Below are 144179 nucleotides of genomic sequence, written 5' to 3' on the forward strand. Positions count from 1 at the left end.
AGCACCAGTGTCCCTACCCACAGAAATTTTTGACATCATCATGGCTACTTGAAGGGCAGTTGCTCAGGGTGTGGCTCTTAACCCATCAATGATAAAGCCAAACCTTCCTCCCCAGCCAGAATTCCTTTTGGTGCTGCAGTACTACCACCATCTCTGGTTCCTTGAGAAGTCATTTTCATAACTAGTCAGAGGGGACATTAGTAGAATGACCCCTCTAATGGGAAGGGGAGGTTTTAACTGGTTAGAAGCCACTCTGCCCTTGAGAGAGCTCTCTTAGTAAGTACTTGGTGGCCACGCGGTACTTCATTATACTCACACGCTGTACTTCTGTTTGTAGCTATTCAACAAATGCAACCAAATGTAATTGGGCAGCTAAAGTATAAGTGGTAAAAATAAAAAGACACCAACATCTGCTGACAATCCCTAAGTTGTGCGTTTCTATGCTTAATAGTTGCGATTATTACATATATTTGTTACAATTTAAAATAATTGAGACCATGGTATAATCAATGCATATGAATTTATTCCATGTTTATATCAAGTAAGCAATTGAAACAACTTTATGTGAATTTAATAAAACAGATATTATTCTAATTCCCTTCTTCATTGCTTTCAAATATTCCACTAACTAGGATTACACTTTAGTTGTTTAGTAGATATTAGAATTCCTTGGCGAATTTTAGTGCCTAGGTTCTACTCACAAAGGTTCTGATGTAACCAATATGAAGTGGAACCCAGGCATGAGTATATACATATTTTAGTAAACTTGTCATTTCTGCTCTTCTTATAAATTTGTTCAAAGGTTTCCTTTTGCCATGCTTCACTTCTTCATATAACAGAGTCAGTTGGTTAAGATTTACATTCAAAACGGTAAATTTGCCTACACTTACACATAGATGTTCTACAGAGGTGAGACAATCTCGAACCATTACTAAACTTTCCTTTTCACTTTACTTGACAGAAGTCAACTTAACACTTATGCCTCAGTTTCTACACCTGTGAAACAGGTATACTATTTTGTATAAATAATTCTGGTTAACTTATGTTGTAAAATTTGCTTCCAAGCAGTAGAGGGAAGTATTGGCCTGGGTATTTTCAGAAAAGGGCAATGCAGAGAACTGAAATAACTTCTGGCACCTGAGCAAATGGGAAATCCCGACAACAACAAAATTTTTTTTCCCTCTCATCAGCTCATACAAGTTCCTTGGTTCTTTAATTTGCATTGGAAATCTACTTTCAGGATTCAAGGCTTGAAATTAAATAGGGACCTCTCTAAGTGTTAGGAGATATATCACTGTTTAGAGTTCTTTTCAGAGGTGGAACTTTCCCTTCCCATCAAGTTTCTTGCTAGTTTTTCACTTCCCTTCCTTGTCTCATGTGTTACTTTGTTCTCCACTTCTTTTGCAAAGAAAGTATAAGAAATTATATGTAGGAGAATACACGAGGACTGGCCAGGGGAATAACTTGGAAGGGACTTAGGGGAAAGGATCCTACATAGGACAAAGATAGATTTTTCTCCAACATCTTGCGAATGGGACATCATTCTGTCTTCTTACTTTACAAGTTCAGATTTAAGTTTGAGATGTAGGGTCTGGTTCAGAAACTAGGTCTATATCTGCACTAGATTAGTATATAGTATATAGATTAGTAGATAGTATATAGATCAAGCTTCTCCCTTCCTCTGGGAGTTAGGAGGATGGAGTAGTCAGCAGAGGGTGCCTGGAAATTGTTAACAGCTTTAACAAATGAGCTGATTACCCAGGGCCAAGGAGCTGGATATGAGTTCTTTGAAAAGCCACTATGTGATGCAGCAGAAGAAATTAAATTACATCACTTAAATTAATTGACAAAGCAATTAGCAAGCTGTACATAAAACCCAAAGTAGCTAAACATTATAAATTGTGGTACCACCTGCTGGCTGGAGGAGTTTTTTGTTTTTGTTCTTGTTTTTCTTACTATAAGCTTCATTTCTATCATTATTTCTCCAACAGCAATCAGGCATCTGGCAGTAGATGCTCCTGTCATTGCATTGCCTTCTTGGCCATCAGTTACTCTGGTTCAGAGATCAGAAGGTAATTTTGGCTTTAGCTAGCTGAACTCAGAGTGGAATAAAGAAAACATGTCCCCCTCTTTCCTCAGTATTTAGTATCCACACTAACAACAATTTCAATATTTACCCAGAGACAGATGAAATAATGAGCCTAGCAAATCTGTGCCAAACACATATTTCAGCAGTGACTGTAAAAAGACATCACACTTATCATATTCAGCTCTGTTCCAAAAATACATTTTTTGACAGAAGACAAATTAGATCGTCTCACTGCATGGTGATGGGACCCATCTCTCTACAAGGGTTTGATTAAATGCCTTTGACCCGTGTCATTGACCACGGAAAGGAGAGAGAGAACATAAATAAATTCTGTGATTTAAAAGTACACTACAGAACGTGGGCTTCTCTGGGAACCTGGCACATTCATGCTGCACGGCCTATGCTCCTTTGTCTTGTCCTGCCCCCAAATGAGAGGGCTTCCTGCGATAAGGCCACATGGAAAGAAAGAAAAATGCTATTCTCCCACCTCTGGCCTGAGGTGTGAATGGAAGAAAATTGATATGAGATGAAAAATCTAAAGGCTATGCAGTAATTAGTAAAATCTGTGACCCAAACCACTTGAATATGACAAGGGCATGTCACATCATCTTTGAAAGATGGGTCCCTTCTACCCAAATGAATGGAATATCTTTTGCAGCAAGTTTTCAAGTTCATTCAGACCATAAGGATGTTTACTGGTTCATCAGATGTCTCCTGACACTACTTCCACGTATTAATGCTGTCCCAGCCTTCTGCCATTTCTGAGTCCTGTGACCCAAACTGTTAGGTCAAAGACACTACATGTATCCATTGATTTTGAGGAATATTTTCATCAAAGTGTATTCTCACTATGATTTATCCATAAAAACTGAGATAAATAGAAATGAAAAAGATGGGCTCACTGTGATCTCCTCCTACCCCTCCACCTAACCTCATTTTTCTTTAAAACCAAGCCATCTTTTGTGTTTTTGTCTTGACACGATACAGAATATCAGTAAAATCAGTAATTATATTTATGATTGTATTCGTATACCTTTAGAGCTGACACAATTCTTTTCTGCCTTGAATGGTGCCTATTTTATTGACTATACGTTTTCTTATACTTGCTTTGTTCAAATAGTATAATACAAAAATCTGCACTAACCATATTTTTGGAACTCAAATTACATGTTGGATATTTTAGGGAAACTTGATCTTTAATGATATCTTGTGATGAATTCTGAGATAAAACTCTAATATCCTTCTGCTGATACACGTATTTAGGGGAAAAATGTTTTTTTGAATGTTGATTTTCTTTGAAATGATATATACCTGAGTATATGCCATCCATCATATTGAATCTTCATTCCAAATGTAAACTCTTCTTTTTCAAGAATGAAAAACAAAGTGAGTGGAACCACACCAGATCCCTATAAATCTGTTGCTCATAGAAATTGTGAGGTTGTCAGTCTGGTGAAGTCAAAAGAGGATGGACTTTGATTATTCCAACTGATCTTTCACTCACCAGCCAGATGGCCTTGGGCAAATTAAAGTTCCTATATCCTTAAAATGGGGATAATAAATAATATTTGTAGACTCTTTGTGAAGGTAAAATAAGTCATCTTTGCTTGATTCCTGCCACTTGCTAAATGTTAATGAATGTAGTAAATGTTTAATAAATTAACATTAGGGTGTAAGACTTGCTTAATGAAGAGCTAGCTGTTCATTATTTGGGGGCCCCTGGCCAGACCAGGATACCAAGAAGTATCCTAACAGTGTACATCTTTACAGATCTGTTTCAGACTGAAGCTAAATTCTGATATATGAATATCCTTTGCATTGGGAGCTGATGACATTGGGCCAGATATGGGAAGTTTGAGCCTCTCTCGGTTCTACTTTTTATTTCAGAGACATGTCTGTGCTATCTTTTTACAAGTGTCCACAGGATGGGATAAGAAGGATAGGCTTCCTACAGAGTAGCAGTCTTGAGCAAGGAGCCCCTGGAGCTGACTCCTGAATGCTGGCCTTTGATATTGTTGATCTGATGTGTTTATACTGAGCATTGCCATTGAAGGGGCACAGTTACGCTAGCATCTCTATTATTCTTTATAATACCATGTGAGTTTGGTAGGAAAAGCATTTAGAGATGGGCAAAAACAGACCCAGAGAGGTCAGGAGACTTGTTCATAGGTATGGGGCCAGTAAAGGAAGGAGCTAGAATGAGAACCCAAGTCTCCTGACTCTTAGTATTTTAGTTTCTCCAACACATGGCCCTGCCATTCTCCAAACTATGGTTGTTGCTGCTGCTGTCATGTGGGAAAGCTTGACTGGTGGACAGGCATGCTTTGAGAGCTAAAGTCATTGTCCATGCCTCTTGTAAGTATTATGGCCACCAAGAAGAAAGAGGCTTACATTTCAAGCACCAATTGAATAATAGGTGTTATGCAAAATGTATTTCATTTCACCTTAATAGCAAGCTGAGGGATATACACCAATAGTTGCACTTTAAGATGAAGAAAATAAGTTCTAAAGAGTTTAAATAACTTGCCCAAGTTCAAGAGGAGGAGCCACAGATTTCAGACACATTTTCTTTCATGTATCAGTTGCCTATATTCAAAGCCATGAGCTCACAGCTGTGTACTTTGAGGAGCACCTCAAGGGAGCTCTGGATTGGGGAGATCCTGAGAGAATAACCTAAATGAAACAGGAAGACTCCTAGAGAAGTCTGTTGGCCAGTAAGAAGGAGAGAAGGCTGTATGAGGGAGTCACTGCTGAGAGTCTTCTCATTCCTCTGCATGGCTTTCCATATTGAGCCCTGATTCTGCTCATGAATGTATTGTAGCCAAATAACTCTAGCTTTGATTCCTAGCATCAGATCAGAGGAATGTGGGTGTGACTGTGGGACTTGGAGTGAGGAAAGTTCATGATGCTGTGCTCTGCTTTCTTTCACATGATCTTGCAGAAATCAGATCCCTCTCATCCTAGCTAGAAAGTCTGGGCTTTAAGCATTGGTTCATTTTATTTCTTTGAATCCCCTGCTAACTGCCTGTGGAAGAGAGGAAACCTGAGTCTTCAGGGACCATAAAATAAAGAATGAAATGGGAGCATCACAGGGGAAAAAAAAAAGGCAGTTGCAGAAGAAATTGAAAGTGTTCAGCATTTGGCTGTATCTGCGCATTTCCATCATGTTTATACACACACACACACACACACACACACATCAGCACATGTACAGTCTATGTCTGTGGAACCTGTGTATGGTTTTTGCTTATTCTAAAAACAAACTGAAATCCTCCTTGTCCTTATGATGTTAACCTTAGGAGAAGTTCCACAATTAGAATAATGCCACTGGGCAGCAAAAATGCATTAATTTAGTCACAGACTACACATTTGAGTTTTGCAATCCTGTAAATTGCCACAGAATCGCTGTGCTTCCTTTGTAGTTTATCATGTATGCAAGTATGATAGAAATGCAAGATTTTAGTCCATTCTGTTGGGTTCAAAATATTTGATGAGCAGAAGGAGAGCATAATGTTTGAGTTGAATTATGTCTGTCAAAGGTTCATGTATCAGATTGTTTTTTCAACTTACCTTAATAGTTTTAAATGTCCAGAAAGGTAATTTTCTAACTCCGAATTAATAAAGTTATTACATAAAATTGAGAGTTTTTGTTGGAAAATTTCCCAAGTTATTAGAGCCTCAAAAGCCTTGTATGAAGATTTCCTACCATAACCCATGTCCCTGGCACCACCAACCCACAAACACTCACACAAAAAACAATGACAGATAGTTTCTGGTTAATTCAAAAATCTGACCCAGTCATGTTAATTATGCAGATGAGGTGCAGAGGCCCAGTAAAGCTTTTTGCAGTGTAACAATTTATTGATAAAGCACTACCTTCAGCTCCAACCAACTCTGTATTGAGCTTTTCTTATTGCCAGGAATTCAGCTGCACACTTTAGCCGAATTATGACATCCTCAAACAGTAGCACAAGATATTCCTTATTGTTATAAGTGAGGAAAATGAGACAAGGAAGTTAAGGAACTGATCCAATGTCACCAAGTTAATAGGTGCAGAACTGTGTCTAAAACCCCATGCCACTAACCTCCACATCCTACTGTTTCACACTCACAGAATAGGACATAGCATGTCTACCCTTTTACTAGATGCTTGCCTTGGGCCATGCACTGTGCTAAGTCCTGTGATTACAGGGTCTTAAAAGTTTAACTTGAGAAACCAATGCGTCTATCCAAACCTGCCCAGCACACCCACACTGGCAGTGATTCTAGTCAGGACTGGGGGATCAGACCAAGGGACTTGGGCCATTTTGTTCATGCTCTTTGGGAAGGAAAACAAGCATATGTGTGTGGTGGTGGTGGAGGTGGAAGTGCTGGTACCTGCTGAATTATTCAAGTATTGGCAGACACGTAGAGATGGCATGAACACTGAATTCCCTGTTTCTTGGGGGGAACATCAGCATCTTTGCTTGTGTCCGGGGGCACGCACGCACACATCAGACCCTGTGAGTACAGCTCAAGGCCTACACAGTTCCACCTGTGTCTTGAAGATGGCATCTTTTCCTTCCATTTCTTCTCAGACTCAGAGACAAACCAAACGTCATTCAGCATAGTTTAAAGTCTTAGTGATGTAAGCAAAAGGCTGAAAGATCCCAATCCTTATATTTACTGCCACTTAAACTTCACCCCACCCCTGTGCCCCAACTAACAACAGGCCATTTTTCTTTGAATCTGGGGAGAAGTCTTTGTTCTAGAAAGGACAGCTCCCGTCACTCCTGGTGAAGAAGCCTGAGTGTCTCCAGAGAGTCTGGTAGGAACCCCAAGGTTCAGTTCCCATAGCAAATGCATCAGCCCTTGGCAGCTGGACACAAAGCCCACGGCTCCTCCGGCTGCGGTCCAGCAGCCTCCCGCCCCAACTCCAGAAATAGTGCATTGCTGGCAGTTACTAGCCAGACTTGCCTTTTCATCAAAGAGTTAAAAATGGAGACTTTGCTGTCCGTTTTCGTTTTCTCTGCACCTGCTTATCAGAATCCCGGGCCTCTCCTCCCACCTTCTGAATTCTTCCGTGGAGTCTCCCGGCAGACCACAGACTGGGGCTCAGCAGAGGCTGGCTGGCTGCCTCTGTCCTCACCACCCCCATCCTGCTGGAGTGGCCCTGAGTTGTCCGCATTGTCCCAGAGCCCAGGCCACCCTCTGTCTCCTTCAAGAGGGAGGAGCTCAGTGCAAGCATCATGTTTGTTCCACCCCATGGTGAGGGTGGTGGGAAACCTGTGCTGCTCTCTTATGGTTAATGCTCTGATAGAAAAGTTGCTGATGCAGAGAGCTAATAAATAAGGCCCTTTTGCCCTCCTGAGATGGAAAAACAACATGGAATTGTAGGCATCAGACAGATAAACATCAAAACAGCAGCTTTATTTTCGATGAAGCTAATCAGAGGATGTAATGGGGCTTTGATGTGCCGCCCCACAGGAACCGTACTCTGCCCTCTAAATTGAACGTATCTCCATAACAGCACCCACCACACACACAAACACACACAGAATGCTGTGAGCATGTAAGTATGTCTGCTCAGGCAGGCAGCTTAGAACAAGAGGAAGGGCCTGCCTGAGCATGCTCAGATTTATCCTCCGGTTTTACTAGTCACTTCACAGAGCCTCCCCGGGTCCAGTAGAGTCTCCCCATAGCTTTTCTCTTTGTAGAGGGGAGTGGAAATCCCCTGTCCTCTCTGGGAAAAAAGAGGAGTGGGGAGTAAGTGCTATCAGCAGAAATTGTCTCATTCCTGTCATCTGAGCGTGGGAAGACACAGCTACCAGGCAGACACGTGGATGGAGTGCAGGATTACAGTGGCTCAGAGTGGCTGTTTGCATGAGAAGTGGGTGTCGGCCAGGAATAAGAAAAGAAATCAGGCCTTGCAGAAGCTGGAGGTATGGTTGTGGGAGAGCTAAGATGAAGGGATGAGAAAGGGCCATACATGTGCTCTTCTGCCCCTGTTCCTCAGTTGGTCCCAAGTTGGGTATCTGCCCTTTAGCAGGTCATCCAATATCTTCATTCTTTACTTGTTAAGTGAAATAAGAATATAAGTCTTAACCATGTCCAGTGATGTTTAGAACACTGATGAGGTAGCAAAAATGATAAGATTTATAGCAGTAGGCACATTCTGCAAAACCACTGGCCCAGACCTTCCATAAACATTGATACCATATGTAAAAGACCTATAACAGACACTGTGGGACTGTTGGGGAAATATAACAGTGGGCTGTATATTAGCTAGTCATAGAGTATCAAGGTTCAATTTCCCAAGTATAATGTAATCTAGGTAGTATCCTTGTTCTTAGGAGATACATGTGGAAATACTTAGGAGTAAAAAGTCAGGATATCTAACTTTCCAATAGTTCAGCAACAAAAGCAAAAATTTTCCATATATCGTACGTACACACACACACACACACACACACACACACACACACATAAGGAAAGAGAAAAAGAAAAAGAAAGTAAATGTGGCAAGATGCGAATAATTGGTGACTCGAGGTAAAAGTTATACACATGTTCATTGTTCATCATCTTATTCTTGCAGTTTTTCTAGATTTGATCTTTTTTTTTTTTAAGTTGTGGAGAGTGGGGAAGAAGCACTAAAAATCCGAGGGGCCAATCTGGAGGAAAGGTAATGTGGGATGTTATTGCCAGGTGATCAGAGCCTCAAGGTGTGGAGAAGGGTCAGAGAAAAGGACTCAGATGAGGGGCAGTAGGGTTCTAAGGGGGAGCTGGGAGGTGTGAGAGGCGAATGTTGTCCTTTTCTCACCGTTTCCTGGGGCCAGCCCTCTCTGAGAGTGTAACCCTGGGCAGCCCCATGGTATACTCTGAGCTTCACGGGGGGACTTTCCCATGTCAAAATTTAAATATGTACACAATGGCCAGTTTTTATCCCTTTGCCTCAAAGTTTCTTAGCATCTCATGCCATCAGATCCCAGAGAGGCACCTTCGGGTTTGTTTTGTCTTTTCCTAAATCCATCAGGTAACACGCCTTCATGTTAGATTTTAGAATCGTTTTGTGACTGTGATGGTACCAGAGAAACCTTTGCTAAATTTAGCCTTGTTGCTAATTAGGAACAGAGGACATGTTAAGCTTCAGGCTTAAATACAGAACTTGGCAGAATACCAAAATGTGGAATCAAATCGTCATTTCATGCTGGGGGAAAATCCAAGGCTGAATGACCATAGTGGCTAACCTCATATATTGTCATTCTCATCTCCAGGGCCTCCTAAGCTGTGCGGGCATCCGCACACACACACACCCTCGCACACACAGATCATTGTTGACTGTCCTGCTCAGCCTCCAGAATTCCCCATACCTCCTTTTTAAATGAAAAGGCAGTGGAGCCCAGGGATAGAAGCAGGGTTAGAGAAAGAGTGTCTATGTTGACTTTATACTGGAAGCTATTATTGTATGGAGTGCCCTGTATAATGACATGCCATTCCCATTGAGAAGAGGCACTGACCACATTCTCAGTTACATTACTGCAAGAGTTACATTATTCCTGTTGCCATATTTACATCACTTTAGATCCAGACAGCGACTGCAACCACAATAGCTACACTCATCCTCTAATCCAAGCATAAAGTAGGTCTTTCAAGTCAGGCTTTAGGCATCTACACAGCTGTATCTAATGCTACAGTGCAGCTAGTATTTAAGGAAAAAAGGGAGCAGTGCCGGAGATATTTGTCACTCTAGGGTCTCTATCGTTTAACCAAAATAACTTGAAAAGGGTGTTGTTCTCATCTCCTGGAGCCATGTGCATTTCCCCAGGGCGTCAGGGGGGATCTTGGAGCTGTCAGCCTCTACCCTTTCTTCCTCTTTCCTCCAACCCCACCATGTTAGAATGATGATGGGAAAACTAAATAGGGAAATAAAATAGAATGGAGATGAAAAGAGAAGATAGGCAATAGAATAAAGAGTAGATAGAGTAATTGCAGTTGTCGCCATTGTCTTGTATTCTTCTGCTGGCTCTTCTGGGCTCTCAAGTGGGACCCTCCTTATATTCGTTGGCTGACACCAAATGCTGCCTGGGCCCAAGACTGGCTTCTGGTCTGCAGAATTGCCATTCCAGCTAGGTTTCTAAGTGCCAGAGCCAGAGCAAGAAAAAGATAGTGCGCTGAAGCCAGGCCTGCCCCTCCAGTGTTGTTCTCGAGTGTGTCTACGGAGGAGTATTTATCATAAAGGAAGAAAATAGTAATAGCCCAGAAGTGTCTGTTTGTTCAACTCCAACTTGAATGATACCAAAGATTAAATCTTGGTTTCCAATTGTTTCATGCCAAGGCTGTTATATTTAAGGTCCAAATATGTGCACCATATGTCATACTGTAGCTTGACAATTACCTCAACAGGCAGTGTCAGACAGATGGTAAACATTACTACCAGGCATACGTACATTTAGAATTAGACATTTAAATAAATTCAGGCCTGTCTTAAGCTTATTAAAAGGATTTGGGTCTGTAAAGCCATTTCAGGCATCTGCATATGTTAAAGTGTCTTTTGCATCCTGAACAGATTCAGTTTGATTCAAGCATCTTCCGGCTACAGATGGCAAGTGACATGCGCTCTCTTTGAGCCCTGTACCTGCAATTAGGCCAATAATGGCAATTAAGCAGAATGTAAAGAGATTTAAAGTTCAGTTCTTAGTATCTCAACCGTGCATTCCTGCCCATGAAATGACAGAAAATCCTCTGCAGGGAACATCACCAACTTCTCTTAAAAGCCCTGAACTTCAGAGAGAGAGATTAGAAAGCTACAAAGGTACCTGCCTCAGGACCAAGTCAAAATCTCTCTGGTTTAAACCTCAGGCTATAGCAAGCTTTTGACATGAATCTCACAAACTGCAAATAAAGGTTAGCATTCCATGAGAGAATTGAAAGAAGCCTTCAGATGAGTGTGTTTTAAGATTTTTTCCCCCATAACTATATAAAAGCCCTCTTTACACTCTTCTTTCAGGGGGTTTCGAATCCTATTTGGCATTGCAAAAAGGTTCGGTATGGTTTGTGATAGGAAACTAAATGAGGCTGGGGATGAGGTCCTGGAATTTTATTAAGTTGCAAGTGTAGCCAAAGCTGAACTCTGAGAGAGTAGCCCCATGGAGTGGTTTGATCTTTTGGAAGACCCTGTTTACTGGCCACGTATGCAATTCACTGCTAGAATTACTTCTCTGCTTAGAATGGCTTCTTTGCTCAACTTTTAAAAAGCAGCATCAATCTATGTGCATAGTGCTTCACAAACCATAGGTAATAATTTGAAAGAAAGAAGAAAGAGAGGAAGGGAGGGAAGAAATGAGAGACAAATCAAGACTTTAGTTTTCAAATTGGTGTGTAATCTTAGGAATCTTACCCAACTGAGGGTGCAAACCTAATGTAGTGGTTAAACACCTGGATACTGATACTTGGCCTTTCTGAGCTCACATCCTGAATCCCCCTCTTAGTGGCTGTGTGACCTTGTCACATTTCTTGATGTTTCGGAGTTTTAGTTTACTCATCTGTAAAACAGAAATAATAGTCATCTCTTGTGTGAGGATTAAATAACATACTATATGTATTGTATTTAGAACACTTTGATATGCATTGGCTGTTATTTTTATTCTGGGAGACAGCTCAAACCTATTTTTTTTTTTCTTTCAAACAGACCTGATTAGAGGGTACAATACCATTTTCCTCCTTTTTAGCTCTACTTGGTAGACCAAGTTTTCATCCTGGACAGCTGCTGACTTGAGTAAGAAATCTGTCTCCCCCTGTGTATTTGGTAATGCTTCCACACCCATGCATTTAGCACTGGGGCTAAATCCTAGCTTTGGAGCTACACCCTTTAGTGCATGTGTGAGGAGGAGTGTTCTAAATTCTGGTGTACCTGTGTGTTTCTGTGTGTGTGAAGATAACAAAAACGAGTCCCCAAACCCTGGGCAATGGCCAAATGGAGACCTTTGTCCCACTTACTCAGATGAGCTCCAGAAACATATGGAGTGGCTTTTGGAAGAACACCTGTCTCAGTTCTATCCCCCTAATAAAGACAGATTGGCTTAGTGACTTAATTATCAAGTCCTCTTGTCCATTCTTCTATTGCCTCCTGTTGCCAGCCTCTTCTAGGAATCTGTATTCTCTTTCTTTGTCTTATTTACATTAAAAAAAATTTTTATTGGAATCTGTATTCTCTATTGCCCAATAAGTAATTCAAGTTTCCTGGCTTGACATTGAAGCCTTCCAGAATAGTGCCCTTGACTTCTGGTAGCCTTAGCTCCTCATACAGCTATTTGACATCCCTAAACATTGTAGGTCCTTCCATATCTCTACCCCTTTAGTCATACTGTTTACTTTAAAGCAGGTAAAAGTAGCTGCTGAGATGCTTTTCATTATTTCAGGCCTATCTGTCCTTTAGCCCAGTGGTTCTCAGTGTTGCCCTGAATTAGGGACTAGTTCATCACCTAGGGACTAGTGAGAAATGCAAAAGTTCAGGCCATTTCCCAACTGAATAAGAAACTCTGGAAGTGGGGCCCAGCAAGATGTGCCCTCCAGGTGCTTCCAGTGCGTGCTAAAGTTTGAGATCCACACCTTAGCCAATCATTTGAAATGAATTGTTCTCCTCTTTGATTGCAAAACACTTTGTTCGTTTCTCTTTTTGTGACCTTTGTGTCTTAGAGATTACTTGTAGACATGTCTCTCGTTTCTTTCCCTTGATAAATACTTAAGACAGAGATTCTTTAATCTATTGCTATAGCTCCCAACCTGGCCCATGTTAGACTTTCACAAGTCTATGAAATTAACTCCCTTCAAAACTTGTTTCTTTTTCTTTTTTTCTTTCTCTTTTTTCTTTTTGGCTGTGTTGGGTCTTTGTTGCTGCACGCCGACTTTCTCTAGTTGTGGTGAGCGGGGGCTACTCTTTGTTGTGGTGCACAGGCTCTATGCTCGTGGGCTTCAGTAGTTGCAGCACACGTGCTCAGTTATTGTGGCATGCGGGCCCTAGAGCATGTGGGCTTCAGTATTTGTGGTGTGTGGGCTCAGTAGTTGTGGCTCACGGGCTCTAGAGTGCAGGCTCAGTAGTTGTGGCATGTGGGCTTCGTTGCTCCATGGCATGTGGGACTTTCCTTGACCACGAATCGAACCTGTGTCCCCTGCATTGGCAGGTGGATTCTTCACCACTGCGCCACCAGGGAAGCCCAAAACGTATTTCTTGAGTGTTAAACATATGTCAGCCTCCAGTGCCAGGTCCTTGAAGAGCTAAAAGAGCAATTCATCATGGGATCTTGGTCTGAAGGAGTTAATCTGATTGGAATGTCAAGGCTTACATATATGCAGTGATTAGAGAGAAACATAAAGTGATCAGAACACAGAGCTGCATCATGAACTGCAGGCGGGAAGAGCCACAGGAACCCAGGAAGAGGGGAGACTGCAGGCTGGCTTGCTGCAGGCTGCTCACAGAGCAGTGGAGCTCAGGCTCAGCCTAAAGGGTGGAGGGTGTCAGTGGACTAAGACAGATAAGGATGCATTTCCTTGAACGGGAGCAGGGAGACTCACCCGTGAACCTCACACCATCCTCTGACACCACTTTCCATATGGCACGTGGTTCTTAGAGGGCTGAATCAGATCCATAAATACTTTATTTTTATGACTCAGATTAATGTGCTATTAATACCTTGCTAGAATTAACCAAGTACATTATAATCTAATTTATGAGAGGAAAATCTGGGTGTATAATAGGTATTCACAATACCACCTTCTGAATGAATGCCAATGTGTACCGCTTCCAATTTCCTTAGGTTTTAAATGGTACCCATGAAACCACCTCTTCAATTACACATGGCTGTTGTGTGAGCGCCTGCTTTGTAATGAGGCATTCATCTCCCTTCAGAGGTGTCCTTGGGCGGATGGTGGAGGAGGTGGTGTCGGTTTGGGGCATTCCTCCACCCTCGTTGGGGATTTCTTTAACATCAGTTTAGTCTGTGTCCCTGTGCTGTCCAAAGATCACCACTATGGGACTATATGCCAAAAATGCTTCAACTTCCAGATTTATAGCCTGCAATTTTAGTGATGGAAAATACCTTAGACGTCATCTCACCGACCTCCCTCACCTTTACGGTTGAAAGGGCAGATGCCCAGAGACATAGCGTGATTTCACCAAAGCTGCACAGTTGGTAAGTAGTCTAACCTCTCCTGGATCACACATCTCCTGCCTCTCAGGTCGATTTCCACTCCCCCGCCAAATATATTAGGTTGCCCCTATATTTTGACATTATTGTCTCCTTTCCTCCCACCCACCTGCCCTGTGACATGTCACTTCAGAAACTTGTATATGAGCCATTAAGTCGATAATGCTGACTTGTGTTAAGATAAATACCTAATTAGGTTTCCAAGAAAATTTTGGGGGAGGAGGTTAAAGGGGAAAATGAGGGAATTAAGTAGGGCTCCAACTCAGCTAATCTTAAAACCTGATTTTAATGTTGAGGAGGTATGCTCTATGGCAGCTGGGAGGAGGAGATGATTGAAACCGAGAATACCTTTGGCACCCCCAGGCCACACCTCAGGCCGCACATGGGCTCTGAGGACCATTGCAGTCTGAAACATGTACTGTGTCATTTAGGATTAAGCCACCTGTTCTGGGCAAGCAGCCTCAATCATGAAAGTTTTAATTCTTATTTTCTATTAATTATTTAACATTATCAAATGTTTGAGATTAGGCATACTGCCTCACTTTTCTCCTTTGAAACTGACCCTGTTATTAGGCTAAAACTAACGTTCATGTAGCTTGGAGTCAGCATTCCCAAACTTGAATGCTGATAATATGTTAAATACTGATACCTATGCGGATAATCACTTCACTTGCTGTAAGTGCAGTCCCTGAGGTGTATCCCCAGGGTATCAGGCAGTCGTCATGGGTATCAGGGTGGCTGCACAGTACAACTCCAGGGGGCACCGTTGATGTTGCGATGTGCTGTACATGTCAGACACTGCATACGGTGCCCTCTGCGACAGAGCAGTATGTAATGTGCGTGGCGGTCAGTCGTGGCTCAAGTTAATACTCTTTGTTTCTCTTGCGTGTGTGCACATGGTAGAGCAAGTACCATCCATGCATCCCTCCCAACGTCCAGCAACAACAGGTGGATCCAGCAGGCGTGAGTGTGGAGGGTCAGATGCCAGACACTGTGCAGTCCTGACAGGTGGGCAGAGCACAGAAATGTGGGATCATGAAGCAGGCAGACGTGCAAACAGGCAGCATCAGGAGACACTGGCAATTCCAGGGTTCGGGGGAAGGATTCCCACCACTCAAACAGAGGCCCTGGGATGAAGAGACAGGAGATGTTCCTGGAAGGCTGAGAGTACTGCGAAGGTGACCAAGTTGAGGACTTTGATACAAAGGAGAAACACAAAGATTATGCTCCCAGAACTGGGGTACAAGGTGGGAAGCTGATCTCAGGAATAAGACAGACGCTCAGTTGTAGAACTGGGTCATGTGATCTAACAGAACTAGCAGCTACGGTGATTTGATTCTGAGTCACCCGTTGAAGGAGAACTCTTTAAATCATTGGGATTAAAGATAGGATTGGCGCTAGAGCCTGAGACAGGGCTTAGTCTATAGGTGGGAGGAACGTGTTCCCTGCAGTAGGAACAGGCAGGCTGTGGGCGCAGGACCCAAAGCAGGCCTTGACAGATTTCTTCTCCGTTGTCATTTTCCAGTGGTGCATAAAATGCTATGTCATTACCCCCAGGAGGTGGTACATTCTAAAATGTCAATAGCTTCAGGAAAGATATAGATAAATTCATGGATGAGAGACCCAGAGTGTGGGTTATTAATAGAAACCACAAAGTTTTAAGGCATACACTTAACCTTTGAGTGGCTATCAGGGGATGACAATCTTCTCCCTCTGAAAAAAAAAAAAAAATGGTGCCACAGCCTGAGATGGAACCCAAGGCAGAATGGACCGAAGGGCCATGAGTTACATGATAGTATCTGCTACAAATAGTTCACTTCTGTGTATACATCAAAATATATGAGCACACATACATACTCTGACTCATTTATCAAGCAGTCACAACGGTAATCTCTAGTTCTATTACAACATAATTTTCTTAAGGAGAGTCCCTAAGCATCTCCAGTCCTGAATGAGCAGAGGGCCTACAGCTTCTCCTTCCTTGGGTCTTGGGAACTGCATCTGGCCTTTAGGCATGGGTAAAACTGAGCCAGATATATAATCCAGGAAAACACATGAACCTAAAATTCCATTAACAAGGTGGCAGGTAGAGGAAACTAGGGTAGAAAAGCAACAGAAGCTTGGCCAGGTAGAATGAGCAGGTTTGAGAAGTGGATCCAAGATAGATTCCCAGGGGCAATAGAAGGCATGTGTGTGTGTGTGTGTGTGTGTGTGTGTGTGTGTGTGTGTGTGTGTGTGTGTGGTTTGTTCTTGAAGCCTCTCAAGCCAAGTTCAGCTGTTAAGGGTACTGAAACAATTAGATAAGTAAGATCCAGAGGTGGTGTTCTCTGCAGCTTCTATTTTGTTTATGTTAGCACTCACGCCCTGTGTTGCTCACTTTGTTGTTGAATGAATAAGTAAATATTTATGCTCATACCTCAAATGGTTGTTTGTTCTTCACCTGTTTCAACAAACTGTATAGAGACTTCAGGGTGTTGACCATTGGAATAATTCATGCTGATGGACGTGGCTTCATCATAGAAAGTGAGATTGTGGAGGATGGGAAAGTACATCTTTTCACCCTCTCTGCATTTGTCCATGAGTCATTCCTAAAGGCCTTGTTACCTGCATGACTGAGCTGTGGGAGACTTGAGAGGGGACTCTAGACACTCAGGTCACAGGGGCTGCTTCCAGGAAACCCTGAGAGAGAATTCTGTCTCCAGGCTTCCTCTGTGTTGTCTCCTGGGGGCAGGAGATCCCTGACGTAACTTCAGGAGATGAGAGCTGCAGGAATGTTACTGGTCTATTCTTTCCTATCTACACCCGCTTTCTGAGTGATCTCATCCAGTGTTACGGCTTTATGTATCTTCTGGCAGCCAGTCCTGCATTCATCTCCAGTCCAGCCCTCTCTTCCAAGTTCCACACTCTGTCTTTGTAACATCGCCAAATGCATCACATGCAAGCTGAACTCCTAACCTACCTGCTAACACGTTCCATTTGCAGCATTCCCCAGTTCAAGTGGACAGTCACCCCATTTCCCAGTTGTTCAGGTCAAACACTTCAGCATCAGCTTGGTTCCCCTGTCTCACACACAGGTTCTAATCCATCAGAAAATTATTATAGCTCTACCTTCAAAACGTGTCCAGAATCTAACTGCTTCCACAGAGACCTCCTTGATTCAATCATCATTATCTCTTGCCTGTGTTACTACAGTAGCCTCCTAACTGGTCTCCCTTCTTTTCTCCTCTTCTTCCACCAGTCTTTTCCCAATATTTCAAAATCTTGCAGTGGAGTCCCATTTTACTCAGAGCTGTCGGTTGACAATGGTAAGAAGTCCTGCTACTTAGAGTGTGGGCCATTCAGCAGCAGCACCAGAGGCAACAGGGAACTTGTTTGAGATGCAGCATCTCAGGCCCTACCCCACATCAAGTAGACACGGCTGTTCATTCTCACAAGATCCCAGGTGATTAATTTGCACTTGGAAGCTTGATAAGCACAGCTCTACGAGATCCCACATGATCTGGATTCCTACTACTCTTTGACCTCATCTCCTACCCCTCACTCATCCCTCTGCAATCATACTGGAAGGGTCCTCTTAGACTTTCTCAAACATGGTGGTGTGCTCCTGACTTATGGCTTCCTCACCGAGTGTTCCCTTTGCCCGAAATGATCTACCTCCAGACGTCAATATCACTAACTCCTTCACCTCCTTCAAGGCTTTGCCCAGACATCACCTTCTCAAAGAGGCCTACAGATTACCCTGCTCTAAAACTGATAACTGTCCCTCTCCCAGAATTCTCAGTCACCCTTATCTGGCTTCTGTCTTTTATTTCCTTAACCCTTATCACCTACTAACATATTCTCTGATTTACTTATATTATGTCTATTTTCATCATGTATCTTCTCACTGCCCCTATTCTGAACATCAGCTTCACAGGTAGATTCACTGATATATCAAAGGCCCCAAATTATCCCTGACACATAGCAGGCTCTCAATAAATACTTGTTGAATAAATTAATGAATGTGGTAGAGATATTCTGCTGCTTGCTGATTTGGAGATGGATATAAACTTCTGCAACAATCCTCCTATAATAGTAGGGATTCATCCCAAGATGGAGTACAAAGGTCTGAGTGTGGAAAGAAGTAGATAGGACCCCTCCTAGAGGGAGCCCCAGCAGAAGTGGAGTCTGCCCAGAGAATTTTCCTCTCCTCTCAGAGAATCCCTGAGGAGTTGGAGCAAGGCCGTCATCTCCATAGAACATGGTCTGCAACGGGCTATTGGGAGCATATGTCTTCAGTTAGTGAAAGGCATGAGCCATGCATAGGACAACTTTTCAATGAGGCTTTCTTGTGTCATTTTGATATATTTTGACTCCGTGGGCTAGACTTGGAGCAGAACCAGCAAACAGTGCAATTACCTTTCAAAAATACCTTTTTTTACTATGCAGTCATTCTTCCCAACCCTTCTTCACAGCCAGAGCTGTAATTTGGGTGGATCTGCAAAGGAAGATGGAGGGAGACAGTTCCTTTTGGAGAGCAGAAAACCACACCTCCAATTGTGGGCAACAGGTTGGCTGAAGAAGGGAACTTTAGACTTGTGAGCTACAGTATTGGATTCTACTTGCACAGCAACCTCCATTGAGCCATGTGGAATGAATGGCTTTTGTATGGGAGCGACACCATCACTTATAGAGACTTCACAGACCCTGATTTTGGGACTGCCAGATTCATTTCCTAGTGGTGTAGATGGTATTGGCACTCAGTTACCTTCATGTGAACTTACCTCATCATCGCTCTGAGCCACCTGGTACTTCAGTTCAGGGCCACAATATGAGTACTCAGGCCTCACAACAAACTTACAGGAAATTACAAAAGGATCTGCTGGAGTGGAATGGAATGGTGTGCATTGTCTGCTTGCTTTCAGATGATTATAGCAGCCACAAGCACATCTAAGTGACAGAGCTGACTGACTTATCAAATGCTATTGATGTCCTAGTTTTGAATTTAACTGTTACTGTCAAACTGAGTCGATTTACCAAAAACCTAATTTACTATCTCATCAATTTGTTGTACCTTTCCAGGGAATAGGAGGAAGACTAGCATATTAACTGTTTGGAACTCCTCCTCACTGTTCTTTTATGGGCAGACAGCTGGAGGACAGGAAGGTCCACCTGCCCGGTAGGGACACTGTGAATTAGTATGTGTCCTGGAAGTGTGCCCTCGGCTACAGCTCTACCAAGCTAATAAGTGAGGTGCCTCGCCTCACTTCTTTGAAGAAATTAGAAGAGGGCATCATTAAAGTGATAAGTATTGATGAGTCATAAGACTTGCTCATGCAAAATAATTGCCAAGTGCCAAAATATTCTCCTAGCAGCTGACCCCGAGCGTTGGGTCGTCAGTGAGGCAAGGAGTCCACACTCAGAGGCAGCTGTTCTGAATAATGCATTTTGTTTAATTTCTTTAAAGAAGAAACAATTTTTAAAAATAAACTTTAAGTGCCCAAGAAGAATGAAGGTTTGCCGAGGGATGTGCTGTGGACTGAAGCATTCTACTTGGGTGCACAGCGATGATTTCTAGAAAACCACTCTTTTCAAGAGCCAGTGCTACTCTCTAACGTTGTAGCTTTCAGCTGCACTTCTGGGAAAAGTAATATCTTGGTCCATAGAGTTTTCAGGTCTTTAGCTTTATAATGAATGAGGAATGGACTGTCATCTGTTATCCGTACCTATTCAGGGGAAGGACACCGTCCTAGGCAGTTGTATGGCTGCCCCCGCTTCCCTGGCTGCCTGATTTTTCCATTGTGATCACATTGTCAGTTATTGCTTACCAGGAGTTTTCAAAGTGGGTGTGTTAGAAATTAGATCATAGACTCAGATTGGAAGGCGGATGTCTTCGAGGTCAGACAGTCTCACTCTGAAATCCGCCTACTTGAAGGATTCTGGCTTGACAGCTGAGTTTTTTTTTTTTTTTATTGGAAAAACCTATTTGCTCCCTTCCATGCATTCATTACACACCTATATTGTGGTACAAGGAATGCAGTGAATTCTATTTTGAGCTTTCCTTTTTCTTTTTTAGAGGTACCACAGGACACTAAGACTAGGAGCAAAATATAGCCTAAAATAACATAAGATGGAGAGGTTTTGTGTTTCTGCTACTCTTGCTGTTTATTTGTTTTCTTCCCTCTCCAGCCACCCTGCCCCCCAGCTCCCACCAGGAAATTTTTATCTGGGAGGAGATTCTTCTCCTGACCTTGGAATGACCCTTAGCTGTTGTATTTCCTTCTCTTTAAAAAAAAAAAAAAACGAAAAATGAGTGACCTATATCCAATGCCTCTGGGGCCTCACCAGAACCCTCCTTGAACCCTCATCAACTGATCTCTACCCTAACAACTAATAAAACTGCTTTTTTCAGCATCAGCAAGTCGGGGGAGCTGTCTTTTCTCAATCTTTTGGAAATGTCTTGAAGCCTTCTCTTCCTTAGGCTTCCTGCTTATTTTCCTCACTGAGCCCACCCTGACCTTCTGCTTGTTTTCCAAGCTGGGCGATACCAACTCATTTCCAGAAGCCATTGCTCTGAGGGAAGGACTCTCGCTGCGCGTCAGCGCTCTTTGACCAGTACTGTTTTCTGAGCTTCCGAGGACCCATTAAATGTGGATAATGGTAGTGAGGTGAGGGAAATTACAACTGCCAGAGATATGGCTATTTATTTATTTTTTAAAATAGAATTACATGTGAATTTGGAAGGTATGATTTAGAGCACAGGAATTTAATTTTTAATAATAAGGGGAAAATAACGAAGACTTAGAGGGATTGAGGGAGTGAGAGAACCAAGTAGAGAAGTAGATATTTAGGCTAGAACAGCCTTGAGAGAAGGCTTTCTTTTCTTTTGACTAAACATAAGAAGCTCTTTCACTCATTCTTTTTAGATAAAAAGAACCCAAGAACAAGACCTCAGACGGCAATCAGGGTGTGAGTGATCAGTAGTTGTTTACACAGATGACAATCGGAGGGTTAAGGGCAAATCCAATAATGACTAGTCTGTGGAAACCAGGTTTTACGCAGTAAGAAAAAACAGCAGGGTGGCAAAAATGACTTTCAAAATATGAGACCCGACAGGCCTTAATCAGTGATAAATGGTTGTCCAAAGTGCCATTTATAGGAATTGGGTGCACCGACTTGTCTGGAGACCTCCAAGGGGATGTAGCTTCTGGCCTGAGACTGGGCCCAGCCCGCTCCCTGCCTTTCACTGTAGCTGCTGTTCACTTACAAGGGGCCACAAACAACATATAAGGCTCTAGTTCAATGTGATGGCTCAGCTGCTGCTGGCACGTATGTCATATTAGTGCCCGCCCTCTTCCGTCCTCATGGGGAAGTGGCAAGAATGACTGGTGCAAGACCTGTGAAATTCTTTGAGCTTCTTTGGAGAAACACAAGCATTGTCGCTGTCATCATGGCAAAAGACTTGAAAGTGTTTCCACGCTGTGCTTCATGCTAGGGCAGACCCTGTTTTCTGCATTGGATTCTCAGCCAATGTAAATCCTTCTCCCCGCTACTACCTTCCAAGGATTCCCTAAAGGAGCTTCGAAAAGAGGGAGAAGGGTTTCCTCCTTAAACAAGACCTTTAGGAAAATGTGAACAGAATTCCACATCTTCTTGTGCCTGTTCACGCGTGATTCTGTGTCCCCGTGAAACCAGGGCGGTTCTCACCAGGTGGGGCAGTGGAGAAACCAGTGGACGATACAAAATCAATTCTCCTTGGGTTTTAAAATATAGTTTAAATTTTACTTTAGAGAATAATGCTCTGGGAATTTATTTCACACATAACAAATCCTAATAGTAAAAGAGTGCTGTAAGGAAATTGAGACCCAAAGAAGCTAAGGCCCTGGACCTCGGCCAGGGGTAGAGTGAAGAGTGGAAACCAGGTTTCCTGGGACACTAACTAGTGCTCCTTACTTTCTCACCATGTCATATGTTCCCAATCTGAGAGCACATGAGATGGACATAACGTGCTTTAATACCTTTTTTTACTCACATCTTGAGCAAGACCTATAGAATATAATTTGAGCTACCAGAAGGCTGATACTAAAATATTTCCCTCCAATTCCACCTGTCAGAATACAGTACAAAAAATATCCAGAAAAGAGATATGCATTTTGTGTTGGTCTCAGAAAATGCTTGAAGATAGTTATTTCTGAGAAGTGTCCCGTGAACACTTGTGATCTCAACCACAAATGGCAGGGCCTTGAGGCGATGGTGTGAAATAGAGGAGTTGAGGTTGAGGGGTTCAAAGGTCAAATAATGGGATATTACAGTGGAGAATCTAATATCAAATACCAGGCTTTTTTTTTTTTTTTTTTTTTTGCTTTGGGAACTAAAGCAAAGGGAAATGGAAGGTACCAGAAAGAAGGTACCTAGCAAAGGCAGATGTGCCTGCTCTCTGTGCTGGCTATGGTTTTGAGGCAGAAAAGAATCTCCAAGGACTGAAGAGAAAACTTGGATTTTGTGTTTCTTGAGCTTTAATTATCCTGCTTCAGGCAGGGTAAGTGAGGTCAGAATCAGGGTTGGGACAGTGGAAAAGCTGCCTTTTTTCTGTTACCATACCAGTGTAGAACCACCTCCTCTAGTGGGTTTTGGCTCAGAGGTGCCCCACTGACAAGAGCAACTTTGTGTTGTTCATAGGGCCGCCTCGTGAGTGCGCAGGCCAATGTGGGCTCATTCAGTTTGTTCTTTTTTTAAAAAAATAATTAATTAATTAATTTATTTATTGGCTGCATTGGGTCTTCGTTGCTGCACACGGGCTTCCTCTAGTTGTGGCAAGCAGGCGCTGCTCTTTGTTGTGGTGCACAGGCTTCTCATTGCAGTGGCTTCTCTTGTTGTGGAGCATGGGCTCTAGGCGCGTGGGCTTTAGTAGGTGTGGCACGTGGGCTCAGTAGTTGTGGCTCGTGAGCTCTAGAGCGCAGGCTCAGTAGTTGTGGCTCACAGGCTTAGCTGCATGGCATGTGGGATCTTCCCGGACCAAGGATCAAACCCATGTGCCCTGCATTGGCAGGTGGATTCTTAACCACTGGACCACCAGGGAAGTCCCTCATTCAGTTTTAATGCACGTAGCCTGGCTGGACAGAGGTTACAGTGCTCTTTGAGGGCCCTTGGAAGAGGAAGAGATGTCAGGAGTGAGGTTCTGGGGGACAGTTGTTGGGGGAGTACTCTGGGCTCTACAGAAGCTTCAGCCTTCCCCAGATCCTTGTAGAGGAGACCTTCCCCCTCCTGGTATTGCTCAAGATCTGGGGCAGTTGCCTTTCTGAAGGTTCCTTCTTCTCCTGTGCAGTCTCCTCAACTACAGTGTGAAAATGTCAAGGACCTGCTTGCTTTGTGTCTACCTTTCCCTCCCCTGTGCCTAGGGCAGAGCTGGCACATAGCAAGCATCCAGCAAGTGCTGGTTGAGTGGATGGATGACTCCTTCCACAGTCATTGCTTGATACCAGTTTAGAAAGAGTCTCCTTTTCTTTGAATTTACTGTTACTCCAGATTACAATCTCTTTAAAACACTGGGCAAAAATAAATTACTTTGGTTAAGAGAAATCCTTCCTCAGGCCTAGAAAACAAATATATCACAAAGATTCATTATCGGGAATGTGGGACTGTATCTTTTATCTACCAGTAATATGACTACACTTGTCCAATTTGGCTCCAAAGCACAGGTGGCTGGCCCAGCTCTGTGGGCACCTGGTTGACTGTACACAGCATATCCTATGGAGCCGATGTGAAATCAGGGAAAGCCATGCACTTGGAGTTTAGAGGGAGTCTCAGAATATCATGTGCTTTTCAAGAACAATGCAAAACATTTGTAATTATATTTCAAAATCAAATTTATTAGATTTTTTAAAATACAGAAACCCATACAAGAAATAGTTTCATCTATGAACTTTAGGACACTCTCCGGAATCTCCTGACACCATGCATTTCTTCCTTGCACCGTTTTCCACAGTTGTAAATTACAAGTCTTGTTATTGTCTGATTTCCCCGATGGGTCTATAAGCTCCATGTGGTCAGGAACCTTGCCTGTCTTGTTCACACTCTGTCTCAAGGGGCAAGCATGGAGTTTCAATACGTGTTTGTTAAGTGATGAATAAATGAAAAGTTAAGTGGATCAGCACCCTTCCAAAAGTTTTTAATGATGTCTCCTCTTGGAGAGGAAGCAAAAGGGGTCTTTAGATGGTGTGAATAGTGACTCCAGCAAGTGGTGGTGAAGCCCTCCCACCAGGGCAAGGGCAAGTGGGCGGTGGTGGTAGCGGTGATGATGACTTTGTAGGGTCTCCTTTATTCAGCATGCACAGAATTAGGGAAGAAGACACATGCATCAGGGATGACAACTCTCAAACCAAGTAATTAGGGAGAATGTGATGAATGTACCCTTACTAAGGTATGTGCAGGTTAAGAGCAACTTCTAAGAGATGACGAGGCCATCTGTGCCTAGCAATGAGAGGAGTCATGGAGTCACAGTGCTGTAGGAAAAGGCTGTCAAAAGGACATGGCCTTCCAATAGAGGGACAGAGCCAACCCACCGAAAGGGTGTGGGGATTTGGTGGGGGGAGTGAATATCCCCATCTCACTCTCTCCTTCCATCTTCTAATGCTGCCCTTCCTTGGTTGAATCCGCCTGAAAGCCTGAGGGCACAGGTGCCTGGGAGCCAGGGAGGTCAGTTTCCCAGGACATGGAACAGGGTACAGAAAAGTAGAGGGTAGATCTTGAAGGGCAAATGGAATATCCAGCATAGAGGGCCATGACAAAGACCGCAGGTCTGCTGGAGAGATCTTGTAAATATCTTTCTGGGCCTAAAGAGAAAAATCCCAAACAAGAAATTTCAACTACAAAGCAAAGCCCCATAGTTTGGATTCTGTCTTTCAATATTCTTTCAGAAAATGCTGATTGTCTCCCTGTACTAGGCATGTGGGGGCTGCTGGGCACAGAGAATGAATGGATAAAGCACAGTGCCTACCTTCAGGGGGCTCCCAGTCTAGTGGACAGAGCTGTGCTTTAAGAGGAGCCAGGTGATGAAGTTGCTGAGAAAGGACTCCCCCAAATTCAAGCTTCTTCAGTGAACATTTCCCAATGGAGGCCAAGGTAAAGCTGTGACTTGAGGCTGGGAAGGGGTCTGGGTGGGGCAGGGGAAGACAGAAGGAGAGGCTGGGAAGGAAGGCAGCTTTCCCAGTGGAGGAGATGGAAGGTGCAAAGTCAGGAAGTAAAAGAGAACACGATGCTTTGTGCAGCTCCTGAAGTGATGCCCAAACCTAAACAGGATGACTTGGTTCTTAGTGTTGGATATTTACTCCACAAGCCTACTCCCAGTTTGCTCTTAGGAGGGAGATAAAGAAGACTTGATGGGTTCACTGCATGATTAGAAAAGCCTGATTTTTGCAAGCATTCCTTTTTGTGGACCAACCGAACACTCCCAGACACCCCTTCGGTGAGCAATGTCATCTCCTCTATGTGTAAAAGGAGCCAGAATTTCTGCCTATTATTTTCAGATTGCTTCCTCTGCAGGAAATTGTGTCAATTTATTTGGACATTTGTGGTTTCACTGTACTCCCCAAGCCATTACATCATGATGTGGTAACTCAGAACTCCAGTGGCACGTTATCAGAGCCGACTATTTCTGGAAGCCAGGAGATAACAAACAAAGCAGCTTCATTTGGCTTATAAGCATGTTAAACACCCTCAGCAGAGGACAGCAGAATACAAATATGCCTTCCTCCTGACTTTTATCAAGGAGAGCGAGAGACGTGGGATAGATATAAATTATGTGCCCTGCGCAGCGTAGGATCTATCATAAAATCTATTGCCACCGATACAAACTGGCTTCAGCGTATAATTTAGTGACAGTTTTGTGCATTATGTCTCCTCGCTGACAAGATTGCTGCATGGTGAAATGTTGCCGTATCTAGGCATGGATGGAACTGCCTGAAGATTTAAGCCATTTTATTCCATCCTGAATTAACATGCTCAGCCTAATCCTCATCTCCCCGGGAGACTGCGAATTGTGCGGGAGGATGAACAGAGCTTTTCATGCAGGTGGCTGGGGCCTGTGTTTCCACCTGCCTGCACACCACTCCCCCTTGTGAGGCTGCTGATTGAAACTTACTTGAAGATTACCTTGGTAATAATTTGAGCCTTATCAGGGAACAAAATAACAAATTAATGAGGTTTCTGCCGATAAAATATATATATATATATATATATATATATATATATATATATATAAAGGGCTTACTTTCCTAAAGATGCCTGATACCATGGATAAATCATAGACAAATAGAAAGCTTGCTGTAGTGTATGCCTAATTATAAATGACTTAATACCAAGTCAGACCCCAAAGATTCAGGGGTGTGATCATTCTGAAACCTAATTAGTTAGAGGGAGACAGTACTACAGTATCAAGATTTTCATTAATGCAAGGAAGTCTCTTCTCCATTCATATTTAGCATTATCCCCATGGCAAACAAGGAAATTTATCTTCCTGAGTAGATGAATTGGGCTCAGTCTACTGAATTGTTTTGCTTAATAATTGCTTTATTGGACTCGGCCAAGGCAGCAAATGTTAGGGCCTTTCCTGGGACCGGTGATCACAGAAGCTGTCTTAGTCATTTCAGGCTGCTGTAAGAGAATACCATAGCCTGGGTGGCTTAAACAACAGACATTCATTTTTCATGGTTCTGGAGGCTGGAAAAACAAGAGCAGGGTGCCAGCACAGTCAGATTCTTGGTGAAAGCTCTCTTCCCGGTTTTCACGTGACTGCCTCCTTGTTGTGTCCTCACATAGTGGAGAGAGAGAGCTCTAGTCTCTTTCTCTTCTAATTCCAGCATGCAGGCTCCTCTTTCATGATCTCCTCCAAACCTAGTTACCTCCCTAAGGCCCCACTTCTTCATGTCATCCCATTGGTGTTCGTGTTGCTAAGATGACTTTGGGGGAACATAAACGTGCAGTCCATAACAGAAGGCCAGGAGCCAGGTAGAGCATGAGGACCATAATCAGCTGACAAGGTATTTGCTCACGACAATGTTAACGGACCAAACTGAGTAACAGTCGTGGTGACTTGAGCATTTCTCCAGGCTGTTCTCTTCTCAAAGGGGGGCTGGCTGTGTAAGAAATGGGCTCCCTTTAGCTCCTCTCTTTTCATGGTTGCAGAGTGTCCCTCCCTCTGCCCACGACAGTGTCTTCACCTGTCATTCTTCCATGTGGCTTTGCCTCTAGCCACTAATTCTCCCTGCCCTTCCCCCCTTAGGTGATATGGATCGATGAGACCAGATGATTTAAAGAGATAGAGAAGGTGAAAAATGATTGCCTCTAAGGTAGCAGCAATAAGATATTTATACTTGTCTGAGCACAGCCTCAAATCGCCACGGCCCTTTTATGTAAAGATAGCTACGGTCCTCGTGTTTTTGCAAACAACTGCTTCATAAATGAGGTCTTAAAAAGTGCTACAAAGATTTCACGTCAAGCCAGGGAGGGACCTCAGCTACATAGTTGGTTACCTGAAGAAAGTCTTCAGAGCTTCTTGGACTTTGCAAATTCTTTCGCCGCCTGAGTAAGTAGCCCTTCCCTTTCCTTGCTTTATCCATGTCTTCATGCTTTCCCCTTTCTCTTTTATCAGTTCTTGCTTTTCAGAGTGGATTTTAAAAACTCATCCAAGAGTAGGGGTCAGAAGTTGCAAGGAAGTATTATCCTTTTAACAGGGAGCCTTGCTTCCAAAATAATTGCTTTCTACTACTCATCTGCTAGAGAAGGTTAAGAAAAGGCCTTGAATTGGCTGGAGCCTGATGTAACATGCTGTCAGACATCTGACCCCACTGAAAAATCCTGTAATTCTGTCTGTGCAGTTTCAGCTTCCAACACAGTAGCAGAGGCAAAAGAGCCCCTGCAATCAGATGGGCAGCTTCCTATGTCATTGACTCTTACAGTCATCTAAGGTAGTCTCTGAAAGACGGACAGCAGCAACGCCAACAAAACAGTCCAGTGAGGGGCAGGAGGGGAGGAGGCAGACCATCCACTGTAGAGGCTCTCCGCATGTATGGGGGTGGCGGAAGCCTCGCAGATAAAACACGGCAGGAAGAAAGGGAAGTTCTGTGCTTCTCAACTACAGTTTGGGCCCTTCGCCCGCGTCAGTCTTTGGCATCTTTTTACCTCCGACACCTGTACCTTAATTCTTTATTTCCGTTCTTGTTGCTTCCCTCCCTGCTACCAGCCATTCCTACAGGACATCGCCCTCAACCCGCTGCCACGTACATGGTCCTCATTCTGAACTGCTAAGGGCCTATGGCCACCCTTCTTAAAACTGTTTGCCTTTTATTAGGGAACTTGAAAAAGACCTCAAAACTTTCAATCATGTAAGACAATTGAGAAAAAGAATGCTGGAGCGGGGGACGGGGACTCTTTGAGGGCTGAAAGTCCAGAGCAGCATCTCTAACAATGTTCCATGTAAGTGACTTCATAACAGACTGGCTGTGAGGTAGGCGGTGGCTAGAGGAGCACTGCTGGGCACCTGGCTGTTACTAAGAATCCTCCTCGAGGACCGTTCTTCTTCAGATCAAAGCATCCAGCCAGCCCTCTGGAGACATGGCCAATATTCAGCAATGCCCGTTAGAACGTGATGTGCATTTTAATTTCGAACCTGTCCTCAGTAGATAGTATCATCACTATGGCAGTGGGTGACCAGCTGTTCTGGCCTGCTAGAGTTGTTCTTTGTTTGTTTGGGGTTTGGGCTTTTGGTGGTGGTAGTGGTGTTTGGCACCAAATTGGAACTAGTGATTCTTAAGTGGAGTGTCCTTCACTTACTCAGTGTCTCAGGACTTTGCCTATAGCTGGCTTCTGTCAGAAATTATCCCCAAGAGAGGACTGTTTGCCAAGTACTTTAAAGTCCTGTCAGATCGAATGGGTGCAAATGGGATTTGAACCATGATAATTGTGCTTTTCTAATAAAAAGGCAGAAACAGACAAAATAGTCCCCTCCCCAAAAATCATGCTCTAATTTTCAAACTGGCAAGTGACACACGATATATATACATTTGCTAAGAAGAAACTTTGAAAAGAATAAAGAACAAATGTTTTGCTTATATTATACAAGTGTTTTTAAAATGTATGAATGGGAATTCCCTGGCAGTCCAGTGGTTAGGACTCGCACTTTCACTGCTGTGGCCCTGGGTTCAATCCTTGGTCGAGGAACTAAGATCCCACAAGCTGTTCAGAGCCAAAAAATGGGAAAAAAGTATGAGTATATTGGATACATATTTTGGCAAAAGGGTATTTGGACCAATAATTGTATGGAAATGCCAAAAAAATTACCACATGTAGATTTTCTGGAGTTTGTTATAGATCTAGTTCCAAAGGAGAACAAGAAAACCAAACTCTCAAAGGTTTTCTGTGAAAGTAATTGATGAAAGGTTTTCTTGTATAGGTGTGTTTTTGTGTTGCGTTTCTTTTCCTAGAGAAAATAAAGTGTTTTATTGAGTTCACAGCACAAAATGAGGAAGGCAATTTTGTATGCCAATCTTATAAAACTCATAGCCTTACTTTATTTCCCCACCACGTTTGTTCCCTTTAGGGCATTTTGAACAGTGGGAGAAAAAAAGAAAGAAACTAAATTTATATTCCTCTTTAGATGCTTCCTGAAGAAAGGGAAAAATTACCGGAAAATGCATGTGGATTTATTTCATGAAAATTTCTGTAAAATAATCCACTGTTGAAACTGCTAACAGCTGTTTTTTCACACTCAATAACCCCCAGCAGGTAGGAAAATCCCCTGCAGATTTCAAGAGATTGCATGTCAGTGTAGTAAAGCACAGTTCTTTATTATTATTTTTTTTAGACCAGATTTCCAGTGTTACTTCAACAGGAAAAGTTCCTGTGCTGTGTGAGTAACTGTTTCCTAGCAGACAAAAGGTACTATCATTTTATTGCCAGCTAGACTCTGGGTGGGGGGAATCAGCACTTCACCCTCTCATGCTTGACTGCACCCAGAACAAAGCCGAGAAAAATGGAAGGCACCTAGCTGATGTAATCCTGAGTCTCTGTTTTAAACTTTAATGTGGACATTGCATTCATTTTCAGCTGAGTAAAGGCAATGCATGTTCAGCTCTGCCCACACTCTTTCACTGTATAAAAGATTAGATGTACAGCCAGTTTCCATGTATTTTTAGTTTTGTCTTTACTTAGGTAATAACCAAGGAGAGAATTCCTAAGGGGAAAGTCCCCCATATCTAAATCTTTCTCATCATTCCATGCCTCATAAGGTTAGGTTGTCCAGTCCTTCTCTTAAGGTAACTTAGAGTACAGTCTTCAAACTTGAGTAAAAGGAGTTCAACTTGGAGAATGCTGGAAAATAGAAAAGGTTGTCTGTGGAACCATTTAACTGTGTCTTACCTTTATCATTTAATTCCCCTCCATCCCTCTCAGTTGGACAGCATTTTAGGAGACGTTTGATTTTAAACCTCATCCATAACTGTGGAGTGAAGGAATATTTTGCTCTCTAGGGCATTGTTCTTATATGCATGGTCCAAGAAGACCAGCCACCATGTAGCAGGATGGAGGATGGGAAAGACCTCCTCTAAGGTTGCAGTATAGGAGTTTGAGGTACATTTCCTCTCTTATCCCATTGGCCAGACCTAGGCAACATCTAGCTGCAAGGGAGGCTGGCAAATGTAGTCTCCTGGGTGTCTATGTGCCCAGATAAATATTCTATTTTATGCAACAAGGAAAAGGAGATGTTGGGTAACAAGACTTGAATTGGCAAGGGAGACTTGGAGGTGGGAGGGTAGGAGAAGGTAGGCTTCAAAATAGGCTGTCATCTACTTATCTAAGGCTAACTCATTTGCATTCAGAAAAGAAGTTCCTATTCTTCTGGGTCTTTCCCTATTTTAGCCTTAAGTCTCTCTAGCATCAAAAAAGGTAAGCCTTTCTTTGAGGCATATTTTTTTTTCCTTTTTTTAACTTATTTTCTCAATCTTTAATTAATGGTGTCTGCAGTAGCCTTATTTGAAAAGAAGGGTTTTTTGGTTTTGGTTTTTTTCCACAAATGAGAGTCATTGGTATAAGCCTTTGGAAGTGGTAGAGTTTGGGGAAGAATATCACGTTTATTTTTCAAAGCCTATATTTTTCTTAATCTTTATTTTATTTCATGTGAAGGGGTGATTGCTCCATCAATTTGCTGTGAGTTTGGAAGACGGTGTTCCAGGAAGATATTTAAAGCCTCACGTATTTTGTCTTCATTCTTTGGGTGATAGTCTCAGTTTGAAATGCAGCTCCCACTACAAGTGGTGAATCGATTGCAAGCTTACAAATCTCCGTAGGGAGGAGGAGACGGTTTCCACAGCCCTGCTAGGCTGTCAGGACAGAAGCAGAGGGATCACACATCTTGATTTCTTCCCATGTGTTTGGACCAAGAAGATGTTCCTTGTTTGATCCTCTCAGGCCCTGAATCACATGGCAAAACAGGAGAAGCTGTTTGCCGTGACAGCACACACCCCAGGACCAGAAGAAGGGCAATTCCAGTTCAGTAGAATCTCCTTTAGGAAAGATGGACTTCATATTTTTAAAATCTTCTCAGCATTCTTCCTTGTCATGACAAATTCCTTTAGACAGAACATCTAACTTCAGAGTGATCCAGAGGGGCTTGAACAAATGCATTAACGTGTTTCATTCTGAATGCCAGATGCCTTAATTTAAAACAACAAAATTAGGCACTTCATCATTAGCCAGTGATCCCCTAAATTGGGTCATTTGTATGAAAGCCTGTTGTCATATCCAGTGTACACCTAAACTCAAACTTTTGTGCTCCTTTAAAAATATTCTCTAGGATTATTTTTGATACAGTTAGATTGTTAATTTATACAATTAAGATCACAAGACATTTAAAGAGACCTCAGATGGATTTTGAATACACCTTGTGTACTTAAGGGCACTTCTAAATGTTACAAATCAGAAGTGATTTTATAAGATCCATTTTCCCAAAATATAAATTTGAGCTTAAATCATCTGCCTTCACAGGCACTATCGAGAGAAAATCATGTGGCTCAGTAGTGATGATGGTAAAGTTGGAAGACAGGCAAGCTTGAGTTGAGTCCCACCACTGCTACTCATTAGCTGGATGATTTTGGAGGATGTTATGGAACCTCTCATAACCTTGGATTCCTTACCTATGAGGTGGGGTTAATGAATGATGCTTATTCCGTATGACTGTTAACAGAGTTAAATAATTCAAGTTAGGAACTTAGCACACTATCTGGCCAAGGTAAGTATTCAGTAATTGTACATTAGTATTGGTATAATTATTTTACTTCATATAGTTCATATGTAACAACAAACTTACACAAAAAATTAAAAATAGCAAAAATGAATCATGACAGTCTATCCAATTTGCTTTTATATAAGCAAAACACAATTTAAGTGAAAATAAAAATAGGTCAAAGATGTGTACTGTTTATATGTATTTGAAAAGTTTCCTACCAAATTAAACTCTGGTGAAGAAAACTGTGTATTGTCAAATTGCTATAAATACCCATATGGCAAATAGACACTTTAAAATTATATGCACAAAATATAAGCCTGGCATTAAGACTGTAATTGAAGTGTACAGAAAACTAGGATTCCAATAGGAAATCTTCATGATAACCTCATTTCTGCTCCTTGCCTCCATATGCATAGACAAATTATATTTGGGCTTTCACTACGTGGCCACACACACTGAACTCTGTAACATAGTTTTGACCAAAATTATCAGGTATTAGAAAGGAGCTGCACATTGGGAAGATGCTATTTTAACTAGCATTTTATATCATTGTGTATATTCTCCAGCAAAAGGACTATGGATATGTTCATATGCATTTGTGAAGATCTCCTTTTCACCAAATGAATCCAACCGTTGAGCCAGTGCTTCCTCTCTGGATGTTCATTAGAGCAGGGATTGATGAGGGTAGATGGGACCAGGACTAGCCTCTGCACATACTCATCCTCTCCAGGGGGACAGGACAAAATGCAGTGCTGGAAATCAATGCAAGGGAAGGCTCCGGCTGGTTGTACCCTGCCTCCCTTTCCTCCCACCTCCCCAACCATCATTACTTATTCACATTCCAGATGAGCTACCAATCGAATGTCATGTTGCCGTGCAGTGTTGTGTGTGTGTGTGTGTGTGTGTGTACGCGTGTGTGTGTGTGCGCGTTCACGTGGGGTGGGAGGGTGAGGTTCTGGGAAACACCCAGTGGACTGGTAGAATGACATCCATCCTCTCCTCTCCACCCCATACACCCCAGCCCCACTTCCAGCGCTTAATCCCCACCACCTCCGGCAAAATCCTAGAGAATTTTCTCAGGCATCATATGTGAAATCAAATCAAGGTCCAGAAAGGTTTTCTTGTATTGGGCATTAATATATTTTAATCGTCTGAAAATTAGCCTGTCTTAGTTGACTAGTGTTTTTGACAAGCATAATAGTTTTTAAAAAAACCTACCCATGGGGGAAAAAATGTCAGTGAATAAAGGCATTAATTAAAAGGCTACAGTTAAGTCTCATAAAATCCAATTGCATGAAGTCTGATTGTCTCGCTGCCTCTTTCTGTGGCTCTGCACGTCACTCACCTGTGTTGTCCATTTGCTCTGTTCTTCTCACTGCACGCTGACTTTTCCCCAAGGCTCTTAGTTCCAGCTCTTCACCAGTTTGGCTTTCATGTAGCTCTGCGTTGTTATGGCACTGATTCTGGCCCCAGACCTTTATCAAATGTCAGAGTTTAACCCTACCTTGTTATTCTGGTTCTCTCAGTTCAAATTCTTAAGAGAGAATGTTTAATTGGGGGCTGGTCAGTGAGTGGATTGAGTCTTCCCGGGTCTCTTGTCCACCCCTGACCTAATCCGCAGGAGTCGGCAGAGATCCTGTGGAGAAGTGCCCTTCAAGGCTATTATCTGTGGCAGATTAAACAAGAAGGGGAAGTTGAATATGCCTGACAAATTGACTCAGTATCTTGATTTCACTCTAATCTTCTATTAAGCGGAACATTTCAAATCTCAATATTCCTGGGTAGCAGAAAATTTATGTGCATTTCAGTGTTCTCATTGCTTATTTCAGTTGGTGTGGGTACAAAGTGAAGTGTATATCATTCAGCACAATGACACCGCAATTTGATCATTTAATAACAGTTGCTTGATGATACTGATGATGGTGATAATGGTGAGATTGCTAAGCCTGAGGAAGAATCGACCCATCTTTTATGTCACATTCACAAGTAAAATATAAAACAAATATCCTCAGATGTCACTAATATTTTATGTGCTACCACAGGTAACCCACAGAATGACTGTAATAAAATTGAGAAGCCCTTGGTATCTAAAATTTTTATTCCTAAAATAATATTGTATTTTCTTTCCCTATCTGCCTAGTAGATCTATAGATGATAAGAAATTATAATGATCACCTGGTTGAAAATTTGCAGAAAGAAAACTCGAATCTACTTTAGGAGGTGTAAATATAAACCAGTAAACCCAACCAAAAAGTATTGCAAGGCATAAGAGAGCCTGATTCTCTTCCAGAAATTGTTAAAATGACCTTTAAAGTATTTCTTTTAAAAAATTCTGGAAACATAGGTGGCGGTAAATTGAACACAGGATTTATTTGTAAAATGTATCATGGACATTATTAAATTACTATTTATAAAAAAATTACTATTTATGGCTATTTCGTCTTTGGAAATATGGAGAGTATAATAGTCAGCAGAAAGTTTTCAATTGGTCATTTTCTTTAAAGCTCAAAATAAAGTCTGTAGATTTGCTCTCTGTAAGGGTGTGTAGGAAGTACAGAAAGTGAAGACACAGAGATCTGACAGTTCACTGAGCTGAGATGGCTATAAGGATGGCTTCCTGAGGGGGTGAGGGCTATTCCTGCTGCCAAAGCTGCACCCTTTGACTTTGCCCACACCTGACCATTATATTATTTTCTGGGAGGACAGGGAGTCAATTGGAAAAAGAATACACAGAGAGAAGTTTTTGGCTTTTTAAATAGATGGGGAATGGATGGAACTTACTTACTGAGTTTAACATAGAAGCCGAAACTGGGATGTCACATAGGCCTGTGATACTCAGACTGAATGCCCTTCGATTGCTCTAATGGGATAAAAGACTCAAAATTCAGAATGGGAGAACTGTGTCAGATTTGCAAGTAATATAAGTGCTTTTAAAAGTTTTACCGGAAAATGTTACAGAGCTGTTAACTTTTACTGAGGTGCAAAGACATAGAGCTGTGTATTTGATATTAAATCATCACATATGAAATCAGTCCAAAGTTATGTAGTTATCTGTGGCAGAGATTGTCAGGGTGCTTATTGCCTGCAAAGGGAGCAGGGGAGAGAGAAGAATGGGGAAATGTGCTAAACATGTGCCCACCTATAGAATATCACTAGCAAAAATGCATCTAAACCAACAACTATTTATTCCTTAAAGCTAAATACTAAAGCAGCCTAATAATATAATTTTCATTAAAAAGAAATAGAGTGTTATTAAGGTAATATAATTATATTAAGTATATGTTAATGTGTTGACTGTCATAAACAGTTGTTTGGGCTGACAATATCCACTGTTGAAGAAACCATGTAATGTTTCTGAATATTTCTGATTCTTAAAGAAATTTCTCATGTGGAAAGGTTAGTTTTCCCCCAGCTTGAATTTTTACCCTATCACATTCCTGCTTAGCTGCAAACACATACACAATTCCTTTTATATTACTGTTTCTACCACAGTACTCTTTCTTCCATATCTCCCCCAGCTGTACCAATAAAAAACCCATTTTCCATTTGCATATTACAGATCTACCACTTTCTTCTATATATGGACATTAGCTTATGCATAATAAATGTAAATGTAGCTATTTGTAATATTAAACTCAAGGAAAACTGGAAATAAACTTGTTAAGGAAAAGAACAGCTAAGGGGGAAAATCATTCAATACGATATAATTCAGAGTCAGGCAACTGAGAGGGATGAGAGGAAAATATGTGACAGGAAACCAGCTAGATGAAGGGGAACAACCTTTCAGAAAATTAGTAATAGAACCTGAGAAAACTTATCTGAGGGGTTGAGGTAATGTGTATGTGATACTTACATAGCACCAGGTACTATTTTAGGTTATTTATATATATTACTTATTAAATACTAAGCCCCATGCAGTAGTTATGAGTGTTACCCCATTCCACAGATAAGAATACAGAGGCAGACAGAGGTCAAGGAACTTGCTGAAGGTCACTGGCTAGGAAGAAGCAGAGATGGGATATGGACTGAGTTAGTTTGCTTCAAAGCTCATGCTATTAACTACTATACTACACAGCCCCTAATCCTTGTCCTGAAAATGAGCAGAGGATCTAAATGATTCTAGGAAACCATTCTACCAAAATTCAACAAATGCTTTTTAAGCACCTACTATGCATAAATGCTAGGTACCTTGGGGGAGTGAATAATAAATCAGGCCATCACCCTAAAGGGAGTTAAGACAACTATAATCACCACTGCACTACTAGGTAGACTGTGACGTAAATTAAAAAAAGAAGACACTGACAAATGGTATGGGAATTCTCAACAGAGAGCAGTGAATGTTTAATTAGTAGGGGTTAAGGGATGTGTGTAGAGAGAAGAAGGTGTGAAGATAAGTCTTATGAAGGGGACGTTTAGAAGGTAAATTGGACTTAGATAACATGAAGGTTGAATGAATATTCAGGTAAGGGAAAAAAACACAGGAAAAATTGGGTTGGATACAGGGGACAGCAGGTAGTTTGTTAGCCTGTGTTGTCTGCATGAGGAGGAGTGGGCAGTGAGGCAGGAAAGGTGGATTAGGTTCAGGCCATGAGGAACCTTGAATGTCTTACAGAAGTATTTGGATTTTATTTGGTTGGGAACTATGAAAAAATTTTCAGCTGCGCTTTGGGAGGATTAATCCATTTTTGAAGATTAATCCATTATTGAAGATTAATACATTATTGAGAATGGCATGGCTACTTAAAATTCTGGTGTCTAGGGTGGATAAAAGTGTTCATTTTTGTTCCATTCCCTGAAACAATCATTTATCTAGAACCTCCTCCGAACATGGGTTTGTGGTGGGTTTGTGGACTATAGAAATAAAGATATTGACTGACTTTGAGGAGCTACTTACAGGATATTCAAAGTTCTGTGAAGTCCAAGAGAAAAGGGGTATGAATTCTGATAGAGGCACAGTGAAAGCTTGTGCAGGATTAACTTGTGTGGAGCCTGTTCTGTCTCTCTTAGCCAATTAAGCTCAGTCCCAATTGTCAGATTGTACAGTTGGCTTCCAGCTCAGACCAAATGACATGCTATCACTGAGGAACATTTGGAAGAATTACTAGGGATGCACAAATCAGTAATGATGTCCATGTTGTCACACAGAGGGTGCATCTCATTATTGGTCCTAATTTGTATTTTCCAAGAAAATATTAATTATGAATATTGAGAAAAAATGTAGTCAAAAACAAAACAGCTATTCCACATCCATTATAACTAGACTAATCAGAATGTATTTAGGCCACTAACAATAAAAGTCACAATTTCCAATGACCATAGTATTCTACAAAGCAGAAGTCATGGAGAAACCTGGCAAGATGAAAAACCAAGAAAGTTACCCAACTCAGATGAGCCATCTCTGAATACTTAGGGAATAATCTCCCCATTTACAAGCACTGAATAAAATACTTGATATGTGTATAAAAACAGATGATTGAACTTGGTGTACCCCCCCAAAAAATAATAAATTAAAAAAAAATGTATAAAAAACAAACAAACAAAAAAAACTTCCTATTGGGGGCTTCCCTGGTGGTCCAGTGGTTAAGACTTCACTTTCCAATGCAGGGGGTGTGGGTTTGATCCCTGGTTGGGGAGGTAAGATCCCACATGCCTTGCAGCCAAAAAAACAAAAAAATTCCAAAACATAAAACAGAAGCAATATTGTAACAAATTCAATAAAGAGTTTAAAAATGGCCCACATCAAAAAAAAAATCTTAAAAAAATACCTTCCTATTACTTTATTTTAGAAAATATTTACTTTTTCTAATAGTTATATATCCATTTTGTATCCCCCAGATCTAAACAGGAAATTCTTTGGAACCATTTTGATTTCATTATCAAATATCTTCATTGCTTATAAAGAGTAAAACTAATTCAAGCCATTATAAATTGTCTAAGTTAAAGAGTCTTCATGATACATTTAAATAACAGTGCATGAAAGCATTTAATTAAGAAAACATCAGAGTGATGCATCTATAAGCATTTAGATACAAAAGTCAGAAAGGATCAATTTGTGTAAAAAGCATCTTATAAGAATATAGCCTGTGACAGAGAATGCTGGTTACCGCAGTCTCGTGGAAGTGGTACATAATATAGAAAATCACAATAAATATGAATTAATCTTGTATTTCAAAAGGGACAAAAACAAACATTCTTATTTTCATAATATAAATAATAGGGAGTAAAGCTTGAGAAATATGTCATGGCTAGTAGGGATGGGTTTAAACAGATTATAAAACAAGAAGGTACTCCTAAAGAAAAAAATACAATTTGTATGGGTTAAGGGGATAGGAAAGGATGTTCTTGGGCCAGGAAACATGGCAAATCAAAGTACAAGGTAGAAGGTAGAAATTAGTCCGGCATGGGAGAGAGGCAGTGGGAGATTGTTTAACTAGGCTGGGCAAAGCATTTAGACTAAATGCTTTAAGGTATTGGGAGCCATTCTGAGTTCTTAAGAAGGAGAAAGTCATGTTTAAAATTTAGTTTATGGAATATTAAACACATGTTTTTAGAGTATATTGATGAGGAGAAAGCCCCGGAGTCTGGGATAACAGACCAAAGGCTCTGCCACGTGTCAGTTTTGAGGCCTTGTGGGCCTGGGCCAGGATGTTGGCAGTTGGAATGAGAAGATGGGGTGAACTTGAGGGCCATCTCAAAGTCATGAGACTTGGGGACAGACTGGCTATGGAAGTGCAAGGATGGAAGCAGTCAAGGATGACCAAAACATGCCTGAAGGGTTTCTACCTTTGTGTCTGGGACAATGTATGGCCATTAACAGAAGTGAGTCTGCTGGGCTGGAGATCCTGGAGAGAGGGGAGAATTTGTAGTTTATATTTAGATGTGTAGAGTTAGAGTTCACAGCACATTATCCGCATTTAAACTATGAGGCTGTGGGGCTTCCCTGTTGGCGCAGTGGTTAAGAATCTGCCTGCCAATGCAGGGGACATGGGTTCAATCCCTGGTCCAGGAAGATCCCACATGCCGTGGAGCAACTAAGCCCATGAGCCACAACTGTTGAGCCCGTGTGCCGCAACTACTGAAGCCCCTGAGCCCAGAGCCTGTGCTCCGCAACAAGAGAAACCACAGCAATGAGGAGCCTGTGCACCACAATGAAGAGTAGCCCCCCGCTCGCTGCAACTAGAGAAAGCCCGTGTGCAGCAACAAAGACCCAATAAAATAAAATATGCGGCTATAAGTAGTGCAGAAAAGCAGTTGTTATTGAAGGAGTAGATTTGAAAGTCAATGATATGGACGTGGTCATGAAATGTACTCTTCAAGGGGGTGATTCAGGAAGAAACTGGGGTGGATGACCAAAGCCTGAGAACACATACAAAGTTGGGGCCCACATAGGGAGACTGAGAAGATGTGGTCAGAGAGGTAAAAAGATAAGCATGATGAGATATTTTCTCAAAAATTCTAGTAATTTGATAGAACCATATATTTTCTCATTACTCAAGACCCAGAACATTCTGAATACAGTCAATAGTTCAAACTTGTACTTCCTGATTTCTCTTTCCATCCAGACCCCTTCTGATTCTTATTTTTGCTATCCATCTCTGTTCTGGTCCCTTCTCTTTTATGAATCCTAGCCTGTACCTGTCACCATCTCCTGTCTCCTCCCCACCACAAAACCCATATGGTCTGGAGATTGAAGTCCATTGTGAGAAGTTCTATCAACCATACTCTATGTGTCTTACCCCCATCTTTCCTTTCTTCCTCTCCTTTGGTTTCCTCTTCTGCTCTTCCATATTTCTCTCTATTACCTGTTATTTTCCCACCTGTCCTGAGTCCTCAGCCCTTTATGTGAGTCTTTTTAACCCTCCTTGGCTTTCTACTATACGATAGATTAACAGAAATTTGTTATTAGTTACTTCCTGTTTAGATCAAATGTGTTCTGTACTTTCATCAAGTCATATTTCTTTCCTTGGAAGCATCTGCTACAGATGAAAACTTTTTTAGTATGATTATCTGAGTATCATGGTTTCTTCCATTTGCTCCTGAGATACCTGGGGGCAGAGAATGTCTAGGCTCATAATGTGTCTCCTACATCTAACACAGTGACTGACCTATAAATATTTACCAGAAAAAAAGTATGAAGAACTTGGGAGTTATAACAATGGGGTTAGAGGCTTTTGCCTTATGTCTCACCTTCCACTCTAATTCCCTTGAGAGCCAGGTGCAGATCAGGCAAGTTGAGGACTAGGAGAGCCCCAGGTATTCTATAGCTTTTTGTTTTGTTTTGTTTTGTTTTCAGAGATTTTATTTATTTATTTATTTATTTATTTTTATTATTTTTTGTTGGGGGTACACCAAGTAATACAAACAAATGGAGGCTAAACAATTCACTCTTAAACAACCAAGGAATCACTAAAGAAATCAAAGAGGAAATCAAAAAATATCTAGAAACAAACGAAAACACAACAGCCCAAAACCTATGGGACGCAGCAAAAGCAGTTCTAAGAGGGAAGTTTATAGCAATACAGTCCTACCTTAAGAAACAAGAAAATGATCGAATAAACAACCTAACCTTACACCTAAAACAACTAGAGAAAGAAGAACAAAGAAACCCCAAAGTGAGCAGAAGGAAAGAAATCATAAAGATCACAGCAGAAATAAATGAAAAAGAAAGGAAGGAAACCATAGCAAAAATAAATAAAATTAAAAGCTGGTTCTCTGAGAAGATTAACAAAATTGATAAACCATTAGCCAGACTCATCAAGAAAAAAAGGGAGAAGATGCAAATCAACAGAATTAGAAATGAAAAAGGAGAAGTCACAACGGACACCTCAGAAATACAAAACATCATGAGAGACTACTACAAGCAACTATATGCCAATCAATTGGATAACCTGGAAGAAATGGATACATTCTTAGAAAAATACAATCTTCCAAGACTGAACCAGGAAGAAATAGAAACCATGAACAGACCAATCACAAGTACGGAAATTGAGGCAGTGATTAAAAATCTCCCAACACACAAAAGCCCAGGACCAGATGGGTTCACGGGCAAATTCTATCAAACATTTCAAGAAGAGCTAACACCTATCCTTCTCAAACTCTTCCAAAATATTGCAGAAGGCGGAGCACTCCCAAACTCATTCTACGAGGCTACCATCACCCTGATACCAAAACCAGGCAAAGATGTCACAAAAAAAGAAAACTACAGGCCAATATCACTGATGAATATAGATGCAAAATTCCTCAACAAAATACTAGCTAACAGACTCCAACAGCACATTAAAAAAATCATACACCATGATCAAGTGGGGTTTATCCCTGGGATGCAAGGATTCTTCAATATACGCAAATCAATCAACGTGATACATCATATCAACAAATTGAAGGATAAAAACCATATGATCATCTCAATAGATGCAGAAAAAGCTTTTGACAAAGTTCAACATCCATTTATGATAAAAGCTCTCTATAGCTTTTTAAGTTAAAAATTCAAACCAAGGAGGAAAAAGATGGCGGCGAAGTAGAGAGATGTGGAGTGCATCCCTCCCCACAGATGCATTAGGAATGCACGGAAGGACGCAGTAATTCTCACAGAGAACCAGCTGAACACCAGCAGACGGCCTCGGACACCGGATGGGACTGCGGGGAGCCCGACATAGCCGGTAGGGAGGCATCTACGAGGGCTCAAAGAGGGTGAAGCGGCGGAGCTGTGGCAGACGGGAGGGAGTGAGAAACATTCGGAGGGTCCGCAGCGCAGCTCAGCGTTCCCGGACCGAGACATCGATCCGCGGCTGAACGGAGGGTCCAGGAGCGGGAGTGTGGGAGCAGGAGAGCTGGTTCAGTGTGGGAAACATTGTTGCCGGACCGAGAGGACAGGAGGGAGGAGGCCCGTGGAGAGGAGTGCCCGTTCCTGAGAGCTGCCTGGCCATGATGGTGGCTGGAGGCTGCAGGCTCACTGGCGGCTGGGAGGAGCCCCGCGCATAGCCTCTCCCTCTCTTTCGGTGCCTCTGCAACAGGCAGTGGAGAGACGCCCTGCGGGCCACCTAAGGCGCTCAGGGATAACAAGTACCCTCAGGCACTCGGGTGGGGCTAGATTAAAACCCCTTGCAACGCCAGCAGCAGGGAGGCTGCCGAGAGAAAAAAAAAAAAAAAAAGAAAAGAAAAAAACCCTCGAGAGAGACCCAACTCTAAGACTTTCTGTTTACGCCTGAGCCACCGGCGCCCTCTGCAACAGGCACCTCGAAGCCTGACTGAGACATCAGTGCGCCACTGCTCACTCCCTCCCAGGAGAAGGAGCCACTGTTGTACCCTCTCCCTCCCCACACACCGACGCTTACAGACGAACAATAAAGGAACCTCTGCTGGTCACAGAATAACGCAAAAAAACCCAAGGACAAGCAACCCCAAAAGTTTGGACAACCATGAGGAAACAAAGAAACACCATGCAGGCAAAGGAGCAAGAAAAAAACCCACAAGACCAAATAAATGAGGAGGAAATAGGAAAAATGCCTGAAAAGGAATTTAGAGTAATGATAGTAAAAATGATACAAAATCTCGATAACAAAATAGAGAAAGTACAAGAAACAGTTCATAAGAACTCAGAAAAACAAACAGCAATGGACAACAAAATAACTGAAATTAAAAATACTCTAGATGCTATAACCAGCAGAATGACTGAGGCAGAAGAACGAATAAGTGAGTTGGAAGATAGAATGGGGGAAATAACTGCCACAGAGCAGGAAAAAGAAAAAAGAATAAAAAGATTAGAAGACAGTCTCAGAGACCTCACTGATAACATTAAGCGTACCAACATTCGAATTATAGGCATCCCAGAAGAAGAAGAAAACAAGAAAGGGTCTGAGAAAATATTTGAAGAGGTTATAGTGGAAAACTTCCCCAACATGGGAAAGGAAATAATTAACCAAGTCCAAGAAGCACAGAGAGTCCCATACAGAATAAACCCAAGGAGAAATACACCGAGACACATATTAATCAAACTAACGACAACTAAACACAAAGAAAAAATATTAAAAGCAGCAAGAGAAAAGCAACAAACAACATATAAGGGAAAACCCATCAGGATAACAGCTGACCTTTCCACAGAAACTCTGCAGGCCAGAAGGGAATGGCAGGATATCCTGAAAGTCCTGAAAGAGAGAAACCTACAGCCAAGAATACTCTACCCAGCAAGAATCGCATTCAGATTTGAGGGAGAAATCAAAAGCTTTCCAGACAAGCAAAAGTCAAGAGAATTCAGCACCACCAAACCAGCCTTACAACAAGTGCTAAAGGAACTTCTCTAAGTAGGAAACACAAGAAAAGGAAAACACCTACAAATACAAACTCAAAACAATTAAGAAAATGGTAATTGGAACACACATGTCAATAATCACCTTAAATGTAAATGGATTAAATGCTGCAACCAAAAGACACAGACTGGCTGAATGGATACAAAAACAAGACCCTTCTATATGCTGCCTACAAGAAACCCACTTCAGACCAAGGGATACATATAGACTGAAAGTTAAGGGATGGAAAAAGATATTCCATGCAAATGGAAGTCAAAAGAAAGCTGGAGTAGCAATACTCAGACAAATTAGACTTGAAAGTAAAGACTATTACAAGAGACAAGGAAGGACACTACATAATGATCAAGGGATCCATCCAAGAAGAACATATCACAATGGTAAATATCTATGCCCCCAATATAGGAGCACCTCAATACATAAGGCAAATGCTAACAGCTATAAAAGGGGACATCGACAGGAACACAATAATAGTGGGAGACTTGAACACCCCACTGACATCAATGGACAGATCATCCAAACAGAAAATAAATAAAGACACACAAGCTTTAAATGACACATTAGACCATCTCGACTTAATTGATATTTATAGGACATTCCATCCAAAAGCGACAGAATACACTTTCTTCTCAAGTGCACACGGAACATTTTCCAGGATAGATCACATCTTGGGTCACAAATCAAACCTCAGCAAATTCAAGAAAATTGAAATCATATCAAGCATCTTCTCAGACCACAACGCCATGAGACTAGATATCAATTACAGGAAAAAAACTGCAAAAAAGACAAACACATGGAGGCTAAACAATTCACTCCTAAACAACCAAGGAATCACTAAAGAAATTAAAGAGGAAATCAAAAAATATCTAGAAACAAATGACAACGAAAACACAACAACCCAAAACCTATGGGATGCAGCAAAAGCAGTTCTAAGGGGGAAGTTTATAGCAATACAGTCCTACCTTAAGAAACAAGAAAATGATCGAATAAACAACCTAACCTTACACCTAAAACAACTAGAGAAAGAAGAACAAAGAAACCCTAAAGTGAGCAGAAGAAAAGAAATCATAAAGATCAGAGCAGAAATAAATGAAAAAGAAAGGAAAGAAACCATAAGAAAAATAAATAAAACTAAAAGCTGGTTCTTTGAGAAGATTAACAAAATTGATAAACCATTAGCCAGACTCATCAAGAAAAAAAGGGAGAAGATGCAAATCAACAGAATTAGAAATGAAAAAGGAGAAGTAACAACGGACACCTCAGAAATACAAAACATCATGAGAGACTACTACAAGCAACTATATGCCAATCAATTGGATAACCTGGAAGAAATGGATACATTCTTAGAAAAATACAATCTTCCAAGACTGAACCAGGAAGAAATAGAAACCATGAACAGACCAATCACAAGTACGGAAATTGAGGCAGTGATTAAAAATCTCCCAACACACAAAAGCCCAGGACCAGGTGGGTTCACAGGCGAATTCTATCAAACATTTCGAGACGAGTTAACACCTATCCTTCTCAAACTCTTCCAAAATATTGCAGAAGGCGGAGCACTCCCAAACTCATTCTACGAGGCTACCATCACCCTGATACCAAAACCAGGCAAAGATGTCACAAAAAAAGAAAACTATAGACCAATATCACTGATGAATATAGATGCAAAAATCCTCAACAAAATACTAGCTAACAGACTGCAACAGCGCATTAAAAAAATCATACACCATGATCAAGTGGGGTTTATCCCTGGGATGCAAGGATTCTTCAATATACGCAAATCAATCAACGTGATACATCATATCAACAAATTGAAGGATAAAAACCATATGATCATTTCAATAGATGCAGAAAAAGCTTTTGACAAAGTTCAACATCCATTTATGATAAAAGCTCTCCAGAAAATGGGCATAGAAGGAAATTACCTCAACATAATAAAAGCCATATATGAAAAACCAAAAGCCAACATTGTTCTCAATGGAGAAAAACTGGAAGAATTCCCCCTAAAAACAGGAACAAGACAAGGGTGTCCACTCTCACCACTGTTATTCAACATAGTTTTGGAAGTTTTAGCCACAGCAATCAGAGAAGAAAAAGAAATAAAAGGAATCCAAATTGGAAAAGAAGAAGGAAAATTGTCACTCTTTGCAGATGACATGATATTATATATAGAAAACCCTAAAGACTCTACCAGAAAACTGCTAGCACTAATTGATGAGTTTAGTAAAGTAGCAGGATACAAAATTAATGCACAGAAATCTCTTGCATTCCTATACACTAACAACGGAAGAGCAGAAAGAGAAATTAAGGAAACTCTCCCATTCACCATTGCAACCAAAAGAATCAAATACCTAGGAATAAACCTGCCTAAGGAGGCAAAAGATCTGTATGCAGAAAACTTTAAGACATTGATGAAAGAAATCAAAGATGACACAAACAGATGGAGGGACATACCATGTTCCTGGATTGGAAGAATCAACATCGTGAAAATGTCTGTACTACCCAAAGCAATTTACAGATTCAATGCAATCCCGATTAAATTACCAATGGCATTTTTCACAGAACTAGAGCAAGAAATCTTACGATTTGTATGGAAATGCAAAAGACCCCGAATAGCCAAAGCAATCTTGAGAAGGAAAAATGGAGTTGGTGGAATCAGGCTTCCTGACTTCAAACTATACTACAAGGCCATAGTGATCAAGACAGTATGGTACTGGCACAAAAATAGAAAGGAAGATCAATGGAATAGAATAGAGAACTCAGAAGTAAGCCCAAACACATATGGGCACCTTATCTTTGACAAAGGAGGCAAGAATATACAATGGAAAAAAGACAGCCTCTTCCATAAGTGGTGCTGGGAGAACTGGGCAGCAACATGCAAAAGAATGAAATGAGAACACTTCCTAACACCATACACAAAAGTAAACTCCAAATGGATTAAAGACCTGCATGTAAGGCCAGACACTATCAAACTCCTAGAGGAAAACATAGGCAGAACACTCTATGACATCCATCAAAGTGCCATCCTTTTTGACCCACCTCCTAGAATCATGGAAATAAAATCAAGAATAAATGAATGGGACCTCATGAAACTTAAAAGCTTTTGCACAGCAAAAGAAACCATAAACAAGACTAAAAGGCAACCCTCAGAGTGGGAAAAAATAATTGCCTATGAAACAACGGACAAAGGATTAACCTCCAAAATATACAAGCAGCTCATGAAGCTTAATACCAAAAAAGCAAATAACCCAATCCACAAATGGGCAGAAGACCTAAATAGACATTTCTCCAAAGAAGACATACAGATGGCCAACAAACACATGAAAAGATGCTCCACATCACTCATCATCAGAGAAATGCAAGTCAAAGCCACAATGAGGTATCACCTCACACCAGTCAGAATGGCCATCATCACAAAGTCTGGAAACACCAAATGTTGGAGAGGGTGTGGAGAAAAAGGAACTCTCCTGCACTGTTGGTGGGACTGTAAATTGGTACAGCCACTATGGAAAACAATTTGGAGGTTCCTTAAAAAACTACAAATAGAACTACCATATGATCCAGTAATCCCACTCCTGGGCATATACCCAAAGAGAACCATAATCCCAAAAGAAACTTGTACCATAATGTTTATTGCAGCACTCTTTACAATAGCCAGGACATGGAAGCAACCTAAATGCCCATCAACAAATGAATGGATACAGAAGATGTGGCATATATATACAATGGAATATTACTCAGCTATAAAAAGGGATGAGATGGAGCTATATGTAATGAGGTGGATAGAACTACAGTCTGTCATACAGAGTGAAGTAAGTCAGAAAGAGAAGGACAAATATTGTATGCTAACTCACATATACAGAATCTAAAAATGGTACTGTTGGACTCAGTGACCAGAACGAGGATGCAGATACAGAGAATGGACTGGAGAACTCGAGGTATGGGAGGGGGCGGGGGGTGAAGGGGAAACTGAGACGAAGCGAGAGAGTAACACAGACATATATATACTACCAACTGTAAAATAGTCAGTGGGAAGTTGTTGTATAACAAAGGGAGTCCAACTCGAGGATGGAAGATGCCTTTGAGGACTGGGGCGGGGAGGGTGGGGGGGGCTTGGGGGGGGCGTCAAGGAAGGGAGGGAAGATGGGGATATGTGTATAAAAACGGATGATTGAACCTGGTGTACCCCCCCAAAAAATAAATAAATAAATAAATTGAAAAAAAAAAAAAAAAATTCGAACCAAGACCTGGTAGTAAACTTGAATTATATCAACCTTAAGAAAGAAAGCCAACAGCTTAGCAAAGATATCTTGTACAAACTAATTGTCTGTACCAGAATTCTTAATAAGAATCCACTGAACTGTTGATTGGTGTTTGGAATGAGCACAATAGCTATGACACATCATCATATATGGGAGGATGGTTGTTTGAAACAGCAATGAATAGGTTTACGTCAGGCAAACTTTAATGTTCTAATAAAGAAGTCCTTTTTTATTGAGCTTAATAACAAATAACCTTTTCAGGATTTTCTAATTGCCATAAAATCTACTAAAATTATTATTTGGTGTTAGTGTGCTGATGTATAGCAAACTATTAGCAAAAAAATAAGTTTAGAAAACTTAGTCATTCAAAGAGAACGAAAGCACAGACACACCTTTAACAACCATGCAGGCAATATAAACCCAAAGGAAGAAAAGAAATAATTTCCATGGTATCAAGAAGATCTACTTAGAGCTCATAGGATAAAATTAAGAAATGGGACATTAAGCTAACAGTCCTGAAAAACTCTCTTCTTACTGAAAATGTTCAAGCTGTGACTTAAGCTTCAGGGAAATTGATAACCATGTCTTTCTTGGACAAGGTGTTAGAAAGCGTATTGCAAGAAATATCCTGCTTTGCTGCATTTTATGATCTAGCCAGATAATTTAGAATGTAAAAAATTTATTTCACTGTTTCCTATATTGTGATATGCTTGTCATCACCTGGTACTGTCATTGAAATTTCTACTAACATCTGCTTACAACTATGTCACTAGCTACCACATACCATAGTGACAATTAAAACATTGTAAATTTATTCTCGAAAGAAATGGGCTCACATAACCAAGAGATTAATGATATTATAATAATGTAATTTTTAACACCTCTGAGGCAAAGGCCATTTACCATGTAACACTGGGCTCAGTTTTATACCAAGGAATTAAACATATAAACAGGAGTAAAGACAGGAAATACATCTGTTGATTATGTGTGCTTAGCACTGTTGAAAACACAGGTACAACTGCAGAGGAGTGTAGCCAAAAAGATAACAGACAGAAGACATGGGTCCAGGTCTCATCCAGGAGGCAGTAGATCTGGGCCCTTCAACGTGGGTCATTATCAAGTTGCATTTCACTGACAAAGCATCGATCCTATTGGTCCCAGTTTTCTCATCTGTAAAAAGGGATGCCAGCTTCCCTAATTTTCTAAAATGCATGAAAAGGCACTTTGGAGAGTCTGAAGGGCTCTGCTCATGTAAGAGATGAGTAGGAACATGATCCCAAAAGCTTTTATGTTTAGCTGTGTAATGTGCTTTTTAAATTTTTTGTGCACTTACATTTGAATCTGGATGTGTCTGGTACTCTGGGAATTCACAACACTTCAAGCCGTGTAATGAAGCCACACTGTGAACACTTAATTTATAGTAGGTGCTAGTTCTTAATAAGAACTTTAAAACATGGTTTATTGTGAATAAACCATAATTCAAATAATCTACCCACATATAAATGAGATTTGCCTGTAGCTTAGAAAGATCCACTTTAAGTAGGATCTGAGTAAAACATCTGGAAATGTTATTTCCAGGTTTCTATGGTGAGTGATCGATAAATGTGAGATTATATTTGAAAATTACAAAAGCACCCTTTGCCACCAACAGACAAATTAGTAAGTTATTCCATGACTTCTTTCATTCATTCATCTATCCATTCACATTCTTTCATCCATTGAGTCCCTCAGTTTGTTCAGTAAATGGTGAGTGAGTGAGTGTACGGCAGCTGCTGGTGCTGGTGGTACAAGCAGCCTGCACTCTGCCATCACACCCCAGTACAGATGAACAAGGCACATGTGGCTGGTGTCCTAATTGGTCAATGCCTCTATATCACTTCTGAATACAGAAGTGAAAATGCAAGGCTCTGGCCCCAGGGAGTGTTCCATCTCATTGAAAGGCAAGATGATCAATCCTATAATGAAGTAATTCACACTATCCTCAGGAAGAGCAGAGAAAAAGACATGTAGGGCTGCCCTGGGGAAGTTAAAGAAGGCTTCAAAAGGAAGGTCATAGTGAATGGGAAGGACAAATGGAGCATCCCAGGCAGAAATAGGGAGCATATTCCAGACAGAGATAAAAGCTTTTAGAGGAGAGAAGTGTGAGTTAACGCAGAGTGTCGCAAAAACAAATGTTCATTATTGGCTGAGAAGAAAACTGCTGGAGTGGAGTGCAGGAGATAAGACTGAAAAGGAAGTACAATCAAATGTAAATTACAAGATTTACAACAAAAATAAAGGGGAGCCATGGAAGAATTTTGATGACATGGTCACATTTGTGATGAGCTGTAGGCAAGGATACTGTATGTAAGAGATATAGACCCTTCTCTGAGGGAGCTTTCTGAAGTTTGGACATGATAAAGCATTCATGTGCAAACATACATAAGAAAATTGCAAAGAAGAAATATTCAAGTGTTTGGTTCTTTAAGTGTTATCTGGTGGACTAAAGATGGGCTGAAAATTTTCTGGAGAGATAATGTTAACTCCACTACGCTAAAAAGTCAACAAGGGAATTTGACCCACATAACTTCTAAAAGTATTCCTATGAAGACCATGTGAACATAAACAATTATCCAAAGAATCTGAGATGAAAGAATCCCTATAGTAAATAAAGAACTTTCATGTACAGAATTATCCAGATTCTCTGTTATTCTGAGCCTCCAAAAAATTGCTTGATCTCTACTTGGTTTTGTGTAGACTTAGCTGAAACTGATGTTTCTAACAGCGGTTTCTATGGAGCTCAGAAAAATGGTTCCAGAGATGCAGGAGAGAAAAGGTAAAGAGGAAAAAAAGAACTCTGAATGAATTCTCTTTGCAATTTTGGCTTGTCTTCAGAAATGGCCATGGTCTTTCCCCTTTGCAAAATAGCATTTAAAAACAGAATCCTATATCTACAGATGATCTGTGGGAGTAGCCCAGCTGTGCTTTTCATATATGCACCTAACTTATTTCAAGGGTGTTTTTGTTTTATTTTTACAGCTGCAAAGTGTTAGCAATCCAAAAAGAGCTGCCAAGAGTACAATCAGATGAATTAGCTTAGGGCTGGTTTTCATGGTATATTCAGAGCTGTTCTAAATAAGTTCCCTGTGCAGTTGCTGAATACCCTGAGTGATCAGAGCTGTTTCCCAAACAGAGTCGGAATGGTTATTTCCCCATTTGCAGCTGCTTATTTGATTTTTAAAAAGACCCCTCGAAACAGTTTCACATTCCCTTAAAAAACTGTTATATATGCATATATGAGTGAGGTTGCTCTTATAACATGAAAAATGGAGACATTGACAGTCAATGAAATCCTCATGAAGACTAGTCACAAAACTGAGTTGCAGGTGCACCTCAGTTTATGAATATGTTATAATAATCAGCTAATCATAAATCCCAATAATATTATATTGTTTTCCTCTGACTTCCACCTTAATATTCAAGAAATATTCCTCTCCAAAGTGAAATAACCCAGTGGTCTGACAAGAGTGTTTTTGTTGAGGAACTGATTATACTAAAAGGCAATCTTGTGGCATCTGGAATATATAAACCTTGGAGAACTTATATGCTTCCTGAACTTGGCATCAAGTCACCACGCTTTGGATCTCCTTTCTGCTGTAGCTGTGCCTCCTTTCTGCTGAGCATAGAAATGCATCTTTTACCTGATCCTACTCATGCAATTCTTGGACTCTAGCCCTTGTGAAACTGGTTGTTTTGCCTGGTGATTTACAGTGATTGGTCAAGCCTGTGTGCAATTCACTAGTAGCAGCACATTGAACATGCGACCTATTTTGGCTTTACATCTTACCATGCTAGAGGCATTGGCATTCCTACTCTTCCTTATTATCCATTCTAAAAATGTAGAATACTGTTTTTCTTAAAGCAGTGTTATTCTCTTTTGTCTGAGATGTTTGAGGTTTTCTTTAAGTCAATCTTTTCTGCTCGTTATAGTTAATACTACATGGAGTAGATCGCTAGAATGTCACAAGAGGACTAGTGTGACTTTGGGGGAAACATGCCCAGTAAGTCAAACGTTCTTCTCATTAGTGATGCCATATGTCTCTTAGGTTGGCCCTGGGGGTTAGAAGAGAAGCCTCAGCTCAGGTGTCTTCTCTGACCTCAGGTTGAGTTAGGTTCCCTGTTGGGTGTTTCCACAATGCTCTGTATTTTTATATTGCTGGGAGTTATCTGTGTAAACATCTGTCACACATATTAGACTGTGAGCACCTTGAGGGCAGGAGCAGTGCAGTAGGGTATCATCAACGTAGCTCTGTCTTGTGTCCCTGCATCCCAAGGCTTTAGCAGTGTCTGACACATTATAGATGTTTAATAAAAAGGGTTTTTGAATGAATTAATGACTTTGTGACTATGGATGAACCATTGTACTACAGAAAAGTTCTGAAATAGGAGTTAATGAACCTAAATTCTAGTCTAAACTTGCTGCGTCAATCTGGGCAACTTATTAAGCCAAATCAGATCTGTTTCTTTTCCACCAAAGGGTTTGGACTAAATGATCTATAGCTTCTTTCCAAGTCTGGAATTCTGTGAGGGTTGGAGGGTTATTTCAGACCTATGATTCCATGATAAGAAGTTAACCTACTAGAGTTGATGCTGGATACTTTTACAGTATCAAATTGGGGGCAGTGGGCTCTCTTCTAAACAAGTAAAAGTAAAACAAAAATGATGTATATGAGAGATCACAAAATGTAGAACTTGCCAGGCCAGAAAAAGAAGTGAGTTATTCAAATAAAGAAACCATAGTAGGTTGATAGACTTGTTTTGTATATTCAGAAGTCCACTATTGATTAGAAGGTCCCTATTCATCTATAACATAGTAAATAAATAATTTTGATAATTTTGATCACTGGAATCAACCAAACTAAAGAATGTGGGCTCAAGGTTTTAGGTTTAAAGCAACTAGAACATTTTAATTCCTGCTAAATGGATGTAACCAGGTATTTTATAAAAATCTATTTTTGTAAAATTAATTTTATTAATTATCATAGGCTCAAAATTTACTACTTAACTATTTTCCAGGCACTGTGCTGGGAACTTAGGACTCAAAAGTAAGTTAAAATAAAACCATGGTCCATTCTTATATTTTAAAATAATGACATATTATTTATTACCTTAGGTCACCATAGCCCATTATTTCTGTCAAATAATTCAGATTAGTTCTTGTCATCCAAGAAGTCCTGGTAAAATGGAAGTCATGGTGATTAAAGTCTGATGGGGGAGTCCAACTTGAGGATGGAAGATGCCTTAGAGGACTGGGGTGGGGAGGGTGGGGGGGACTCGAGTGGGGGGGAGTCAAGGAAGGGAGGGAATATGGGGATATGTGTATAAAAACAGTTGATTGAACTTGGTGTACCCCCCAAAAAATAATAAATAAATAAATAGAATTAAAAAAAAAAAAAAGTCTGATGAAAAAAGGGAACCAAGGGGACTTTCCTGGTGGTGCAGTGGTTAAGAATCTGCCTGCCAATGCAGGGGACACGGGTTTGATCCCTGGTCTGGGAAGATCCCACATGCCACAGAGTACTTAAGCCTGTGTGCCACAACTACTGAAGCCCATGCGCCTAGAGCCCGTTCTCCACAACAGGAGAAGCCACCGCAGTGAGAAGCCTGCACACCCCCACTCACCGCAACTAGAGAAAGCCCACCCACAGCAACGAAGACCCAATGCAGCCAATAAATAATTTTTTTAAAACAAGAAAAAAGAAAAAAGGAACCAGGAAGCTGTCTAGAACATGAAGGACCTTGGAAATACAGAGTAGGGTAGGATGTTCCTATATGTGATTCCATAGACAGCAGTTTTAAGGGCTCCAGAAGAATCAGAGAGAAAAACATATGGGCAGGGGGGACTTGTATTTCCTTTGGACAGCCTTCAATACAGCTATAGCCTGAAGTATGTTTTGTGTTAAAAACTTAGATCAGCAATCCATTAAGTGACCTGAATGGTCGTGCCCATCAATAAGTGGACTGACACTTTTTAAAGATAACTATACGGAAAAATCTAAACCTGGAGAGAGGAGGGCAAGTTGTCATTAAAACTGTAGATTTATCTAACATAATAGGAAATTGTTATACGTGAATTGGTTTCTTTGCAAGATGGGGGAAGAGGAAGTGACCTTTATTTGTACAAGTGGGTCAGTAAACTGACAAATCTTAGTTCAGAACTTGCCAGGAAAATGTAGATGTGTACCAAAGAGTTGACTTTATTTCTGAAATAAATAATACTTTAGTGTTCGAAAGGGATGCAGGGTGACACTTCAATCTGCTTTGATTGAAAATTGATTAACACTTTGGGGGAAAATGTGTTACCAATTGAATTGCAAATTAAGGTAAATTAAAATAGGCTGCTAAGTTATTCATCACTGGGTGAGTACAGGGGACACATTGATTTGCTCTCTATCTACCAATACCTATGCTAGATTGCATGGTCAATAACTAAGGTTGTTGGTGGTCTGTCCTGAAAGACACATTCCTTAGGCTATAATACGTCATCAGATTAGAATTTGCCTCATGCTACATTAGTCTTACCACAGGGAAGTAGCACGATGTCACATTTTCTTGATATTAAGAGCTATAAGCTCAGAGTATCAACATGTATTCTCAATTTGTTAATTTCTTTTTTTTAAAAGCTCTTTATTGGAATATAATTGCTTTACACTGTTGTGCCAGTTTTTGAGGTACACCAAAATGAATCAGCTGTATTTATACATATATCCCCATATCTCCTCCCTCCCACAACTCCCTCCCACCCTCCCTATCCTGGCTCTCTAAGTCATCACCCATCATCGAGTTTATCTCCCTATGTTATGCAGCAACTTCGCACTAGCTCTCTATTTTACATTTGGTGATGTATATATGTCAGTGCTACTCTCTCACTTCATCCCATCTTCCCCTTTTTCCGCCCCCCACCCCATGTCCTCAAGTCCACTCTCTACATCTGCATCTTTATTCTTGCCCTGTCACTGGGTTCATCAGTACCATTTTTTTAGATTCCACATATATGAGTTAGCATACGGTATTTGTTTTTCTCTTTCTGGTTTACTTTACTCTGTATGACAGACTCTAGGTCTATCCACCTCATTACAAATAACTTAATTTCATTCTTTTGATGGCTGAGTAACATTCCATTGTATATATGTGCCACATCTTCTTTATCCATTCATCTGTTGATGGGCATTTAGGTTGCTTCCATGTCCTGGCTATTGTAAATAGTGCTGCAATGATGTATTCCCAATTTTTTAATTTCTGAAATGAATTACGGAGTCTTCTTTTACTTTGCTTGTGCATGAATAGGTTACTCTAAACCTAGCTTCTAAGATTTAAATAAACATGATCAAGTTTTAATATATATCCATAATATCCCTCTTACATTTTATGAACAAGCTAGGAGATGAAAAAAATAGATATCTTCTGCCATTCAGAGGACAGAACAAATGAAAGAGCCCTGGAATGAACATCTAATGACATCCTATCCAGTTCAGCTGTGGTCTTCTGTCCTTAGTTGTGACACCACCTTTTCCTAGCACTTCTCCCTCATTTTCTTCTTCCCCTTCTAACATGGCAGCAGCTCTGGGCCACGTGAAAGGCCCCTTCCAGACGGAAGCAGAAAGTAGAAAGCTGCAGGTGACTCAAGGTGGAAAAGTGTCGGGGCATGGGGATAAGTACTGCCTGAAGCTCCTGTTCCCAAAACATCACACATGCACACACACTCACTACATTTGTGTAGAGGTTAGGAGTTGGAGAGTTTGGAACTGACCCTATTGTGAGGGATAGGGGAGTTTTCAAAGTTGTCATTAATGGGCATAGGGAGTTTTCCTTTAAGGAAATTTAAAACTCTGAAACCATGTAAGTGAGAAGAGCTGGAAAATAGTGTGAGGAAGGACAAGGAGGAGTTCAGAGTATCATCAAATGGGAAAAAGACAGGTATCAACCCTTTTCATTGTTACGGTTTGGGAAACTGAGACTCAGTAAATTATTTAACTTTCCCAAGGTTATTCAACTAGAAAGCAGTATGGAGTTGGGATTCTAATTTCAAGTTAACTCCAAAGTTGCATTCCTTTTTACTGAACTATCTTGCCTTCCTAACTGAATGAAACCTAGCTAATAAACTCATATTGGATAGATGTAGGTGTGTATCTGTAAGTGTATTACATCTTTAAGTATTTTGAAATAAGATTCTCCCTCAGTGCAGAACATGGTTTCAGATTACAATCAAACCTTGGCCTAAAAGTTCCAATGTGGATGGCCTAGAAAATAATGCCATGGAACCCAGAAGAGCTTCCTTCCCAACCCCAACCAATCCTTTACATTTAGAACTCATGACCAGCACCTAGTGGCCATGAAGGAGGAACCCATCATGGTGGGGCATGGGCATTTGGTGTCTCAGTGGGCTTGGCCAATCACGCCAGCCTATTCACACTGGAATTTCCCTTGAGATCTATCGCATGCAGCTCACAGTCAGATGACCAGGGGGCAACTATGCCCCTAGGCCACAATTGTATCCTCTGTGCAAAGCTAATTGGTACCCAGCCTGTGACCTTGGCCCCATCACTCCATGTTCCAACCCAGTTCTGTCTAGTATTCGTGCATCAAGAGCCAGACATTCTAGCTGACAGAAGTAGCCTATTCTCAGCTTAGCCTACTCTGCAAAGAGTCAATGGTGGAATTATTGCTTATAAAAATACACACGCACAAATAACTCTGACTTTATGTGCACTTGTGAAATGACTATTTTTACATGCAAATCAAATTATCATATACATAAATACTTGAGGAGATTATTTTTATTTCTGGGGGATCCTGATGTACATGACAGGGGGAAAATGAGGAAAATACACTGCCCATATCAATATCCACCAGTTTATAAATCCTAATACCACACAAGCACCTGATCTCCTTCCAGAAATATTGGCAGCAACACCATCACCACTAATCGCAGGACAGTTGTTGTGGGACTAAATTAATATTCACTGCTTAGTTTTATATAGCCCAAAACTTGAGAAAGGCCTTACTGCAGACCAAAATGACTTGTTTACAAACTTCATTACTACTGTCTGTGAAATATCTTGAATAGGATTTTTGCTTTTGTTCTTGTTTTAAACATCAAATAGTCTAGCCACTGCTCCTGTTTCATCCTATATTGGTTTTCAACTTTTTTTTTTTTTTTTTCAAAATTTGGTAAGTCCCAATAAAATGGAAGAAAATGTGTTCATCCATCTTTGTTCTTCAATAGAGATTTGTTTCAATCATGTTGTTCTCTGCACTTGAAAATAACAGGCTCATAGAATCTTAGTTTGAAGCTCAAAAATGTGCAAACAGCATAAAGGAAATCTTAGAAAACCAGCTATGTTTGCCTAAGGCTTCTAAAACCCTTATAAAAATGTATGTCTAAAACATTATTATCATCAGTCTCTTACCGTCACGAAAGCAATCCAAATGAAGTCAGTTTCAGCTCACTGTGGTTCTCACCCACATTAACCAGACAAAAAAGAAGAGTCCATTTTTTTCTCACCTTCATTTGTACTAAATTCAGTCCAGAAACAAAGAAGATTCTGGAATTTCCCACCTCTGTGGTGAAAACTTGTTTTCCCCCAAAATATGTAACTGCTGACACATTCTTCCTCCCTTTCAGTTTTATCCTTATGTCCTTTTATTTGCCACAGGCCGTTTGAAGAAAATGATGTGCTGACCATAAAACAGTGTTCTCTGCCTGCCACAGTTGATGGGAACTAGTGTTGAAATGAAGAGCTTTTCAAACTTTCTTAATTTAGAGGTTGGGAATCCCCAGCTATGGACTAAGTGGTAAGCAGATCAAATGGTTGGAAACACAGAAGTGGCTCCGCTTAGTTTCTGAAGCCAAGAACACTTGCAAAGCAGGCTTCAGTAGACAGCGTGGAGAGGCAGCTGAGGGGACTGCTGGTTGCTACATGTTTCATTATCTTAAAATCCTTACACCTGCCAGAAACACCTCCCTCTGGAACAAGTTCAGCTCTTTCTTGGCCCTCTCCCTTCTGGAAGCAAATGCAGAAGTGGGGAAGTATACAAAGTGCAGGCAAGGGAATTTGCACATGTTCAAAAATATGGAAAGCGCCATTGCCCTTTCAGTGCAGCTTTCATAGAACTCTCCTGAGTCGCCCCAGTTGCCATGTGGACGTTCTTCAAAGCAGCATGAACACTCCTAGGACAGCGCATTGTGCTCTCAAAAAGTGGTTGACAGGATAAGAGAATTCCCTTCAGTGTGATGATTGATATATATGTCACACATACACATACATGTATGTGTACATGTATGTGGAGAACATCACATCCACACATACATGTATATTTTTTCTGAATCTAAAATAACGTGCCTATTGTAAACGTTTAGAAAAATACAGGAACGTGTGATCCCATAAAATTATAATGGACTTCCCTGGGAGAACTTCCTGTCTATTACTATCATTATTATTATTAATTAGAATGTCATTATTATCATCAATATTATTAACAGTTCCAACCATGGAGCATGGAGCATGAAGCATGGCATCCGTGTTTTCCAGGTCACCTCATGAGTTACAAGGACATACTGCCTTGGATCATTATAGTTTGATCTGAATCAACTTGTTCAACCCTTGGGGCTGAAAAAACACATATTCACTTAACTATGTGTCTCACAGGGTATTATTCCCCAGCCCCTATGGGGCCAAGCATGGACTTATTTCCCCCAGCAACTGGCAAAGGATGCTGTGGCAGGAGGGCCTGCAGTCAGCTGTGGGAGTGGGGATGGGGGCCCTACCTAGGCTTCCTTGCTGGAGGAATCCTAGGGGAATTTGTGCCAGCTGTGTATGTAAAGAGAAGCTTCTCAAATTCTGGCAGCAAAGTCTTGGTACCCTTGAGGGTCCTTTTCTTTCCCCAGCACAGTCTGTTGATTCCTGTGAAGCTCCCCTTAGGGCGTGAAGCCACTCTCTGACAACTCTGTGCTGGTGTCCCATTCTCTGTGACTACAGTGCTATTCCATGTCATGGAGCTGTTATTGAAGGCAAGCTCACTTAATCCCATCTTATAGGGAATGAAAGAAATGTTTTAAATATGATTTAAAGGTCTAGAATATCAACAAATTTTTCACTGTGGGTTTTATGCACAGGAAATAAATTCATTTGTGTGCTACCAAATAGCATAACCATAACCAAAGACAGCTTGAGAGTTGTTGAGTTAAGATGAAGATTATAAACATGTGTAGTACTGATTTGATAACCCTCCCCTCTACCCCAGATCTTAACCTAAGCCTAACCCTAACCTTTTTTAATTTTAAGAAAATGAAAGGGATTCCAGAAGTGTGAAGGTGGGCCTTTCTTCACTGTAGATCTAGGCAAGTGTCATTCACCCTTGAGAGTCTCACTCTTTATTAAACTTGCCTGAAATTGCCAGAGTTAGCGTAAAGTTGCACAGGCAATATGACAAAGGTCATTGAAATCTGGATCTCCCACTGGGTGTTCCCTTCTTTCTTCCTAAAAGTGCTCACTGGGCAATCTAAGCTCTCATTGAGGAGACGGAAGAGAGATGTTGCTGCTCACGTGCTGGCTTCTTTTAGGGAATAAAGCGCATGTTGTTACCTACCTTTATAACCTTTCAAGAGACTTTTAGTTTTACTATATCATGAGAAGCTAAAATTGAAAGAGGGTGAGCAAGTGATTGAAAAAATAAAGTTTTGAGTTACGGTTTCCCTCCCTTCCAAGTTTTGAAGTTTTGATGAAGGGGAAGAATGGCCAGTCATCTTTTCTGGGTTCGGTTTTGAATATTGATGATGTAAAGTAAAAAACAAACAAACAAAAACAACAAACAAATGAACAAACACCCCCAAATACTCCTCTAACACCGCAGGGGAGTTAGGAGAGGCAGAATTATCACAGAAGAGGGTCACACAAGATATGATTTTCTCACTCACTTTTTTCCATTAAAAGACAAATAACTCCATGTTAATTGCTCCTGCTTTCAGTTAATTTTGTATATAGGTCTTGATAGAAACCACCTTTTTTTTTCATAGAACACAAAATATGTTCCCCAATGTGAGAATCAAACCACTATAGCAAAAGAATCTGGGAGCACGCTCGTGAGAATCTCTGATTGAATTCATCTCCACGGATGGCTGACCCGGCTGCTAAGTGGAACCCACCCACCTATCCATGCAGGGCCCATTCTAAGCTGCAGTAGACAAGTGAACATCCTATTCATCAAAAGTATATAGCAGTCCCTTTTTCAAGCTCAAGTAACCCTTAAAGCTCATTTGCAAGAATTCTTCCATAGCTGAGCGGTACCTGTATTATTATCTGAGTTACTCTCTTGTGGCTGAGACACTGATGTCCCATAAACCCCAAGGAGCTGACTCTTATGATTGCTGTCCAAGCAGAAATTTCCCAAAATGGGAGCAAAATTCTATGTGGAAGAAAATGTAAAAGTAAATATGGCATTAGCATTTTTGAAAGTGTATGTATGCTATAAAATAGACACACATTATTCATGACATTATAATAAAAGTTAGATTAGAACCATCATATATGAAAGGTTAAAGCTATGATTTTTTTATGAGAGCTAGAACAGCTCTAGATATCAATAAGCTTTGCTTCTTACACCTCAAGTTATGTGGAGGTTTTCATCTTTTGATTGTGTTGATTCACACTTATTTCTGTCTTAGGCTCCCGGGTGACCCATGTGCAATGAGCTGTGGGCTCTGATCCAGCCTCTCACGATTGGATGACCACAGCTCATGAGCCGTATTGGTGGGAACTCAGAGAGGTTACCCATTGCTTGGCCAGCCAGGAGCACACTTACCCGCTGTACTGCCCTGCAGTCCACAACCTGCTCCTTGCACGGCTGCACGGGCCATCCTTTGTTTATTTGGTTGCGAGCAGTTTGTAAGGTTGGGGGAGTGGATGGACTGAATATACACATATTTTCACTGTGACTTTCAGAGGCGGTGAGACTATGGGAAAAGGCCAGGTGGACCAACAGTAGTGCCCAAAGGCTGGCGTCCTGCCTCAGGTAAGAGAGAGTACAACCTCTGCAGAAGCTAAAGTTTAGGATTGAAGCAGTGAGTTGATGGAAAGAAGAGATAAGGATAACGTGAGAAAGTGTGTAATCTGAACTCCACACACTACATTTCATTCTTTTTTGCATCCTAGTGCTTCCAATATAGAAGGGCACATATTTGACTGATCCCCCACCCCACCCCGCCACCCCGCATTCAAAGCCTAACATCTCGGGCTGTGTGTGTGTGTGTGTGTGTGTGTGTGTGTGTGTGTCCATGCATGCACTTGCATTTATACGCTGTGATAGTAACACTGTTAAAACTGCAGGAATAAAAGAACTTAACCAAGGCCAAAGATTCCGAGACATAGTAAATTCCTTAGAATGAGGTATAATATTGTTAAAACCATATAAATAAACATGTTTCTATGAAATACACAGAGGTATAGATGAACTTGTATGTTGCTAGAGGTCATTTAAATTGATAAAACACTTTGAAAAGCAACGCGACCTTAGGTATCAAGGACTATCAAAGCAAACAGTACATGTGTTTTAACCTGGTAACCCCACTTGTGGGATTCTAGCCCAAGGAAATAGAGTAAAAGAAAGAGAAAGCCATGAGCATAGAAATGTCCATCACAGCACTATGTACAATAGTGAAATACTGGAAACCATCTAAGTGCCCAACCGTAGAAGAATAGTAAATTATGGTGTAATCGTTCAGAAGACTATTTTGTAGCTTGTTAATACGATGGTCGTGAAGACTACATAACATTAAAAATGTGTAATATGAAATACTGAGGAAAAATACAAAATTGTATACACTCTAGTTGCAATTGTGTAAAAATGTAAATGTGTGTGAGCAGAGACAAAAATGGTGATGGATAACCATAAAATAGGTCTGTAAAAGATATCGTAGTAGGTGATTTCTTTCTTTTTTATGGTTTATGGCTTCCGTGTACTTTTAAACAAGAATTTTGGGGAAAATATGAGATTATGCTTATCATCAAGAAAAATGGCAAAAAAAATTATAGAGCAAGGCACCAGGAAGTACACGTATGAGTGGCTTCATGTGCACAGGCACTTGTTTCATGTTCCTCAGGGGAAGATGGCATTTAAAAATTTTAAATTCCAAGTTGTTGTTGTTTAGAAAATAAAACTTTTGAGCATGAGAACTATGACAGTGAGACATTTGATGAGCACTAAATTCAAGCGAAATGACAAGGAGGAGATGGGTTTGATTTTATTTCACAGTGGCAACCTGTTTCAATTTTATGCCCTTAGTCATAGAACTAATCTTTCAAAAGTTGCAGGTGAAATTACTTAAAAATTTGTCACACTTCAAATGACAGTTTTGGAGCTCTAAAGAACATAAATATTTTTACTTTATCACATAATTGCCTGTAACAACCAGTTAATTTAACTATATGGCTGTAAAATTGTTTTCTAAAGTGATGATATCCCACTGGGGTTGCATAAAACACCTTTTGCCCACACCCACGCCTATCACCCTTTCCTTTTAGCTGGCATATTATAGCTCTGCTAATAGCTCACATTTCCTGCCTGAAAGAGGCATTTTAAAGCTACTAATGTATTGTACCAGTGAATATTGGACTTGAAAGAGAGAGCACCAGAGGGGTAAAAGGATTTTAAATCATGATTAGAAATGAAGTTGAAGTTGTCTTTGCGGTGCAAACCAGGCTTCGTTCGGCTGTGTGTGAAGTCAAAGCCTTTTTTTCTATATTATTCCCATCTTAAGAAGGGCTTTTCAGAGTTTGATAAGACAAAAGAATTGTAAAATATTTGTCAACGTATAAATTGTATCTGAGAGGCTTTCCCAAATTCTTTTATAAAAAGTGGATTGACTCTAAAGATGTGTTTCTTATTAGAGAAATATGAGGTCCAGGAGAAAATTATCCCCGGGCAGTGCATTCCGGGTGCTCTGTGCTCTTAGCAACCCATTTTTGGAGGAAGGGTGGCAGATGAGTGTGATCAGAGGAGGAAGATGAGGATGAAACAGGCTATAGGACAGCATGGGAAAGAAAACTACCTTCTACATAAGTACCTACTGTGTGCCAGGCGGTCTCTATGTGTTGTCTCATTTAACCCTCTCTGAGCACACTGTGAGGTAGCTATTCGTGTCTCCGCAGTATTGATGAGAAAGCTAACAAACCTGAGGGTTGGATTACTTGCCCAAGGCCACACAGCTACTAGCTGGTGGAGACAGGACTTGAAGCCAGACACTCCAGCTCAAGAGCCCTTATTCATAAACGTTATTCTCTCTAGCTTCCCTACTTGGTCATGAGAAGAGTCAGAAGACTACAGATATTTAGCCCGGAGAATAGCAGGAACAAGTGTGAATACAAGCTATATGAGGAACTGAGTCAGTCCGTGTAGTTTTACAGAACAAATGGTTGGCTCTTTGCAAAAGGAGATGCTCTTTGGGAAGAAAGGGGTGTAGCAGTGGAAGAAGAAGATAAATGTGCTTGGGGTTGGTCATGGCCCTGTTAGACAGGAAATAGCGTTAGTGATTTCAGCATTCAGTTTTCTTTCAGCGCCCAAGAAAGTAGCTTTATGTTTTCACTCTTTTATCATCCCGCTGCTCATTTTTAGCAAGACATGTGGCTGCAAAGCCAAACCCAAAGTGACACATAGATAATGAACGGTGGCGTTACGTGAAGGGTGTGCAGCCCCTGAAGTCCTCTGCTGCATGTCGCTGCTGTAGGTAGCATCTTTGATAGTCTCAGGTAAAGGTTTTGTTTTGGTCGTGTAGCATCTGTGTGCTTTCTCTAATAAGCACTCAGTGGGGAAGTGCTAAAGCAAGGAGGTCTGTGTTCTCAGGGGGATTATGGTGATCCTAGGATGAGACCATGCTCAGCAGGGCTCAATCCAGGATAAATGATTCATAATTATATGTGAAGACAAGCTTTGAGCTGCACGTTATTTTTGCTCTGAAAATAGCTTGGCATCTCATAAGAAGGCAGTATTCTCTAGACAAGAATTGGAGCTTCCAAGGAGATCCATTTTAGGTACTAAATGCCTGATGTATGCTCAGAGAATGGATACAGCCACCTTTGACTTACAATAAAGGCAGGTAGACTGGAGCCATTTCCCAAGGAGGACATTGAACTGGGTTGAATGCATAGCATTCTGGTTTGGGCAGTCTTGAGAGGTAGGTAAGTCTTGTTTCCAGGACCCAGACTGCCCCTTTCAAGAGTGTCCTAATGCTGCTCACCCCCAACTACCTCTGTGGTGGCCTCTCCCACCCCATAGTCAGGCTTCATCTTCTCATTTAAACTCTTAACTCCCAAATCCTGTTCTTTCAAAGCAAACTGATCTATTAATTCAATCTAACATATTCATGGCACATAACATCCTAAAACATCACCTGTTTTATACAACACATTCACGTTTAAATAACTTTCATTGTTTTAACCTGAAATAGTAGAGGGAGTAACACGAACTAAGTGATCAATCCTGAGAAATAAAATACTAGAGCCTTTGGCTAGTGGACCGCAGGGACAAGGTGGGGCTGTGTGTAGTCCATTTACTCATCATTGAAATCACCTGGAAGCGGCTTGTTAAAACCCAGGTTTGTGGGTGCCCCCCCCCCAGAGTTTCTGGTTCAGAAAGACTGAAGGGCCGCAGTATTTGCATTTCTATCAAGACCCCAAAGTTGCTGCTTGGGGACCACACTTTTGAAGCCACAAGTTCAGAGCTTGTAGTGCCTTTGGTTATTATCAAATCACATGATGTAATAGGTGATGACTGAAATTTGGGTCACAATCTATTAAGGAAGCCAAAGTATAGATGCTTTCATGGTAGTCAGTGTAAATTATTTAGAAATGATCTGAAGAACCTTGCCTATGAGGCTCTCAGGCCCACAGACAACAGAAAGGTTTCCAGTGGAGTGGCTGGTAGGATGCCCTGGAACTCTCAGCATCCACCTGTTGAGATGACCTTCATCAGCGCTTCCCTCCATTAACAGGGTTGATTGGGGATTGAATGTACTTTGTGACAGTAAGAATAGAGACCTTATTAGAAGCCAGAATTCCAGCAGAAATAGAAGTGTCACATTTATGCTTCCTGATGGTGCTGGCACACACCTTACGTTTTATTTTTAATTGGTATTCATTGTTACATTTTAAAAATTATTTATTGCACAAAACAACACTATAATGGGTTTAATAGGAATCAAAATGAAAGAAATGAATCATCCCACAATCCCACCACACAAATCCCACCACACTTCCATTTTTACACTCCCTTCCAACTATTTTCCATATGCACTCATAATTTTTCCTTGTAATCATAGCATGGATAAGATTTTATTCTCTGTTTTTTTCACTTAACATTATAACTGTGTGTAATTAATAGACAAATATTATTCTAGGAAATAACCAAGAAGTGAATTTTTGTAAGAACACTTCCTTATCGAAAATGTCAAATTTGTATATATTACCCGCCTGTTGTGTGTGAGGCACTATGCTTGGCATTGTGTGTATAATACAACAGTAAAAGTTTTCTTGATTTTCCCTGTATTTTTATTGTTATGGTCTAGAGACCATGTTATGGAAGTATAAGCCATGGGTGGCTTTCCAAAATTATTTGGGCATACAGAACCAAAGGAGAAAAACTATGCAAAGTCCCTTTTCCCAGATTGCTTTTCCCTATTGTAGAACCTCTTTCCCCAAAAGGAGAGCCCTAGGGGACTATAACAGGGGTCTGGCTGTACGCTGCTTCCCCCTGATGTTAGGACACAGAATACGGACAATGATAGCTGGGAGTGATGTCTTTGGGGTGCCCAAAGTAAAAAAAATCAAGGATGAAAATATAGAACCAAGGTGTCAGTGCAAAGGCGATCGGGTGTTCAAAACCTGTCCTTACCTACCCCTTTCTGGCTTGGGACCCTGAGCATGTCAGTTAATCTCTCTGAGTCTTGTGTGCCTCATCTTTAAAATGCATGTAACAATGCCTAACTTAAAAGACTTGTCGTGGTTAAATGAGACAATGTAAGGCATCTAGTAGAAAGCCTGGCGTGTAATACGTTAGTGAAAGCAGTCATCTCTAGTGGTAGTATTCGCATACGCTGCAGGAGGAGTCAGGATGGTGCAGAGGGGCAGAATGGGTAAAGAAGAAGGGGGCCTAGGACAAATTTTACTGTAGCTTATTATAAGATGTAAACATGGGTTGTTTTAAAGGGACAGATGGGAAGTGTCTTATCTATGGGAGTGCCTGTCACACTCTACTAGTGCGCTTTCCCAAATACCCCACTTCATCAAAATGAAAGCACAGATTTGACAGTTAGTTACCTAACAGTTTGAAGAATCTATAATTGTGACTTTACTGTTTCTTTAATTTGAGGTTAACATTCTCTTAAACATCAACAGTGTGGCAAACACAATGTTCTACAGTTAAGTCTGAACCAGATATGTAGATAAGCTTTTTGCTTGAATTTGCTGTCTTGGGCACTGCCTTCATTAAGTATAGCTAGAATATGGCCCGCATTAGCTTGCTGATGCTCGGCCACCTGCCAAGTACAGTGAAATCAGCCTGAATTCCAATCTTTATAACAGATGAACCAAGGAGTTACTATTGCCCTCATCAAGCAGAACTGATACTGTCATTAAAGTTTAGTAGCTGTACACTTCACAGACAGTGGGGTCTATTTGCGCTCTGTTTTGGCTAGGGACATCACATCAGGTTTATATTTTCTTGTTGGTTTTGAATTTAATTCCTTATTAAGGGCCAGTCAATACATTGGGGTCTATTAACATCTTCTTATCAAAGGAAAAGCTTTGCTTGTTAGACCTGGTAACTGCTATTAGAGTGAGCCCATTAATTTATTACTCTACAGTGAATGTGAGGTCAGCTTTACTGTTAGTGGTGAAAGGATTTGAATATAAATTCATGGACATGAAGAGAAGCACTGAATGAAACTTGGAATCTTGGTGAAGCCAATAGTTGCTTGTAACAGATACAAAGCCAGTGTTTCAGTCTGCATCCCTGAGGAAAGAAGGAGGAAAAACATGCAAGGCAGCTTCATCAGCCATCCAGAGGGGGCTCCTCGTTCACTGGGTCAAGTCCTTTCATGGAGTAAGACCTCAGTGATCCCACCTGAAAGGGAACTCTTCCAGATCATCTGTAAGTTCCCTTCCAGTGCTGATCTCCTTCAACTTTACAGGACATACTATTTTCAACTACCATATTCTACAAAGTGAGTGTAACTTACAAAGCCAAGATTAAGCCTCCTTCATTCATTCATTCATTCATTCATTTAGTATACAAGTACCACAAGTTCATTGTATACCAGAACATTCTACCTATGAGGTTACAGAGATTAAGTCCTTGCCTGAAGCTGATGCTCATATCTAACAGAAAAAGGCGTGTATAGAAAGCTGTCATTCAGGATAGAAAGTTATAAACACAACAGGCAAAGTACAGGATGCACTGCAAATTCAGGAAGGAGGGGACCAGGAAAGCTTCATGAAGGTGGTACTTTATCTAGACTTTGAAAAGTAAAGTGATTTAAGCATGCAGGGACTTGTACCATGTGAAGAGGAGTATAAAACATCTTTTATAATTCGAACTTTTCTAAAAGTATAGGACATGATCACCAATCAAGCAACCATTCACTTGATCATATTCAATTCAACCTGCTAACTCTAAATTGTGCACTAGTTATATCTAGGATTTCAATAAAATCTATGAGTCATGCAAAATAATAATAGTCTCACTTCTACCTTCAATAAATGTGATCTCCCTGGGGAGATAAGAAAGAATAGTGCATAAAAAAGAATAGTTAGGAGAAGAATATATTATGGAATCTGTATCATCTCCAAAAATAATGGTAAAAATAAGAACCAAAGAGTTCAAAGAAGAGTTGGAATGGATTGAAGTAATTAGAAATGACTTTATAAAAGAGGGTAATCTTGAACAAAGTCTTAGAGCAGCAACTGTTTTGCAGAGGGGGAGGCGATACATTCCAGAGAGTGCTAGTACATGAGAAAACTCATGGGTGCTTGACTAAACTTGTTATTTTCTAGAGATAGAGTAAGAGATAAGAAATGAAGCTCCTATCCATTTTGTTTGGCTCAGCCATCTCCAGAATTTGTCTAGTCTGTCTCCAAGTCACTAGGACCAAAGGCATCAAAGAAAACATCATTGTAAGGACACATCAGACTCAATGCACAATACTGAAGAAATCAGAGAAAAGACTGGTACAAAGCTATTAAAAAGAGCGCTCATTCTCTTCAAGCATAACAGAAAGGGGAGGTAAACAAACTATCTTTCAAAAGCAACTATACAACTGGATGAAAACCTCAGAAACAAACATTCAGTGCTCTGGAAATCAACCAAAGGCATACAACAAATTAAGAAGCATTTATTCTTGAAAAAATACTGAATTTTGGCTAAAAAACACTGTAAGTCTGTGGTGTTCTCGCCAGTGACTTCTCCCACCCCTCTCCCAGCTCTATTAGCTCATGAAAAGGAGCATCCACTACCCATGCTGGAGAATGCTCACCTGTATTGGAGCATTGGCAGTTAAAGTGGTCAGCTTAGTAGCAAGCCAGTCAGGAGATCCAGGGGCTTCATTAGCCCAAGGTCACAGTCCCAGGTGGGATAAGCAAGGGACTAGACTGTCATAAAAGCCAGAGATTTAACAAGAAGTTTTGCAAGGTGAGCTAGGCACAGAAGAGTTGATAAGCATTCCACATGTCCCAAATTGACTGGACTGGGCAGATGTGTGGGAAAGACTGGGACAGGCTCAAGCCATTCAAACATCCCTGGTTGATGGAGCATATAGACATTCTCAGAGGAAAAAAAAAAAAGAAAGCACCTAGAAGGAAGCAAAATTTAGGACAAAGCCTGAAATTTTAATGCTTTCTTTCCTAGCCTATACCCAGATCCATTAGCATAGACTAGAAGCCTTACTGGCTCAAAATGTTTGAGCATAACTTTCTGATCAATCTTTGCCTGAACACGAAGTTGAGCAGACACAGGGATGATACTAGGAAGCCGGCTTAAAAATAAAACCAAAGTAAATGAAAACACCGAGTAGGGTCATCAGCACTGTAACTTGCAGAGAAGACAGCAGATTTAGTCCATGCAAATTACTAAACAAAAGAATAAAATAACAGCAAAAACAATATCCCTTATAGGAGAAAAGTTAAAAATCAAGAATTACTATAATATATTACATAAAATGTATTTGATAAAATTTCTAAAACATATAGAGAAACAAGGAAGTGTGGCCAGCATTTGGGGCCGGGGGGGAAGAAAGGCAGTCGATAAAACCTATTCCTGATTATCTCCAGATGTTGGATTTACCAGACAAAGACGTCAAAACAGCTTTTATTAATAAATTCAACAAACTAAAGGAATCTGTGTTTAAACAGCAAAAGGAAAGCATGATGACAACAACTGAACAAATGATCTCAATAAAAATATAGAAATTATAAAATGGGACCAAAAGGGAACCATAGAGTTGAAAATTACAATATCTGAAATTTAAAAATTTCACTAGAGGCTCAAGAGCAGATTTGAGTGAAAGAAGGGGGAAAAGAAGTGTGGACATAAAGATAAAGCAGTAGAGATGACCCAGTTTAAAGAACAGAGAGAAGAAGATTGAATTAAAATGAACAAGCCTCAGGAACCTGTTGAACAACATGAAACATGCCATCATATATGTAATTGGTGTTCCAGAGAAAAGGAGAGAGCCAAAGGCATATGTCCTGCATTGAATTTTGTCTTCCAAAAAGATGGTTAAATTCTAACTCTCAGTACCTGTGAATGTGATATTATTTGGAAGCAGGGAATTTGAAGATGATCAAGTTAAGATGAGGTCATTAGGGTGGACTCTGGTGCAATATGAGGAAATTTGGACACAGAAAGACCTACATAGAAGGAAGAAGATGTGATGACACAGAGAAGGCAAGGAACGCCTGAGGCTTCCAGAAGCTGTAAGAGAGGCATGTGAAATTCTCCTTCATATCCCTAAGAGGGAACTAACCCTGCTAACACCTTAATTTAAGACTTCTCACCTCCAGAACTGAGAGACAATAAATTTCTGTTTTTTAAGCCACCTAGTTAGAGTGGCATTCTGTTACAGCATTCCAGGAAACTAATTCAGAGCAGAAAATAATATTTGAAGAAATGATTTAACATTTCTCAACTTTAATAAAAATATTAATCTACAAGCCCAAGAAGCTCAATGAATCTCATTTAGAAAAACCCAAGGAGATTCACATCTAGATGCATTGTAGGCTAATTGTTTATAGTCAAAGGAAAAGAAAAATTTTGAAAGCAGCAAGAGAAAAATGCCTTATCACATACAGCAGATGAGTAACAGCTAATTTATCATCAGAAACAACTGAGTTCAGAAATCAGTGGAATTACACCTTCAACTGAAAGCAATAAACCCTGTCAAGCATATATTGTCTCCAAAAAAAAAAAAATCTTGAAAAATGAAGGTGAAATAAATACATTTATAGGTAAACAAAGACTAAAAGAATTTGTTGCTAAAAGGCATGCCTTATAAGAAAACTGAAGGCAGTCATACAGTCTGAAAGGAAATGATACTAGAGAGTAAAAAGAATCCAGAGTACTATTGAAAAGTACAACAAATGTTAAACGTGGGCAAATACAAAAGATTCTATAAATGTATTTTTCTTTTTTTCAATATCTTTAAAATAGTTAAGATTATAAAAGCAATAATTACAATATTGTGTTGTTGGGTTTATAACATGTATAGATGTGATATATGTGACAAAACAGCAAAAAAGAGGGGAGATACATTAGAACAAAGTTTCTATATTTTATCAGAACTAAGTTAGTATTTTTCTGGAGTATACCGTGATGAATTAAGATGCATATTATAATCCCTGGAGAAACCACTAAGGAAATCATGATAGATGGTAGGTAGGTAGGTAAGTAGGTAGGTAGGTAGATAGATAGATAGATAGAGATATCAACAGAGCAATTAAAATAGTAAATGAAAATTTATTTAGATAACATAAAAGAAGGTAAATGGAGAATGGAGGAACAAAACGATAAGACAAATAAAAACAGCAAAATGACAAATGTAAATACAATCACAATTCTGAATAGACTAAACACCACACTTGAAAGGCAGAGATGATCAGACTTGATAAAAAAAAAGAAAGTTTATGCTGTCTATAAGGGACATACTTTAGATTCAAAGGCAAATAGGTTGAAAGTGAAGGATGGATGGGAGAAGATACAACATGCAAACATGTTGGAGTGGCTATATTAATAGCAGATAAAATAGATCTAAGATCAGAAATGTTACTAGAGACAAAGAGGGACATACATATATGTAAAATTCCTTAACAATATTAATTGAATTCTGTAAAATATTTTTAAAAATTATGACCAAGTTAAATTTATCCTAAGAAAGTATGTTTAGTTAACATCCAAAAATAAATATACTACATTATATTAATAAACCAAAGGGTAAAATACATATGATGATTTCAGTTGACACAGAAATAGCATTGACAATATCCAATACTCATTGATAATAAAAATTCTAAACAAACTAGGAATAGAAGAAAACTTCCTCAGTATGATAAATGACTTCTACGGAAACATATGGCTAGCATCTTTAATGCTAAAAGACTGAATGCTTTCCCCCTAAAATCAAGGACAAGACAAAGATGTCCATTTATGCTACTTCCATTCAACATTGTATTTGATGCTTTAACCAGTGGCATTAGTAAATAACAAGAACAAAACCTTCTAGAATGAGTAAATGAGTGTCATAAGATCACAGGATACAAAATCAATATGTAAAAATAATTTTATCTATAGTCCAGCAAAGATAAAACTGAAAATGAAATTAATAAAATAATTTCATTCACAGTAGCATCAAAAATAATAAAAAATTAATGAATTTAATAAAATAAGCACAGGATTTATACTCTAAAAACTATACAAAATTACTGAGTAATTTTTAAAAGATATAAATAAATGAAGAAACATTTTACTTCTATTGATCTGAAGATTCAATTTTTTTTATGATACCAATTCTTCCCACATTGATCTATAGATTCAATGGATTCCCTATCAAGTCCAGAAGACCTTTTTATAGAAATTGGCAAACTGATTCTAAAGTTCAAATGACCTATAATGGCTAACACGAACAACAAAGTTGGAGGACATATACAACCTGATTTGAAGTCATTTTATTCAGCTATAGTGATACTGGCATAAAGGTAGACAACTCAGTCAATGGGACAAAGTAGAGAGCCCAGAAACATACCCACATACACATGATCGACTGATTTTTATCAATGGTATAAAGATAATTCAAAAGAGATGGCGTAGTCTTTTCAACAATCAGTCCTGGGACAATTTGGTATATCCATTTGCAAAAAAATTAAAATAAACTCAAACCCTCACCTCACAGCATACTAAGAAAATTACTCAAAAAGGCATAATAGACCTAAATGGAAGAACTTAAATTATAAAATTTCTAGAAGAAAACGAGGAAATCTTCATGAATCAAGGAATTCTTAGAATCAGCATTAAAAGAAAGATCTATTAACAATGATAAATTGGATTCATTAAAATTAATAACTTTTGTGTTTTAAAAGACACCTTTAAGAAAATGAAAAGCCAAACCAGTGACTGGGAAAAATATTTGCAAATCATATATTTGATAAGAGTTGTATAAACATATCAAAAAAGTATACATATGGCCAATTAGCTCATGAGAAGGTGCTCAATATCATTAATCATTCAGCAATGCAAATTCAAATCACGAGTTATACACTGGAATGCCTGCAGTAAAAAAGACAGATAATGCCAAGGGTTGGAAGGGATGTGGAGAAATGGAAACCCTCATACTTTGTTGGTAGGAATGTAAAATGATACATCCTCTTTAAAAAGTTTGGCAGTTTCTTAAAAACTCAAATATAAAGTTTCCATAAAATCCAGAAATTTTAGTAGATTTAGTAATTTTGTAAGAGAAATTAAAACATATATCCAAACAGAAACTTGTTTGAGAATATTCTTGGCATTATTTCCACTAGCCAAAAATTGGAAACTATGCAAATGCCCATCATCTGATGACTGTGTGAGCACAATGTGGGATATCCATGCAGTGAAATACTTTCCAACAAGAGAAGAATAGACTACTGACGCACGTAACAACATGAGTGAACCTCAAAAACTTTAAGTGAAAGATGTCAGATGCGAAAGATCACATGATGTGTGATTTCATTTATTTAATCTATTTCATTTCATGTATTTCTTCTTTTCGGAAAAGGAAAAACAGCAGATATGTGGTTGCCTGGGGTGGGAGCAGGAACTCGGTGTGAGTGGGCTCAAGGAAATCTTACTGGGTGATGGAAATGTTCTAAAACTGAGTTATGATAATGGTTGCACAACTTTGTAACTTTACTAAAAAACACTGAATCACAAAGTCTTGAAGTCTGTTAAAAATTCAAGACAAAAATTTGAAGAATTAGGAAAATAACTAGGAATTACATGGTGAAGATTACAAACATAGGCATTTAGGTCCTCTTCTAATCAGGAATCCTAAAAATGGAATGCCAACTAACCTTCATCCTCCCTGACAAAGGTGAGTGCGTTTAAACTGGTGACCCACTTCTCCTCTGCCGTACTTTCTTTGAGAGATTCTGCCCACCATCTTAGTTATGAGCTCAAAGAAGCCCGGCCTACCTCTACAGCATCTCCAAACCATCTCCGTTGTGCTCCTTTGTAAACCCTGGCATTCACTCATTCATTGGCCTTTAGTCTGTGTACCATGCACATATGCTGTGCAAGCCCTCCTGAAATATATTAAAAATGCAAAACACAAATGTCAGCCTGTCCATGTGATTTTGCCCTGCATCTCCTTGAGAGAAGTAACCTCCTCACTGGAGGCAGAAATGAGAAAAGAGGGTGGTGTTTTGGTGTTTGGTTTCTACTCCCACCTCTGGCTTGGAACTGTGGGAACTTAGGCAATTACTTAAACTCTAAGCTTCTTTCTTCATTTGTGATATCATAGTCATACAGGATATTAATGTAGATCCCCAATCCCTTATCTGCAATTTAAAATTCCAGAAATCTCTCAAAACAGAGCTCTTTTAAAAATAACTCGTTTGATGTCAAAACTTGACCTGATCTGAACCTGGTTGGCTGCAAAGCTTTACTTGAACTGATACGAGGCTATTTATAGTCTTCATTTAATCCCACTTAATGAGAATATTCATATTTTTGGCTGAGTAAATACAAATGTGTTTGATTACAGGATGTTATCCCAGATGCTATTGAGAATGTTTTGTGATTTATGATACATGTACTGTGTTGCTTTTCTAAAATCTGAACAATTCTGAATCTGGGAGACATCTAACCTTAAGGGTTTCAGATAAAGAATTGGGTACCTGTTCCTACTTCTTGGGTTCTTTGAAGGGGGGCGGGGGTTAAATAAGATAAAAAATGTGTAGTGTACTGTGCATTGCTGTCTTCCTTCCTCTTTGTCCTACCTCCATCATTGTAAAATTCCAGAAAAGTACCATTGGAGATGCAAAATGCGTTTTATGCAGTGCCAAGCAGGAAGTCAGCAAAATTTGTCTTCTTTATTCCTCCACTTCCCTTTGAGACTCTCTCCACTTTTGGTATTTCTCTCTTGGCTATCAACCTTGTGGCTACACATATTTTTTTCTTAGTTTGCAACTGAATTATAAAAGCTTAAATATTTGAAAAATATCTCAAAACCACAAAGAAATACTCTAATAGTGTAATGAAAGAAGCAGATTATTATGCCGGGGCTTCAGCAGTCACACGCTTAGCACATGACCTTGGGTTGGTCATGTAATCTCAAAGAGTCCCAGTTACCTCATCATCAAAACTGCGATAATGGCTGACACCTGACAAAGGCAGATGGCTGGATGAAGTGCTCTCTTGAGGTCACTTCCAACTCTAAAATCTGTGAGTTTCTGGGTTCACAAGAGACACAGGACATTCCCAACATTTTTGGATCCCAGCATTTGGGCCTCTACCTGCTCTGTCAGCCTCATGATGGGCGCAATTCAATCCCCACTGGAGGCAGAAATCAGAGAGGGTGGTGTTGAGGCCTTCTTGCCAGCAGTAATGAATGGAAAGAGTATGAGGCTGATGATGGGGAAGAGCAAGAGACAATGAGGTGGTGAAACTGGAGTGTGTTCACCTGAACTGAGTGTGCTTTGTACCATCTGCATGTTAATCACAAAATGTACGTGCATCAAGGATTCAGAGCGCAAGACACCTCCCACACGGGCAGGGACTGGAAATGTATCCCTGGGGTTTTCCAAGTGCGGGGAAAGCTCAAAGGCATTCTCAGGAGCTTCTCAGGCAGGTCGTTTTGCTCTCATGCTAAGTGGGTGCCTGTTGGAGATCAGAAGCACCTGGCTCAGGTCTGGGCTGTGCTGCTTACAACTGTGTGGGCAAGTCATTTAAGCTCCCTGAACCTGAGCTTCCACATCTGGAAACTGGTGGTAATAAATACCTCTCCCAGGACCATTAGGAGAATTCAATGAGCTAAAGCATGGAAAGTGCTTCATATGGTGTCTGCCACATGAGAGTGTTCAGTAAAGGCTAGCGGTTTAGTCCTGAAAAAAATCTGCATTCTGAAGGACGATGGAAGATGTTTTATGTTTGGGAAGAAAACAAGGTGGTGCATCAGGGAAAGGAAAAGGAACAGGCCTTACCTTGTGCTCTTTTGGACAAGGTGTAAAAAATATCAGCTTCCCCGCACTCAATAGGATGAGATCATTGTTGGAAACTGAAACTCACTGTTTGGAATTATTCTGCCACCAATATCTATAGTGGCTGTGGAGTGGCATGGAAGAAATCACTGAGAAAAAGACAACCAACTTGAGAAATCAACAAAAATTTTAAACACATGATGCAGAGATGAGGAAGCCCACATGGCCAATAATCATATGAAAAAAAATGCCCAATTTCACTAACAATGAGAGAAATGCTAATTACAACAATAAAATAATATTATTTAAACACCATTAGATTTTTAAAATTTAAAAACAGGCCAATTCCAATTTTGAGAAGATAGGTGTATCAAAACTTTCATACATTGCTGGTAGGAATGTAACTTGGAGACCAAAGTGGCCATATCTAATAAAACTTAAAATTATGCTCAGACCCTGTAAACTAACACTATCTCCTCTAGAGAAACTAAGTGATGCTCGTGTTCATTTTTGTGATGATGTTTATAATAGGATATACTAGGAAACCACCAAAATGCCCATCAGTAGGAGAAAGGATAAATAAATTGTAGTATAATTGAATTACACAGTACTAGCAAATAGCAGTAAAAATGATGTAAAATTGAGTGACAATGCAAGTTTGACATGAGTGTATCTTTATAAATTAAAATTTACAAAACAATCCTCTATATCATTTACAAATATAACTAGAGCCTGGCCCACATTACATTAATTATACTGGTTCCTGTGAGGGGAGAAAAAAAAAAAAAAAGAATGAGGTTGGGGAAGAAAACATAGGGGAATTTTTTATTTGTAATTCTGTATTTTTTAATGATTACATCTCAAGTAAATATGACAAAATGTTAACACTTATTCTTCAGGTTATAAGAACATGTGATAGTTACATGCCCTCAGTATTCTTTTACTATTTTATTTTCTCAAATTAAAGAATGTCTACAAAATTAGGCACCAAACTTACCGGCACTGTGTCCAGAACAAGTTGCTTCATCCTAAGAACTAGGATATCTACTTTATCTCCTTCAAGTTCTCATAGGGAGTAAGTGAGATAACATACATGAAAGCACTTTTCAAACACAGAGCAACATGTTATTCTCATTATTTATGTTATTGTCACCATTGTCAATTCTTCACTAATGGTCACTAAGTAGAACAGCAGCTTTAAAACTGTGCTCAATGGAACTCAAGAGATTTTTATGGAATCCCGAGGCATCTATGAAGCCTCCTAGGCACTGTTTGCGGCAAACAAGGAGACAGGATTTCAGGCCTTGTGACCTATTTCAATCTGAAAAGCTTCACTTTTTTATCTGTTTCCACTTTGGGCTTCCAAATAAGGTTTCCTTTAAAGAGAAAATGCGTAGCTTTGTAGTAACTATACATTTTCAAGTATCACACGGAAGGTGCAAGAAGTGTCACGTTATTTTTTAAAATACATTAAAACTGATTCTGGTTCTGATTCTGCAACTCCATTCCACCTGGCTGATAAGATATTCAATATCTGTTATCAGTGGCTCTCCCTTTCTGCCCTGCCCTCTATTGCCTAGACTCATGCAAGGTTCTAGAGGTCTTATGCAAAGCAGAACATTTTGAGAACTCTGTGGCCTACCATACATGTGGTAGTTGCCAATAAGCTTTTCATACAAGCTGATATGAGCCCTGAAGTGGTTCGGTGGATCCTGAAGGATCTGGAGCACAGGACATTTACAGCAGCTGGAGACCAGGTGCTTGAGTTTCGCCATCCGAGGGGACCACACAACAATTCCCCTCAGAGGCCCAGACATGACTGCACGGCACCCTGTAGGCACCAAGCAGAGGCCCTTGATACTCAAGGACCCCAAAGCACATTCCTATTCTAGCTTTGGAGCTTCACCCCCTCCAGAAGCAACTACTGCCACTTTTATAGGAAGACAAAAGCACCTTCTTGGAATGGAGGAAGGAAATGCAATGAGGGAAACACACATACACACAAATTAGCAAATTAATATCTTCATAAATTATCTTGCAGTGGATGTTTTTACAAAGATTTGAAAGTTGCCAACCCAGAGCAATGTTTCCTTGTATTTTGTTTTGTTTCTTTTTAGTGCAAGGTCTCTTTTTAACATCAGAAATTTCAGAGTCCTTTGCTGCTCAACCATCTCCCCACACTGCCCCAGCACTCACTTGTGTCTCTTGACTTTGGAAATGCGGAGACCTGTGTACTCATAAAGGCCTTTCAGCGGGCTCCAGACTGCATTCCCTGTCCCCATGCATGTGGCCCACAGGACCACTGCCCGCCTGGACCAGACTTTTGATGTCATCTTCAAGTGAGGTCATGCATACAGTAAGGGGGTATACGGCCAGGTTAAGGTAAGTAGTCCAGACTTCAACTTAAGTTGTGACCCATTACCAATCACACTGCTTATGGTGAACTCTACAATGATACATTTATCATAAATCCTATAATTACCTTGTGAACAGTACAATTATATGGATTTTTTGGTAAGTTGTGTTTTTTGTTTTGTTTAAATATAAATATTTAAATACACCATAATTGGTGAAATCTCACTTTGGCTTTTTTCCAATTTTAATATATCTTAGACTGAAAAAAAATAAAGAAGTAAGTTACCACTTGACTCCTGAGATTTCCCTAAGGCTCTCTGCTTCATGAAGGAGTGCACCTGTAATTCAATCATCTCCTCCCTTGCTAGTCAGCCCCAGCACCTCACCCCTCCTGTGGCTGCAGCCCTGGCCTCATCTGGTCAGTGACATTCTCCCTCCACTTCCAAAGGCTCATTCTATTTAGTTCTGAGTCTAGGAGGCTGTCCCTTGATGCAAGACAAATTGGGGTACTTACAGCTCTCCCTGAACTATTCCGTCCCACATAATTAAGTTGTGGCCAGAAGACACAGCGAGGTCCAACCTACTGCTTTAGCCGGTGGGAAGAGGCCAGGGAGTCACAGTGATGCAGTGGCCTGATGCTGTGAGAAAGGCTGAATATGTTTCAGCTACTCTGAAAAGAGCTGCCGAGGTGTAGAAGCTTTTGTACTTGAAGAAATATATGTCTAGGACTGGGGAGTTGCAGACTCTATGAACAGATCCAAAAGCTGACATAAGTTTTAGACCACAAACAATCCAAAATGGTACAAAACAACAAACTTCATCTGATTTCCTTCCCATCCCTCCTCCCCTCTTGCCTGTCTGCAAGCTGTGCTTCAGTCTTTATCTGCACATTCACTATGATTGTTTGTTTGTTTTTAATTGACAGGGTCATAAGTTCATTTCTCATGGAGAATCATTCTTCAGCCCACTTATTTAAAATATATTTGAGGCCAATATTAAGAGCGTAGCTGGAATAGAGCTCTTAAAATCTCAGAGCCCAACTTGGAATAAAGCATTTTCATTTTTATTTGAAAATAAAACAAAGGATATTTTCAGAGGCTAATGTCCCTGGAATTGGTCACCACGGCCATTGGCCTTGAGAGTGCCAATTACAGATGCTCTGCTGTCTGATTAGAGAATTCCTGAGTTCAGAGCAGTACATTAAGTCAAAGTGTAGGTCTTTAAATTCTGATTAATGAATTTGATTAACCATTTGCAATTACAGAGTGATTTAAAAACATCCTAGAATCATCACTGGTCTTTAATCTGGGTTTAAGAAAGCTGAATATCTGATGCTGAGAACTATTTTGTGGCTGGGATGGTTTCCTGAAGAAGCATTGCAGAAAATATTCTGTTAAATAGTTTTACTTAACAGCTGTGGTTTAGGCATATTTAGAGTTCTGTAGACCTCAATGGGTAATGTTCACAGGAACCACAAATATTAAAGTTTTGTAAGATCATTTTTTGGTAAGGAATAGGAAATTGCTCAAGTGTTGGTTAAATTATGAAAATAAATATGGGTTTTGAAAACTGGGTATCTGAGATTATACAAATGTGTGTCTCTGTGTGTATGTGTGTGTATGTGGTGTGTACATGTACATCCTTTAGTTCATCCTTACCTGAAACTGAAAGATGATTTTTCTTCTAGTAAAAAGTCCTTCAAAAACAAAACCTGTTATTTTCTGCTTGGAGCTGAGCTCCCTATCCAATATTAAGCTCAAAGTATTATAGAAACAGAAGCCAAATTACACATTGTCATAGGTTTAGAATAGCATCACTTTGACTCCAGATGAAGTTGAAAATTTTGGCTTAAGAAACAGCTCCTTGATCATGTGGCAGTACATGTTTCTGAAAGTAAAGGCCATCAGGGTAGTACAATCATCTCAGGATTAGATGTTATCTCCAGGGAATAACTAGATCCAAAATTTTTTTTAAAATGTGTCTGCGGTAGTGGCTAGTTTCCTCTGACCAAAGGTATATAAAATGAGGTTTATAGGTCATTTTTAATTTTAAAAAGACTTTTTAAGCCTCAGTTATTTTTGGAAATAATTTGTGTACCACTATTTTTGTCACTTTTTAAACATGTGATTGTGATATACATACAGAAAAGTGCACAAATACTTTTAAAATTGTTTTACTGAAGTTGTTAGTGTTTTGAAACAAAAGATTTGATTTTAGATGGCAATTCTGTATTGAGCACAGAGGCTGTGATAGACACTGGCCCTTCCTTTATGGGCCCACCTCTGCGTGGGAGATGCCTACCAGCCTCTCTCCTGCCTTCCCAGTGCTGTCCGTAGTATTGGGAGCACCTTTCAGAAACAGGCACTTCTCTAGTGACACATTAAGAATCAAATCATATGCATTCATGCACATTGGCGTGTAAACCCATAAGCACACATAGCCGTTTCTTCCAATACAAGAAAAACACAAACACAGAATATGTTCTGTGTACTGCTTTTCCAGGAAGTGTTAACGTACTTGGGGACCTGGACTCATTATTTTTTAATAAGGAAATAGTTATTCAAGTAAATAAACCATCCGTTTGTTCAATGAATATTTCTTCAACCTTGGCCAGACACTGTGCTGGATTTCAAGGGAGATGCAAAGACACGTATGGCAGACTCTGTCCTTATGGAGTTACATTCTAAAAATAAGTCTAATCAGGACATTTGAAAAGCAACATTAAATATTAATATTTTAAAATTCTTGACAGTTGAGAAAAAAGCCTTGTTTTTTTAAATCAAGTTAATCATTGAATCAATAAATGTTCTATGTGCCCAACAGTTTGTTAAGCATTGTGTGTGACAAAAAGAAATCAAGAAGTATAAGATGTAATGTATGTTAAACTCAGGAAGAAACAACCATCACAAAATATTGGGGACAAAAGTGAATTTGCAAGTTAAAGAAACATTAAAATATTTTAATGTAACAAAAAATCAATAGCTGAACTATACAAAACACTTAGAAAATATTACTCACTAATGAGAAGATTCTTGTTAAACAGCTGACAACTCACAAAGTTCTTATTCTACAAAACAAAGTTAGGAAAATAAGCTAAAATACTGAAAATAAACAATACAACAGGCAAGCTATAGTCACAAAATGCATGTTAAAGAAATTATTTGAAACTTCCAGTATATAGTAATTATTTTAACATGACAGACTTTCATTGAATGAAATGCATGTGATTCTTGTAATTCCTCAAAGTGACCCTTACATTAGTCAGTTGAGTCCTACCAGTTCTCCTTTTGAGGTATCATGAAAACACCCTGCCTTGTTCATTCCCTCTGCCACAACCTTGTCTTAAGCCCCTCATCCTGAGTCTCATCGAGATTACTGTGGTGTATCACTGCTGGTTTTCTCTTCTCCTATCTCTCGTAGCTAGCATGGCACTGAATCTTCCCCAAAACACCACTGGTAAAATATGGTCCTGGCTCAACATCAACTGTACTCTTTATACCTAACAAACCAAGTCTGAACTCAGCCTGGCTTTAAATTGCCTCAGGAATCAGCCCTACATATCCAACTCTATTTTCCACGCTTCCAACTATGTACCCTCAATCTTATAACGTTGACATCTAAGTGACACCCAAACCACTTTATCCATTTCCTACTGCATGCTTTTGATTTCACCGTATCCCTCATCACTGATGCCATCTGTACTCTACTGTGACTACCCAGCACAAATCCATCAAGTCTTCTGTGACAAAGCCAGTCTGCACTGGGCTTTCCTTTTCACTAGATTTTTGTTTCCCATGAACTATACCATTCTCAAGAGACTTGTCATCTCATAGGACTTAGATTTCTACACCCACCACTCAAGAACTTGGCTCTGGTGTCAAGCAAACTGAGTTTAAATTCTGGTTCTACCAATGACATTGTTTGACTCTAGAGAAGTCACTTGACTTTTATCATCGATAAAGATGGGAAGAGTAATAGTATGTATCCCAGTGGGGCTGCTGTGAATTGGTGAGATGATGGGCACGAAGCCTGTCGTGTGGTGCATTAGAGCTCCAGAGCTGCTAATTATCTGAATTATTAAGCAAGCACTTGATGGATCTTGCAGGTTGATGCACAATAAAACAATTATTGAACAATATCTAAGTTCTTTTGGATAGAGATTGATCTCATTGTCAGGGCTCTGGCATCTCCAAATTGCCCCACAATATTAAGAATGATCGATATTCAAAAAGTAGTTTTGTTTGGTGTTATTTGGATCTGAATACTCTGATCTACCTGGGAAATGACAGATCAGTTTTAGTTTGGCTAAATCCTGGTTCAGATTGTAAAATCCAAAGAATTCTTAGCTTCTTGACAAGCAAACATAATGTTAAAAATGTGGTACCAGATTGTTCATTGAATGAGAGGACTTTCAAATGGTGTTTACTAAGCTGCCCCTATGAAGTGAAACCAGATCTGGTGATCAGATCACTGAGCTGATGGAAACAAGGGCACCGCGGACACAATTGTCATTATATTCACTGAAACAAATTAATTGTATCAATTATGTAGTAATCTATTCCACTCTATCTCTTAATTCTTTTGAGGGTGCTGAAAGAGGATCAGAGTATGCATAGCTTTCTTCTAACTTGCAGCCTTTCTTAAATAGAGAGTATTATAAAGCTGCTGGGCAGGCAGTGGGTGGAGATAAGGTCATTAAGGGAGTCGAGACGGTCTTAACTGAAGTTTCAGCAAAACCTAGATATGGGGTGGGCTAAAGGGACCCAGGCTAGAAGGCACGGGAAGGTGCAGGTGAATGGAGCCTGGCTGGTACAAGATGTGGGCGCTCTTGCACCAAGGGCTTTGAGGTGACATTCAGGAGATGTCATAAAGACATCAATAAACATTGTGGTATCTCACCTTTGTAGGTATAGAAGCTGGATGGGGGATATGCAGATTTAAAAATTAACAGAAGGAAACATGTTGTAGATACTCTATGTATTATTTAAATAAACGCATACCATCTTTTCTCCCTTAAAGCTTTTCCAGTCTAGTTCCATAAAGAGCCATGATAGAGAAAATTCTGGACTTACCCAAAGAAGAGATTTTCATCACAATTTTTTTAAATGACAAAATGATTCACAATGATGTTCCTTTAAACTACAAGCTTCTACCAACATTACTAATTGACCATGATTTATTAAAAAAGAAAAAAAAAACTATAAAGTCAGCAGTTTATTTTCTGTATTTATTTTAACTCTGACTGAAACCCACCTTTTGTAATGTTTAGAGTCTAGTTTGGAATTACCCTTTAAAAGGCAGAGTAATGGAGATATAGATCTGGAATAAAGAGAAACTAAAATGATTTGTTAAGACCATATTCCAAATGCAGCTGAACTCAGCACATCTTCCCATCACAGGTTAAGGAGGCCAAGGGACAAATACCTGCAAACAGGGGTTGGTGCAGGACCAGGCTCCAAGGCAAGCCTACAGATGTAGCTTCAGACAAAAATGAAGATGTTGATGATGAGTGCCGTGAGAGGTAGGACGAGGTGGTCTAAGCAGCTCCCTGCTTTTAATGAGTTTATCTCAGATCTTGGGCCTCCTGACATCCACATATGGCCCCAGGTAAAGACTCCCTTTGTCTGTCTCACCCATTACTAGGCTCAGAGGCTACGTGACTGCATTGAATCACCCTGTTCCTGGGCCAAGGTCACAGGGGCATTCATTCTGCTGCCAAATCTAGGATTGAATTAGAGGACTATTAAGGCCTCTTACAGTCCTGTGATTCTAAGACTTCTTTTATTCAAATGCTTACTCCTTGGGCCTGGGTTAACACCAGCAGAATATTTTCAGGCAAGGCTTTCTCTGGCTTGGTAAAAAGGACTAATCCTCTTAAATTCTCTCTGTGTCCAGACTATGTCATCCAAGCCTTTCCTGCATTGCTTACCAACCCAGAACAAAACGAGCTCGTGTGGGTCTCAGTTCTGAGGTTAGACGCCCCCTTTGGTTTTTGAGCTCTCATTGCCTGTAATCGTATTTCATGTGCATGTATGTTTGTGTACTTACAGAGGTACGTCTCAGTATTTCTCCACACTTGGAGTGCTCGCTCTTCCCCACAGAAGAAACCCACTGTCAGCACAAGCATTCATTGTGTTTCTGTTTATGCTTCTATTCCCCAAGCTAGGACTTTTGTTTGAGTGAGAATTTGTGCCTTAATTATAAACGTTAGTAAGTGAAAATGTTTGCATTTCACAAATATATAGTGTTTCACAATCTTTATAGCAGAAAGTCAGACTCAAGAAAAATATAATATTTACTTGAATACTTTTTTCTTCTTTTCCCCAGATATTTTCACTTCAGCAGCCAGGGTGAAGAAAGTTATACAAGCATATGGGTTCACCCTAGCAATCATCATTAATCTTTGCTTTCCTCATCTTTGTTTACTATAAGACTGAGTTAAAGTGTATCTGGACTTCCTCAAATTTTTCTACAGCAATGCTTTACATTTCTGAAAAAGTCACTTTCAGCAAAAAGGGCAGGAAAGGCACATGGTTGCATGAGTATTTCTGAGAAAAAGACAAAGATAATTTGCAAGTGAAAGAAAGCTGGTATTTATGGTGTTTGGGATATTTTTGAAGCTGGGGCAGAAGCATCTCTAATTCACTGGAAGAGGCAGTGGGTTGTCATAGAATTATGTCCCTCCCTCCTGGGATTGAAGGTGTCCTGGGGAAGCAGTCTTACGCCTCACAGTACAGAGAGGGTGGGGGCCGGCAGGGAGGAGTGTGAGAGGGAACTGGACAGTGATTGAGGAATGATGGCTAAAATTAGTTCTTGCTTTCCCTCCCTTACCATTAGCAGACAGTCTGCTTCTCCAGCTGGCTTCTCTTGAAGTCAAAAAGTTAACCTTTTCTCTGCCTTGGCAAGGACAAAGCATGTTCTACTATTGCCTGTCAGTGCGGTTGGAGTTTTTAAAATGTGAGAGGAAAGATATGTGTAAAAATTGTCTTATTGATTTTTCTTTTCAGAATGGGTGTAAGGAAGAAAACCCAAGTGCCAAATATATGCATGTAGTATTTTTGTGTTTAATACATCAATAATAGCTAAATTTTTTGAGACTTTTATACATGGTAGCAGTGTTTTAAGCACTTTGCAGACATTACATTATTTTTCTCTGAGAGAAGCATTATTATCCCTAATTTATAATGAAAAAAGTGAGCACAGAGGTGACTTGCCCATTATCTTAGTCGGTTCGGGCTGCTGTATCAAAACTCCACAGCCTAGGTGGCTTGTATACAATAGAGATTTATTTGGCACTGTTCTAGAGGCTGCATGTTTGGGATCAGGGTGCCAGCATGGTCAGGTGAGGGTCCTCCAGTGGGTGACAGACTTCTAGTTGTATCCTCACATGGTGGAAGGAGTGAGGGAGCTCTCTGGGGTCTCTTTCATAAGAGCACTAGTCTCATTTGTGAAGATACTACCCTCGTGACCTTATCGCCTCCCAAAGGCCCCACCTGCTAATACCATCACCTTTGGGGTGTAGGATTTCAACTTAAGAATTTTGAGGAGACACAAATATTAAGACATAGCATCCATCGTTTCCTAACTAGTAAATGGTGGGACCGCGGTCTCCTGATTCCAGATCCTGTGCCCTTAACCATTCTGTTGATCTATCTCAATTAAGAAAATAAAGTTTATTGAATGAATGGGTATAGAAAGTGAACACATGGCATGAAGTAAGTGCACAGGAAATACCTGTTGAATAAAATCTGCACTTGTTCCGACCATAAGGCAAATCACTCCTTAGCCTCTGGCTCTTCCACGTATTTCTATCCCTCAAATTGTTTGTGTGTGTGTGTGTGTGTGTGTGTGTGTGTGTGTGTGTGTGTTCACGAAAATCTAAGAGATCTAAATTACATGTACATGATCTATGTATAATGGGAAACAAATCACAGGGAATAATTAACATATAATGAGACTTCTATATCTTTGCAAGAGTGGGATCAAGGCTACTTATCAATGTAAAATCTAAAAAGAAGAACACAAACAAGTCAGTGAAAAACAGGAAAATGTATGCCACCTGGGACCCAATTTTTCCCACCTCTTGTGTTTAGAGGTAACCCTGCTGGTCAGAGTATTTTGTGATTCTCGGGCAGATGCTTGCTCACCATAGTGCGTATATGAAGCACTCAGGAAATTGCTGAAGACACAGACTCCACAGCCTCACCTCCGAGAGTAGGACTCTCTAGGTCTGGGATGGGGCTCAGCATCTGCATTCTTTGTTGTTTTTGTTTGTTTGCTTTTCATAACTAACATTATTTTCATAATTAACGAAAGTAACTGTAATTTTCCTTAACATTTGAATATGGTCCAGACCATATTCAAGTTTCACTGACATCGTCCAACTGTCTTATTTTAAAAAATTTTATTGGAGTATAGTTGATTTACAATATTGTGTTAGTTTCAGGTTACAGCAAAGTGATTCAGTTATACGTGTATTACATATATTCATTCTTTTTCAGATTTGTTTCCCTTGTAGGTTATTACAGAATATTGAGTAGAGTTCCCTGTGCTATACAGTAGGTTCTCAATAGTTGTCTATTTTATACATAGTAGTGTGTATACAGACATCGGTGTTCTTAATGAGCACCAACCCTTGAGAAATGTTAATCTTGTTCATTGAGGAAATGCCCTAAGTTAAGAAGGGCTGCTCTGTTTCTTCTCCCAAGACAGGAAGGCAGGTCCCTGTACTTTACTTCGTAAAACCACATGCATCATTTTGCTTGTATTAAATAAAATTTTCACTGCATTCATTTTGCTTGGTAAGTGGCATGCGACTGCAGTACATAGTAATTACATGTTCCTGAAGACTACTTGGTAATTTGCACTTAATAAGACCAAAAATAATTACCCCGTACTCCAATCTAGAAAACATAAATAACCGTAAATATATGGTACTCACCATGTAATTACTTTGCCACTCCACTCAACTCTCCATAAGATTGAGCAGTTACTGAGGAAGTAAAGAATCATAACAAAATATTCCCTGTTTTTCCTGATAAACTGAAGTAGCTCAACCACAACATTTGCATTTTCAGGCACATTTTCTTAGGTTCAGAATTTAAATCAGAAAAATTTAGAAGAAGCATTCCTTAGCTCTTTGGGGCTTTCTGATTTGACCTTTTACTTGGTAGTGCTAGACAATTTCCCTGAAATCCGAACAATTTTCAAACCCTTTAGGAATACGACATAACCTACCTGTCTAGGATGACCTTTCAAAGCCACTTCTAAATCTGTTCTCTGACTTAGTAGAAGAGTGATTAAATTTTAGGTCCGAGACACACATTTGGAGAGGAGGGACAGAAGGTAGAGTTTCCCAGTAAATTTGCCTGCTTACAAGTAGAGTTGAGGCTTCTTTCATTTATGAAAATGAGTGAATGAATTCCAGGAAGCTTTCTGCATAACATAGGGATCTGTGTAGTGCTTCTAGGTCCATAGTTCTGCACTGACTCTTCAAAACAGTCCGTCATTAGGATTGTGTATTTGTCGTGACAGAAGGAGCCTTAGAGATCTTTCATGAGTACAGAGGTGGAGGGACCTATGTGGATATCATAATCATTTGTAGTAGTTTAGGCTTTAAGGGTTTTTTCCTTTCTAGTTTTGTGTTTGTCTTCAGAGAATACATGCCCCCTACCCCCAACACAGAAATTTTGAAACCCTACTATTACCTCCTCACCACCACACCAATGTGGACCATTGTAACCCTTGAAAGGGTATCCCTAGTATGTGGAGAGAGAAGAAAGTTGAAGAAAGATTCATTCGTTCATTCACTCATTCAACAAATATTAACTGAAAGCCTAGTATGTTCCAGGCTGTTTAGATGTTGGAAATATAGCAGTGAATCAAACAGAAAAGTTCCCTGATCTTACGGAGCTTAAATTCTAGTGAGTGGAACACACAAATGCTATCAGATCTCCTATAATGCTCATTTTGAAAATGATAATATATTCCAACCTGATTGATATATTAGGGAGTAATTCAAGCACAGCTTGAATTTCCTGTTTTCTTATGCATGATTTCATCTGTCAGAAACACTAGAATGCAGAAAGGTACACCAAGCTGAATCAAGCCACATAGGAATATGTAAAATGGACATGTGCATGCAACTCAAACATCTACCAGCTCCCTCAACTCTCTGAGTATGTTATGAGCCACATCTGGTGTTAACAGCTGTCCATAACCCTCCTTCCACCACTTCACAGTAACTCACAAGCTGCAACCCACTCCATCCCCACTTCTACAAGCAAACTTCAGGGCTTTTTCAAGATAAAGTGACAAATTTATTGTAGTATTTATGTATGTCTTTTTATTTATTTATTTATTTATTTATTTATTTATTTATTGGCTGTCTTCATTGCTGCACATGGGCTTTCTCTAGTTGCGGTGAGCGGGGGCTACTCTTTGTTGCAGTGCGTGGGCTTCTCATTACAGTGGCTTCTCTTGTTGTGGAGCACGGGCTCTAGGTGCATGAGCTTCAGTAGTTGCGGCACTTGGGCTCAATAGTTGTGACTCACGGGCCCTTGAACACAGGCTCAGTAGTTGTGTCACATGGGCTTCGTTGCTCCAGGGCATGTGGTATCTCCCTGGGACAGGGATCGAACCGATGTCCCCTGCATTGGCAGGTGGATTCTTATCCACTGCGCCACCTAGGAAGTCCCCGTATTTATGTATATCTTGACCAGTAAACATATATAAAACTATGCTGCCATTTTTATTGTTTCCATTTTTTTTTTCAACTATGTTACTAATGAAGTTTTTGAGTGTTGGGCTCCCAACCCTATTTTTTCCATAGCTCCGTGGTTTATAGTATGTAATTTCATATAACACAGTGATTTTAGGAATGCATATGTCACAGCATAGCAGAACTATTTGTAAACAAGCAAACTGTTAAATAAGATAATTACAGGTAATGCTAAGTGCTTTGAAAAAATTCAATCAAGGAATGTGGTTGAGAGTGTTGGGATGAAATGGGGAGGTACTTCATTGGATTGATGGCCATGGAAACGTCTCTGGGACGGTCACATTCAAACTAACACTTGAATAACATGAAGAAGTCAGTTATTTTTTCATGCGAAAAAAAAAAAAATCTGGGGTAAGAGCATTCCCTGTGAAGAGGTGTGAGGATCTGGGTCCAGGGCAGAGAGTTTGCAGGAGGGAATTTATGCAAAGGTCCCAAAGCAGGAGTAAACTTGGAGAGTTAGAGGAACAAAGAGAACCAGAGCATTAAATAGAGAGACAGGGACAGTAGCCCGACCCCAAATCACCGAGACATGGTAGGATATTGTAAGTCACTGCAATTTTCCTTAGGGGATTTTTCACTACTGATAGAAGAACCCACTTCGTTTACAGACGAATATGAGGTTTGGAGAGTTTACACTTCCTATGCAGAGTTACATTAACAGCTAGAACCTAGGCCTCACGTCTTTTGGTATGGGAATACACGTACATGTGGAGCCATCCCTAGATGAGTCCTTCATTTGAACTCTGAGGAAGAAGATATTGATTGGGAAATTTTCCCATATTGCCCCCAAACAGATTCTGGATCCATTCATTGCTTCCTCAATGCTGATATTGGGAAGAAGTCCAGTTTAACCAGATTTGTATCCAGTGTCCTGTTTCATTCCACTGGTGAAAGGAAAATAGACCAGACAAAATGTCAACTAAGCCATTCTAGATGACAGCAAGATTTGTAAGGCAGCCAGTCTTGCTTAGAGGAACTGCCTGAGCCCAGATCTACCCACACTGAGTGGTGCTCTTAGGAACTCTGAGGACACAGCGAGTGGACATTGGGACTGCTCTGTTTTCCTGCTAACTGCCATCAGACGCAAGCCATGAGAATTTCCTGACGGGATTACAAGGCCCAGCAATGAGTCACTGTAAGAAGTTGTAGGATTTCTCTTCTTAGATGGATGGACACTTTTTTTTATCAAAGCCAGTCAGAAGGCAAAAGAATAAATTTAACCTGACAATAGGCTAAATGCCACAGGGTAAATCCTTGGCCAAAAGCAGCCCATTTGGGGTTTTGCTCTGTGCTAAGCAGAAGAGGCAGCTGCATCTGGGGGTGTGGTGGCAAGAGCTGCTCAGTATCCCTTGGAGGTCAAAGCAGATAGCCCCAGTGTGCACCGTGGCCTTGAGCTCCCTGCACTGGCTGCTCCCCTGCAGCCCTGCCTTCTGTCTCCAGTCTCTGCCTCTCTTTCAGATCTTCTCTCCTCTAGAAGCCTATGGAGGGGAGGGTGAGTGATGAGATGCTAAGCAGATCTATGACCCTTGAGCTAAACTTCAAAGCATTTCTCCCCACAATGACCCTCAGCCCATCAACTTCTTGAGGACAGGGCAGGATCCCCCTGTGATTCCTACTCTCAACTAGACCAGTTCTCCACCACCTCATTCCACGTCGACATAATCCAGAGTCCTTTCTGCAGACACTGCTATACCTTTATACTTTCCCCAAGGTTTCATTTACCAAAAAATATTACCAAGGCCTCTACTCCCAGGGTGCCAGGAGGCAGGGCAAGTCCCCAGGCATTAATTAAATCAACGTATTTACTGAGTGTTTAATCTGAGCTATGCACTGTTCTAGGTGCTAGGAGTTCATCTGTGAACAACACGTACATCTGTCCTGCTCTCTGGACCTCCTACCAGAATGTGCATCCCTTTGGCAATATATCTCAAGGGTGAGCCAAAGACCACCTTCTCAGAGGCTGTTGTGATACTTGTTAAAAAAAAAAAATTGTGAATTCCAAGACCCACTCCAGACTTCCTGAAGAAACAGAGTTTCCAGGGAGGATGCCTTAGAATCTGTACTTTTTCAAGCTGCCCTGAGATTCTTATATAAACTGAAGTTAAAGAACTGCTGCTCCAAAGAATGAAGAACTGTAGCCGAAGAATTTCTTTCTCCTCCTTACAGTTTGGCTGGAGAGGAGATCTTCTATTGAGACCATTCAAGGATGTTTTCTCTGGGGACTTCTTGCCTTCTAGGTACATAGGGCTAGAAGTTATTTGGGTCCTGGATTTGAGGGTGCCCAGAAAGCTCTTACACCAGCCATAGGCCTCCAGGAACCATGTGTTTTGTCAAGATTACTTCCTTTGTTTCTAGACCTGGTCCTCTTTTAAAATCAGATACTCCTAGGCATGGCATGGCAGCAAACAATGGCTAGTTATTTCAACCTTGGTGTAGATAAGAGCTCCACATCCCTGTTGCTGATGATCGCCAGCAGAGAGCATGTCCAAACAGGCGTGTGTCCCAGGACTGGTCACCAAGTGGCACACCAGTCTTTTGGGAAAGGTGAAACTAGGCAGCTGTGACAGCAGGAGGGCTTCAGGTGACCAAATGAGAAGAGGAGGAGGGGGAAGAGGAGGCAGGGAGGGCCAGGAGGGCAAAGAGGTGCCTGGGAAGGCTGAGTTCTCCTTTCACAACTTTGCCTGCAGCCTGATCTACTTCAGCTGGTTTCTCTTTAAGACACAGTGAGCAGATGCAATGCCCCCTGACCTTCTTCCACTGTGATTCTCTGCAACTCACCCACAGCACTGATCCCTTCTGCCCGGCTTGGAGGCATTTAGGTTTGTGTCTTATCCACACACACAAACATCAGTATCCCATACCCTTGCCCTCGGCCCCCTACACGTGTCTATAAACTTCTCGAGGGCCGGGTAGTGTCCACATGTGATTCTCTTTTCCCCCACACCGCCTAACAGCACTTGCATGTGGAATGTGCTGAATGAATATTTGTCAAAAGAATGAATGAACGCAAACTTGAAGGGGTGGAAATTTACAGGAGGCCAGAGCTGGCTCTGGCCCCCGGCACAGCATCCCATGCAAATAGCCGTTTAATACTTGTTTTTGATGATCATGAAAGTGATAATGAAACCCTGCAAGGGATGACTGAGGATAAGGCTCTTTATTGTCGGTATCTTTTGTTGTAAGCTGCCTCAAATCTTTTTTAGAAGAAGGCAGGATATAAATAATAAATAAGTGGATAGGGCTTTAAACCCCTGAGGCCGCTCCAGACTTTTCAGTCCCTCTCATACCCCCCGGGCAAAGCACCCTTCTGGGGGTGGGAGGTGAAGAGAATTTTTTCCGTTCATTCAACAAATAAGTTTTGAAAGCCAGACCATGCTTCTCCTAAGCAATAACCTTGCTCCAGGGTTTCTAGACAAAGTAACTCCTTGAGGTCTCTTTCAATGCTATGATTCTCGATTCTGCTCAGAATTGTTGGGGATATTGATTAAGTAATATTGATAAAGTCCCACAAGCATCAGAGATTTAGTGAATATATGCGGGCAGTAGGTTTCTGTCATTTCTCTAAATATACCAGCACCTGGTAAAATTGCTTTAAAGGCTTTGTTTGGCATCTGTTTATGTCAAATCAGATCTTCTCCTAACATCCAAATGAAAGCTGATGTGCCCTCACATAATGTAGTAGATGTGTCACCTTGTAGCAAACCCTGAACAAAGGTCTTACTTGATTTTTAAATGCATCAAAACGGGAATTATTTATGATCAGATTTACCTTTCCTAAGCATTTTGCTTCTGGTGGTAGCTAAATTATACCAGCTGATTAAAATAGGCAATCAATGTCTGCCTGTCGGAGGTGTCTTAACTTGCTATATATATACTTTTGGTAAATATCACAACATTATTTTAATCTGCAAATCGGATTTGTCATGTCTGATTCATTTAAATGGTTCACACGCCCCAAATTCTCTCTGACAGCCCCAATGTGGGAGCCTGTCCTCATCTTGAAAAGGTAATATTGCCTGGGGTTTGTTGCTAGCTTAATAGAGGCAAGAACATTGTGTAGCAAGAAATCGGAGAAAGACAGACCACCTTTCCTATAACAGGTTTCTGCAAGCATCCAACACTTCAACCATGCAGTATCTTTTTACAGAAATTTAGCGACTTCTGACTGAGGTAGGGAAGAGGCCAAAATATATATTGTTTATATCAGTAATGCTATTGATAACAGTAACAAAAATTTGTCCATCTATTGCCATGTGTTATGCATTATGCTAAGTATTCAGTCGTTTATAAAAATGAACTATCCTATTCAATCCCTACGACAACCTAGTAAATAGGTACTATTTCATAGGTGCAGAAGCTTAGGTTGAGAAAAGTTTAGAAACCTGCTCAGGGTCTATCTGGTTCCAGCCTGCAGCCCTAACCACAGACACACCAACCTCTCTTCATGGAGTTATTATGATTGATTGATTGACTTTTGAAGGAATGATGGGGCCAAGAGGGAACCCTTTGTTCAGGATTATATTCCTACCCAAGGCCCCTATGGTTCTCCCAAATCTTGTAATACTTAGCCTATTATTTTACTGTTTCTCAGCCTTTTAAAAATATTTACTCAATATTTGTTGATTACAAAAATAACAAAAGGTTCGTTTTAAATGAGTTAATTATATTCTATTTATCATGGCTTCTTTGGATGTTTGTGATGTATCCTTTATTTAGTACATAGACAGTATTTAGTCAGCATAATAATTCAGGTGCCTCTGGCATGAAACGATAGGGGTCCATTTTGAGATAAAAACTAGCATTCTAATTTAGGAGAAACAACAGGAATGCTAGAGAAATTCCAAGAATTTAGAAATCAAAGTCTTGATTAGTGTACTAACCTGGTACAGCCAAGGTTAACAAGGCAGATAACTTCAGTGAGCCTAATTTACTTATTTTGCCAAAGGAATAGCATTTTACCTACCTCCCACACTGGCTGGGGAAACCAAACATAACCATCTCTGTGAAAATGCTTTATCAGTTGTGAAATATTACACAAGTGCAAATAAGTACAAAGCAGTCGTATTATCCAGATGTTCTGATGTCCAGTCATTGTATCAACAAGATTTTACTTTGGGAAGATAAAACCACTTTAAAACTAATACCATCTTAAGTTGGAGTTCTACGAACAAAGCTTCCTGCACGCCCCAGCAGCTGGCTCATAGCAACAGTTCTTTGCTGAATTAAATGAATTTTTTCAATGAAAAATCCTACAGACTAGATGCATTCACAAGCCCCCGAACTCTGTAGCTATCAGTTTGTAAAGAAAACTCTGTTCTGCTACTTGTTTTGTGCTAGGACTGTATTTAAGTGCAGGTCGAAGTTCTCAAAATGATATTTGACAGTTTTTTTTTTACAAGCCCTGCCCATGTGTGTGTGTGTGTGTGTGTGTGTGTGTGTGTGTCTGTCTGTCTGTCTACTCTTTTCTCCCCAGGGTGCTTCTAGTGGGTCAGGAAAGCTGCCAGAGGGGTAGGCTTGGGATGGAAATCTCTGGGGGATCTGGGTTTGAGGGCAGGAAGAGCAGAAGGCAGTGGTAATATAGGAGCAGCAGACAGGAGAAGGGGCTTTGGTATTTCTGGATGGGCGACCATGGGAGGAAGCCCCTTCCTACAGGTGGAGGAGCAGAGACAAGAAGGCAGGATGGCCGGGAGTGGAGGAAGGACCCTGGAGACAGGTCTCCCTCTGCCCTGCCTCACCCACCACTCACCCGGCTCTGTCCAGGGTTTGCTTTTTTTGTTTTTTTATTTTGGCTGCACTACGTGGCCCTTGGGATCTTCGTTCACCGACCTGGGATTGAACCATGCCCCCTCGTGCTCACTACAGTGGAAGCGCAGAATCCTAACCACTGGACCGCCAGGGAATTCCCCATCCTGGGTTTTTAAAGTAGACGCATCACCTGGTCTTCACTCCTTCTATCCACACATTTCTGGTCTCATCTTTCCTCTGTCTACCTTACACCCCTGCAGACTTGAGGGTCCACACTAGACCCTGCTGGCAGCGTTCCAGACTTCTGAAAAGTACCGTTTGTTGGAAAATGAAGAGATCTAAATATATCGTCTACAAAAACTGTCAGTCTTATGCTGTGAGCCTCACACTTTGAGTATAGCCAAAGCACGGAGAAGAAAAGCAGGCTACTGAATGGTATTTAAAAAAATTCTGCCTTCAGTGCTCTGGAGCTGGGTTGGCAAACTTTTTATGCAAAACGCAAATTAGTAAACATTTTAGACTTTGCAGGTCATATGGTCTCTGTCACAACTAATCTCTTCCATCACTGCAAGCAGTTATAGACAATGTGAGTGAGGCTGTGTTCTGTTAACACTTTATTTACAACAATAGGTGGTGGGCTCAGAGTTTGCTGCCCACTGCTCTGGAGCCGTAACCCCTTTTTTAAATGAGGCAGCACTTGGGCATCTTGGTGAATTATAGAATGCCTGGATCTCCTCCCCCTCCTCCGTTCCCACTGGAGTGAGCTTGCTGTTAGTAGCTAAATGAGAGCTGAACTGGCAAAGCTGATCTACTCAGACAGATGTGTTCCCTCTGAAAAGAGCGGTTGGGAGGTTGCGTGCATGCATCTACTTCCACAGGAAAGCCCTGAAGAAAGAGAACTGGATGCCTGACTAACGAAGACATTCCCCTGCCGCCTGTGGAAAGACTGAGCTAAAGGGACCTCTTCTCTCCCTCCCGCCCCTCCCTTAACACACAGTCCTTTGGGTGGGGGTTGGCCTGCTCGAAGGATCCCGCAAAGGACTCCAGCCATGACCCCAATCAGGTCTCTTCTTTCACTCTCCAAGATTTCCTTCCACCTGACCTTCGATCAGCAGGGCATCTGAGGAGATGGAGCTTCCTCCCAGAAGCAGGTGAGGCTTGTCTTTCCTGGGGACATCTCCTTTTCAGAGAGGAGCAATGAACTCCGATGAAACTGCAGCAAAGCCAGCTATCCAGGGGGCAGGATTTCCACCAGTTCTCTTTTCTAGCCCAGTCCTTCATGGAATAGTTTGCTCTCTCCACTGACTTCAGGGGAGTCAGATCCTTGGTATCAGCCTCTCAACGGCCTGCTCCACTCCTGCTTTTCCTCTTTTGTAAGCCATGCTTCTGGGGCTTGGTATAAACAGTCATCGCTGGAGAGAAGTTTTGAGTTAGCACAGGAACTGCACGTTTCTGAACTCACAAATCACGTTAGAGACGGCAGAGAGCCTCCCTTGCCGGCATCTGTAAGTGTGGTGTGAAGACCCACATCTGGATGCTGTCTGAGAGCCTGCGCCTCCGTGGTGGCTCTGCCTGGGAAGGAGAGTAGGGTCCCTGGAAGAATGCAGAGCGTGGGAGTAGGGGCTAAGCAGGCAGGTACAATTAGACATGACCAGCATTTCCTAGAGAACAGAGTTTTATAGCCTCCTAATAATAAGCAAAGAGCCAACGAAGGCACTTGTCAGCTGTGGATTAAAAGTAATGGTTCCCAACAGGGGGTGATTTGGCAAGGTCTTGAAACACTTTTTAGCTGTCACAACCCTGGGCAGGGGGGCATACTTATGGCATCTTGTGGGTAGAGGACAGGGTGTTGCTTGTCCTACATCCTACAATACACAGGACAGACTCCCATAACAAAGATCTGTCTGACCCCAAACGTCAATAGTGCCAATGTTGAGAAATTCTGAATTAGAGGTGTCTCTCGTTCAGAACACTCTGCACTGTCAGGGGTGAAATGACATCGTGAGTGGATAGGCTGGGTAGTCACACGAGGGTCCTCTGTGGGCAGGCTTCCTTCAGGATGTGGGGGTGGGCATCACGCCCACCTGGGATGTGAGGCAGAAGAGGGTGAGTGGGAGGCAACTTCACGGCTCCTGCCCCGGCACTGAGCTGTGTGTCCCTCCTTGATTTGTTTCCTTCCTGTCTGTGGAGCCTTGCTTTTATCAAGGACGTTGCTCTTCTACCCCTCTGGCTCCAGTACACAAGGGAGGAGCCCCCATGCAAAGGCCCCACTTTATTTTTGTAACATCTATTAATGAGGGAGCAGATCTTGCCCAGCTCATCTGCGTGTAAAGGGAGACGTGGGGAGGGGAGACTGGCTCTGACCCTCGCAGAGTCTCCTGATCCTGCTGACTCCGAGCCCGGGCTCTTTCCTGCAGGTAGCACTGTTTCAGAGGTTCTCCTCTCAGCCTCCTCCTGGGGTCTCTGGCTGTTTATTTGCTTCCTCTTTCCATCTAATTCTATCTGCCTTGCATCTTTAAGAAACACTTCAAGTTACTGGTCTGCTGATATCACTCTTTGTTTTGGGGGGGATTTGATGAATTTATTCTTGCATACACATTTCTTTGGTCATTTTGATGGACTTCAGTGAGAAAGGAAGGTAGATGTATAGGCATACCTTTTGTATTGTGTTTTGCTTTATTGCACTTTGCAGATCCTATTTTTTTTTAAGGGTTTTATTATTATTTCTCCCATTTTGCGGGTTGACTAGGTTCCCCTGAGTGGTTCTAGACTGGGGTCTGTTATGAGCTGAATTTTGTCCTCCCAAAATATATGTTGAAGTCCTAACCCCCAGTACCTCGAATGTGACCTTATTTAGAAATAGGGTCTTTATAGATATAATTAGTTAAGACGAGGTCCTCCTGGGGTAGAGTGGGCTGTTAATTCATGATGACTGGTGTCCACATAGAACACACAGGGAGAACGCCATGTGATTTCAGAGGTAGGGGTTGGAGCAATGCAGCTGCAATTCAAGGGGTATCGAGGCATGATCAGTGCCCATGCAGCCTCCACCAGAAGCTAGGAAAAGGCAAACAAGGATTCTTCCCAGAGTTTCAGAGAGAGCATGGCCCTGGTGACACCATTTCATACTTCCAGCCTCCAGAACTATGAGAGAATAAACGTCCGGTGTTTTAAGCTACTCAGTTTGTGGTGCTTTGTTACAGCAGCCCTCCAGAACTAATGCAGTGTCTCTTATATGGTTGCAGTCAGATCTTGACTGAAGCCGGAACCAACTGAAGATTCTATTGGGCTGAATGTCCAAGAGGGCTTCTCACCCACATGGCAGGTACTTACCAGGGTTGATAGGAATTTCTGGGAGCTGGATGGGCATCGTTCTCTCTCTCCAGGCCACCTCTCCACATAGCCAGTTTGGGTTTCCTAACAGCACAGCAATCTCAGGCTAGTTGGTCTTTTTACTCATACGCGGCGACTGGCTTCCCCGAGAGCAAGTGTTCCAGGATACCCAGGTGGAAAGTGCAAGACCTCTTTTGACCTGACCTCAGAGGTCACACAGTGTCCCTTTGCTGCATCCTTTTGCCCAAAAAGTGAGTCATACGTCCAGCTCAGCTTTAGAGAGGACATGAAACAAGGACCTGAAACAAGGACCTGAAAACCAGGAGGAACAGTTCCTTGTAGGGTCATTTTTGTGAACTGGCCAACAGCACACAAGTTGGAAGCAATTCTTTAAGGAAGTTTGACTTCTAAGGAGTAGAAGGGTTGAGGGAAAGTTTTCATTTTCTTTTTGATTTGACATATTGATGGGAAAGAGGTACTAAAAGTCAAAAATATAGGAGAGAAGAGCCACGAGAGGATAGGACTCAGGATTTAGTTAGAGGGTTCAGCTTCAGACCGTGGGAGAAACACCTCTTTCATTGTATCAGGAGAGAAGCAGGTGAGGATGGATGAAGACACAGCAAATGTGCAGATGAAGAAAGGAATGTGGAGGTGGGAACAGAAGTTTCAGCATGTTGGGAGAATTCCTGTGTATTGGCTTCTAGTTTCTCTGAGTCTGGAGAAGCAAGGTTATCTGCTGACACTGATAAGACATGTGGTGGGAGAGAGAACTTGGGGAGAGTGACATTTTGAAAGAGACTCAGTGGAGAAGGGGAAAGAGAGCTGACTATGATCAGCACACGCCAGAGACCCCCACGCCATTTCAGTATGAAATGGTAAACTTTGCACAGGCAGGAGTGAAATCCAGTGGGGAGCAATTGTTTCCTGTCATTTGTGGCATTCTTGGTGGCATTTTCTGAGTTTTCCAGCCCTAACTGAAGTCTCTAACATGAACTAGATGTTATTTCTGAAATCAAGGTAATGGGAGCTAAAAAGATATGGTCATTGTTTCATAGGTATGTTTCATTAAAAATCAGTGTCTCTTTATTTGTTTAGGCCATAAGAGAAGGGTTAGTGGGGAAGAAAAATGTTGTGAAATAGATTTCAAGCATCTCATCCAAACATACTTAGCGAATGTCTTACCCTGTTGTTGTGAGTGAATTCTCCCCATCCTTCTGCCTTGTATTCAGCTGTACTTGGAGTGGGAAATCAGGACCTAAGACATGAAATTTTCTGGCTCAGACAGCACAGATTAACTGTATCTCATCACAAAATTGTAGTCATGTTTGGGGCATTTTTCTGTGATTGACTTCCTGGGTGTGGGTAAGAGGCAGATTCATTTTTCTCAGTGTTAATTTCAGCTGTAAGTGTGGCCATTTTTGTCAATGACCATGGAGTGAGTTTCTGTGATTAGTCATTTAACTGTATGGTAATTGCAAGCTGAATAGAGTGTTTACAACAAACCTCTTGCTTAGGAGACAGAGACTATGTCAAATTACATCCTATGAAAATTACATAAATAAAAATTTGCATCTAGAATAGGGCCCTTCATGAAAATTATGAAAAGATTGTGGAATTTTTTATTTGCATTGTATAGTATCTCCATCATTGACAAACAAATTGTAACTATAGTCCATAATATTTTACATCCAACAATTTTTCATCCTAACGACATATATATTGCTTGGTTCATTCTGAAAGTAACAATATTGGCAATCACATTAATTGTTTCTCTTATCTGATTAGTGACAAAGTACCATAATGAACATAACCTTCCAGAATGGATTCACTGATCAAATAAACAAAGCTAGGTCTTGGCACAGGACAGACCATAAAAAGATTGGCTTGCCCTTCTGCCTCTTCCTGAGAGCCACAACAGTACCACTTGTCTCTGCTAAGTGTCCTTGATTCTAACTCAGTCTGGAATTTCAGAAGCATTCATTACTCTTTGTCCCATGATTAGGCAAGAAAAGACCTCTACCTTCAATCCAAACAGGGAATTACATGAGAAATGCTCAAAATGAGCATTTTAATTTAAGCTCTTGGGTTTGGACAATTGCCTGGAAAGACTTTTTTTTTAAATAATCAGAAGAAAAGCTTCACACATCAGGACATTCTACCATCTTTCAAAAAATTGAAAGGAAAGATTTCAGGGTGAAGTGGCATCATAGTCCCTGCCTGTGGGAATTTAAATTCGTCAGTGCACAGACAACATAATTGGCCATCTCCTGCTCAGCAAGAGGGATGGTGCCGTTAAGTCTCACAAACTTGGAAGGGTAATGTTTGTTTCTTCGTAGAGCCGAAATCTCTGTTACAGGACTTGCTTTGCACAATTTCCCCAGGTACAAACACATTCCTTGCTTTGAGCATAGAAATTTCACACCTTCTGCCCTGATCCCAGGGTTTTTTCTCATTTCCCTCCTCCTTCTTTAGCTCTTTAAAAGCCAATACTTATTCTGAATTTAGCAGATTCAGTACATTACTAACAACAGTGATGCTTCCATGTGTGTTTCTCAGGAACACCCACAGGTATGTTACAATCATTATATCCTGAGAGAATTCACAGAAAACATTCATGCATTCATGCTTTAAATTAGCCATTATTGGGTACCCATCAGACACTGACACTGTGCTAGGCCCTAGGCCTGAGGATGTGAACTTTTAGAGACAAAGTGGGCATTTAATGTTTATTGAATAAGTCACAGTGCCTGCTTCCAAGAAACTCCCCATCTAATCTGGGAGGCGGATTTGTACAGAAAATTAAAATGCAATGTGATAAGTATTCTAGGGTAGCTACAGTGGGAGCGCAAGGAAGTGAGTAACCAAGCATGGGGAAGTGGAGAAAGGCCCCGCAGAAGTGGAGTGTAGATTAGCTTTTGAAAGAGGAGCAGGTGTTTCTCAGGTGAAAAAGAAGATTGTGTCTGAGGGCATGTGTGTGAGTGTGTGTGTAGAGGAGTGTGAACACAGACATTCCAAGCAAGGGAAACAGCATGTGTAAAAGCATGGGGGTGGAAGTGGTGTGGTAAATTCTGAAAACAGTGTTTACTGCAGCTGGAATCCAGAAGATGTCCAGGTGAGAAGGTGAGGGGTAATTAAGAAGAAAGATAGATGCCAGAAATTGAAAGACTCTGTGACCTTCATTGCAGAGCTTGGACTTTGCCACTGGGGAATCAGATGATGGTCTAGTAAGAGACAACAAATCATATTTGAAAAGAGATAGCTTTGCTAATTAGGTGGGATAAACTAAGTTGAAGAGAATCAGTGGGCATGACAGAGGCCTTTAGAAGATGGTTAGCTGTTCAGGTAGAGCTGATGAGGGCCTGAATCAGGCCAATGGCTGAAGAACTCAGAGGAGGAGGCTGGTTTAGAAATGTTTCCTGAGGAACAGTGTGCAGGGGTTGTGACTGAACACATGTGGTAGCGAGTCGCTTGGGATCATGAGTGTAAGAGAAACATCCTAGGGTATAGTGAGTGAAGTATCAAGAGAGAAGGAGCCTGGGTTCCTAAAAGACCCCTTGGAGCAGAGTCCCCATTCCAGCCTTGGACCAGCTACATCTGAGCAGTGGTTCTGAAAGTTTAGAAACTGGAAGTTCTCACAGCATCTGGAGGGCTAGGTAGGTGAGCCTCTGATTCAGTAGATGTGAGGAGAGTCTCAAGGACTTGCAGTTATTTAAAAAAAAATGAAATAATGCCATTTGCAGCGACACAGATGGACCAAAAGATTGTCATACTAAGTGAAGTAGGTCAAAAAGAGAAAGACAGATACCATATGATATCGCTTATACGTGGAATCTAAAAAATGGCACAAATGAACTTATTTACAAAACAGAAATAGAGTCACAAATGTAGAAAAATTTATGATTACCAAGGGGGAAAGAAGGGGACAGGGCTAAATTGGGAGATTGGGATTGACATATACACACTACTATATATGAAATAGATAACTAATAAGGACCTACTGTATAGCACAGGGAACTCTACTCAGTACTCTGTAATGGCCTATGTGGGAAAAGAATCTAAAAAAGAGTGGATATATGTGTATGTATAACTGATTCACTTTGCTGTACACCTGAAACTAACACAACATTGTAAATCAACTATGCTCCAATAAAAATTAATTTTTAAATATTAAAAAAAATAATTTGTTCTTTATTCTTGCCCTGCCACTGGGTTCACCAGTACCATTTTTTTAGATTCCATATATATGCGTTAGCAAAGATCCAGATGAAGGGAACGGACTTGAGGACATGGAGGGGTGGAGGGAAAGCTGGGACGAAGCGAGAGAGTAGCATTGACATATATACACTACCAAATATGAAATAGATAGCTAGTGGCAAGCTGCTGCATAACACAGGGAGATCAACTCTAGGGTGGGTGATGACTTAAGAGGGCTGGGATAGGGAAGGTCGGAGGGAGTCGTGGGAGGGAGGGGATATATGTATACATACAGCTGATTCACTTTGTGGTACAGCAGAAACTGGCACAACAGTGTAAAGCACTTATACTCCAATAAAGAGCTTAAGGAAAAGAATTTGCATTTCTAACAGGCTCCTAGGTGATGCTGATACTGTTCCCCCAGAGCTGCACCTTGAGAACCACTGCTCGGGACTGTTATGTATTATGTGAGTGATTATGTATATGGGAGAAAAATCAAAGTTATCTTGTTTATGCCACTGTTATTTTGGTGTCCTCACACACAGCTGAACCTGCCGAAGTGATCAGAAAGAGAGAGGGCCTAGGAGACATGAGTTTCTCTGACGTGCATGGAAGGACACCCTCTCCCTCACGAAGACCAAGCCTTCCTCCCCACAGGGCTTTATTTTGAACTGACCTGGGTAGCCTGCTGCCTGCCGTCTTGGGCTCACCTCCAGTCCACTTGACTAATATTTCTTGAGTGTAGGTCAAAACTTCCTCCAAAGTTACCACTGGGGAGTGGGAGAAGGGTGGGCCTATTAACTGTAATTGGCAGGTCAGGATGTGGAGCTGATTTAGGGAAAATTATAGACCATTCTCTGAGAATGTGCTATGCAGAATGCTAGTTTTGCAGAATGTGAATAGGTACTATGTGCAAAAAATATTTCCTGGGATAAATAGTATTTTTAAAATGATAGATGAAATAAGGTTAACATTTTCTTTATTTTAAGAGAACTCTGTATATATTATTCACTAAGAATCTCTAAAAGGAGATTATACTGTGAGGCACCTACCAACACCACCACACCCTTTTGTTCTAAAACCAGGAAACCCTTTATTTAGAAGCATCTCAGGGGGTGAGGGTTGTGTCAGATAAATGCAGGGAAATGCTGCCTCTAAGTTCTTTATAGAAGAACTTTACAGCAGTGGCTCCCAAAGAGCAGATCACTGATTGACACTGCGTCCATGACAGAGTTATTATGACTCTATAGCAATAGGGAAAATATAAGGATAATGTAGTACTTTACAAAGTTAATTTTTTTTTTCAAGTTAAAGGTTATCTTTATTTTGAAATTATGTGCTTCCTATGCTTTTGGGGTTAAAATTGTCCTTTTCAGTGAAATGATGGTGGTGGAAGAGATGATCATTTCTCAAATATTTTTATATGTTTTAAATTAAAAGTTGGCATCTTTATATCCAACCTTTTGTTTTAGCTTAATTGCATCATACTGTTAGATTCTGAGATATCATCTAGTCCAAGCCCAACATTTGTAGATGAAGAAAGTGAAATCCTGAGGCTGATACAAAGAAAATGGTAACAATATGTTTATTATAATGTATGCAAACTCTGTATGTATTGGAAATGGCCATCCCACACTCAAGAACTTCATGACATGTATTTGGGCACTTTGGTGCTTTTCATGACATTAGTTAGAATAGGAAGTTGAAAGGTTTGTGCTGTCACAAGCAAAACATGAAATGTTTAATGAATTGCTGGAAAATTAGAACCAGCAGGATGCCATGTGTCCGTTTCAGTAATTTGGTTCTAGGCAAATCCAAGACAATACATGATTGATTATGATTAATTGTATTTACTTATATAGTTCTTTTTGTGGATATTTCCATCTGAACTGAGAAGGGGTAAAAATTAAGCAGATACCTGGCAATTATTCAAGATCATAGCTAAAGTTTTCCATTAATCTTTCAGATCACCCCCATTTATGAAATAATCCTAAAGTTAGTTAATCTCTCTGCATGAAAGCTGCTTTACCTAGAAAAATGAAAGGACTGGACTAATTTTTTTTTCTGAAATCCTTCCAGCTGTAAATTTCAAGGATTCTGTGACTTAACTGGAGTTAAACAATACATAAGCCACGTTGATTAGAATCTATGTTACCTAAACTTTCTCCTTTTTCAGTGACTTATAGGTTACCAAAGCAAAATAATGCTTAAGGCAGGTTAGTTATCTATTTGGAAATCATAAAGGAGAAGAAAAAACATTTGCAAGTAAAGAACTCATTATACTTAAATACTATTTTTCAAACTTAAATATTTATTGAGTATGCATTCTGAGATGGGATATCAGTATAATAGGCCTACCGACCCAAGACTTGGCACTTGGCACAGCCTGAGATCTCTTTTTCTATCTTCTGGGCTTCCTAGGTGGCGCAGTGGTTAAGAAGCCACCTGCCAATGTAGAGGTCACGGGTTCGATCCCAGCTCCAGGAAGATCCCACATGCCACGGAGCAACTAAGCCCATGTGCAAAATAAAAAAAAAAAGGTCTTTTTCTATCTTCCAAAAAGTCTCTGTTTCTCAAAATGACCATCTGATCAAAGTCACTGGGAATGTTATTGGAAATAAACATTCCTGGGCACGAACCCTTTAGAGATTCAGGTTTAATAGAGCTGGGCTAGAGCTCAGGAATCTGCATTTTTAATAAGCTCCCCTGAAGGACACTCATGTACACTTAAGTTTAAAAACCATTTCCCCTACAATATAAATTATTGTGTTGGGGGCATGGGACTTCCAGATGCCCAAACAATAAATAGTAGAACAGGATCAGAGTAAAAGAGGATTCATGAGACTGGGTTCTAGTAGTTCTTATTCTAGCCAGTGGCAAAGAATTAGCTGCTTCTGTCTTTCAACCCCTGTCTTTTCTGAAAGGTCAACAAACCTTCCACTTAGAGAAGCCTCTTCCTGAAAGTAGTTTTGGAGTCAGTATGGAGGTGGGGGTGGAGGGAAGCGGTAGAGGTTGTGGATTTATTAAGGAAGTACCTTAATTTTTTTTTCCTCAGGAAGTATATATAGTTTAGGGAAACTAAGGTGATAGTATAAACTATACAGTTGAATTTAGATGTCATCATGTAAGTACCTTTCCAACTAAGATAAAGCACCAGTACACACATGACAATTCAACTTAAAACATAAGATTTTAAGTATATAGAAGTTTCAGTATGCTTTCAGACCTTGCTTTGTCTGTTTTCTTCCATTTTTGCAGTTCACTATATTCTTGAATGTTGATTTTCTTTTTCTTGTTTAAATCCAGTCCACTATTGTGTACAAAGTGCTGTTCCTGCCCTAAGGCTAAGAATGTTCTAGGTGAACTAATCAGTCAATTTTTTCCCATTAAGAAAGAGCACTAAAATAAAAAGAATGCTAACCTTCTGATTGATTTGGTACCTGTTTGCTAAATAAGTTTTGTTTTGTTTTTTTAATGGCACAACACCAAGAGGAAAAGCCATCTCACACCTTAAGGAGAGAAAACTCCCAGGTCTCAGGGAATTGTGTGACATTTGGGGAAAATTTTTCAAATCTGGAGTATTGCTTAACCTTAATATAACTTGGTGGTAAGTCTTTCTAGCCCAAGTTGGAAGATACATATATTTAAAATGTACAATAAATGTTTCTGCAAAGCAAACTGAGAACAAGACGGTGTTCAGCTTAACTGAGCACCTAAGTCAGGAATAGCTTTTGCACAGTGCTGGTCAAAATACCTTCCTTCCATTTTCAGACTCATAGGCTTAGAGTTGGTGGATTAACTGATTTATTGTGTAGGCTGTGAAACTTTCAACTTGCTGTTTCCAGGTTCGGGGTGTTAAATGGCTGAACCTATTGGTAGTGTGTTCTCTTCTAGCCTAACTGTTAAATTAGAGTAGTTCATGAAGAAAAATGAGATACAATGTTGAATTTCATGAAATAGTGTCTCAGCACAAAGAAAATTTTTTCTCATCTGTGAAGTAAGATAAAATAAGACCTAGCCGACCAGAGGTCTTCAGGTTGTTGAAAGTTAAAAAAAAGTTTCAAACTACAATGTGTAGCCTGCCACAGTTTTTTCTTCAGATATGCTGGTGGATGCTTTTCCTCAGCTGAACGTATTCCTGACTTAATCGTGGAATTAAATAGAGAAATTGGACTCAGGTTAGAATCCAGCTTGGCTTAAACCATTCTATTACTTCCAGCAAGAGAAAAAGGACATATGGATTTACTAAATTAGTAGACATACCACAGTTGTGTTCAATGCCGTATCATGGTGGCAACGTCAGAAGTAACAGGAAATTAATCTTTTTCTTTTTTCTTTTTTCAGGTTTTCGGCCATACAAACCAACCTTCTCCAAGGTAAACAAGATTATATTTTTCTGTAATTTGTTGGAAAAATCCAGCATAATTTTATTGGCTTTGAATACATTTTTACTGTATTGTGTCTGAAAGTCATGAGTGTGACATTCAAGTGGTGCCCAGAATTCGGTTTTTATTGGTGGTGTTAGTAATGAAAGCATCCTACACAAATGGCTTGATGGCTCGACTAAACAGTGGACCACAGACAGAGAAAGAGGGAGAGACAGAAAAGTTCTTTTTCTTGCTTGGTTAGCCCTCTTATGCAGACAGCAGATTCTTCGTCTCTGTCTCTGATGTTCAAAGACAGGAGGTTTCTTTGTGAGCAGCTGTGGCAGGGCCTGCACCTCTCCTAGTACCTACTTTGGAAGAATTAAAAAGCAGAGCTTCCCTGAGCTTGGTCCCAGCTCTTTACTTGGGTGAAACCTTCCTGTCCAGGTGCAACAGGACAGCATTCGCCAGGCTGTTCAACTTTCCCGGGGTATCTTTCAAAACCAGCAATTGAGGATGCATCCATCTTGTTAAAGAACACAATGGGAACCCTTTTTTCTTTCATTAGAAAATCAGGATGCATTTGATGTGCACCATCTGGTTTGTGAATACAGGAATAAGTTTTTCAAAAGGGCACATTTCCAAGTTCTATGTTTCATATGCTTGGGAAGGAAAAACTCATAAGAAGCTCTATGTTTAATGAGAGCAATGCTAAAGCTAATAAGATGGGGGTGGGTTTCCAGGATGTGCCATTTCTGCTAAACTGCTACATGTGTTTGTAGTACGTTCGGCAGACTTGTCCTGTTTAGAGGATGGGCTTCCAATTGAAAAATTTTAAGTTCTTTATGTGTTAATTGGAAAATAGAGGCATTATTGTAGCAAAGCAGCTGGCTTCTTAGTATTAATTATGGTTCTATCGTAAAGACTATTTTAAATTTATCTCCTGTTATTTATTTTGTTACTTTCAGAAACAGTAAGTTTTCAAATCATAGAGAAAAATCAAGTGAAACTTTACTGTGTATTGAATGCTTTTAAAAGATATTTTTAAATGTAATCACTATTAATAAACAATAAGCAGTAACTAAATGAGAAAATACAGACTTGCTATTGGTACTCTCTGTTGAGTCCTTAAAATATTTTTTTTTATTTAAATAAAAAATAGAGCTCTGGAATGTAGCCAACTCACTGTATAGTATAGCTCTACATAGAAATGTTTTGGGACCAGAAAAGCTGCTTTAGAGGCATAATTCCTTCAGCTTCATAGATAGTTTTTAGAATCCTATACAGTAACAAACATGATTTGTGAGGCAATACGATGCGCTCCTTAACCTCTCAGTAATTGGAGGCATCTTCTGTATGTATTCCACAAGTCCAGCTCACACTGATGAAGGAAATATAATTACATTATAGGCAATCTCACCCAAGGTAATTACAATTGTCGCCATCAATCCAGTTAAAGAGGATAACCAGCTCTACTGAGTCAGAGCCACAAAGCTTTCTAACTAAGGCCAGGCTTTGGGATATGGGTGTGATGGAGGATTTTGAAAATTTTTATTTGCGAAAAACTGATGCCTTTGAAAATAGGTAACAATGTTGAGAGAGGGGTATAGTGGGGAGAGATTGAATATGAGTAGAATTTTTTTTCCCATTTACTAATAAATTTCGTATTTCTAAACACATAAATCAGTGTGGATTCTCAACATCAGGGCTTTAGGCCACATAAGATCTTTATGGAAAGGTTAACAAAGCATTACAACATCATAATGTCCTCTGTACCCATCTGGCATCTCATTCTAAATTGGCCCTCCATCTCATTATTTCTTCAGAGACCTTCTGTCTTGTTCCACTTAAAGATACAATGCACCATTTCCTGTCTTTGCATTCCATGGGAGGAAGTCAGCTTGAGTAAAGCCTCCTAGAAGCTCTGGTTTATGTGGGGTCAGGTGGGTGGTAATATGGTGTATCAGTAAGAATTAGAGAGGCATAGTGGCAGGTGAAGATGATGCACATCTTAAAAACTTCACCTATCTGTGTGGTCCAGGTCAGAATATAGGTATATTGTACTTTGCTTTTTTGCACTTCATAGATACTGCATTTTTTACAAATTGAAGGTTTATGGCAACCCTACGTCTAACAAGTCTATCACTGCCATTTTTCCAACAGCATTTGCTCATTTCATATCTTTGTGTCACATTTTGGTGATTCTCACATTTCAAACTTTTTCATTATTGCTATATTTGTTATAATAATCTGTGACCAGTGATCTTGGATGTTATTACTGAAATTGTTTGGGGGTCCGTTTAAGCCACAAACTTAATCAATAAATGTTGTGTATGTTCTGACTGCCCCACTGACGGGCTCACCCCAGTCTCACTCCCTCTGCTTGGGCCTTCCTATTCCCTGAGACACACATGTTGAAATTAGGCCAGTTAATAACCCTACAACGGCCTCTAGGTGTTCAAGTGAAAGGAAGAGTTGCACATCTTTCACCTTAAATCAAAAGCTAGAAATGATTAAGCTTAGAAAGGAAAGCGTGTCAAAAGCAGAGCCAGGCCAGAAGCGAGGCCTCTTATACCAAACAGTTAGCCAAGTTATTAATGCAAAGGAAAAGTTCTTGAAGGAAATTAAAAGTGCTACTCCAGTGAATGATAAGAAAGTGAAATGGCCTCATTGCTAATATCGAGAAAGTTTTGGTGTTCTAGGTAGATGATCAAATCAGCCACAGCATTCCCTTAAACTGAAGCCTAATCTAGAGCAAGGCCCTAACTCTCTTCAATTCTGTGAAGGCTGAGAGAGGTGAAGAAGCTGAAGAAGAAGTTTGAAGCTAGCAGAGATTGGCTCATGAGGTTTAAGGGAAGAAGCCATCTTCATAACATTCAAACAAGGTGAAGCAGCAGTGCTGATGTAGAAGCTGCAGCAAGTCATCCAGAAGGTCTAGCTAAGATCATTAGTGAAGGCGGCTACACTAAGCACCCAACTTTCAATGTAGGTGAAACATCCTTATTTTGGAAAAAGATGCCATCTGGTATGTTCATAGCTAGAGAGGAGAAGTCAATGCTTGGCTTCAAAGCTTCAAAAGACAGGCTGACTCTCTTGTTAGGGGCTAATGCAGCTGGTGACTTTATGTTGAAGTCAAAGCTCATTTACCATTCCAAAAGTCCTAGGGCCCTTAAGAATTATAGTAAATCTGCTCTGCCTATGCTCTGTAAATGGAACAAAACCTAGGTAAAAGTACATTTATTTACATGGTTTACATGTTTACTGAATACCTTAGGCCCACTGTTGAGACTACTGATCATCAGAAAAGACTACTTTTAAAATATTACTGCTCACTGACAGTACACCCAGTCACCCAGAAGCTCTAACGGAGCTGTACAATGAGATTCATGTTGTTCTCATGCCTGCTAACACAACATCCATTCTGCAGCACATGGATAAAGAAGCCATTTTGACTTTCAAGTCTTATTCTTTAAGAAATGCATTTTGTAAGGCAATAATTGCCAGAGATAGTGATTCCTCTGATGAATCTGGGCAAAATAAATTGAAAAACTCCTGGAAAGGATTCACTATCCTAGATGACATTAAGAACAGTAGTGATTCCTGGGAAGAGGTCAGAATATCCATATTAATAGGAGTTGGGAAGAAATTGATTCCAACCTGAGTGGATGACTTTGAGGGGTTCAAGACTTCAGTGGAGGAAGTAACTACAGATGTGGTGGAAATGCCAAGAGAACTAGCATTAGAAGTAGAGCCTGAACCTGTAAATGAATTGTTGCAATCTCATGATAAAACTGTAATAGATGAGGAGTTGCTTTTTATGGGTGAACAAATAAAGTGGTTTCTTGAGATGGAGTCCAGCCCTAGTGAAGATTCTGTGAAGACTGTTGAAATGACAACAAAGGATTTAGAGTATTACATAAACTTAGTTAATACAGCAGTGACAGGGTTTGAGAGGATTGACTCCAATTTTGGAAGTTCTACAGTGGGTAAAATTCTATGAGACAGCATTGCGTGCAACAGAGAAATTGTTCATGAAAGGAAGAGTTGATTGATGCTATAAACTTCATCTTCTTAATTTAAGAAATTGCTTCAGCCACCCCAACCTTCAGCAACCACCACCCTGATCAGTCAGCAGCCATTAACATTGAGGCCAAGACCTTCAACCAGCAAAAAGATTATGACTCACTGAAGGCCCAGATGATAGGATTTTTTAACAATAAAGTATTTTTTAATGATGGTATATACATTTTTTTTTTTAGACATAACACTATTGCACACTTAAGAGACTACAGTATAGTATAAACACAACTGTTATATCACTGGGAAACCAAAAAATTCATGTGACGCACTCTATTGTGACATCCACTTGATTGCAGTGGTCTGGATCTGAACTGGCAATATCTCCACGGTATGCCTATATGAGCCTGGGATATATGATTTAGAGGACAAGAAATGAGAATGATGTCACTCGCTGTGTCTAAGATGTAGAAAGGGCCCAAAGAGGGATCGTATACGCCTGGATTGGATGATGTACTACTAGGTGAAGATATTGGTGTTTTCTTGGTGGTTATTTAAGTATGAAGAGATGTAGGAGATAAACTTCTGAGTTAAGGGCGGGGCGGGGGGGATTTGCTATCTAATATCAATGGCTCCCTTAGTCACCATTCAGCATTCTTTCTTTTTTTTTTTTTTAATTTTATTTATTTATTTATTATTTTTGGGGGGGTACACCAAGCTCAATCATCTGTTTTTATACACATATCCCCGTATTCCCTCCCTCCCTTGACTCCCCCCCCCACCCTCCCTCACTTTTCCACACCATGGCTTTTATCTTCTATATCTGGAAAACTCCACTTGCCTTGATTGTATCCTTCTCCTGTATTTTTCAAGTTCTCCAACAGCTACCCACACTCCTTATCACACTTGAATGCTTCTTATCTTTATCCATGTAGATGCTTCCAATCCTGCTTTAGAACTTAACCTCTCTCAGAGAACCAGTTCACCCAGAAGTGGAGGAGGGGGCAAAGAAAGGACTTGATAGAAGGGTAGTTGGGCTCACTCCTAACTAGCCCTGTGATACTGAATAAGTCACCAAAGCTAACTGAGGCCCAGTTTCCTCATCTGTAAAATGAAGTTGTTAACTTGTATCCTCTTAACCTCATTGTAAAGAGTATCTCAAACAAAATTATAAATGTGGAAAAATTTCCTCATAATATATAAAATTCTGTATATATGTGAGAGATTGTATATGCATATATTTGCCGTTATTAAGCCCACTCCATTCCCATAATTTTCTTCTGTGGGTTCCCCCAGCTCTTGCAATTTAAATGGTACTTCTTACAATAACCTGTTTTTATCCCTTAGTATGTTGTTTCTGCATTTCCTGTTTCCTGTTGAGTGTTTAAGGAATCTGAAGGCTGGTACCTTATTGCTTGCTTCTTTTCTTTCATTTAATTTGTTCTCTGACTCCCTGCCATAGGATGATTTGTTGAGGGATTATGTAGAGTTTGTTCTCTCCTTAGTTTTCCTCCCACCACTGCAAGCATATCACCCAGCTTGGGCTGAGGGAAAACATGCTACAGTACCAAAATGAGCATATAAAGGGCTGGGGTTGGAACTGAAGGCCAGAGGCCTTCCCTGATGCTTTGCAGTGATAAGACCATGGCCAGATACTGGGAGATCTAGAGGAAGAAGCCTCTTTACTAACTGAGATTAGATTTTTTATCTGTCTGGAAATAGAAATCAGGAACCAAATTAACTTGATTTTTTTAAAATGAAGAAAGGATATTTCTTGCACATCTGAGTTTGTGGACTAAAGCTTTATATAAAGAACTGCTTAACATATAATTGTTATTAAAGAATGTAATTTCTAAAAAGATTCTAGAACCCATCTGGCTGGCAAAAAAGTAAAGCATTGAGAAAAAAATAGAGCCTAGAAAATCTTGATCTACTTAATTTCTTAGGAGTAGAAATTTCTTAGCAGTTCTTTAAACACTGCTTGTTTAAAGATAACTAAACAAGAATGCTAACAATTTCAGTGAAAAAAATAGAAGAAAATAGTCTAGGAGATCTACTGAAACTTGAAATTTGGTGAGAATGAATTAGCTGTTGTGAATATTTGTGATTTCTGCTAACAGAAAGTATATATTAAACTTAGAATGTATGTTTTATTTGAAAATCTGAGGGTAATTTGTTGAGTTCTTTCTTTTTTTCAAACTCTAGGATCCATCCTTGGTGGATTTTATGACAAGGACATTAAAATGGAATAGATATAAGGAGTCATGTACTGTAATAGTCACCTACTGCTGTGTAACACATTACCCTGAAACCTAGCAGCTTGCAACAAGTATATATTATCTCACATAGTTTCTGAGGGCTGGGAGTCTAGAAATGGCTTAGATCAAGGTCTCGCAAGGCTGAAATCAAAGTGTCAATCCTGCAGTCACTTCCACAATGGCTTATTAACATGGCTGTTGGCAGGAGGCCTCAATCCCTCACCAGTAGGACTCTCCATATATTACTTGAGTATCCTCAAGACTTTGCGATTGATTTCCCCCAGAGTAAGTGATCTGGGAGAGAGAGAAAGTGAGAGAAAACTAAAGAAAGCAAGAAGCATGAGAGGTATTTTTTCAACTGCGTATCCAAAATTCAATTCAATTCCATTACCAACTCCTGGAGTTAGTGGAAGCTACATAATTTTAGGGCTGAGTCCCACAAGACTGCCCCCGCTTCAGACGCCAGGCTACCCATATTTCTGCCCATCCAGCTGTAAATTCAAGGGTTCCCATGGTCCCCCTCAGGTTCAGTAATTTGCTAGAATGACTCACAGAACTCAGAAAGATGCTTTACTTACTATTATGGGTTTCTTATAAAGGATACAACTCAGGAAGAGCCAAGCAGAAAAGATGCATTAGGAGAAAATATTCTCGGAGAGGGTGGCAGGATATGGAACTTCACGCCCTTTCCAGGAGTACCACCCTTGAAGCGCTTCAGTATACTCACAAACCCCATCGTTTATGAGGTTTTATGGAGATTTCATTTCATAGCCATAATTGATTAACTTAATCATTGGTAATTAACTTAATCTCCATCCCCTCTCTCCTGGAGGTTTGGGCTTGGGGCTGAAAGTTCGAAGCTTGTAATGAAGGCTTGTTCTTTCTGATGACCAGCCCCCATCCTGAAGCTGTCTGGGGTCTTCCGGAGTCATCTCACTGGAACAAAAGGCACTTCAACCACCCTTATCACTCAGGAAATTCTAAGAGTTTTAGAAACTTTGTGCCAAGAACTGGGGACACAAACCAAAGACCTTTTATGACGTAGCTTCAGAAGTAACATACCATCACTTCTGCTGTTTTCTATTGGCCACTCACACCAACTCTGATACGGTGTGCAGGGAACTACACAAGGACATGGCTACCAAGAAGCAGGGCTTTGGAGGCTGTGCTGGAGACTAACTTCACATCTGCTGTGATTTTTCTTGCTATAGCTACATATATATCAAGGAAATCTAGTGTCCCCTTGACTGTGGTTTGAATTCTATCAAGAATGTGATTTCTTAGTTAGATGATGATACAGTATCCATTCATTTTATTAACCTCTTCCTGGCCCTTGAACATGGGAGCTCCTTGAAACAAGTCTGCTCCTGATCCTCACTGGAATTCTCAAGGCCTAACAATAGGCCCTGTGTCCAGCTCAAACTTCTGAGGGTAGCATCTGGCAATGGAAAGATCACTAGGCAAAAAGCTTGGGATCCGGGCTCTGGTACTATTCTTGCTATTGAGTTGTGCCATGACCTCAGTTTTCCCATCTCTAAAATCTGCGAGTCAAGGGAGATGACCTACATTGCACCATCTAGTGCTAAAATGTATGCATTTCCAAGAAAGCTCAAAGAAAACTACTTGAATCAAGTGATAAGGATTGCATCAGATGAGGTCAAGGGCCTTGAAATATGTTTAGTTGATTTTGGGGGAATAAGAGCTTATATTTCTTTTTCTAAAAGTATGTTAAAAAGCAATTATATTCCAATAAAGAGCTTAAATTTTTTTTAATTTAAAAAATTAAAAAAAAAGGACGATAAGATGGTACTTAATACAGTATTTATGCTGTAAACAGGTTAAAGCTTCTATATCATCATTACATGTCACAGGGAAAGGGTAGGAGAGTGTCTAAATTATATGCCACTTCGCCTTCTTTAAAAGAAAAAATAGTTTTCTAAAAATATCTGTTTCATTCACAATCCTAAGATGACATGGAGTGGGGAAAAGCTGATTAATGAAAACTAATGACTGGATGCTGGAATAAAGTTTGAATTGAGTTATTAAGTAAAAAGAAAAAAAATCATATATGACTCCCCCAGTCAGTCAATCACGTACTCTAACTGACCCTCTAAATGGTATATCTGGCATGACATTTTGGAATTGGTTGATGTAGATGGATCACAGATCATCGAACTAACAATCTTATACACATCCTGCAATCTCAATTTATAGCTCTGGAAGCTGAGGCCCAGAAAGGTTAAGACACTGCCCTAAAGCTACAAAGCAGGATATTGGCAGCAGCAGATTGCAGTAGAGAACTCCTGAATCCTTGTCCCTTTCTACCTATTAACTATACCAAGCAGTTGGTGTATTTTTCCTCAATTACCATAAGTAAATATCTGTGTATCTTTTATTTAAAATAAACAAACACACGTCAAGAAGTAGAGCATTATTGGTTTCAAGGGGAAGGCGCCAATGTGTTTAAAAAATTTTTTCATTGAACAGTACAGACTTAATTAAGATGTAGTTCCCAATTTTGTAAATCTTGCAAGTGAGAAATCTTATTCTTATGAGAAGCAGTTTCTTTGGAGAATGCTGCAATATGGCCTTATCGTCTATTTATCTTGACATCTTTGGTATTGATGAAGCACTGGCAGGGGTTCGCTGGCATTTCTTTGAGGAGAGAAGCTGGTCCTGGATGAGGAGTGTATGCAGACGGGCAGAAGGCCTGGGGGAGAAGCCAGGCTTATGCTGGGCTTCTGCCAAGCCTTTCTCTGGCCACTTTGTTTTCCTGTCTCTTCTCTTTGTCCCTTTCTTATCCCTTTCCAGGACTCTTTGCACTGTCTTTGATGTAACTGAGGTCATAATTTGGCCTCAGAGAGTGTAGTATACGCTTAGTTCTCAAGATTATTATTTAAAAGTTTCCAACTTACATGTAAACAAAGTTTCTGTTATATTTTTGCAGTCGAGATAGTATTATTATGGAATGGCTCGTTTGTGTGCCAGATGAAAGTAGACTTGGATTCTCAGCCATTTCTTTAAAGGGGCATTATGGCAATTTACTTAGATGATTTAAAAGATGTCAGTCTTTAATCCATAGGTTATTGATTTATAAACTTCTCTTCCTTATGCTTTATCGCTAGCATTATCTTTCCTAGATTAACCTAAATAACCTGATAATGACCAAGAACTAGACTAATTATATGTATTAGGGTTGGTTTTACTTGTAGAGGAATTTTCAACTGCAGATTTCAGCAATGGAATGTGAACTTTTTCCTTACCTCTTTTGGAAAGAGAAAACAGTTCTACAATACCTCATTTGCTAGATTTCCATTAAAATTGCAAAGTTACCAGCCATTGTCTAGAAGGAAGAAGGCCACCTTTTTGGTTTTTCTCCATTATTCTCTTCATAGTTTATTTTCCCATAATTAAATAACAGTGTCTCAAGAACTTAAAAGCATCAAATAACCTCCCATGTTTTGGTATGAACATATATATTATTATTACCTATAAAAGTATATTATTTACAAAGCAGGCATGTGTAACTCTTGTATAAGATTTTTTCTGGATTCACATTCAACAAAATCTATCTTGCCAAAATCAATATTTCACTTTTCTGAGGTATATATATTTAAACTGTCCTTTGGGCACCTTGTGTGTTTCCGGTGCAACTAAATGAACATTTGTATGTCGAATTTTTTTTCCCTTTGAAATCCATGGTAATCCCTAATAATTTCCTAAAGGAAAAACTATAAATTGATGAAAACAATGATAAATACATTTACTCCTAGAATTATTACAAAGCATTCTGCTTTTGTTTAGTCTGTACTCATATATTGATTTTGTTTCACACTTTCAAAAGAAAATTAGGCAAATAGTTAAGGATCTGATATGTTCTTATAGTTAATAAAGGCACGTAAACACTAAAAGAAATAGTTTTAAAATTGTGTTGTGAATTTTCACTGACATCAGACTTGAAATGTTTAAGTGCCTGCAGTAGTTGTTCTGCTGGTTCGGATTGTGTAATAAAGAGAAGAACCGAGTAGCCATAAGATTAGTGACTGTCCCTTATGCATCTCTATTATCTGCACAGTCCATCACATAGAGCTTAATAAATAAAACTTTAAATAAACACAATAAAAAGCATAGAGGGAGGGAGGGTGAGTGTATACCATAGTCCAACAGTAAAAACCATATTGAAATACCTATCTGGGGCATAACTCACTAGTTTATTGTTACCATCATATTGTATATGTATATACAGAACTTGATATAAAGTACAAATGTAGATTCACCAGTTTAAAAAAAAAACACAGAAGCCCTTTTCAGTGCCACTTTATCAGTCTCTTCCTATTTGAGTATGCATTAGCATAGCTGCCCCTGCGTTGAAGAAGGACTCCTTTAAATATTTGAAGGTACATATGCAGGTCTTAATTGACCCCAAAGGAGGTCGTTGAAGTTCACTGCTTCTGAAACCTATTTAAAATTGAAGTCTTTCTGCACTAAAATGGCATATGTACGTGATATGTAAATCATAGGACTTAGTAAATCTTAACACCTATAACCCCATTACCCTGGGTCAGCCCCCTACAGGTTCATGCAGGAACTCTGGTATGCTGTAAATTTCCCCCTTCCCAAGCCCTCCTGGGAGTTCCCAGGTGGTGCCCCATATGGGCTCAGGAGCAACTTTCATAGCACATGTACTTACGTGAGGCTCCACCAGGGAGGCACCACCTCCCACTACCTGCTGCTGCCCCTGCTGCTTTCACGGCCCCACTGCCTTTTACAAAACCCGCTGGACATTGTACATATGCTGTGCTCTGCCTAACATCCTTCTCCTCCTTGCTGCCCTATCTGACCTGGTCCTTGTCTCCTGGTGGCTGCTTTGAAAATATCCAGACTGTCCCGTAGCCCACAATTGAGTAAGGAGAATGGACTTCTTCTGTAGTTAAGAGAGGTCCTGGGACTTCCCTAGCGGTCCAGTGGCTGAGACGCCACACTCCCAATGCAGGTGGCCCGGGTTCCATCCCTGGTCAAGGAACTAGATCCCACATGCTGCAACTAAGAGTCCACCTGCCTCAACTAAAGATCCTGCATGCCACAACGAAGACACTGCATGCCACAGCTAACTCCAGGCACAGCTAAATAAATAAATATTTTTTAAAGAGAGAGAGAGAGGTCCTAAAGAAGTATGGCTTGAACCCCAGTGAGTTACTTTAGGTTCTTTCGATTTTAGCTTCCAGTCCCTGCTTCCCGCAGGACCTGGCTGTGTTGCCAAGATTCTAGGTCTGAGACTGATTGGGGTCATAGGCACCAGGCCATGGGCAGGCTCTCTGCTTCTCACCAACTCCCAAGACTTTTACGTGAGAAAGAGCGTCTCAGCTGAGTCCCTCCTCCATTGGGGTGGGTTCTTCCCAGGAAAATATTTAGTGTCACTGCCAGCCTACCCCTACTAGACTTCTACTGGGCCACCATATAAGTTCAGCACACATTCCAGCAGTGGGTTCACCTGTAACCACATCCCCCATCCCAAGAAAAACTTTGGGTTCCACATGAGCAAATTTTTCTTGTATCTTCACTACCAGCGTGATAAAGATTTGCAGACATGTCTGAACCTTAGCAGTGGGGAGTAACAGGCTGAGGCTCAAGCTACATCCCCTCCACAATGTGCATTTATAGTTTTTTACTCTTTTGAAGAATTTTCGTAATCTGCTTCCTTCCTAGACTTCTTATCTTATCCATAGTACAATAATTTATTCTTGGTACAGTTTTTCTTTCAAACTCTTAATAGCAATTTCATGTGCTGAAATATTAAAAGGAAATTTTTTCAGCACTTGCTTATTTTTTTACTGCTAAAGAATATAGTTAATAAACTACAGAAATGCCTGATATGATTGTTTCCAATGTAGGGTGCAGAATGAGGGGAAAGGAAACCGATACTCATATAGCTCACTTCAAAGTGGATTAAGTTATTTAAGGAATGACTTTATGTTATGTGGCAGCTAAAAAGATTTTAAAACAGTTAGATGTGTTCAGAACATATGTTCTTATATGGCAAATGGCACACAGATGACTGAGGTTCTGTCTTCATTCCTTATGTATGTGGTACCTGAGTGAAAGCATATGAAAGCCCATCATAATGGAAGCAACAGCAAAGTTAGCTGTGTCAAGGTTGCACATCATTGATTCACCTACCCACCCTAACCTTCCTACACACACACACACACACACACACACACACACACACACACACACGAGTCCAGAACTTTGCTTTAGAATTTAAGATACCACAGTCTTTGCACTACTCTGTGTTACAGCTGCAAGATAACGTGCCTTTATTACATCCTAAATATCTAATGGTAAAAGAAGAATGCCACAATGACAATGATATATTTTTATGACAAAATTATATGTGTTAAATAAGTTTACCATTAATACGTTTTTAATGATATGGGAAAATATTCAAGGTAAAACATTGAGTGAAAGAACAGATTACAAAACTTTATATACAATATAACAAACGTGTGTGTGTGCCTATTTATACATATGAAATACATGATATGCTTATCATTAGGCTGATATAATTGCAGGAAAATTTTTAACTATATCTTTCCTGTATGGTCTGTATCTTCTGTAATGAGTATATATTAGATAAAGGCAAAATGGGACACTACGTGGGAAACTAAATCTTACAGTAGAATAACGTTTACAAATAGTTAAGATGCACAGGTTATTGCAAAAGCCACAGTCCTGGAGTGCTAGAAAAAGCATTAACTAGTTTCTAAGGAAGAAAGTTTCATCTGATAAGAGCTACTAAGGTGACAGTTGAGAAATCAATAGTCAAAAAGTTATGTTTTCAGAAAAGGCTGTGGTGTGGATTAAGCCGAAGTAAAGTAGCCACCTTTCAGGGGAGCCACAGCAAGAAGGGGCATATGTGTAAGTGCTGCTTGCTAGTTAGTGTCAGGAGGGAAGGGAGCAGGAATAAAGACATCATGAGACCAGCGTGCGAGGCAACAAAGAGAAGAGGAGCGGGAACAGGAAGGAGGGATGGGAGTTTCTGCCCTTAGCGTTGTCCTGGGTTTAGGTAATCTTGTCTGTGGACCTGGAACTAGCTGGCTGAGAGTTGAAGCCCACTGTTAAGCATCGGAATGGAATGTTCTTGAGAGAATGTTGTACTGCATACAGATTTTATAGCAAAACCCTTCCCTTTATGCTGTCCTTGTGGCTGTACCATTGTCCTCTTGCATGTTTGGATTGGTAATAGGCTCCTCTAAAAATTGAAAATGAATTGAATTATGGTGACCAAACCTCAAGGCTCACGGTGACTGACAGACTTTCTACTGAGAAAATAAGCATTTGTGAAATTAAAATACATAATCAATGCAATCATCAGTGCCTTGCCTACCTAAACAGAAGAAATTCAATGTATTTCTTCCTTTGGGGCAAAGTTAACAAATAAACTTTTGCATTGGAGAGTAATGCCTTTAAAGGTTGGTGTGGTATAAAAAGCTCTTGTCCAGGATCATTCCAGGAAGGCTAAGCTTGCGGACGCCTTGTATTCCTTTCCATGGCCACTGCTTCTTTTCTCTAGTTTTCTGGCTCTCTGCTGCCCTTTCTCACTGTCTTTAGCAGCCCCCAAGCCCTCCTCATTTGCGCTTTGCGTTGTGCCTGGTTTGGAAACTGCTGGTTAGCATTGTGTCAGAGAGCGTGGGTCCGGGAGCTATTGTGGGTAAAAGGCATGTGCTTTAGCACTCAGACTTTTATAGAGACTGTTTTGACAACACAGAGGCTTTTTGTTTATTTTTTACTTTTTTCTTTTATTCTGGATAATTGAAATCGACGTGGCTTCTTGTAAGTGAAGTGATATTCAAATCATTGTTCTCTCGGCAACTTGCTACAAATCTGGAACTTCTGCAAGTTCTTTTCTGGAACTTGGAGTTATAAAAACCTCAAAATGCTAACACAGAGTGTACAATGTAAAACACATTTTAGAGCCGATGTAAATGTGTTTACGAGACACATAGATAACGTCATTTCATGGCAGTGACTTGTAAGCTATATGGAGCCTAAAACTACAGATTATTTCTTTTTCCATTATTTTAGGGAGAAGGAATGCCACTGACTATTCTAAAATCTAAGGAACATAAAAAATGTACATTTATGTAAAATGGAGCTAGGTAACTGGCTATAAAGCATAGCACTGAGGGAGACCTTTCCCACCCCCACCCCACATCCCCACCAGCACACACGCTTGCATAATAAGCAGATTTCATCTCATCTGGCTCTGTCCTACTCCTTTAGTTGTTGGGGTGGAAGCAGGTCTTTGAACCTCATTTATTCATTCATTAGGAAATGTTTTAGATTTCTACAATATTCCTAGCACTGTTTTAATTAATATGTCATTCATTCATCATCAAATATTTATTGAGCTCTTCTATGTGTCAGGCACCCCTCCAGGTGTTGGGATACAGCAGTGAACAAGACAGACAAGGTCTCTTCTCTCAGGAGCTTAAATCTGTTGGGAGAAGACAGTGGGAAAAAAAAAAGTACATTCATAATGTGAAAATGCTAGGTAGTGCTCAGTTTGCAGGGAGATACTAAGATGGGTAACACTTGGTCTCTACCATCCTGGTGCTTACAGGATACATTGTAAAGAAAGAAGATGCTTATGAATGCAATATATCTGGACCATTAAAAGTCCCCTCTTTTTTTAAATGAATGTTATTATTTGGCGGAATACCTGAAATTAATACACCTTAATACAATTAGTACCATACAGCAATTAAGACTTTTTATTTCCCATTTTAATTCCTTTAAAAATTTCAGTTGGTTCAAAGGTAGAGGCCTGAAAGACCCCTTTGTAGAAACGTAAGCAAATAAACAAAGATTGAATTAGGGGAAAGAGAAAAAACACAAAAAATCCTGCTTCATAACATGACTACAAATTGTGTCCCAGATCACTTCCTTGGTGCCTTTGGATGATAAAGAAGTGGTGCATCTTTGTGAGCACCTCATGCAGTAGAGCTGTGAGTGTTCACCTCGCTGCAGTCATGGCAGGCAACATGTAACAATTCAGATGGTCCGGGTGAGTCAGCATTGCTACGGTTTGTCCTACCAAGTGCCAAACGCCTTCCCTAAGTTGACAACCCTGGTTTAATTCTTTGCAGCTCAAATCCGTTTTCCCCTCCAGCCTCTGAATTTCCTCTGAGAGAGCAGAGCCTCCTATGTAAAGTTACTTGGACACTGCATGAGCCAGAAGACCTAAGTAGCCCACGAACAAGTCCCTCCTCCCTGCCCCACTGTCTTTTACACACCTGTCTTCATAGCCTTCGATGGTGCTGAGTACTTCTGTGCACATATCATCTCCCTGGTACAATGCGAGCTCCCAAGAGTTCCCACCCTACAGTCTGTGTGGGTCCAGGATCTAGAACAGGGTAAGACATATGGTAACTGAAGTACAAGGTTGAGGAATCAGACCACCCCGTGTTTGAATTTAGACTCTGCCATGTAGGATGTGTGACCTTAACAATTTACTGAATCCTTCATGTATTCATGAAGGTCGTGAAGGTCTTCTCATGTATAAAATGGGATTAATAACAGTATCTATCTTAGGGGTTTGATTTAATGATAAGTGAGATAATACCACCATGTTTGCCAGTATCTGGCCACTGATTTTAATTAATATTTGCTCAATCTATTGAACAAATACTTTATTCAGTGTCCTGGTATGTGGCAACTACAACTTATTAAAGAACAAACCTGAAATGATTTGAACTCCGGATGAATCTCAGGATCATTCTAGGAAGTTTCTTGAATCCATAACATGCCAGCTTTCATAACGCTGCTGTAGGACAGCTTCCTCATGGTTATGACTGTAAAAATTAACCTTCATTTATACACACCCAAACTCAGTGTTTAAAAAAAGCTTCTCGTGTTTATTTTGCAAAATGAGGAAATTTTAGCTTTTTTTCCCACCTATTCAAAAAAACATCGTTATCAAAGAAAACAAATAAGACCCCATGGATATGAATTCTAATATATTTGAGTACTTGGTTTCAGAATCTTTTATTACCACATCAATCCAAACGATGATAATAAAAGGAAAAGGAAGTGTGTCATACATACATAAGAAGGGAATTTATTTTATTTAACACTCAGGAAGGCCTGGACAGAAAATTTCTCTTGTGAAAGCATTTGCATTAATAAAGCGAGAAGATGAAAACCACTTCACATGGGATGTTAAAATTTAATCTGGGACATACACAAGTTTTGCATTTTAAATAAAAATACATACAGTGTCATGCAATGGCCAATTACTAACAAGTGCATTTTTCTCCTCAATGTCTAGTAAACTCCTAACACATTTTAAGGCCCAGCTCAGATATTCACATATATCACCTCCTCCCTGAAGCCTTCCTGTAGATTAGCTATATCTACTTGGGGGTTCCTTTATTCCTCTGTGCACACTCAAATATGAGTATGTCATATTTGAATTAGTCATTTACTGATCTCTCACTCTCTTTCAACTGTGGTCTTCTTTTTGACAAAAACATATATTTCCAGTGCTCTGCTTGGCTGTGGCACAACGTGGATGCTTTAAAAAAAGGAGAGCATGTGAATTGTGGACTTCATGCCATTGCTCTCTAAAGAGCTCAGCAGCTGAAGACAAAACTGTAGATGAGCCTGGACAGGGTGTAATTTAATTGTGTAGGTATTTATGTGAGTAAATGATGCATGCATGAAAGGTTTGGGTAAGACAGGGCTTGGATGTGTGCTTTTTGCATGCTGAAACTCCTGGTGTTTGAGATGGAAAAGTAGATATCAAAAGTGAAAGACTGTACACTTTTCTTCCTTAGCTCCTCACTCCCTTCCCCCTCTTTGGAATTCAAGCCCCACCCTTCCCATCTTCTCTCAACAGTTCTGTGCCTTTTAGACAGCGCTACACATCTGTTGAGAAGTATTTTAGATTCCCTCAGCTGCTTCAACTCAACTGCTAAGAAACAGCTGATTTTGGCACACATGCTTTTTTACACCTGAATTTCTAGTCACATATTAGCCCAGGGCCAAGACTTGCAGCAGCAAACTTAGCTCCCAGGCGTGAAGATTAGTAGGCATGAACTATTACTTTCAGTGAGCTCAACAGTGAGTTGCCTGCCAAAGTCATCACTCCACCTTGATCTCTTTGTTAGTTGAGTTCAGGATTTCTCTCAGAAGCTGGAGCCTCATTACTGTTTCTCCAGTGTCTCCTCCAAGGTTACCTAGAGTCTGTGGCAGAGAATAAGAAGAATTCATCAGACTCCAGTATGTTGCTTGAAGGCTTATAAGAAACTGACTGAGAAAATCACAGTTGTTAGTAGTTGATTACGGGACAATGAAAACGAAAGGCTCTAATGGGACCATGATGAACAGTCGCTAATAGGACAGATTTTTACTATGTATTGTGTGATGAAAGACACCCTCTTTGTTGTCTCTTTAAGAGGAATCAGTAAATTTTTATATTATTTTTCAGAGCTGCAGTAGACAAATTTTTATTTGCTTTGACTCTTACACTGTAACAAAAATAGACTTCGAGGAAAGGAGAAAATAGCCAGGTGTATACATTTGGTTTGGTTTGGTTTCTCTGTATTTTTTATTCTACTTTAAAACATAAAGAAATATTTTCGAACATTCTTTTAAGAAACAATTAGCACAGCACCTAAGCATACCCTGCAGAGTTAAAGTACTTGGTTTAGATCCCAGATCTGCTGCCCTAAGGTAAAATTACCCTGGGCAAGACTCAGTTTTTCACCTGCAAAATGGGATGGTACCTGACTCTTAGGGCTGAACTAGGGATTAACTGAGTTAATCTATGTGAACACTTAGAACAGTGCCTGGCACAAGGTAAAGGCTAGGGGCAATATAACAATCAGGCACTCTTAACATCTCCCTCTCATTTGAGTTCATTTCCTCCAATTGAGATTTCACTAGGCACCCATTTGGTATGGTCCTGATAAGATGTCTCTTCTAGTTCCTCTCTGCTCTTTCTTAATTGAGTTGATTCTCAAGGTTAATGCATCGTCATTGATTTATCCCTGTGAATGCAGAAGACAGTTCAGAGAATATTCAAACTGGGAGAAATAATTTTGGCCCCAATCTAGCTTGCTGGGTGACCTAACCCTCTCTGGGCTTTAATACCCTGTCAGTCTGTAAGATGGTGATAACTCTATTGGTCCTTTTCCAGTGCTTGGATTGCTAACAAAAAAAAAGAGCATAGTAATTTGTAAATGTAAAAGATCAATAGGTACTTAGTAATTGAAATAAGACTGTCCTGAAAGACAAGCCCATTTGTTAGAAGAGTGATCCATTCGAAGGAGAGGTGCTCAAGATCCTGACCTAGGCAAGCAGACCTCTGACCGAGTCTCTAAAAGGACTGCCTAAGGAACCAGAGGACTCTGAACAAGCAAACCAATTGGCTGCTGCCATGGTAACACTCAGAAGAGACTTGCCTGTGGCTATGTCTACACAAGCCTCTGAAAAATAAAACATTCAATCAATGAGCTGTATTGTCCACTTGACTCTTCAGCCGATCAATGTGGCTGATCTCCTCACTGAATTAATTGGGTTGCTTTGCTGTGATGTCGCTATAGGGATTTGGGGTGTTTTCCTATTATAGAAATAGTAGTGTTAATCTCCTCTCTGTATTTAGCTTCACGTTTGACCTTTGCCACCTCTCTGTGTTGGAAAGGATAGGAAGAGGAATATAACTGAATGAGAATAATCTCAAAAATAAGTGTATGGTGCAGCCGGAGTGGAATGACTGCTGTGACACAGAAGACTTTCTGGGTAACATTGAAGTTTGCTGAGTGTAAATATCAGTTTCTTCATCTGAAAAAATGGAGCTAATAAAAACTTCTTCCTAGGGTTGGTTTGAAGATGTGTGTGAGCATGCTTTATAAATAAGATGGTCTGATAGAATAGAAATAACTCTCTCTGTTCCTTTGGGTCTCTTCCTGAATGGAAGTAGAGGTGGCGTTTCTAGAGTTGGACCTGGGCCAGAAGAGTTGTGAGCTGGTGCCCTTTTGAGTAAAGGTGGATCAAGAAAGAACTCAGCGGATAACAGCACTTGCTGCAGGACTCAGCCACAGGCAGTTCTGCAGAGCAGGTGGTTTCCAAGGCAATAAAACTCTGGCAGAAACAGCCAAACCACTAAAGGAAGACCTTTGTTAGTCACCATTTAGTCTAGACAAACACTGCTACCCTGTCTCTAGAGCCTTCCCTCCTTATCCCCACTTCTCCTCTTTGGAGGGAATTAAACTACTAACTCAATGAGTACATTGGGTGAGTGGTAAAAGAGACCATTATATCCAGTTTCAAACCTTTAACTAAAGCCATGCAACAGAGGATGGGATTGTTCAAACCCATAGGTGACATATGCTTTGATATGCAAGTAGAAAGGGTGTGGCATCTGGTGAAAAGTTATACTTGGTCAGTGGGTCTGCAGACCTGAACCCATGAATGAGGAAGTGTTTCTTGACTCTGGACAAAATAAGTACAAGGTGCTGAGTTCCAACCAAACTAATTCTACTTTCTTGACAGCAGCGTTCCCACAGACCAGCAGAATCAGCATGACCTGGGAACTTGTTAGAAGTGTAGAATTCAGGCCCCTAGACTTCATAAATCAGCATTTCTGGGGGTAAGGCCCAGGAGTCTGTTTTTAACATGCTGTCCTGGTGACTCAGATGCTCTAAAGTCTGAGAAACTCTGGCTTGAAGGACTGCTCTTTAGTCTGAATTCAGAGCATTTAAAGGCCTTTTTTTTTTTTAATGAAATGATGATAGAAGTAAATGGAGTTTTTGTCTGTGTTTATTATAATATCCTTACTAGGAAAAATATAAGATTAGCAACCCTATGTCATTTTGGTTGGCCTGGGAAATCCAAAGGTCAAAGACCTTCCAGTGCTCAGATTTTATTTTAATTTATTTTATCTCCCAGTTCATGATACAACTGTTGATCAAAACAGGATGTGAGTGAGGGAACAACATGTCTTAGACAAGGGGTGACAGTGAAACTACAAGCTTAAAATATGGCACCCAGATCTGAACTCAGCTCTTGAGACATGATTCTAGCAGGTCACAGCCCAGTGACCTCATCTCCTTTACCTGGACCTTAAGCATCTGTGAATTCAACCTAAGACTGCACTCACTTCCCAAAGAGCAATCTCACAAGGTTGGTCCCTAGTGTGCACCCACCCTGGGCCTCTGCAGCGGGTGTTTTAGAACTCTTTAAATGGGCATGTTCTTTTGCAAGGCTTCTCACCACCTTGTGTGAGGGTGCCGGGGAAAGAAGATCCCTGAGGGGCGGGGACAGGTGTGGGCTGGGGAGAGAGCATCCACTTCAGTGCATCAGCGCTCAGCTCATTTTGTTCTCAATATCGAGGCAGTGGAGACTCCTTATAATTTCAGGGCACAGCGGAATGAATAACTACTATTTAAAGTTTAGAAATTAAGATGAACATGCAGCCTCTGGTTACTTATTGATGAATTCCTGGGTTATTTTTAAAGAGCAAATCAGCCAGCTGTGCTGACACTCGGTGTGTTCATCTTCCCTACTTAATCATGCTGTCAGCGCACCATGATCGAGTGGGTACTAAAGGCAATAAATTAGGAGTGGTTGTTGTGGTTGAGCAGTTGTGCTTGCCTCTTTTTTTAAGTATATTTGTGCAAATATTATTTCATTGTGGGTGTGTTTTTAACCTCAGAATTGGAGGGGTTCGGGGGAATATATCTTAGCTATGTACCTCTCCAATGTGGCAAGGGGAAGCTGGGGCAGACCAGGCTCTAAGCTGAGCCCCAGCTGGGTGACTGATGGCCATTGCTGGAAAGAGCTGCCCAGCCTGAGTACCCTGCTGTGTGCCGTCCTGTGTGCCAGCTCTTGACAACCTGGATCCCAAGTGTGTATAACAGGAGGGACCTAATGGAAGGCGCAGAAGGACACTCAGTCGCAAAGGGTTGTATGAAAAGACACCTGTGTGGTACACACAATGGGGTATTAACTCACATAGGTGGGATCATATACCCTTGTTAGTTTACAGTCAGTGGTGAGAAAATATCCTGGAACTAACCTAGCCTGTTCCAGTCTAGATTGGTAGCATTTTCTCAAACCTCCCCTGAGTGAACCCTTGTGCAACCAGTACCAACAGGTGAGAACCCCACAAGCTAAAATCTGCAATATTCACTGGCATCATAGATACTTGCCTCTAACTTTTTGAAAAATAGAACAAAAGGATCACCAAATGTCATAAAGCACAGTCACAATCAGAAATAGAAATGTGGGAATTATAAGCTCTACATGTCCAAACTCTTCTCCCAGAACAGAATCTTCATTTTAGCTGAATTAGCTACATACCTAAGCCCAGTGAATCAACAGTAATGAGTCACTTTAAATCTTTCTTGGCAAGGAAGTCTAGACCCGTGCAAAGAAAACAGCTGGGTCAGGTAGAGCCAGTTTGGGGCTGTGGGCAATTTCTAGAAGCCCAAGAGTGTCTGAGCTCACAACCATAATTTATCTCACTTCCACATGCTGAGCTTGGTTGCCCAGTGCCCTGGAGAATGGAGAAGTGGTTAAGGTCGCATCCCACACTCCCCAGCCCCACCCCCTCCGCACAGAACACACAATATTGAAATCCTGGTTCCATATGATTCTGACCGCCACATCTTCCCTTTCTGTAGCTCTCAGGACCTCACTTGACCTCTCCTTGCCTCAGTTTTCTCACCTGTTAAATGGACACAATTCAATGTATTTTGCCATCATCATGATATTATTATAAAGAGCTACCAAGGTAGCACATATGGAAGCACATTGCAGCATGAAAAGCTTATGAAAACTAAGAAATTATTAGTCTTCAACCCCACCCACCCCACCCCTGATTTCCAGACTATGAAAGCTGGAGCTGCTGCTCCTTGACAGGAAGGGTAGTAACCTGGAGGGTTCTGTTAATGAGGTAGAAGTTCCTAGTGGCACCGCTGAGAGTGCTGATTCAACAGGACCAAAAACTCACCCAGGAATCATCAAGGTAGAGTACTGGTGGTTGAGATTATAAATGACTTCCTGATCAAAACATTTTGTGGTTTAACCAGTGATCCTCTTGAATCTATGCAGGTCAAACCCAGCCATTGAAAATATAGGAGGGATAGCTAATTGATCTACCCTCATTCACAAGGAATCTCAAAAGTTGAGAATAAGAGTAACCAAAGTTCAACTTCCTTGTCTCCAAACAAGGCTGAAATTCTGCTTGCTTTCCATGAGGTTTCTTCTATGTTGCTTCTGTCCTGAACATGAAAGAGGAATGTATTAGAGCTGGGAAATTCAGCCTATCCAAAGCAACCAGCCCAGAAACTGCTAGAGAGTCAGCCCAGGACTGGAGGAGCTGAGGTTGTCTTTAGCACCATTGGCCTTTGAACTTCTCTCTCCAGCTCTCCATCTCCTTGCTCCCAGCACCCATCTAGGAGGTTCTGCAGAAGCAGACCCTGAAATAAGAACTTGAGAGTGGGTGATTTACTATGGAAGGGTTCTGGGAGAAACCAGTAAAGGAGAAGGAAAGCAGGACAGGGAAGGAGAAGTCAAGCAAGTGTGTGAGTTCAGGCTGAGTCCCAGCCCCAGCCTGAACCCGTGGGGATCTCTGAGCATGAATGACACCTTAGGGTTTGTTCCACTGAAGGCTCTGAAGCCGGGCTTTCTTAGGTCTGTACAGTCTACAGTCGGCCATTGGGAAAGCCTCCTGGAAGCTGTGAACTCTCGGGCACTTCTGGTGCTTTGCAAGTGCAGGCCCAGGGCCCCAAGTAGCCCTTGGACAGCCCTCCAAAAAGAGCAGCAGGCTTTTAGAAGTTAAAGAACATAAAAGCTGGGGAAAGGGTGCATGGTAACAGTAGAAGGGACCCAAGGGGATCTGGACAGGGCTCAATCAAAGTCCACTACCCACTCTAGTGTCAACTCTTTGCTCCAAAACTACCCTTGTCTTGCTTTCTCCCCTTTCTAACAGCTGTTTTCAAGTCAAAAGGTGAGTTATGTCAAGTCATGTTTCTGTCTGTTTGAATGGCATCAGTAGCTTTGCTTATAGGGTTTTGTCCAAGCTCTATATCATAGCATATGAGCCCTCCCTGACCTGGGCGGACCAAACTCTTAAGGCTTATCTGTCGCCTGGCCCAGGCTCAGCTTTATGTGTTGGTTGAATCTTCTGTTTTCTGTAGCTACAATAATTATAATAACCGCAACACGATACTTAGCATTTACTGAGTGCTTCTTTCTGCTAGGCACTAGTTTATGCACTTTACTCACATTAATTTAATCCTCACAATTATCCCATTACATAGGTAAAATTATCAACCTTATTTTGCAGATAAAGCACCCAAAGCAAAATAATGTTTTCTGATAACCAGTATACCCTAACTGATATGCCAGCCAATAGAACAGCTATTCTTAGGAAGAGACTAGAGTGCACCATCAAGTGAATAATTAGCAATGACTTAGAAAATGGAAGCTACTTTGATACCAACAGTCTCTTATGAAGAGCATGTAGTTTAATTTTCTCCTATAATAGAGTGGCAGCCATGATCAACAAGGGAGAAGGTACAGATGTGATGTATCTTCTTTCCTGTGCTCAGTAAAATATTTCCAAGGGCTTATGCCAGGTGGTGGAAGGGATACAAGAATTAGAACTATGTCCCGTTTCAGAGTACTTGTAACCCAGAAGGGAAGATAAGACGTCCATACAGATAGTTGTAATATCCCCCTGCTTCTAAGCCTGCCATCTCTATAACCCATTCTTCACACTGAAAGGAGATTCATGTTTAATTTTTCTACAAAACAACCGTGGGGGTCAGGATTCTGCTTTAAAAATCCTTTAGTGTCTCTCTGGTGACCTCAACGTCCAGACTCCTTACTGTGGAGTCTGACAAGGTTTCTCATGAACTAGACCTGCCAATCTCTCCAACTTCATCTCTCACCAATATCCTAAGTCCCTTCTGTCAGGCAGAACTGCTTTCAATATCTGGAAGAAATATGATCAGTCTCTCATCTTCAGATCTTTCTACCTATTGTCTTGCCTCTTTTTACCTGTCTCACTATAGATGTTACATGTTCTTGGAAGACTTCCTTGATCTCCCAAGACTGTTAAGAATCATACCTGCATGCTTCCATAGTTCCAGGCATTTACCCATATTGTTGCGCTTATTCACTGCTTTGCAGATTTCTTTTAGCCTAAGGAAAGAAGATAAAAGGAGTTATTAATGGCATTGCCCTGGGAAGCTCTATCAAACACTTTCTGGTAGGGAACGTGTCATTTTTTATCACCTCTATGAAAAACTTACAAATATATTCATCAAATTTGTACATAATATTAAATAAGATGGGGTTACTGGAATTCTAGAGATGAGAAAAATAGAAAGTGTTCTTGAAAGATTAGAAAATGATTTCATCAACAAAGCTGAAATGTGATATGGCAAACGCCAGGTCATCCCCAAAGAACACAAATATGGGCTGGCTAAGCATAAATATAGTGGAAAACACTTAGGATGCATAACTAACCATGAGATAAATGTGTCAGCAATGAAATGCCATTACAGAAAGAAAATGCAGGACAAATTCATATTTCCCAGATGCGTTAAATGAGGTTTGATGTATTTGGCTGGGAAGGGATTTTACCTCCACTGTGGCTTCATCAGAGTGGAGCATCCATTTTCAGTCCCCGAGTCATAAACTAATAAAATGTATTTTGAGGAAATATTGAAGAAAATGGGGTTATTTAGCATAGACTGAAGAAGGGAATTACTGCTTCTGAGACTCAAACAATGTCTAGATTTTTAAGAACTGTTCCAATTAATAACATGCTGCATTAATGAACGTTATCTCATTCAGCCTTGCAGGTTAAATATTATTGTCACCATTTCAAGGATTTTTTTTTTTTTTTAAGGAAAGGTTGAATTGTTCTTTTGTGTTCAGGAAAGAACACATGAGCTTAAGGTTCTGGTAGACAAATCATTTTTCTCCCAAAGATCCTTTTGGGGAAAAAGCTTGCTCACAGGGTAGAAAAACAGTTCCAAGCCAAAGCCATTTACCTAGCTGATAGCCTAATGGTTATGTGCTACAATAATTTTTAAGTGATTGAAGTGAATGCATGCATAGTCGCAGACAGTGATAGAATATTTAGATGTCAATACTGAAAGTGGTAAAAATCTTTCTCCTTAAGAAGATATGCAGTCATCTGCCAAGCATGGTTTAGATGGGTGGACCCCCACATTTTTGGTGTTTGCCTCTTGATTAATAAAATGTCTATTGAGAATACATACAAAAATATGAGTGTTTATGTATAAATTATATGCATGATTATGTACTACTAAACTTTACACAACATTTACAAAAAAGGAACTTAAAAATATGTGATGAACTACAGACAAATAGGAACTACAGACAGAAAACACCTTCATGTATTTTCTTCCTGTCCTCCCAGTATAGTGACTTCCATAGCCCTGAGGTAACCGCATCTCACTTTGGAGACCACTAATGTAGATATCCACTAGCTGAAGATTTTTCAGGGCTTGAAAAGGCAAGGGATTATGAAAAGCCAGGAGGTAGATGAGGACAGAGAAAGAGAAGGAGGGAGGGGAGAGGGAGACAGACAGACACAGAGACAGAGACAGAGAGGATAGAGAGAGAGTATTAGCAGGCTTCTTAAAGGTATAACTTGTGCCTAGATCATCAGCTTTCCAGGCAGAGTTCCTAAGCCAGACGGCTCCTCCAGTCAGGCTGTCTGATAAGAGTTGGCCCCTGGGAATGCATATGCACTGCTCACCTCAGGAGTTGTGAGGGGATGGCAGAAAGTACTGGTTCCATCTAAAATCAGGGTTCTGTCGAAGGCTGCTTCCCTAACAACCCTAGGGACAGAAGAGCAGGCATGAAGTCCCCTGGGTGTACTGATGTTGTGGGCTATGACATAAAACAGTGTGAGTTCTCTGAGTGTGGCTGCCCTCCAAGGAACATGTCACTGATACTCCAACTACAAAGTGCTCTTCTTAATAAAAGCGTCCAGTAAACTGTGTGGACTTTCTGCATGACTGTTGTCATCAGCTTCCCAAAGACCTGGAGAAACTGAGGTGATGCAATAAAAGCCTACATTTGTCATCTTTAAAGAAAACAATAAGAATCTCAATATTTTTGCTTGACCGAGAAACCAAGAAAGATGAAATAAAGAGGGCCCTGAAACAGTAGCTTTATTGTTGCTGTGGCTGCTGCTATTGTTGTTATGTTTTCTTCAACTGCCCTTCTACGCACACCTTTCCTGGACTTTTCCTTGTCCATTTTATACTCTGTTAATTTTGGAAATGCATAACAAGTCCTCTTGTTCAAGAGGGTTGAGTGTTAAACAAGTAAATGGGAGTCAACCTTGAATTATCTACGAAAAAAATTCGTTGCTTTGGCTGATGGAGATGTTCCAAAATGCTTGCCATTCTATGTTTAAGGGGTGTTTAGAATTTAATTTCATGATATTTAAAATCATTTGACAGAACAGGAGGCACAGAGGAACACTAACAGTCGGGACGTCATCTGAAACAAGAAAGAGAAAGAATTTTTTACCAAAAAAGTTTAATTCTACAAAAGCAAGCTGGTGGCAGAAAGAGAATTCAGCTTCGCACCACGGCAAGCTCTCCTTGTTTAGAAAGATGAGTGGACAGCTGTCTCAGGTGGTGGCACTGACTTGCTTAGCAATTACTGCCCGCCTCCTCGTGCCCTGGTGATGCAGGTTGGAGTTGGGAAGAGGGAGAGAAGGTGTAAAGAAGCAAGAATAAGTTCATCTTTGTCTTTGACATGGTTATTCTCAGACCCATTTATAGCAAATTCTGCTTTGAGATGACGCTAGATCTTAAAGGAACACCACTGAGAGTATTTAAAATACTCAATAAGCAAAAATCAGCATGATATGGAATTAAGTAAATGAAATAATTCCTTGATCACATTGGTCTGTCTTCCAGCTTTTTTCAGTTTACCAGGGTTAAAATTTTAGCTCTGCATCTATCAATTATCTTTCCTCATTCAATTTGATTCTCATCTCTAAGCCGTTACTATTTCCTACCTGTAAATTAGGACAGTCATACATGGCTCAAAGAGATATTGTGAGGGTCTATGCTATAATATGTGAAAAGTGTTCAGTTAAGTGGCTGCCACATAGTAGGTGCTCAATAAATGCTAACCCTTCTCCCACTTCCATTTGATTATTTTTTTTTTTTTTTTGGCACACGGGCTTAGTTGCTCCGCGGCATGTGGGATCTTCCTGGAGTAGGGATCGAACTCATGTCCTCTGCATTGGCAGGCAGATTCCCAACCACTGCGCCATCTAGGAAGCCCTCCATTTGATTATTTTTAATTAAATATTTTAATTTGAGATAATTGTAGATTCACAGTTGTAAGAGATAATATAGAGAGATTCTTTATACCAGATTTTCTATACCAGTAATTCTCTATTACCAGTTTCCTCCAATGGTAATATCTTACAAAACTATGATACATTATCACAACCAGGATATCAACATTGGTATAGCCAAGATAGAGCACAGCTCCATCACCACAAGGATCCCTCTTCTTGCCCTTTTATAGCCACACACAACCCTCTCCATCTCGCTTGGCCCCTGACTCCTGGCAATCACTCACCTGTTCTCCATTTCCATCATTTCAAGAATGTTATATAAAAGGAATTATACAGTATGGAACCTGTTGGGATTGGCTTTTTTCATCCAGAATAATAACTTCCTAAAGGTTCATCTACATTGTTGCTTATATCAATAATTTGTTTCCCTTTTTTTTTACTGAATAGTATCACATGCTATCCTGTCCTATTAATCTACCCATCCACAAATATCACACACTTTTAACGACATGCAATGGATATACCAGTTTATTTAACCACTCACCTATTGAAAGACATCTGGGTTGTTTCCAGTTTGGGGCTATTACAAATAAAACTATTATTATAAAACTATTATCATAAAATAAAACTATTATTATAAAACTATTATTATAAATAGTTAAACTATTTATTATACTATAATTATATAATAAACTATTATTATAAAAATATTATTAGTATAAAATAAAACGATTCTGAATATTTGTACACAGGTTTTTAGTGTGAACATAAGTTTTCATCTCTCAGAGTTAAATGCCCAACATTGCAGTTGCCAGGTTATATGGTAGTTGCACATTTAGTTTTGCAGTACATGTGCTGCCGAAGTGAGCATGCACATTTAGTTTTTTAAGAAACTGCCAAACTGTTTTCCAGAGTAACTGTACCATTTTACATTCCCACCAACAATGTGTATGATCCAGTTTCTTTGCATTCTCATCAGTATTTGGTGTTGTCACTATTTTTTATTTTAGCCATTTTGATAGATGTGTAGTGGTATCTCCTTGTGGTTTTAACTTGTATTTCCATAATGACTAACGATGTTGAGTATTTCTTTGTGTGCTTATTTGTCATCTATGTATCCTCTTCAGTGAATTCTCCTCATTTTCTAATTGGGTTATTTGATTTTTACTATTTAGTTTTGACAGATTTTAATATATTCTAGATCCTATTTTTCATCAAATATGTGGTTTGTAAATATTTTCTTCCAGTCCATGTCTTGTCTTTTCATCTTCTTAATGTAGTCTTTTGCAAAGCAAACATTTTTAATTTTGAAGAGGTCTGATTTTTTTTTCTTTTATGGATTGTACTTTTAGTGTCAAGTCTATGAATTCTTTGCGTAGTCCTAGATCCTGAACACATTCTCCTTTTTTTCCTAAAAAAGTTTATAATCTTACATTTTATATTTAAGTCTGTGATTCATTTTTTGAGCCAATTTTTAATAGGTTTTGAGATTTAGATCAAGATTTTCTTTTTTTTTTTTTTTTTGGCTCCTGCATCATTTTTGAAAAGGCTGTCCTTCGTCCATTGAACTATTTTAACACATTTGTCAAAAATAAACTGAGAAAAAATATCATTGGGCATATTTGTTTAGATCTGTTTCTAGGTTCTCTCTTCTGTGCCGTTGGTCTATATGTTTATCCCGTCACTAATACCACACACTCTTGGTTATTGCAGCTGTATAATAAATCATAAAATTGGATAGGCTATTTCTTCCACTATATACTAGGCTCTAATTTTGGAAAGAAGGGTTCCTTCCACTTTTATTTTTTTTCAAGATTGTTTTAGCTAGTCTAAAACCCGTGCTACTCCATAAAATTTTATAGTAAGCTTGTCTTATTATAAATACATTGCTGGGAGCTGGATAAGAATTGCGACAAACTAGTAGATGAATTTAGAGACAGTTTATGTTTTTACTATGTTGAAACTTCCATTTCCTGAACATGGTATATCTCATGATTTATTTATGTTACTTTAATTTCTTTTATCAGCATTTAAAATTTTCATTAAACAGATCCTCTACATATTTTATTAAGTTTATCTAAATATTTTATTTTCTTAGGAGTGATTTTAATGATATTGTGTTCTTAATTTCAGTTTCCACATGTTCACTGTTAGTTATGTAGAAATGAGATATTGATTTTGTATCCTGTGACCTTGCTGGACTCATTAATACTATGAGTTTTTAAGGCAGATGCTTTGAAATTTTCTATTCTGATAATTGTATCATCTGTAAATAGGAACAGGTTTATTTCTTCCTTTACAGTTGATTTGCCCTTTACTTATTTTCCTTGACTATTGCAGTGAGTAGGACTCTCAGTACTATCTTAAATAAGAGTAATAAGAGTGGACATCCTTGCTTTGAATGGGCGTTAGACTTTGGCAAGTGTTTTTTCTGTATTAATGGATACAATCATGTGATTTTTTTTTTCCTTCTTTAGCCTCTTGGTATAGTGCATTACATTGATCGATTTTTGAATTTTTAACCAGACTTCCATACCTGGATTAAATCTCACCTGGTCATTGCATATATAATACTTTTTATACACTGTTGGATTTGATTTGCTGATTTTTCGAGGATTTTGCATATAAAATATTGGTCTGTAATTTTCTTTTTTGTACTGTTTTTATCCATTTTGGTATCAGGATAATATTAGCCTCATAAATAAGCGTGATGTGTTCCCTCTTCATCTATTATTATCTGTAAGAAATTATATAAAATTGGTGTTAATTCTTCTTTAAATGTTTGATATAATTCTATAATGATACTATTTGGGCCTGAGAATTTCTTTTTTAGGAGCTTTTCAATTAAGCATTCAATTTCTTTAATGATATAAAACTATTCAATTTGTGTATTTCACTTTAGTTAAGTTTTGGCAGTTTATGATTTTTGAAATTCATTTATTCTAACTTGTATAGTTTATGAACAGAAACTTGTTATATTCTGTGGTAGGCTGAATAATGGCCTCCAGAGATATCCAGGTTCTGACTCTTGGCATCTGTAAATATTAACCTTATATGGCAAAAAAGAGGCTTTGCAGATGTGACTAAGTATCTTGAAATGGGAAGATTATCCTGGATTATACAGGTAGGCCATAAATACAATCACAAATCCCTTATAAAATGGAGGCTGAGAGAAATTTGGCCAAAGGAAGGAGAAGAAGGCAAATGCCATGAGCCAAGGAGGGCAAAGAGTGAAGAACTAGAAGCTGAAAAAGGCAAAGAGATAGATCCTTCCCTAGAACATCCAGAGAGAGGCCTAGTGAAACTGATTTTGGACTTTTGATCTCCAGCACTATGAGAGAATAAATGTGCATTGTTTTAAACCACCAATTTGTGGTAATTTGTTATAGCAGCCACAGGAAACTAATACATACTTCTTTATTACTCTTTTAATAGTGCAAGGTCTGTAGAGATACCCTATTTCATTCCTGATATTGATGATGTATGTCTTCTTTTTACCTGTGTCTGTCTTGCTGAAGATTATCGATTTTATTGATTTTTTTCCAAATAACCAGATTGTTGTTACATTGATTTTTTCTATCACTTTTCTATTTTCAATTTCAGTGATTTATTCTCTTACATTTATTATTTGCTTTCATTTGCTTACTTTGGACTTATTTTGCTCTCCTTTTCCTAGTTTGTTGAGGTGAGAAGTTAGGTTATCGATTTTAGACATATCCTTATTTCTGATGTAAGCATCTGGTGCTATAACATTTCCTCTAACCAATGGCTTTAGCTGCTTCCCACCTATTTTGATATGTTGTATTTCCATTTTTATTCAGTTTTATATTTTTTTAAATGTCCTTTGAGATTTGTTCTTTGACCATGGCTTATTTAGAAGTGCAGTGTTTAATTTTAAAATGTTTTGGTTTTTTTTGTCTTTCTGTTTTTGATTTCTAGTTTGATTCCATTATGGTCAAAGAACAAACTCTGTATGATTTAAATTTTTAAAAATTTATTGAGGTTTGTTTTTTGGCACAGGATATGGTCTTTCTTGGGGTGTGTACCATTGCCACTGTTTTTAAAAGTATATTCTGCTGTTTTGTGGTAGAAGGTTCTACACGTTTTGATTAGATCCTGTTAACTGATTGTATTGTTCAGATTTTGTATAGCTTTGCTGATATTCTGTCTAGTCATCCTATCAGTTGCTGAGAAAGGGGTGTTAAAGTCTTCAGCTATAATTGTGCATTGGTCTGTTTCTCCTTTCAACACTATCAGTTTGGGTTTCATATATTGTGAAGATCTTTTGTTTGATATGTACACATTTAGGATCATTATATCTTCCAGTGGACTGCTTCCTCTTTGTCTCTAGAAGTTTTTCTTTACTGTGAATTATATTTTATTTAATATTAATATAGCCACTTCCAGGTTTTTTTTTTTAAGTACCTATTTACATGGTGTATCTTTTCCATCATTTTATTTTCAGCCTTTCTATATCATTGAATTTGAAGTGAGTTTCTTGTAGACAGCATATAGTTGTCTTTTTTTTTTTTTCCTTTACTCTCTCTGCCAATCTTTACCTTCTGGCAGGTGTACTTAGACCATTTACATTTAAGATAATTATTGATATATTAGGGCTGAAGTCTGTCATTTTACTATTTGTTTTCTGCTTCATGTGTCTCTCACTCCTCTGTTTCTTTTTTTGTATCTTATTGTGGGTTATTTGAATATTTTTAGGATTACATCTTGATTTATTTACGGTGCTTGTGAGTATATCACTTTCTATAGTTTTCTTAATGGTTGCTTCAATTATTACAATATAGAGATATCATTATCACAGTCTACTAGTATCATTATTTTACTACTTCAAGTGAAGAACAGAAACCCTACTTCCATTTAGGTTCCTTTACCCTCTTCACTTTTAAAGCATAATTGTTTTAAGTATATCCTCTATCTATATTGAGCACCATACCAGATGGTGTTATAATTTTTGTTTCAGCAATTAAATATGAGTTAAGAAACTCATGAGAAGATATTCAATTATATTTACCCTTATTTTTACCCATTTCAATGTTCTTTTCTTTCTGAATTTCCAAAACCTTCTGTTCTTATTTCCTTTCTTTATCAATATTACCTCCTTAGCCATTCTTTAAGGGTAGGTTTCCTAGCAACAGATTCTCCTAGTTTTCTTTTGTCTGAGAATGTCTTTATTTCCGTTTCATGTCAAAGGATAGTTTCACTGGATATAGAAATCACAGTTGACAGTTCTTTTAATACTTGAAAATGATGTGCCACTTCTTCTGGCTTTCATGGTTTCAGAAAAGAAATCTGCTGTCATTCAGTTGGTGTTCCCATTTCTGGGAACTATATGTCATTTCTCTATGGCTGCTTTCACAATTTTTCCCTTGTCTTTAGTTTTTGAAACTTGAACTCTGTATCTTGGCATGGATATCATTAGGCTTATCCAATTTAGGATTCATTCAACTTCTTAAATCTGTAGGTGTACGTCATTTTCAAATCTGTGGAATTTTCAGTTACTTAATTGAATATTTTTTCAGTAAGATGCTCTCTGTCCTTTCTTTCCAAGACCTGAAGATAAATGCTACCTCCTTTGTTATTGTCCCACAGGTCCCCCAAGATTTAGTTAATTTTTTCATTTTATTTTCTTTCTGTTGTTCAGAATAGATAAATTCTATTAACATGTCATCAGGCTCATTGATTCTGTTCTCTGTCATCTCCACCCTATTACTGAACCCATCCAGCAAACTTTTATTTTGGTTCTTACATTTTCAGTTTTGTAATTTCCATTTGGTTCTTTTTTATGATTTCTATCTCTTTGGTTATTTTCTTTTTTTTATTTGTTTCAAGATAACTCATAATTACTTGTCAAAATATGTTTATGATGGATGCTTCAAAGTCCTTGTCAGATAATTCCAACATCTCATTCATCTTGGTTTTGGTGTATTTAGATTGTCTTTTCTCATTCATGTTGTGATTTTCATGGTTCTTGGTATGATTAGTGATTTTCTATTGCCTCTGAAATATTTTGGATGTTATATTTTCCAGACTCTGGGTCCTATTTAATTTTCATTTTTGTCAGGTAGTGCAGTGCCCCCATTGGAGTATATAGTGAAGGCCAGGTAGGTGTGTATGTTAAGTTTCATGCTGGGCCCCACCAATACAACACCAGCAACAGTGGGGCACTTACTCATAATGTCCAGTTGTAAATGGGTGAGGTGGGTATTCAGCTCTCTCCTAGGTGCTGGCAAAAGTGGGGCACCAGTTTTCACTGCCTCATTATCTTGAGTTGGATGGAAGATCACCACCACCATGGGCCCACTGCCACCTTGGGAGAAGAGGGGAGGACACAGAGTGCCACTACTCCTCCCTCAAACCCTCATTGAATCTAGGTGGAGGTGCAGACTCAGTTACCTACTGCACTCCATGATACATCACAGGTGGGGAGAACAAGAATATCAACTAGCCTTGTTCAGTACCATTGTTGCTGGACAGGTATGGAGGCCCAGCTCACTGCTGACACTACTGGTAGGGGAAATTGGAGCACTGCCTGTTTTTTGCCAGGTGCGGAATAGAAGCTCAACTTCCTACCCATCAACACCACCAGGCAGAGGAATCAGAGCACTGCCTGCTTCTCCAACACTGGGGTATGGGATGCAGGGTCAAGTTTCTACTTGACCTACTGAAACCTCATAGCGGGTGATGGTGCAGGTTTTTCCCTTGTGTTTGACAGGAGTATGGCATATATTGCCAAAAAGATTTTCTTTTTTTGGCCACTCATTTCCTGTTTTGTTTTGTTTTGTTTTGTTTTTTTGTCTAGGACATCAGGCCTTCTTGGGAGCTTTTTTAGTCAATCCCTATTGGCTTCTGAATCCCCCTGTAAAGGATACATAGGAGACAATAAAGAAATTCAGGGAACTCACCACTTTGTCATTCCTCAAGTCCCAACATCCATATGCAGTCTGCCTTCTTCATAATTCAGAGCCTTCTTTACTTGTTCTTATAGGAAGCCCCAAGTTAACAGGGCTACTTCATCTTGGCTGAACCAGAAATTCCCTTTTGATTTCAATATTCTCTATGTGACTTGTTCAGAACAAAAATCTCTAATAGTAATTGCCAAATTTAGATTGTAATTCCCACCAGAAGGTGAGACTTCAAAGACGTCATACATATATTAAGTGAAACATATTTTAAGTGAAATCCCTTCAATTGGAAGATTCCATTAGAGAGATGTATTTTCATATGTGATTTTCACTTCTCACTTTACAGAAATTCTTATCAGTGAGGGTGACATATTCTGGTCATTAGAATCACAGAAATAAGCAACAAATGAATGGACGGAATGACACCAACTCTGTAAATGGGACAGTGAACACAAGAACTGTTGATAACATGGAGCTACCTTGAGCTGCCCCATCTGGTCATCTTAGTGCCACAACCTTTAAGCATTGTTCTCCGCACTTCCATGACAAGCCTCACATGGACTGTGTTTTCTCTATGACTCTCTAATGGAGACCAGATGTGATAAACCTTTACTTTCCTTTAGGATATAATTATACCATTTCATGGCAGATTTAGAAGGCTCAGACTTGGTTTAAGATCCAAACACCCTCCACTGACATCAAGTTAGGTGTTATTCCACAAATCTATCTTATCACACTCTCTTTCCCAGACCTTGGATTGGCAGTTCACATGAAATGGGTCAAGCTTTATTGTACAAATGTATACTAAATACACGTCATATACCAGAGTGGTGAATACCAGAACATGGGATATGTTTATTTTGGTCCTCAATGATTTTTGAATAAATTCCTTGAATTATTTGCCTATCCAAACTTCTTTGTAGAGTAAGTGAGGAATAAAGAATATTTGTTAAACATATACATGTATAACTGGATTTTTCAATGGAACAGTTATTTTTCCTTCCAGGGTAATATTGCAAGACAGCAGATTTATCTATGAAATTTGAGGATAAGTAATATACTGGGACTGCCATGCCTATTTCACATTCTCTACCTACAACAGTTTGACTCATGTTTCAAAATCCAGCCCATAGGCCCCACCTTTGAAGGGCCCCACCTTCTTCAATCCCTCCAGCCAAAAACAACTTCTTCTTTATTGTATCTTAGTAGAATAATAGTATATCTTCTTATCAATTTCTTTGTTTTATAATATATGCACCCATTTGTCTGATCCTAGACCCTATTATATTCCCTTGAGGAAATGAAGTAAGTTTTATTTTCCATTGTAATTGCCACAAAGTCCAGTATAGCCTCTGCTAAGCATATAGAAGGTAACCAACAGATATTTTACAGTGATTATCAGCGTCAGCTATACTTTAGACTCACCTAGAGCACTTTTTAAATTATCCATAGAGACCCTACCAAGATCAACTAGATCAGAAACTAGAGATAGAGCCCAGGAACTGGGACTTTTTCAAATGGTCCCCAGGTATGATCTTTATCCCCAATTTCTGACACAGAGCTTCTAAAATTCTTGGAATTCCCAGAGCGATAAAGTTGATAGGAGCATCTTTTGTTCTAATAAGGCACCTCTTGGCAGTCCCTATATAGCTTCAGGATGGAAGCTGGTCACCAGAAAAATCAAGCCATGATTAGAAGCGTGGACCTTTCAGCCTCACCCCCAACCTCTAGAGAGAGAAGAGGGGCTGGAGATGGAGTTAATCACCAGTGGCAGGTGATTTAATTAACCTTGTCTATGCAATGGGACCTTTATTAAAAAAACAAAACAAACAAACAAACAAAAAAACCCTCCAAATCATGAGGTTCAGAGAGCTTCCAGGTGGGTAAATGCCTCCGTGTGCTGGGAGGGTGGTGCCCCCCAGCTCCACGGAACAGAAGCTCCTGCACTTGGGGACCCTTTTGCACCTCACCCTGTGTACCTCTGCATCTGGTTGTTGATTTGTATCCTTTATAATACCCATTATAATGAACTAGTAAAAGTAAGTAAGGTGTGTTCCTGGATTCTCTGAAGTGTTCTAGCAAATTATTGAACCTGAGGAGAGGGTCACGGGAACCCTCAATTCATAGCCAGTCAGTCAAAAACACAGGAGTTCGGGACTCGTGGCTAGCATCTGAAGGGGCGGGGTGGGGCTGGGCGGCAGCCTCGTGGGACTGAGACCTTAAGCTTTGAGCTCTGGGTAGTTGGTGTCAGAACTGAATTGAATTGTTGAACACACAGTTGGTGTCTGGGAAGTCAGAGAATTGGTTGTTGGTGTCAGCAAACACCCTACACCAGGGCATCAACATATGCAGCCAAAATTGAGGGTCTTATTTTTGGCAGGCAGGCAGCCATGTCAACAGGTACACGTGACAGATGTTATGCATGTTTTAAACTAAATACAGGCTGAGAGTCAGGAATTCTGTCCTGGTTGTCAGTATCAATAAAGACTGCCCTTGACCAAAAAAATTAAAATTTACGAAACTTAAATGGTAAACAAATCTCATTACTAAGGAGGGTCATTTTATTTAGGGGCCTCAAGCACACATTGTTTTCACAGAGGTAATCTTGAATATTCAACATGTGTATATCACTTTTGCTCTCAAAACCGATGCAGATGAAACGGGACTGACTGCAGACAGGCACAAGAAATCTTTCAGGGATGATGGAAATGTTCTAAAACTGGACTGTGGTGATGGATGCACACCTTTATAAATTTATTAAAAATCATTCAATTATAAAAATACTAACAAGATAAATTTTAAAAGCATACTGAGCAGTTTTTCAAACTTGAATTATATTCTTAAAAATTAATGTTGATCATGGATGAACCAGAATAACACCCAAAGGGAACAAGAATACACCTCTTTGTCCCTGGTACAGCTCTTGTTAAAGCCAAGCATGGGCAGAACTGTGAGAGAAGTGCAGGCTGTTTGCAAGACTCTCTCCTTCTCCCTCT

At 40.1% G+C, this 144179-nt stretch overlaps 1 pseudogene; it reads left to right on the forward strand.

Moving 5' to 3' along the window:
* The first annotated feature begins 7911 nt into the window (after positions 1-7911).
* LOC130844689 (tigger transposable element-derived protein 1-like) lies at positions 7912-110826 on the forward strand (annotated as a pseudogene).
* The last annotated feature ends 33353 nt before the right edge of the window (positions 110827-144179 follow it).

This window comes from Hippopotamus amphibius, chromosome 2 (assembly GCF_030028045.1).
Source record: "Hippopotamus amphibius kiboko isolate mHipAmp2 chromosome 2, mHipAmp2.hap2, whole genome shotgun sequence".
Lineage (NCBI taxonomy): Eukaryota > Metazoa > Chordata > Mammalia > Artiodactyla > Hippopotamidae > Hippopotamus > Hippopotamus amphibius.